The sequence below is a fragment of the Chelonia mydas genome, chromosome 2 (genome assembly GCF_015237465.2).
Source record: "Chelonia mydas isolate rCheMyd1 chromosome 2, rCheMyd1.pri.v2, whole genome shotgun sequence".
Classification (NCBI taxonomy): domain Eukaryota; kingdom Metazoa; phylum Chordata; order Testudines; family Cheloniidae; genus Chelonia; species Chelonia mydas.
In genome coordinates, this window is record NC_057850.1 from 173,480,891 (window position 1) to 173,610,320 (window position 129,430).

General features: G+C 43.0%; 1 protein-coding gene and 1 long non-coding RNA gene across 6 annotated transcripts; one reads left to right on the plus strand and one right to left on the minus strand.

Annotated features, from left to right (window-relative positions):
* Window positions 1-733: 733 nt before the first annotated feature.
* LOC122464650 lies at window positions 734-5,590 on the plus strand. The gene is made up of 3 exons (XR_006288868.1): window positions 734-1,113; window positions 1,681-3,440; window positions 5,464-5,590. It is a non-coding gene; the product is annotated as an uncharacterized LOC122464650 (long non-coding RNA).
* Window positions 5,051-45,205, minus strand: GPR141 (G protein-coupled receptor 141). 5 transcript variants are annotated; one of them, XM_037890046.2, is made up of 3 exons: window positions 45,005-45,204; window positions 17,094-17,220; window positions 5,051-7,001 (listed from the first exon to the last, which is right to left on the minus strand). In XM_037890046.2, exon 3 carries the CDS (start codon window positions 6,973-6,975, stop codon window positions 6,043-6,045), a length of 933 nt encoding a protein of 310 aa, XP_037745974.1. In that variant the 5' UTR covers window positions 6,976-7,001; window positions 17,094-17,220; window positions 45,005-45,204; the 3' UTR covers window positions 5,051-6,042. The 5 variants fall into 5 exon arrangements, with proteins under 5 accessions (XP_037745974.1, XP_037745973.1, XP_037745972.1 ...); XM_037890045.2 differs by having other exon boundaries at window positions 17,094-17,260; XM_037890044.2 differs by having other exon boundaries at window positions 17,094-17,311.
* Between the last annotated feature and the right edge of the window lie 84,225 nt (window positions 45,206-129,430).

Here is a 129,430-nt window from a genome sequence, read left to right on the forward strand (position 1 = left end):
AGGACTAGCTGCAATGGCTGCTGCTCACACTGTCTCCAAGGTAACGTCCAAGAGCCACCTGATTAGCAGCTGGTATGGCTGGCTCTGGGGCGGTCCCCAGGATTGCTGCTCTGGCACTTCCCGGGGCCGCCCCCAGGACCGCTGTTCGGGCAGTCCGCGGGACCAGCCGCACCGGCCACTGCTTGGGCGGTCCCTGGAGCCTGCTTCCCAGGGTTGCTTCAGCAGTGGCCGCTGCGGCTGGCCGTGGGGTGCCCGAGCAGCTGATCCTGGGGCCAGCTGCTCAGGCAGCCCTGAAATCAGCCGCACCAGCTGCTGCAGAAGTCATGGAAAGTCACGGAAAGTCATGGAATCTGTGACTTCCTCGACCTCAGTGAAAGAATCGCAGCCTTAACTATGATGTATGGTTCTTGTCTTTCTGTGTTTCTGTAAACCACTTAGCCCACCGTCAGACACTGTAATGAGGTGACTATGTTTAAAAATAGCAACTTCTTTCTCAATAGTGTATTTAGACACTTCACTGTGGACTTAAGTTTAAGAATTGGATTTTTAGTCCTGCTATCCCTGCAGAGTCAACACACCTAAGAGTGACAGAACTGAATTCTGTTCTTCTTTTTGCATCAGATGCCGTATTGCTTGTAAAATTCCAAAGCTAGTTGAAGACACTCATGTTACATAGGTGACTGGGGACATAATCTGAAGACAGTGTTGTGTGGATGTAATTGTTGAAGGCATAACTTAATTTAGCCCTGCAGGACCATTATTACCAGTGTGACGGGGTGGACCGGCCCCGCACGGGGACTGAGAGGGTTAACCCTTCCCTCCTAGCAGACGAAGCCATGCCCCTGAGGCTCTGCTGGGCATGCTCTGCCTGGAAGTCAGGTATAAAAGCCTGCAGAGCTGTTCAGTCAGGGCTGGCAGCTGAGGAGGAAGGATGCTCAGCAGAGGCTCCAGCCCAGGAGCCGTTACAGCCCTTACCGGGGAGAGCTGAAGAGCCAGGAACCTGGACCAGAGGCCCACAGCTATCGGAACCCCAGGAAGCATCTGGTGCTGAGAGCCTTGGAGACCCTGATGCCACAGGGACTATGGCGACTGGTAGGAAGAGACCCAGGGAAGGTAAGGAAGGGAGTGGTACCTCCCACCACTATGAGGTCAGCGTGTTTCGGTCGGATTCCCCGCTGACCCAGTAGTGGATCTCTCCGCCCCTGACAGGGCCCTGGATCAGAGCCCGGTGAAGGCGGGTGGGCCTGGGCTCCCCTACTGGGGGTCACTACCCCTCCCCTTTTTTTCATGAGATGACATAATTCTCTGACCCCTTGCTTGCCTCAGAGGATTTAGAGAGACTCTGGCCATTGGGGCATACTGCTCTAGGAGCATACTATATGGACTCCGGCTGCTGGGCCGCGCTCTCCCAGTAGGGGGAAAGAGTTTAGGGGGACTCTGACCATTGAGACACACCGCACGGACTACGGGAGGGGTAGTAGGACAGATGTAGGTGCAGAAGGGCGGGGTTACCCCTCCCCCCGCAGATAAAAGGGGTGGATGAAGTACAAAACCCGCCACAACAAGTAATAAAGTAATCTGCTTTGCAGTACAACTCCCATCTTGGGGGCAATATGGCCCTGCTTCTGGTTGTTAGACTAATATTTAATATTTCTCCAAATTCTTCCACCTCTTGTTTAGAAATGGACACCAGAAGTCCCAAGGGGTCTCCTGAGGATGTAATGCTTCAATGTACAGAGTTTGTTGCTCCATGACTAAAGGAGAATTTCTCATCACTTGTTGCTGGAATGGCTTTTTGTATGGTCCATAATTTTTTCTTAGTTTTCCCTCCTTTCCCCTTGATGTTCGATCTTTTATCTTCTTCACTTTATTGGAACCACTTAAAATCTTTGGAGAAACATAGGATCAATTTCAGTAGTGGTTTACACCATTGTAAGGTCTCTGGTGGTACAACTTCTTCCCAGGGGGAGTGAGTTATGGCAATGCAAAGTGGCTATAGTCCATTTTCAGATGGTTGTATGTTTATGGGAGTGGGGGGAGAGGGGTTCACTGTGACCCACCAAAGTGGGTGATGCTGTCTGAAAATTAATATGCTTTGGACTGTGGGAGATTCTCTGCCTCTGTGAGGAAGGATCTGCCTACAGTTTTCCAGTGGAACTGAAAATCTCCTTCCTTCCAGCAGAACATTTGTGGGGGGAAAAAAGCAATGGTAACAGTGCCAGCCCTCCACTGATATAAATCTCTCCTACGATGGCTAGGTCTTTACTTCATTGCATCTAGCTTGGTGCTTATATATATAGTTACTTGCAAATATAGTATCTGGAACATTTAGTTACGCAAGTATTAATTGACAAAATTCCCTGTTCTTGACATACTTTGAAATCTGCTACACAAACTTGTGGTGCTTGCTACTTTTGTCAGGTCAGGGGTTTTCCAGGAATAGCAAAAATACCCTTTGACATTAAAAGAAATGAAACTTATTGGTCCTGATAAAGATTTTTGTTTGAGTTGCACTTAATCACTAACTGCATTGGTTTCACATACTTCTTTGCTCCTACATATCTTTATAAGTGGTGGTTATGGTGATGCATTTTGCATACAGTGTATTTCCATTCACCTCCCTGTTGCCACTTTTATCAACACACCCATCATGTATTTAAATGTGACCGCTGCTATCCTGATTAGATTTGGAATGTGGTGATTACACATTTCACATTTTCTCACACATTTACTTTTTCACTCACAAAGATGTGTATTTCACAGCTTGGTTTTGCTTGCGATCTCTCTCACAGAGTTCACTTCCGAATTTCACCTCTCAGATTTTTCATTTGCTGTTATAATTGCTGCTGCCTCACATATATCAATTCCATAGAATTAAAATTTTGCTCATGTAACTTTCTAGCCTCATCGTGTGTAATTCTCCCTCCCCACCACTGCTATTATGTTACAAACAGTGACCTCCCAGAAAGCACATACAAATCTTCAGCCATTCAGATGGCTTAACTGACTGAACATTAGTGCCCTTCCCCAAAAGAGGTGTCGTGTTGGGGAGCGTAATGTTTAGCAATCCTGTGACAGCAGTGAACAGGCTGAGAATTCCACTCTCAGGTAGCAATGTACCATCATTTTTCCTTACCTCTTTTTGTGACTGTGTGAGTTTCCACATCACTTATTGTTCAGTCAAATTAAAATGCATGACGTGGTGTAATATCCGGTCAGCCACCCTGAAGAGAACTATTGCTGGATGTCAGAATGGTGCTACAGCATTTATGCAATTTTTATTTAGTAAAAGATTGCATATTGTGAACATACATCGTGGAATTATACAGACTATTACAAACATTTGGGTTACATTAATTAATCCCACTCTATTGAAATGTATGAGTTGGAGTAAAAAATCAGATATACAAAAGCAAATTATTTCTTGTTCGGATCTCCTGGTTATTTCAGGATAATATGAACAATATCATTATATATTATACTTTAGAATATAATTATTATGATGGCAGCTCTGGTCGTGACTTTAGCTGAGGTTGTGTTCCAATTTCCATTTAAAGCAGGAATACCTCCCCTCTGCTAAATAATTAAAATATTGTTGTTTTTCACTAAATTAGGGTCAATTGTTCTCCATAGACTAAATTTTCATAATTATCTTCTTGATTAATTACTTAGGTTTTTTATACATAAACTCTTTAAAAACACACCTATTTTGAAATTTGGGCTTGGCTGCCAGGCCAAATGATCTAAAAAAATACAAAACATACTTTCAAATTTGGCCTGGTAACAAGGCTTGCTTACAACACAGGTACATTTCTTCTAACAAGTCAGAATTCCTTTTCAAGTTATTTCCAATAATTGTCATAACTGTTTTTTATTTTGTGATACTGAATGCCAACAAATAACATACCCTGGAAAGGGAGAGATTTTGACTCAACTGCACCCCTTTGGGTGAAACTAAGGAACTGCAACAGAAGGAGAGAAACCAGTAACTACACTGTGTATGATGTGGGTGTATTCTTAGAAGAATTACTTAAACTACATATGATTTTTCACAGTGTATGAACAGTATATTTACTTCGTGTCAACATTTTATTTAATGTGTTTACTGTATGTAACTCTATCTGTTCTGAGAATAAAATTTTACAAAATTTTAATATAAAGCAATTTTTATTTAATTTGTGTATTTGTAGGAAAGACTTGAATGAAAATATGTGCTTGTGAGCCAAACCAACAAATTTATTATTGTTATTATAAAACATTTATATAGTGTTGTAAAGGTATAAGTTGCTCTATAGACCCTATACAAAGTATATTCTGCACACCAAAGATGACATAGGAAAAAAATACAAACACAAATTTATTTTCACCTTCTCTCCCTGGTGTTATGGCCTTTGTTGACAGTTCCAAACTCTTGTTGTTGCACATGAGAATTACTCAGTTTCTCTCAGTCCAGGATACTACTGAGCAATAAGGAGGGAGTTCTAAGCATGAGGGAAGAAGGCTCAGAGAGGCGAATGGTAGACATCAACACAAGGGATATTAAGGAGAGCAGCAGTACACTTTGTGTATAGCAATAGACAGTGAAGCAAAAGGAAATGAAAGGTGAGATATATGAAAGGGTGAGGTTATGCAGTCTTGAGGTGAAAATGTGGGCAGAGCCGTGAAAAAGAATTAATCAGATAATTTATCCAGCTAATACTACCAATTTGCCAAATGATTCACTTATTATTCAGCTGACTCTATATGGAAAGTTTGAACTTGATGCAGAAGGCAAAAAGAAATGGAAATAGGAATTAACCATCCACTGTTCTGAGCTACAGATATCAATGATATGTGTTATATATTGGGACATGCACAAGATAGTAGATCTGTGTAGGCTTAAGTATCTTCCACAAAGTGATTTTTTTATGTGCCTGATAGTGGGTAATTCTAGGTTTTAAAAAATCCCCACTGCTCACCATGCATCTATAACTGTGAAATATAACTGGCTGCTCAATCACACCACATATGCTAATCTCATCCCATCCCAGCCAGAGTTTCTATCTTTTTCACTTGCCCAGATCACAAAATTCTGTTGGACTAATTTTATCCCAGGAACATTCTGAGAGGCCAGACTATGGCCTTCAAAACTGGGCAAAAGTATCATAGAAAAGGACATTATTGTTACCTTGGAGACTAAAATAAATGACCTGGAGAAACAACACAACTGCTGTCTGAATAATATTCTAAGATAAATTATCTGTAGCGTTAACTAAATGAGCTCTTGAAAAAATTGGACAAGTCTGTGAAGAAAGAGAAAAAACACTGGCTTTTGATTTGAACTGCCAATGCTGAATATAGTGCCCAGTGGTATGTAATTATTTATGGAGACATTTTTACAGCACAGGAAAGAGATAAATCAGACCTTTCCCTCCCACAATAAAGCTATTTTCAAAAGAGTGAGTTCAGGGGAAAAAATTTAAGAAATACATTTACTGCTTGCTTTTTAGGAGTTGTCAGTTGAGCATTGAACTAGAAAGCCACATTGCAGCGTAGGCCCAAAATTCCTCAATGAAGACCTGCAGAACCACCACATTCTATCACAGATTGTTGTTAATAAATAACATATAAACAGTATACATAACATATACAGATCTAGGAACTTCAAAAATCTATATATTTTATTATATAAGCCACTATTCACTGACTTTGTGTTTTATTTTTTTCTCTCCACATTCCTTACAAATCATCTTGGGCTATTGCTTCTTTTCCCTCTGGGGCATGGGATTGGAACCTTTGTCTCCCTTGTGACACAGCACAGTTTCCACTAGTCTGCTAGGTTGGCCCTGTGAACACTGGTAAGTATTTCACCCACTCAAAGAATCTATGTTATTTTGCTGGTACTGTGTTTAAGGCATATAAAATAAATAGATACACATAATTTATAATGCTTTTTGACTTGTCTCCATAAATTATTATTTTAAAAAAATACAGACAAAGCCATATGTTTTCCTCCCACCTAAACACTTTAGTGTGGAAGATGGTCTCTAAAAATGAACAAACCTAACAGCATGCAAGTTTGTCTCGAAGCATAATAATCTTTTGCTTAAAGAAACGGCTTCCGCTTATAACAAATGACAGCAAATCAAGAGTGCTGATGGCAGTTATACTCAGACAGATATCATTGTAAATTGCTAGTTGTTTTTCTTTCATGTGCTGTATGTAATAGAGCCTAAAGAGGTGATATGGAAGGAAACAAATGATTATCACAGATATGAACATCAGGCTTTTAATCTGGGCCCACAATTCTTGATGTGACCAGACAGAACCTGGAAGCTTTTTCACCACCTTTAGAATGATGAAGACTTGCAAGCCCAAGAGGACGCATGTGATGGCAGCTACGGTGGCAATTATGACATAGTTCAGTGCTTTCACACTCTCCATCTTGAGTTCTTGTTGGAACGTAAAACATGTGTTATTTCCATAATCCCCAGACATCCCATACCGAGCACTGAACAAGGGCAGCACAATCACAAGGGCCACTATCCACACTGTAGCACTAGCAGCCACAGCGTGCAGCTTCCTGTAGAACTCCACCTTGTCCTTCCATTGAAAGAAAATGAGCCACCGGATAACGAGCGTGATTATGTAGAATAGAAGAGTGAGGTACATGTGGATGTGCATCATAGCACTCACTGCTTTACAAAAGGCCAGCCCAAAAATCCACTTCTGACTGATATAATAATAAAGCCGAAACGGCACAGTCAGGAGAACCAGGCAGTGCAACACCACGAGGTTGACGATCACCGCCGTGGTCACTGACAGAGTGTTCATTTTAACCAGCAAAAATGACATTGCGATGGCTCCAATTGTACCTCCAATAAATGCCACTGTATATATAGTAATCAATATGTAACGTGCAATGTCAGAATGAATGGTACCGGCCTGAGGTGTACCCACAGATGCATTCAGCAAGGTTGTAGTCTCTCCAGGCATGGTCCTGTAAATTTCTCTTTTGGACTCTATAAAAGAAGACATTAATGTCATTAAAGATTAAAGTGAGATTTAAAACTGAGAGCTACCATCTGAAAAGCAAACTGAGTCTTCAGCCCAGTTCTGGCTCCAGGGAGCATATATATATATATATATATATATATATATAATCCTAGAAATGCTTGGATTACTTCATTTCTGATATCAGTTACTGTAAATGATTTTCCCCACTACTGAAATGTCCTCTGTTAGGAAAGGCAGTTCAGAGTTCCTACTAGTTAGGAAAGAATGGCTGCAAAAGTTGAATTTAAAGATGGAAAAAACCCAAGCAGATACATAGGCTAGAGGGAGAAGCTGATTAAGTTATGAAAATGTTACCAGCCATGTACTTAAAAACAGTTATTAATAAATATTTCAAAACAAAGGTAGGCAAAAAAGATCTGCTGCCTGGCCAAATTGAGTATGATCCTTATGGGGAATGACTGCCGAGGAAGGAGTACTGCAGAAAGAGATCGGGGGGGAGGGGGTCATAGTGGACCACAAGCTAAATATGAGTCAACAGTGTCACACTGTTGCAAAAAGAGTGAGCATCATTCTGGGACGTATTAGCAGAAGTGTTGTAAGCAAGACACGAAAAGTAATTCTTCCACTCTACTGCATGCTGATTAGGCCTCAACTGGAGTACTGTCTCCAGTTCTGGGTGCCACATTTCAGGAAAGATGTGGACAAATTGGAGAAAGTCCAAAGAAGAGCAATAAAAATTATTAAAGGTCTAGAAAACATGAGCTGTGAGGGAAAATTGAAAAAACTGGGTTTGTTTAGTCTGGAAAAGAGAAGACTGAGAGGGGACATGATAACAGTTTTCAAGTATATAAAAGGTGGTTATAAGGAGGAGGGAGAAAAATTGTTCTTCTTAACCTCTGAGGATAGGACAAGAAGCAATGGGCTTAAATTGCAGCAAGGGAGGTTTAAATTGGACATTCAGAAAAACTTCCTGTCAGGGTGGTTAAGCACTGGAATAAATTGCCTAGGGAGGTTGTGGAATCTCCATCATCGGAGATTTTTAAGAGCAGGTTAGACAAACATCTGTCAGGGATGGTCTAGATAATACTTAGTCCTGCCATGAGTGCAGGGGACTGGACTAGATGACCTCTCGAGGTCCCTTCCAGTCCTATGATTCTATGATTTTTATCAGTCCTTTGTGTTAACAGCTCAGATCTTTATTATAGAGGATCTACTTGGTGATCAAAAAGAAGACACAAGTCATTAGAATCCTGCTATTTATTCATTAGAGTTAAGGATTTTTAATTTATTTATGATATAAATATTCTATTTAAGAACCAGATTCTACAGTTAATCACATGCTGCTCCATCGAAGTCACAAATATTAAATGTGACTGAGAGCAGAGTTTTGCTCAGGGATCTGTACATAATGAATTATATAAAATGTGTGTTATAGATATTAAATATTTAATATAAATAATATTTCTTCCCAGGTGCTAAAAGAGAGGGTAAGTATCATTCTGATGCTCTAAAAGGCTCACATTTACCACATATATGTTATGTTGTATTTTCACATAGGGCCAAATTCAGAAGTATTTATGTGCCCTTGAAAGGACCAAAAGCAAAGTGAAAATTGTAGTTCTGCTGTGTAGATGGGGACATCTTTGCAGTCCTGGAGGACTATTAAGACATGCAGCAGAAGAGAGAGCCATGGCAGGTCTCTACAGCTCACTGGAAAGACGAGATCTTGACATGTTGGAAGGTGATGTGGGATGGGCAGGCCACAGGACCGCATGACCACATACCGTTGGAGCAAGCAGGTAGATTGGATCCAGTGTTCCTTCATATACCCGACAGTAGCTGGATATGGTATGTGTGCCCTGAATTGTGTGTCGGTCCGGGTTCACCCCTGCCAGCTTCCTCCTGCGTCCTTGTGGGCGAAGCACTTTTATTTGAATTTGACTCATGGATCTTACAATGTAAAACCTGACCTGGTTTTCTTTTAACACCAAAGCAGTGTTAGCTTTGCAATATGATAAGTAGTTCCTCTATCTATTGTATCACTGATCTTTTAGGTGATTTCCATTTTAAACAATACACATTTTGACAGTCAAAAGACTATTTAACAATTTCCTCATTTGTGGAAAAGAGGAAATGCCTTTGATATTTCTAACAGCAGGTTTCAGTTGCAATGGGACATTAACAATGTGATATTTCTCAGTGACTTCATTTTTTGATAAAGATTTTAGCTATTAACATGTTTTTAGCATGCCTATCATTGTAGTATCTGAGCTCTCTTTATAGGCTGGCCACTATTTGAAAAGTCAACACTTACTTTAACTGTTACCTCAACATATCCAAAACACCAATTATTTCACTATATCTAGTATCAGCAATAACCAGGGGACCTTAGATATTGTAGAGGAATTACTGGTAAATATTAACTCCCTAATGGTTGACTCTGTATTTTAGAGGTTAAAATTATATTTGTAGCTCAAAATGAAGTTCTCTCATTATTTTTCCAGTAAATTATGAGCAAGTAAAATGTGTTGCAAAAGAGATTTTTTTCTGTAAGGAACTACAATATACAGCATATTTCGACTATGGTACTGGAAAGGAAAGAGTACAAGTTCCTTCCTATTCTAACTGTTGCCTCTTCTATAACATTGCATTTTAGCTTTAAAATGTTCATACCAGAAGGGATTAGCAATAGCTGTTTGTATGTCAATTTTTTAAGTTGTCAAACTGTAATTAGAAAATATGTCACTATAATGTTGCATTATCAGACAGTCTCAAATTAGAATGTGTATTTACAGTTTTAAAGTACTACTATACTAAAGGCAACTGCTGCAAATCTGGATTGCTATGACAGACATATGATTATCTGCATCATTAACAGTAGTTCTGTGGTTGGAGTTGGATGACCCCTGGTGGTTGCTTCTCAAGTTCAAACAATGAAACCTTTTCAGAATTCACATAGAAGAAACCAAGTAGAAACACCACATTTTGAATTTTTCACACACCTCTGCTATTGAGACGGTGAAAAACTTACCTATGTCCCTCAGTGCATGCCAATGCATTGTAATGCAAGTTCCTACAGCATTATGGAGAATCTACACACCATCCTTGCAATAATTCTGCAGGAAGGCTCATCTTCATTGTGTGTACAAAGCATTCACTAACAGTGATGTTAAAGCACAGAAAATCAGCTTATCTGGCCACCACTGTTACAGCCATCCAGTTGAAACCTATTTATCTTGAGAATACATAACGTAGCACAACACAGCATAATATGCTTCACAGAGAAAATTGCTACCTTCTCATAAGATGCAGTTTCCTACTGTGCAGACACCTGAACAGCCAGAAAACATTGACCAGAATGGCAAGTGCCAGGTCTTACAGACATAACTTTTAGCAGGAGACACATGGAATGAGAACATGAAGTCTTACGTATTGAAAGGTAAATGCTTTATTACTTAGACCATGATCTTGGAACCTGCGTGCAGCCCAAGAAATAGACTCTATATGAGGGTCAAAGGGCAGACAAATAACTGCTACAGGCTGAGAATCACAGAGGAAACCACTCTGTGGCCACTAGTGCTGCCTCAGGGTTGCATTAGCTTCTGAGAGAGATGACTCCCATGTAGTTTCCCCACTCAGATTATGTAGTTGCAGATCTGCTGGCTCAGTCCCACCTCCAAAAGACTCCTCCACACTATGGATTCGCTGCAGGATTGTGTTTTGTTGCTGCACAGGGTTCCCTCATTCTGGCCTTCACCTCTGTGTTGCAGAATTACATTAGCTTGCTACGCCCATGAAGATGGAGGGGGATTGGACTGACTCTGTAATATATATGTTCAGGGCTCTTCAGGGAGGGGCTTGTGTTTCCTTCCTTTCCTGATTCCCTCCCAGCCAGGCTACATCATGGTCAGTGGTATTATGTGAGATCAGAAGCAAATCTCAAATCCTTCTCTACACTAAATGTCTTGTCATTTGGCTAAACTTTTGGGAGACAGGGGTTTTGAAGAACAGTAGCACAAGGGCACACAACCACCTCATTTGGATCATATAGAAGCCAAAGAAGCATCTACTGATGTTGGGGACCTTCAGGAAATCGTCAAAACAGCAGTAATTTGTTTCAGCAGAGGAGGTAGCAGATTGTGCAGGGCAGGAGTCCAGAAACTAGAGTCTTTCATAATAGTGATTGACAAAAAGATTTTTATGATAAATTTGAGTATTGATGTTCCATAAATTCATAGATTACATTATTAATTATTATGTATTATGAATATGGCACAGGCCATAGGACTTCCCTGAAGTCATTCCTGTTTGAACTACAACATATGTTTTAGAAAAACATCCAATCTTGATTTAGAATTTCCAATGACGGAGAATCCAATACAGTAACTCCTCGCTTAAAGTCGTCCTGGTTAATGTTGTTTCATTGTTACATTGCTGATCAATTAGAGAACATGCTCGTTTAAAGTTGCACAATGCTCCCTTATAACATCGTTTGGCAGCCGCCTGCTCTGTCCACTGCTTGCAGGAAGAGCAGTCCGGTGGAGCCAGCTGGTCGGGGCTTGGAACCAGGGTGGACCGGCAGCCCACCATCAGCTCCCCGTTCCCCTAAGTTCCCTGTGCGGGAGCCGCCCAGCAGGCTATCAATTGCCCGGCAGTTCAGCTGTCCCTCTCCCCACTGCCGTGTGCTGCTCCTGCCCTCTGCCTTGGAGCTGCTCCTGGGAGCCTCCTGCTTACTGTGCGGGGGGAGGGGAGGGCTAATGTCAGGGTGTCCCCCTGCTCCTGCACCCCGCTTACCCCTTCTCCTTAGAGCAGGGTGGGGACATGACAGGGCTCAGGACAGAGGGAGCTTCCTGGCAGCAGCTTCTGTCTCAACTTGCTGATCTACTTAAAAAGGCAGTGTACTTAGAGTAGGGTCCGCATACTTAAAGGGGCAATGAGCATCTCTCTCTCACACACACACACGGTGTATGTCTCTGTCTCTGTCTGCCATGCTGTCTCCCCTCCCTCCATGCTGCCTTGTAGAGTGTGAGGCTACATTAACAACAATGGGTTAACCTTTGATGGCTCAGCTGATAGCTAGTTCATCATTTAGCAGTAAGTCATTCCCTGGGAAATATCCCACTCTCTGATTCCACCACCTCAACCAAACTTCACAATCATCATTGCTGTGTACAGCATTAAATTGTTTCTTTAAAATTTATACTCTGTGTGTGTGTATATATATATATATTTTTTCAACAGACAAAAGACTATAATATATATATATATGGTGAAAAAAAATTCCCTGGAACCTAACCCCTCCTATTTACATTAATTCTTATGGGAAAATTGGATTCATTTAACATCGTTTTGCTTAAAGTCGCATTTTTCAGGAACATAACTACAACGTTAAGTGAGGAGTTACTGTACAACCCTTGGTAAACGGTTCCAATGGTTAATTATCCTCACTGTTAAAAAATTAGCACCTTATTTCGAGTCTGAGTTTGTCTAACTTCAATTTCCAGCCACAGGATCTTATTATACCTTTGTCTACTAGACTGAAGAGCCCATTATTATCAAATTTCTGTTCCTCATGTAGGTACTTATAGACTGCGATCAAGTTGCCCCTTAACCTTCTCCCTGTTAGACTCAAGGAGCTCAATCTATTTAGCATATCACTATACAGCATGTTTTCCAACTCTTTAATCATTCTCGTGGCTCTCTGAACGTTCTCCAATTTATCAACATCCTTCCTGAAATATGACCACCAGAACTGGACATAATATTTTAGAACCGGTTGCACCAGCGCCAAATACAGAAGCAATATAACTAGGGCTGTCGATTAAATGCAGTTAACTCACACGATTAACTAAAAAAAAAAATCATGATTAATCACAGTTTTAATTGCACAATTAAACAATAGGATATCAATTGAAATTTATTAAATATTTTGGATGTTTTTCTACATTTTCAAATATATTGATTTCAATTACAACAAAGTGCACAGTGTTCACTTTATATTATTATTCTTATTACAAATATTTGCACTGTAAAAATGATAAAAGAAACAGTATTTTTCAATTCATTTCATACAAGTACTCTAGTGCAATCTCTTTATCGTGAAATTGCAATTTACAAATGTAGATTTTTTTTATTACATAACTGCACTCAAAAACAAAACAGTGTAAAACTTTAGAGCCTACAAGGCCACTCAGTCCTACTTCTTGTTCAGGCAATTGCTCACATTGTTTACATTTACAGGAGATAATGCTGCCCACTTCTTGTGAACAATGTCACCTGAAAGTGAGAACAGGCGTTCACATGGCACTGTTCTAGCCGGCATTGAAAGGTATTTACATGCCAGATATGGTAAACATTCGTATGCCCTTTCATGCTTCAGCCACCATTCCAGAGGACATGCTTCCATGCTGATGACGCTCATTTAAAAAGAAATGCATTAATTAAATTTGAGATTGAACTCCCTGTAGGAGAATTGTATGTCTCCTGCTCTGTGTTTTACCAGCATTCTGCAATATATTTCATGTTATAGCAGTCTCGGATGATGACCTAGCACATGTTGTTGGATTTAAGAACACTTTCACTGCAAATCTGACAAAACGCAAAGAAGGTACCAATGTGAGATTTCTAAATATAGTGTGACAGGGTCAGGCCAGATGGCTACAGGAGAGTGATAGAAGGCAGATATATTAGCCCCAGGTTAAGTAAGTCCCTTTTCCCTGGGTAAGGTAACAGGGAAGGTTCCAGAACAATCAGGAACTTTCTGGAAACAATGAAGGCAGATGGGCTGATTAGAACACCTGCAGCCAATCAAGAAGCTGCCAGAATCAATTAAGACAGGCAGGTTAATCAGGGCACCTGGGTTTGAAAAAGAGCTCACTTCAGTTTGTGGTGTGTGTGCGAGGAGCTGGGAGCAAAAGGCACAAAACCTGAGAGTGAAAAGGCATACAACTGGAAGACTGAGAAGTACAAGCATTATTAGTCATCAGGAGGAAGGTTTTGTGGTGAGAGTAAAGAAGGTGTTGGGAGGAGACCATGGGGAAGCAGCCCAGGGAGTTGTAGCTGTCACGCAGCTGTTACAGGAGCCACTGTAGACAGCTGCAATCCACAGGGCCCTGGGCTGGAACCCAGAGTAGAGGGTGGGCCCAGGTTCCCCCTATCCCTCCTTCCCCCCCCAACTCCCTACTTGATACCAGGGGAGTTGACCTGGACTGTGGATTCATGAAAATGGCCAAACTGAGGGCTGCCGTGAAACTCCGAGGCGAGCAAATCCACCAATAAGTGCAACACCCACCAAGGTAGAAGGGGAACTTTGTCACAATAGCTACAGCACTTGACCCAAAGTTTAAAAATCTGAAGTGCCTTCCAAAATCTGAGAGGGATGAGGTGTGGAACATGCTTTCAGAAGTCTTAAAAAAGCAACACTCTGATGCGGAAACTACAGAACCCGAACCCCAAAAAAGAAAATGAACCTTATGCTGGAACATCTGACTCAGATGATGAAAATGAACATGCATCAGTCCACTCTGCTTTAGATAGTTATGGAGCAGAACCTGTCATCAGCATGGAAGCATGTCCTCTGGAATGGTGTTTGAAGCCTGAAGGGGCATATGAATCTTTAGTGCATCTGGCATGTAAATATCTTGCAACGCCAGCTACAACAGTGCCATTAGAACATCTGCTCTCACTTTCAGGTGACATTGTAAAAAAGAAGTGGGCAGCATTATCTCCTGCAAATGTAAACTTGTTTGTCTGAGCGACTGGCTGAACAAGAAGTAGGACTGAGAGGACTTGTAGGCTCTAAAGTTTTACATTGTTTTATTTTTGAATGCAAGTTTTTTCGTACATAATTCTACATTTGTAAGTTCAACTTTTGTGATAAAGAGATTGCACTACAGTATTTGTATTAGGTGAACTGAAAAATACTATTTCTTTTGTACAGAGCACTGTACATTTTGTATTCTGTGTTATAATTGAAATCAGCATATTTGACAATGTAGAAAATATCCCAAATATTTAAATAAATGGTATTGTATTATTGTTTAACAGCTTGAATAATCGCGATTAATTTTTTTAATTGCTTGACAGCCCTAAATATAACTTCCCTATTCCAACTTGCTATTCCTTTGTTTATACATCCAAGGAGCACATTAACCCTTTTGGTCATATGACTGCAATGGGAGTTTATGTTCAGCTATTATTTACCATGACGCCTAAGTCCGTTTCAGAGTCACTGCTTCCCAGGATAGAGTCCCCCATCCCATATGTATTTTTTGGATTCTTTTTCGCTAGATGTATGACTTTATATCTTACCATACACATAGTAATACACACATTGTGTGCTTGTGCCCAGATCCAGAACACTCTGTATCAGTGACTAGTCCTTTTCCATATCTTTGTGCCATCTGTAAACTTTATTATTAATAATTTTATATGTTCTCCCAGCTCATTGATAAAAATATTAAATAGCTTAGGACCAAGAACGAATCCCAGTGGGACCCCCCTAGAAACACATGATGATTAATGATGATTCCCCGTGTACAATTACATTTTGAGATGTATCAGCCAGTTTTTAATCCATATAATATATGCCATGCTGATTATGTATTGTTCTAGTTTCTTAATAAAAATGTCATGTGGTACCAAGCCAAGTGTCTTACAGAAGTCTAAATTTATTACATCAATACTATTACCTTTATCAAGCAAATTTGTAATCTCATTTTTAAAAAATCAAGTTTGACAAAATCTCTAAAACGTATTATAATCTGTGCTGACGAATGAATTAAGCGGTCTCTCTCTTTCTCTCTCTCTCTCGCAAGTGTCTTTGCAAAATTTACCCTGTGATAAAGATCTGTATCAGGACTGTCAGAATTGCCCTCCATAATCATGTAGATTTTCATGTAATCCAAAGTTTGGACTCTGTGGAAGAGGCATTTATATTCTTTGTACAGCTGACTGGGACCTGTTTTCCCCTCTCAAAATTTCAATGAGAACGAAAATTTTCCTTTTGTGTTGAAGTTTTTAGTGGAAATTGTTTTGGTTTTCATAACAGCTGAAAACCCTAAACAAAAATTTTACAAATTATCGACAACCAAAAACCAAAAATTTTGATTTTTTTTTACAAAAACCTGGAAAATTTTAAAAATAAATTTTTTCACAAACATTTTCATTTAGTCAAAAAGCTATTTTATGTTTAAAAAGTATGACAGTTTTTGACTCACTCTAATTATTTTTGACTAATTCTAATTGAGTATGCTTATAAAATTTGCAGATGACACCACGCTGGGAGTGGTTGCAAAAACATGGGAGACAGGATTAGAATTCAAAATGACCTTGACAAATTGGAGAATTGGTCTGAAATTAACAAAATGAAATTAAATAAAGACAAGTGCAAAGTACTTCACCTAGGGAGGAAAAATTAAGTGCACAACTCTTAAATGGGGAAATAACTGGCTAGGTGATGGTACTGCTGAAAAGGATCCGAAGGTTATAGCAGATCACATATTGAATACAAGTCAACAGTGTGATGCAGGGGTGAGAAAGACTAATATCATTCTGGAGTGTACTAACAGCAGTGTCATATGTAAGACACAGGAGGTAATTGTCCTGCTCTACTTAAGACTGGTGAGGCCTCAGCTAGAGGACTGTGTCTAATTCTGGGCACCACACATTAAGACAGTTGTGGAAAAGAGGAGGGAAGAACCTACAAAAATGATAAAAAATTTAGAAAACCTGACTGCTGAGGAAAGGTAAAAATAACCTTGAGAAAAGAAGACTGAGGGGGACCTGATAACAGTCTTCAACCATGTTAAGGGCTGTTATAAAGAGGATGGTGATCAATGGTCCTCCATGTCAACTGAACATAGGACAAGAAGTAATGGGCTTAACCTACAGCAAGGGAGGTTTAGTTTAGATATTAGGAAATCTAGCCCTGTTTCTATGATTCTTCATGGTGTAGATTCATGATTGACAGTGACTGCAATATCCACACTCCAACAAACAAACAGACCCCTATGAAACTTGTAAAATAAATTTCTGCTTAGAGAAAACTGAAGTAATTAAATATATCAGATAGGAGAGTACACACTTACTGTACATACCTATGATTTTTCCAAACAATTTTTAGAGATCTCTGTCACTTTTTCTGTAGTTCATTTATTGGATGTGAGCCGGTGGTCCCTCTGTGTGTGCCGCCATCTAACTGAAACTTTGCAGTAGAAATCCAGTCTATCGAAGTAGATGTAGACAAAGGACATATAACTTGTCACTGGAATGATGGAAAACAAAGGAGACTTCCAAAAATGCTGTATTCTTAGTTCTGGTTTTTTGAAAATAAATAAATAAAAATGGGGGGGGGTTACACAATAGAACTTTCCTTACAATCTTCTTTACCCTCCTAGCTGCCATGGGCATGTCATCTGACTTACCAGATGCAGCATCAGAGAAAAAAGAGAGAACAAACCCAAAATTTATGCACAAAAGAGGGAGGAGGAAGGGGAGGAAAAGTGACCTCCGTATACCGGAAACCCAAAAGAGTATGTGTTAGGAAAATAATACCACAAAAAAGCAATGAAGAAATGTTTCTTCCCATACCAGAACAGCATAAATAAGTAACAGTTATGAAAAATGGCTGTACAGAAAAGCTCTTAGATTTATTTAAAATAAGAAAGAAAAAGCCAGTTGGGTGCATTTTTTTAGTTACAAACTTTGCTTTCAAACCAGTTACAAATTGAATCACAGAACAGATTCTGCTTTTCCAGACACATACACCTTGTTCCTAATCAGGGTTTGTCCTCCCCACTTTGAAGCTCATTAATTTGTATCTTCATTTTGTGCAATCTAAAATAATAAAGATCCAGATTCTCAAAGGTATTTAAGTGCTTAGCTCTCATTGAAATCAATGAAAGTTAAGTACCTGAATACCTTTGAGGATCTGAGCCTAAATAAATGGTTGTCAATTAAAAAAAAATGTCATTATCTTACTTTCTCCTTTGGACCCTGTCGAAAGCAGTGACCCTGATCCTCAGCTGCATTAGGGCAGCTTTGTGCCTAAAGCTTTTTTACATAGTCCCTGGGTTTCCCTTGCATAAGGGGATGCTGACGTGGTTTAGAGCCTCAGTAACAGCTTTTATATCTTTTCTGCCTCCCTGGAGTCAGTTCAGAGGATATGGGCAGGGGAAAGGACACTGGCATGCCCTGATACCTTAGTAATCTCTACCCCAATGACCCTTTGGCAGTACTGGATTTACCACGGCACGACTGGCGCCAGGCCCACGGTCCAAAGGGGCCCCAGCCTGGCCTGCTCTTCTCCATCCCCTGCTCTCTCCTGCGGGGGCAGAAGCTTGGTGCTCCCAGCTCCTGGGGCTCCTGCTGCAGCAGGGCAGGCTCCACCGGCAGCCAAGTTCTTCTCACGCCTCTTCCCCCAGTGTGCCACGTTCCCACCCCTCCCTCTCCCTGCCGGCAAATAGCTGTTTGCCAGCGCAAGGGAGGGGGAGGAGTGGAGCCGCAGTGTGCTTGCCACTCATGGGAGGAGGCGGAAATGAGCCAGGGGCGGGGCCTTGGGGAATGGGGTGGAATCGGGGCATGCCCCCTCCAGCCCTCTGCCGTGAGCGGCTCAGGGCAGGAGGCTGGGAGCACCCCCACGACCCCAGCCCACAACCCCAGCCCACACCCCCACAACGCCAGCCCTTACTCCTGCACCCGCCACACATACCCAGCCCTCCCATGAACCCAGCCCTGACTCCTGCATCCCCCACACATACCCAGTCCCCCCACACCCGATGCCCTTACTCCTGCACCCCCCACATCTCCACCCCCACCACCAAACGGGAGCTCCTGCACCCCCCCCCACAATTCCCACCTGCACCTCTCGCACCAAATGGGAGCTGCCCCAGGTAAGCACTCCACACCCCAACCTCCTGCCCCAACCCTGAGCCCCCTCCCTCACCCTAACTCCTGGCCAGACCCTGCACCCCAACCTGCTCCTGCACCCTAACTCCCTCCCAGACCCTGCACCCCCAGCCCTGTGCTCAGTGCACTCCCACCCTCAGCTCAGTGCAGAGAGAGATGAAGAGAATGGGCTAAAACCAGGGAGAAGGTAGGTACCTGCTCTATGTGGGCAGGGGCGGGGGGGATCCTGTTTACCCCCTCCCCAGCCCTGCTGCGCTTGCAGTTTACCCCCAGCCCCTCCCTTGCTCCAGGGACCAACCCTAGCTCCTGCCCCACTGTGCTTTTGCCCCAGGCCCCTGCCTTGCTCCAGTCAACAGGGACTAATCCTCCCCCCATTCCCTACTGTGTTTATCTTGCCCCTGGCACCTGCCTCGCTCCAGCTGGGGACCAATCCTTCGCCCCCTCTGTCACGGAATCCCTGGGCGATGCTCTGGAACTGCTCCCTATGAAGCCAATCAGGACTCTGGGGAAGTCTCCTTTCTGTGAGCAGCCTGTCTTCAGGACACAAAGCTCACACAGCTTCCACCTTCCTGGGTTTGACCTCGGAGCATTCAGCATCCTCTGCCCCTCCGTGCGCTTCCCACAGCGAGTCCGCTCAGGCGGGGCTCCTGGGGAAGCCAGAGGGTCTTGCACCCCAACTTCGCAGTCAGACGTGACTCTCAGCCAGCCAGTAAAACAGAGGTTTATTAGACGACAGGAACATGGTCTAAAACAGAGCTTGCAGGTGCAGAGAACGGGACCCCTCAGCTGGGTCCATTTTGGGGGGCAGTGAGCCAGACAACCACGTCTGCACTTCACTCCATATCCCAGCCAGCCCCAAACTGAACCTCCCTCCAGCCCGTCCTCCTCTGGGCTTTGTCCCTTTCCCGGGCCAGGAGATCACCTGATTCCTTTGTTCTCCAACCCTTTAGCTCTCACCTTGCAGGGAGAAGGGCCAGGCCATCAGTTGCCAGGAAACAGGGTGTCGGCCATTCTCTGTGTCCAGACCCCTGCACACACCTGCCCTCTAGGGCTCTGCAACGATCATACACCCTTATCCCACCCCCTACATACTTAAGAACTGCCTAGGGGAAACTGAGACACCCCCACACTATTCAGAGGAAACATGAAGAACAGTCCCGCTTCGTCACATCCCCCCATACCCTGCTGTCAGGGTGGATAAAAATCAATGATTTTTTTTAAAAAATAAAAAAATCGGATTTTTTAAATTTAAATTGGATTTGTGAGGGGAAAAACCTATCTAAAGATAGTTTTAATTAAGATACATTATATCTTATCATGGAATAGGGATTATAAATTCTAATTCTATAGTATGAGACAATATATTGATGTAATGTTTAAGAAAAGTGTTGTAAATGAGTTCTAATAGTTCATGGATTAGAGACCCAATTTTATGGGGTTCCACGGGCTTCTGTATAGATTATTTAGGTTAATCTTTCTATCTACCCAATGGGACTCAGTGCTCAGTCTAGAAGACACCATCAGAGATGCTTAATTTTGCAGTTCTCAGACTGTGGGTTTGTGTCTCTAGCGGTAACATGCTTGTTAACAGCAAAGATGTTTTTAAATAAATAAATAAATAATATATAGAGGTGAGAAATAACTGACCTCAACTCTATTGTCCCTCTGCAAATTTGTGTTCACAGAGTCAATCCTTTACCTCTCTCTAAAAGTGAAAAGTTTCAAAAAGTTCAATGAATAGAAGATTGTTGGGGGCAGATCTGGACAAGGAGAAGAAGTCTGGAGATAAATGTGAGAAGCGAGGGACATGTGCTTTTTTGTTAAAATATTATGTTTGATGTTGAAGAAAAAAATCCAGAATACTTAACGTTGTTGTTTTAGTTAAATAAAACAATTTAAATGTCTGTCTGGTGATGCTCTCCTAATACAGCATGGCAAGAAAATCCTTCAAATATTAAAGATTAACCTGTTCAATTGGAGATAGTTCACCTCCCAATGACTTCATAAATATCTGCTTCAATTATCTTTGGTAAATGAAATAACCAAACAATCATTAATTTTCTGATATAGCTGTAAAACTCATCTGAAAAGTTTTCAAAATAAACCACTGTTTAAAAAAGTATAGTGTGTACCTTCTAAAAATGAAACCTACATCTATCTCTGAGTTTTGAAGAATATGTATTAAGGTTATAACAACCAACAAGAACTCACTTTTATGTAGAAAACCATGATTAAATCGAGTCTTCCTGACTTGTGATTTAACTCATGATTTAAATCAAATCCACCCTGCCCACTGTGCTCTTGCCCCTGGCCCTTTCATTCCCCAGGGGGGCCCACAAATATGTTTGGTGCCGGGCCCACAAAAAGTTAATCCGGCCCTGCCCTTTGGTGTAACGGCATTCAGCACAATTTAGAGTAAACCACAAGTTCCTTTAAATTATGCTAGAAAACTGAAGGAGAAATCAAACGAGGCTTGAAAACAGCAAGAAAAAATTGCAAGAAGAACCATAATAAAATCTTATAATAAGATTCTTTGTCACTCAATCTCAGTCTAGAAATTTTAGAGATGCTTCCCCTTCCCCCATTCATCAGTCAGACTTCTGAAGCTTGACCTATTAGTCTTCACTCCCAGGGAGCCTCTAAGCTAACTACAGTACTAACCCCTTCTGTCCATTCCTCAGATGACCCTTGGATTTCATTTCCACTCTAAGCAAAGGATCCAACCTTACTACCCAACTGGCTTTTCTTTTTCCTCTGGAAAACTTTTAAAATCGGCATGCTATGGGTTTACGTAGCAACTGGTAGTCAGTCAGCATAATGTTTTCCGTCATATGCCCTTTGTATGCCACAATGTACTCTCAGATTTAAAATCTGAACAATGCTCTTTTTCCTTCTGTGGCTCCCAAGACACCTGGTCTTTTATCCTGTGATCTTTATGTCCCAGAATCCTTTGTGATCCATATCCCAGAATCCTTTGTGTTCTATATCTCAGAATCCTTTGTGCTGTTTCAGGGGAAAAAACGCTGTACAAAATAATGTTTTGCTTTAAAGCCATTATGCACATTATGCCAAAAGGACATATTTACTCTGAAGTCAACAGGGTTTCTCATGTGAATGAGGTCTACCCATGTGAGTAGCGGTTTGCATGTTGGAGCCCTCAATCCATATAATTTTGATTTAGTTACAATCATCAAAAATATAAAAGTATCATTTATACATTGTTACAGAAAATTCCGTAAATTATACATTCCCCAATGCTGAAGCGATTGAGGGGTGTGTGTGTGTGTGAAATAGAGCAGTGAGAGAAGCCAGCAAACCACGATTAAGGCTGTGATTCTGTCACAGAAGTTGTGGATGTCACAGATTCCATGACTTTCCGCGACCTCCGTGACTTTCGCAGCTCCAATGGCCAGTGCGTCTGATCCCTAGGGCCAGCTTCTCAGGCACCCTGCAGCCAGCCGCACCAAGCGCTGCTGGAGTGGCCCCGGGGCCAGCCGCACCGGCCGCTGCTTAGGTAGTCCCAGGGTGACTGGCTCCAGGGAGCACCTGAGCAGTGGTCCCAGGGGCTGGCCCGGGGCCAGCCACTTGGTCGCTGCTTGGGCAGCTGGCCCAGGGGAAACACCCAAGCAGCAGTCCCAGAGCAGCTGGCCCCGTGATAGCGGTCCCAGGGGCAGCCCTGAGGAGTGCCGAGCAGCCGTCCCAGGGGCTGCCTTGGGGCCAGCTGCCTGAGAACCTGAGCAGCAGTCCCGGGGCAGCCTCAGGGAGCACTTGAGCAGCGGTCCCCGGTGCCTCGGAGCAGGGATGGCTGGGGGCAGTCAGCCCCTGTGGCCAGTGCAGGGGCTAGCTGTTGGCCCTCTGGCCCTCACTGCCTGGTGTCCTAGCAGCAGTGCCAGCGGCCCCAGGTGCTGCTAAGTTTTAGTCAGGGGTATTTATATAGTAAAATTCATGGACAGGTCACGGGCCGTGAATTTTTGTTTATTGCCTGTGACTCGTCCATGACTTTTACTAAAAATACCTGTGACAAAATCTTAGCCTTAACCATGCTTCACTGGCTGGGGAAGCTACAGTGAGAAGTGAGAATCTCAACCAGCAATCCACGAATATGTGGCTGGTTGAGGCTGCTTGGACAGTAGTGGACCTTGGAGCTACAGTCCTCTTAGCTTCTTAATTAGCAGCTCCCCACTCTTCATCCTCCTCCAGACAAAGGACTTTGCTGGGGTTAGAGAGAGGAGATGAGCAGTACAGATCAGAGCTCTAAGATCTACTGCTACCCAAACAGTTATAGTTGGTGCCCTCTCGATGGATCACGGGCTGACACTCTGAAGAGCTACACCTGGCTTTCCAAACTGAGACTGCCTGAGAGATTATTTCTTGGGATCTGGGAGGACATTTGTAGGAAGGGCTTTGAGAAGGCTTTGATGAGCTCCATCTTTTGTGCTGCCTCGCTGCATTGACCCTCATTTATCCCCCACACATCCTTCTCCTCTACCTGCACATCCATCTTTATTAAAGCCATCCCTCCAATTTCTCTTGCGTTGGGTTTCTCACTCCCACATGTATGTCCCGTGTATGTAGCTTCTCCACCCCCTCTGCCTCTCTGGTAACGATGAAGGTTTTTTTCAAACAGAGGCCACCTCAGGGATGAAGCTCTCAGTTCTGCTCTGTGGGAGTTGACACTCTTCCCTTCTTCCTGTTCTGTCTCTGCTGCTTGATCAGTTGAAAAAAGTGAAAGTAGCTCACACTACAACACAAAGACCTGTAACATGACCTCACTGTGATTAGCCCATGTTGTGTGCTGTTATATGTGCAGTGACTCAGGCCTGGTCTATGCTAAAAAGTTTTACCAGTAAAACTTGCCTTATTTCTGCACATCCTTGTGTGAGTCCATACTCAGTTTTGAGTCCTGTCAGTAAAACCGTGACTTTCTGTCAGTTAAGTTAAACCACCTCCTGAATGATTTAATCCCTCTAGCAGCACCATTCCACAGGTACAGGACCTGTGTATCACCTGTACCAGTAAAACTGTGCACCAGCAACAGTTCCCCAATGCCCCATGACAGGGACTGCTCTGGTCACAATGTTGAACTCTGCTGCATAGAGGTCACATTGACCGTAAACCTACCCCCCACCTCCTTTAAAATGCCCAGGATGTTCTGGACATGCCTCTCGTCCTGCTACACCCCCTTTGTGAGGACACAGGATATGGCATCCTATAAAGCTGCAGGGAAGCCTTGTGCTGCTGCCTAGTCCTGGCTTTCCTTGGCTTGGTGAGAAGGAGCAGCCCAGCGTGGAATTCCACAGAAATAAAAACATTTTTGCAGATGTTTCAAAGGAGCTGCCGAAGCTGGGGTGCAACAGGAACAAGCAGCAATGTCAGGCCACGGGGAAGGAACTACAACAATACTATCAAAAAGCAAGGGAGGCCAACAGAAAAGCAAGGCATCCTCCCCTGCCCCATGCCACTATTACGTGGAGCATAGTAAATGTCTCATATCCAGTGTGTGTACAGAAATATGAGGTTTTGCAATAGAGCCTGGGCTATGTCAGTGTGTTATGTGCACCCTCTCGCTGGAGGGTGGAGGTTCAGAGCCTGTCAGTGACAATAGAAAGTGTAATAATGCATGTGTGTTAAGAGGTGTGGCTCAGCTTTGGATTTCCTTACTTATATGGGTTTGTTATGAGTGGGTTTTGCCTGTAAGGAGCCTTTTGCAGGTTTCTAATGCAGTTGTTGTTTGTTAGAATATAGAATACTGGATCTGAAAGCAAGCGTGCAAAGCTTTCACCATTTAGATACCATCTTACATTATTACATCCGTTGTTTCACAGTAAGTTAGCACACAGGATGCAATGTAGTTCTGTGGTATTACACAATGAGACACTAAACAGCGGCATTAAAGGTTTTTTGGATTACATAGTCCTAGTAATTTCGGTAATGGGTAATGACTATAGAGATGTTCAGGTATCAGATAATGGTAATAAAAAAAATCCCTAGCTCTTTTTCAGCAGTAGATCTCAATGCACTTTACATAGGAGGTTAGTATCATTATCTCCATTTTAGAGATGGAGAAACTGAGGCACAGGGATGAGAAGTGATTTGCCCGAGGTCACCCAGCAGGCCAATCGTAGAGATGCAAATAGAACCCAAGTCTCTTCAGTCCCAGTTGAGTGCTCTATGCGGCTAGGCCACTCTGCCTTGTCTTCTGCATTGGGTGGTTCTAGAATGTTTGTGTATCCAGGGATCAGAGTACGGATGGGGGAAATAGTCATGGTATTCTCAAGATCAGCACATAAACCCACATAGCTGACTGTTTTTTATGAAAATTATGCAACAACGTTGACATTTTCAATTGTTTTCATTAGCCTTCAGGGTTAATGTGCCACTATGCTTAATGGGAGCAGTCCATACCTTTGAATATCTACAGACTCAGATAATGCTATATCCACAAGGTTATGGGGAGTAAACTTTGTTTTAAGCGAGTGCATAAATTCTAAAGAAATTGGTGAGGGCATAGGAGAAATAGTTTAATTTTGGTTGTTGAAGGTTGCAGTTGATGGCCTGTGATATACAGGAGGATAGACTAGATGAGCTACTGGTCACTTATCTCTAGGATTCTGTGAGAACAGAGATGCAGAGCCACACTCAGGCCAGCCCTTAACAAGCCTATATAATATTGCTTTGGTTGGTATTAGAGCTGGTGGAAATTTTCTCTGATTTTCAATAGAAAATGCAAATTCTGCACAATCAAAATTTTCCATGGGAATGTTGCAATTTTGCTAAAAAAAATTGATTTTCCATGTACGAAAATAAAAACAAAATGTTTGCTGTTGGACTCAAGCAATGTGAATTAAAACATTTTGGTTTGTTGAACTGAAACGAAACATTTTGTTTCAAACCAGTTAGACACTGAACAGCATCTGGCTAAAGTGCCTCATGGGAACTGGTTGCATCATGCCCCCATCATTCCTTATGGGCTGCACTCCCTGGATGGATTACATTACCGTGTCTCAAAATTTCTACACTGAAATTCTTCAGAAATTTCCGTTCTGCTAAAAATTTTGATATTTAATTTTTCATTCGGATTTTGGATTAAAACATATGTTGATACCATGGAATTTGGTACAGAAAATCTGATTTTTACAAGCCCTAACTGGTGTCTAGTTTCAAGCCCTCGATAGGTACGGAAGATTTGGGTACACCTCACTGAAATTCAGTCATGCTCACTCAACTAATGGCCAAGATTTTGCTACAGTATATATCTATTTTTTTCTTTGGACATTAAAAAAACCCCAAAGTGTTGCATACCACCTTGCAGAGAATAGTTTATTGGAGGGAAAGTTTACATTTCCATCAGCAACATACGGAGCAGCAAACAGAATGTGATTATTTTAGCAAAGCTTTACTACACAACTCCAGCTGTGTTATAATGCAGGTGTTAGAAAGTTACATTATTTTAAACTTGTGACTAACAGGGAAGTGCCTTAATAAAATGCCAAATAAAACAAATGCAAATAGGTAGTAGGTTACAGAATCACTATTTCTGTTCTTTGGGCATTTGGGTCAGATACTCAGTTGGTATAAATCAGTATTACTTCATTGACTCCAATAGACTACACTAATTTACACCAGTTGAGGATCTGACCCAGATTACTAAATCTTCATGGCCTGACTTCTCTGTTGCAGTAAGGCCCCTTTCCACTGTTTGAATGGTGTAAAATGAGAAGCAGGCCCTTTATGTTCAAGCATAATACATGCTGTATTGTTAGTGATTACTTCTGTTGGGGACACTGGGGCATGGCCACTGGGTAACTCGAGGGGATGGAAGACACGAGTGTCGATGAAGCCCCCCTCACACTAGGCCCAAGTGTCCTTGGCCCCCCCTCCCGCCTGGAGGCACTCGCAGCAGCTCTGCATACTAGGCCCAAGTGTCCTTGGCCCCCCCGGCCTGGAGGCACTCACAGCAGTTATGCTGAGAATCTGCAACAATATGCTGCAGAGTCAGACTGCCTGAAACTAAGCAAGGCCAAACAGGGCAGATATGGAAGAACAATGCTGAATAAAGCAGCTTTATGTATGGTTTAAGAAATGATACAGAGAACAAGGGCACTAGCTGGGAACTGGATTGGCTGGCTATATGGATACTTAGGGCAGCTTGCTATTGGATAAGTATGCTGGGAAAAAGGATGTATAAAAGCCTGTGTAACTTCCTGCTCTGTGTGCAGGATCTGAGATTTTATTCTCCCTGTACCTTTTTGCAGCTGCAAATAAACTTTTCTGCTTCTCCACCCCGTTGTGATTATTGGGTGTAGCACACCGGGTAGTGAACCAGCTCCAGCTGTTGTTTAGCCTCTCGGCACTGGGTGCCGGCAACAGCTTTTGGCGTCGCTGGGTGGGCTGACGAGGCTGCAACTGAGCCTTGCCCGGACCCCTCCTGGAGGTCGAGGATTGCGGCGAGAACCGACGCCCAGTGTGCACCGGTGAGTTCACCGGGGCCTCGGAGGAGACGCGATTTGATCGACCCAGGAGGGCACAACGGTGCAACGCACCCATATAGTGGAGAAGCAGTTGTGGTGGACGACGGTGAAGAACCGGTCCCTTGGACATAGGGGAGGAGCAGTTGTGGACGACGATGAAGAACCGGTCCCTTGGATAAGGTAGGAACCTTTTGAAATCCGGATTGTATGCTCTGTTGGAACCTGGGGACGCCCAGAGTTACCCTGTAGGTATGGGACAGGGACAGAGCTCGGGGGTTAGGGCACGGTGTACGCCCCTAGAATGCATTCTAGCAAACTGGAAGGTATTTGGTGCGGATTTGATGACTAAGAGCCAATTAAAACGATTCTGTACAGTTGACTGGCCTCAATATCAACTAGAGGACCAGGAGTGGTGGCCACCAGGAGGGTCAATTAATTACAACACGATCCTTCAGTTACTCCTGTTCTGTCAGAGAACAAGGAAATGGAATGAACATATGTATGCGCATTTGTTTCTGACTTTATGTACTCGACCAGATATTTTACAGCACTGTAATCTGACTCCGACTGGTTCGGTAGTAGCTAATGTTAGTCCCCAGACCCCCACCCCCACTGTAATGGCAGAGCCGGTGTCCCCTTCGGCCCCCACACCCCCACCTTATAAGGGTAAGATGCCTCAGGTTACAGAGATTGCCCCCTCGGTGGGACTCTATCCTTTGCTTACCGAGACTGTTGTGGCTTGCCCAGGGGCAGAGGGACGTCAGGCTACCGCTATGCAAGTTTACACCCATGTGCCATTCAATCCCATAGACTTAGCAGCTTTTAAAACACAGGCTGGGGAATTCTCAATGAACCCAAGCAGGTTTATATCAGTCTTTGAGGGGTGCCTCAGTAGTCACAAGCTGGATTGAGACGACTGTAATATCGTCCTAATAACTCTGTTGTCTGAGGTAAAGGAATCAGGTTACAGCTAAGGCAAGGGGAGCGTCAGCGTTCAAGCAAAAAAAAAAAAAAGGAAAGGAAGCTATCTGTCAAGTTCCTACCCCAAGCAATCGTAAGCAGCTCAGGGCATTTCTGGGTATGGCAGGCTTTTGCAGGATATGGATCCCAGAGTTTGGACTGTGGGCTAAACCCCTGTACGACTGTGTAAAAGGAGCAGATCATGACCCGAAACTTCTATTGGACCCCAGAGGCTGACAGGGCATTTAAAATCCTGAAAAGAAAATTGATGGAAGCCCAGGCACTGGGCCTGCCGGATCTTTCTAAGCCGTTGTATGTACATGAACGAAGGGGGGTGGCCCTAGGAGTGCTCACACAACTGTTAGGAGCATGGAGACGTCCCATGGCTTATTTTTCTAAGCAACTGGATCAGGTTGCAAAGGGTTGGCCGGCATGTTTACGGGCGGTCGCAGCTACTGCCCTAGTGCTTGAGGAAGCCGAGAAGCTAACATTGGGAGGGGTTATGCAAATCTATACTCCCCATATGGTCCGAGCCTTATTGGATGCAAAGGGAGGGCTTTGGCTCACCCAGGCTCGGATCGCTCGGTACCAGGCTAAGCTGTTAGAGAACTCTGAAGTCACCTTACAGCCTTGCTGCTCCCTTAACCCAGCCACCCTCTTGCCAGAAACAGAGGAACAAAAACATGACTGTTTAGAGATCACAGATGCCCAGTACTCCAGCCGTCCGGATTTAAAGGATGTACCCCTCCCAAATGCAGATTATGAGTGGTACACTGATGGTAGCAGTACTGTAATAGATGGGCAAAGGAGGGCGGGTTATGCTGTTGTGACCCTCCATGACACTGTGGAAGCTGAAGGTTTGCCTGCTGGGACCTCTGCCCAGCTTGCCGTACTAATAGCCCTGACCCGTGCACTTGAACTGTCAAAAGGAAAGCGGGTCAACATTTTTACTGATTCAAAGTATGCTTTTGGTGTGCTACATGCTCATGCTGGCCTATGGAAGCAAAGGGGAATGCTGACAGCCCAAGGCTCCCCAGTCAAGTACGGGCCCCAAATCATCCGGCTCCTAGAAGCCGTACAACTTCCCTCGGAAGTGGCGGTGGTACACTGTAAAGCCCATCAAAGGGAGGATCAAGATGTGGCCAGAGGTAACGCCCGGGCAGATAGAGAGGCTAAGCATGCTGCCACCCTGCCATCCCCTAAGACTGAGAACGCCCATATGCATGCCCTTATCCCATCAGTAGGGGAGCTTCCAACCCCTCAGTACTCTGGGGAGGAGAGACAGCTAACTGACAAACTCGGTCTCTGGGAAAAGGAGGGATGGCTCCATTCCCCAGAAGGGAAGGTCCTCTTACCAAAGGGCCTGATCCGGCCAGTGCTGCAGAAACCACATCAAACCACTTATGCTGGCAGGGAAGCACTTATCCAGCTAATGGGAAAATACTTTATCACTTCCGGACTCCGACCCCTGGCTGCCAAGGTACAAGCGGACTGCTTAGTCTGCCAAAAGAATAACCCCCGACCGGGACATCCTGTGCCACCAGCTGCCCTAGAACCCACTCCGGGCCCCAGACAAGTGTGGCAAATAGACTTTACTGAGTTTCCCTGGACCCAAGGGTTCAAATATCTCCTTGTCATAGTGGATCGGTTCAGCGGATGGCCAGAAGCCTTCCCATGCCGTAATTGCACTGCCAGAACAGTGGCCCTCAAGTTTGTTAAGGAGATCATTCCTCGCTTTGGACTCCCCCTGTGGATGGAATCTGACAACGGGACACATTTCACATCAAAAATCATTCAAAGAATCTCACATGCCTTACAGATCCCCTGGAAACTCCATACGCCCTGGAGACCGCAAGCCAGTGGTGTAGTGGAGCGTACCAATCAGACCCTTAAACAGCATCTCTCAAAAGTGTGCCAAGAAGCCTCACTGCGATGGCCTGATGCTTTGCCCCTCGTCCTACTCCGTATCCGCGTTCTCCCTAAGGGTAGATTAGGGCTTAGTCCCTTTGAAATTATGTTTGGAAGGGCATGGCCTATGAATGGTACCCCGGTTCTGTCAGGGGAATGGGAGTTGGGTAATGTTTTTTTGTCACAGTATATGTGTTCCCTGTCTGCTGTTCTTTTGTCTCTTCACAGGTATACCAAGGATTCCCAGCCTCTCCCCTTGGACTCTCCCGTCCACTCCTTACAGCCCAGTGACTCCGTGCTTGTTCGTACCTGGAAAGACGAGCCTTTCCAGGAAAAGTGGAAAGGATCCTATACCGTCCTGCTGATCTCCCATACAACGGCAAAGATCGAGGGACACAAGAACTGGCTCCATCACTCTTGTCTGAAGGCAGTACCCGCCCCCTCGTCAGCAGAACAGTGTACCGTCCAACCTGCTGACTCCTCATCTAGTGACGATCTCGGGCTAAAGCTACTGTTTAAAAGACACAAATAGCGGGCACCTTAACACCAAAATGGGCGCACCCAGGTACTGGAGACCCTGGGTTAAAAAGACTCTGGTGATAATTAATTGGGTAACATTGTTATTCTCTGTATTAGTATTTCCAAACCTTGCATATCGGGAGCATAACTCCTTTGTTTCGCTTGTGCACCATGCTGCTATTTTAACAAACCAGACTGATTGCTGGGTATGTGCTCCAACTCCACTGTCCCCCAAAACGGGAATGCCTTGACATGCTGCCCTTGACCCTAGCAGAATTAGCCGCCACCAAAGAGCAGGAAAGAACGGACTCGCCGTTCTGGAATAAGACCTCTTTACAGCAAGCCACCTATCAGGACCAGGAATATTCAGTTGCAATACTCACTGAGGGAATGTTATGTTTTACCCGAAACCAATCTGATCACTATGGGCGTCCTGTGGGAAAAAGCTCCTGTGTTATTACACAGTGGGCTGATGGGTATTGGATAAAGACCGAAAGGGGAGGCCAACAGTGTGGGTGTAATGGTGCCTCCCCTTTTAGGGAAACTCTTACAAATACTCTTACCACAAAAGAGGGGTTTGGAAATATAACTTGCCGTCCAGTTAATATCTCCAATTTAGCAAGCCAATGGTGGGTTTGTAGTAGTCCCTATGGCGAGTGTAATTTGAACGGCACAATTAGAAACGCCCCCACTTGTACCCAATCAGGAGGATGGGATGCCCCCTTAGGGGCATATGAACTGTTTGGAAAAGCAGCCAAAGCAGCCTTAAATATCCCAGGAATCCCTTAAGAAACAGTCCTTACTGGGCCCTACAGGGTCACTATTTTGTATGTGTATGCCGAAAGGCTTACAAGGTGCTGCCAGCCAACTGGACAGGTAGCTGTTATATAGCTCGTGGAGTTCCTCATCTTTCCATAACTGCCACACTGCCCAAAGGAAAGATTAGAAATGCCCGAGACACTTCTGTTGAGTCACGAGAAAAGACTCTGCGGCGACTGACTACAGCATTGGAGGGCAATATGAAGAATTCCCTCACAACCGAGAAGCTTGTAGGGTGCTCTGTACTAGGAATAGCGCCACTGTTTACCGGGCCAGCCATGGCATGCATAGGCCACTATACTGTAAGGCTGCAAATGGTACTTGAGAAAGTTGTCTTAGAGTTAGAGGACTCGGTTAGTGATTTAGGATCAGCAGTAAAAACATTAAATAAAGAGGTACAGCAGCTCAGGACGTTTTCCCTCCAAAACAGGCTGGCTTTGGACTATCTCTTGGCATCCCAAGGAGGGGTTTGTGCCCTCGTCGGGCCCCGATGTTGTGTATATGTAAATGATAGCAGTTATGAAATCTATGAAAAGGTGGTACAGGCTGAGGCCCATGCCCGAGCCGGAGCACAGGTTGCCTATACTGCCCCAGAGAATGATTGGTTGCAAACCTTGTTTTCAGGCTGGGGTTTGTAGTTTTGGCTTGGTGGTTTATTTAGCCTGCTATTGAAACGTCTCTTTCCTGTATTGCTTGTATTACTGGTATTATGCTGTGCAGTATCATGTGTTAGGGCCCTTTTGCAAAAGTTAATAAGTCATTCTCTTCAGGGCTATCACAAAGTGCTTAGGCAAAGTCCTATTGTAAAGAAATAAGTAGCCCAAGTGAGAAAACTCAGAGCCAAGGATGTTGAGTGTTCTCAAAGGAGGGAGTTGTTGGGGACACTGGGGCATGGCCACTGGGTAACTCGAGGGGATGGAAGACCACGAGTGTCGATGAAGCCCCCTCGCACTAGGCCCAAGTGTCCTTGGCCCCCCCTCCTGCTTGGAGGCACTCGCAGCAGCTCTGCGTACTAGGCCCAAGTGTCCTTGGCCGCCCCCGCCTGGAGGCACTCGCAGCAGTTATGCTGAGAATCTGCAACAATATGCTGCAGAGTCAGACTGCCTGAAACTAAGCAAGGCCAAACAGGGCAGATATGGAAGAACAATGCTGAATAAAGCAGCTTTATGTATGGTTTAAGAAATGATACAGAGAACAAGGGCACTAGCTGGGAACTGGATTGGCTGGCTATATGGATACTTAGGGCAGCTTGCTATTGGATAAGTTTGCTGGGAAAAAGGATGTATAAAAGCCTGTGTAACTTCCTGCTCTGTGTGCAGGATTTGAGATTTTATTCTCCCTGTACCTTTTTGCAGCTGCAAATAAACTTTTCTGCTTCTCCACCCCGTTGTGATTATTGGGTGTAGCACACCGGGTAGCAAACCAGCTCCAGCTGTTGTTTAGCCTCTCGGCGCTGGGTGCCGGCAACACTTCTAATTAGGGCTGTCAATTAATCGCAACTAACTCACGTGATTAACTCATAAAAATTAATCGCGATTCATCACCGTTTTAATTGCATGTTCATTGTTTCTGTTAAACAATAGAATACCAATTGAAACTTTTGGATGTTTTTCTATATTTTCAAGTATATCGATTTCAATTACAACACAGAATACAAAATGCACAGTGCTCACTGTTAGGATATAGATATTCAGGTCTGTCTGTAAAGGCCTACACTCTAAGAATTTAGGTGTATTCTTATCACTTGGCTAGTTAGAGGTATAAAAGAAAGAATAAAAATCACTGTCTTCCGGTGTAAGGTCCTTCTCTTACTGTGACAGTCTGAGGCCCTGTTCTTAGGCTAAGGCCTTTGGCTAAACAGCAGAGGCAGCCATAAGCTGGGAAGCGACCGGTCTCATCCTCACATTCCAAACTAGTCACACTGAAATAAGGTGCTATTGGGCTGTTAGGAATATAATCCTGTCCTGATAGTGCCTATCGCCTCCAGAGAAAAGGAAATGCCTAGAGGATGTAAAAGGAAACTTAGTTTGATAGCATCCTGTCTGGCAAGAACTAACTTATCAATAGCTGGGATGTGAAATCCTCATTTCTGTGTTTGTTCTATCACTGTAGTCCCCATTTCCCCATTGTTTGTCTGTATAATCTCTGTCTGGTTCTGTGATTGTTTCTGTCTGCTGTATAATTAATTTTGCTGGGTGTAAACTAATTAAGGTGGTGGGATATAATTGGTTAAATAATCATGTTACAATATGTTAGGATAGGTTAGTTAAATTTCAGGAAAATGATTGGTTAAGGTATAGCAAAGCAGAACTCAAGTTTTACTATATAGTCTGCAGTCAATCAGGAAGTGGGAGTGTGTGTGGGGGGAACGGGAACAGGGAATGGGGGTGGGGAAAATTGGAATCATGTTTAGCTAAAGGGGGAAATGGGAACAGGGAATGGGGGTGGGGAAATTGGAATCGTGTTTAGCTAAAGGGGGAAATGGGAACAGGGACACAGGTAAGCCTCTGGGGTGTCAGAGCTGGGAAGGGGGACACTAAGGAAGGAAACTGGAATCATACTTGCTGGAAGTTCACCCCAGTAAACATCGAATTGTTTGCACCTTTGGATTTTGGGTATTGTTGCTCTCTGTTCATGCGAGAAGGACCAGGGAAGTAAGTGGGTGAAGGAATAAGCCCCCTAACACTCACTTTATATTATTTTTTATTACAAATATTTGCACTGTAAAAATGATAAACGAAAGAAATTGTATTTTTCAATTTACCTCATACAAATACTGTAGTGCAATCTCTATCATGAAAGTGCAAGTTACCTATGTACATTTTTTTGTTATATAACTGCACTCAAAAACAAAACGATGTAAAACTTTAGACCCTACAAGTCCACTCAGTCCTATTTCTTGTTCAGCCAATTGCTCAAACAAGTTTGTTGACATAATGTTGTCCGCTTCTTATTTACATTGCCACCTGAAAGTGAGAACAGGCATCGGCATGGCACTTTTGTAGCTGGCACTGAAAGGGATTTATGTGCCAGATATGCTAAACATTTGTATGCCCCTTCACGCTTCAGCCACCATTCCAGAGAACATGCTTCTATGCTGATGGCACCCATTAAAAAAATAATAAATTAATTATATTTGTGACTGAACTCCCTGGGGGAGAATTATATGTCTCCTGCTCTGTTTTACCCGCATTCTGCCATATATTTCATGTTATAGCAGTCTCAGCTGATGACTCAGACATGTTAATCATTTTAAGAACACTTTCTCTGTAGATTTGACAAAACACAAATGTGAGATTTTTAAAGATAGATACAGTGTTTGACCCAGGGTTTAAGAATCTGAAGTGTGTTCCAAAATCGAAGAGGGATGAGGTGTGGAACATGCTTTCAGAAGTCTTAAAAGAGCAACACTCCGATGCAGAACTACAGAATCCAAACCACCTAGGGTCCCCCCCATCAGATTCCCCCACTTCAGCCCCACGACCCCTTTTGCTCCTTTCTGCTCCCCCCTCCTCACTGTGGCCCCAAGACAGGAGAATCTCTGTCCCCGTGCCATGGCACCCAGGGGAGTGAGAGCTCCAACGGCCGCAGCAGGGGTCCGGGTGCTGGAGCTTCCCCCACCACCCTCGTGCTTTTGGGAGAGACCAGGGTCAGGGCACTGGGGCATCTCCTGCCCTGTGTGCCCAGCGCTTCTGCCAGAGAGTGGGGTCGGGCGCGGGGGCTTCCCCCACTGCCTGCGGCTTCTTCCAGGGACAGGTAGGGGGTGCTGAGGCTACCCCTGCCTAGGAGCTTGTGATGGGGAAGGGGTCGGGGGCCGCTGGAGGGGGCTTCCTCCGTCCTGCGGCTTCTGCCAGGGTCAGGGTCAGAGGGTGCCAGGGAAGGGTTCCCCCACCCTGCCCGCCCTGTGCTGCTGCTGCAGAGTGGAGTCGGGATGCGGGGGCTTCCCGCAACCCACCCCACCCAGCAGCCAGGGCTCCAGCTGTGGATTTTTTCCAGAACCCCCCAGTTGGCTGGAGCCCAGGGTACAGGCCCTGTCGGCCCAGTGGCTAATCCATTTCAGACTGGCCTCTCATTTCATGTTAGACACGGGGCTTGTCTACACAGTGAATTACTGCACGACCATCCGCAGTGATACAGTGCTTTTATGGCACTTTCATTGTGTGTTGTAGCACCCAGGTTTACTGCAGTGTAATTCGCCATGTAGACAAACCCACAATAATAACCCATGATCATGATTCTGCTCTCCTCTACCATGGCTTTACACCAGCATACATCTTATCATAGCAAGTGTTCAAATTCTGGCTGATATCACATATGAACTAAATTTGGTGGTCTCGTGCTAGTTCCCTTTTCCTACTTCACAAAACCACGAGACAATTCATCATGATTGGCTGTCTCTGTTCAGGAGGCCCACGACAGAAATGCCTAGGGTCTTGCAGATCAAGAGTGAGGAGAATAGGCAGGATTATTTGGAGAAAGTTTATATGGTAGCCAGCAGCAATATGTCTGGGCCAAACCAGTGTTGGTAATGCCTCACTTACACAAGCACGAAAGTCACTCACAATTTTTTGTTAAAGAATGAAGTACCAAAAACACCCACATAAAGTTTCATGGTAGCTGTTCCCTATACCAGAACTTTCATAAGGGCAATACTGTAGATGGTTACCCACTAAAACACATCACAATCCATTGTGCTTCTCCTTTCCAATGAACAATGAAATTTTTTAAATTCACAAATCTATAAAAATAACAGCTCTGACTCTAACAACCACCCTAACGTTTCCTGTCTCTATTGACATTCTCAACTGACATTCTGCTTTGCCCTCAGTCACTTATTACTGAGAGCATTTGAAGCATCCAGAACAATTTACACAAAATGCCAACTCAAACACCAATCTAGACGCTGATATTTTCAGAAAGGCTGTTATTTATTTTTAATAACGGCACACTTCCAGCAATATATCACCTGCTTAATTTTATCTCTTCCTGCAGGTTTTTGCTGGTTCACATCTGTCACATACCACTAGATTTTCAATAGACGTGCTTTTCATCAAAAATCCAGTACAACCATTCACTTGTTATCAGAACTTGTTCACAGCAGCATGATAAAAATCCTTGAGGGAAGAGTGATTGACAGGGAAAGACACTTGCTCCCATCTTAAAGGTGAGATTAGATTGCAGAGAATAGACTCACTTCTATCTTACAAGCCATTTCAAGAAAATAAAGCACTTGTGTTTTCAGAAAGATGGTATCCACCCTAACATTTGTTTCAAATACATGTGGGTTCATCATTACCTGCATGCCACAGCAGGTATCATATTTTGAAGAAGTTTCTTTCAAAAGAAGAAAAAGTTCTGTCAAAATAGCAGGTCTCACACTATTGTCTATCAAAACTGTTATTGAAACCACTGCTCTCATGCTCTTATTCCCACATTTTTTTTCCTTTGCTGTCTGTTTAGAGAGGTGAATACAATGGCTATAAGATGGGCAGCAAATTTTAATTTTAGTAGTAAACATCTCTTTCATGCTGCAAAAACATAATATATATGAAGCATAATATAATAAAGTCTGCTGTATCAATCCCCCTGATCTATCTCCATTACACTCAAGTATCAGTATTAAAAATACCATGGGAATAGCCTTGTAGAAATACCATTGGTAAACAGAATAGATACGGAAGATTCTTTCCTACTTCAACATTAATAAATATTAAATACACTATTATATCACTACAGTAGGGAAAGCATTTGGGATAAACAGGGGCATGGATGAAAGGTTTCCTCCTTGTACCTCTTTCAGGGGAGTTACAGCACAGGAATAGCTCTGTGTTGTATTTTAAAAGTACAGTGGTGTGCAGTAGCCTTTCCTAATTAGAGAAGCTAAAGAATGCATAATTAAACAAGGCACTGTAAGTATCTGACTGCTCCATTACAGACAAATTGTTTGGCCTGACACGGTGTGTGTTGCAGGAAAATGATAAACTCTGAGATTTCTATTCCAGGCTAATGGTAAGTATCTGTGTGTGCATGTTACATTAAGCGCCTTAATGTGAGCATTTGCAAAACTGTGAAACTAATTGCTTTAACAATAATCTCATTACCAGCCTTTCTTAGAAATCCGTGTGCATTTTTGCGGCAGCAGGAACATTTTAGGAATCGAAGCCTGGATTCTTGTCCTTCCTTTTTTTTCAGCCTTCACCCTGGGGAGCTTACAAGTGGACCAGTCCAGGAGGGTGTTAATTCCCCAGCCTCCTCATGCTGAAGCCGGATTGGCAGCATACTGTGTCTGATATGAGAAGCACTACATTTAAGACCTTAGTAGCAGGCACTACAATCATGAAACCCGGCCTAGGGGGTTGCTAAATGAGAGCCTCACCCTCTGCACCACTGTGCTACCTCAGTTCTGGGTACTGCAGCTAACATCCCACCACCGGAGACTACCGCTGCAACTCAGCAGGGTCAGGTGACCAGCAGCAGACTGCTGATTTGATATCATCGGGCATAAAGCTTTATGTTCCTGTCTGAGCACCTAGTTGCTAAGGGTTGTTGCTTATAGGTGACAGCTAGGGAGGGCATGTGGGCTCAAGTACACCTCCAGATATCTGCTTGGCCTGCTGGGAGAGGGAGAGGGACTCTGTCCTTCGCCTGCTGCGCCTGCCCGCCAGCATGCTTGGCCCCTGTCCCTGGCAGGGAGTGGAGGGGGTGGGACCAGCCCCGTCTCATGCCAGCCGCTCCAGGTCGCTGCTCCGTGCAGTGCTGCAGCTGCCTGCGAGAACCTGGCTGGGAAGGAGGCGGCAGCCCGCCCCCTCCACTCAGGCCTGGCTGCCAGGGACAGAGGCCTAGCGAGCCAGAGCTCCCTCTCACCCCCAGGACGTTTCCGGCTTGCTTGGCCCCTGTCCCTGGCAGCCAGCCTGGGCGGAGAGCAGAAAGGGTGGGCCACTGCTGCCACCCTGGCTGGGCTCTCTCTCAAGAAGCTGCTGCGCTGCACAGAGACAGTGACCCAGAGCAGCCACCTTCAGCCGAGGTGAGATGTGTCTCACTCCCACTCCCCTCCTGGGCCCGGCTGCCAGGGATAGGGACCGAATATGCCAGTGGAGTGGCACAGCGGGAGAAGGACAAAGCAGGGCCGGTGCAACCACTAGGCCAACTAGGCGGGTGCCTAGGGCACCAAAATTTGGGGGCACCATAAATCGGTGCCCTGCCCAGGGGGCTGGTCCCGGCCTCCCTGCCCCTGTCCGGGGTGCCAAGTGGCCCCTGCTGCATTGGGGCTTCCCAGGCGGCCAGCCCCGCTGCCTGGCTCAGCAAAAAAAAGCTGGCTTCCAAAGGCACCAAAAAACCGAAGCCTCGTGCTTGCCCGGGGGCAAGCCCCAGCCATAAAAAAGCCGGCGCGGTGCAGAGGGGCAGCAGCCCTGCAAAGGTGGCGGTGCTGCTAGCAAAAAACAGGCGCGCCCCCCGCCCCTCCTGCCTGGGATGTGGCCCGGCGCGCCCACCCCCCGCCCCCAGGGGCTCCTGCAGCAAATGCATCGTGGGCCCTGGCCCCTGTGCGCCCCCCGGCTCTTCCCTCGCCTCACTCGGGCTCTGCGGCTCCTGGGCGTGTAAGCCGCCACCGCTGCCCCTTCCGAAGCAGGCTCGGGGCCTCGCGCCGTGGCTGGGAAATGCTCGGTCTCTAAGGGCAGCCCGCTTCCGCCACACCTAGCTGCTCGCCATGGGCAAAAACCAAAAGCTAATGCTGGCGGTAAAAGCAAAAAACGTCGGCACGGTGCAAAAGCTGCTGCAGCGGCCCAAGCCAGGCAAAGCCAGTAAGTAAACTCGGGGTGAGGGGCCACCGGGGTTGGGTGGGGTGGAAAGGGCTCGCAGGGGGGCTGTGCACCCTCCAGGAAAACTCAGGGGGCGGGAAGGGGGAAACCTGGTCTGGAAAGCAGCCCTGGGCATGGCTGACCCCTGGAGTTTATAAAGGCTCGTTAAAATTTGCCCCACAATAAAACAGTGTGCGGGGGGCGCAAGGTAAAAGTTTAGTCTAGGTCGTAAAATATCCTTGCACCGGCCCTGGGACAGAGCCCCTCCCCTGCAGGTAACTCTGGTGGGATTGGGAGAGCGTGGCAGCCCCAGGCTGGGCACAGGGTGGGGGCTCGCTAGGGAAGGCACTGGGAGCAGGTTCCTTGGTCTCTGCTCAGCTGGAGGTAGGGGCATTGCCTGCACCTCCCCTTCTGAGGTGTCTGTGAGCTCTGAGGAGACACTAATGCTGTGAGTCTCCCCAAGCTGGGACTAGCCCCAGCCCAGCCCAGAAGCACATGCTCCCTGGTCCTGTGGCCCCAGCCCCTGAGGGAGCCGGCGAGATTAGCTCAAACCCAGATTTTTTTTCTTAATTTGATTCGGTGCGGCGCGGGGGAGAGATTTCATTGTCTATATTAAACTCAGGGGGCGGGAAGAGGGAAACCTGGTCTGGGAAGCAGCTCTGGGAAGGGCTGACCCCTGGAGTCTATAAAGGCTCATTAAAATTTTCCCACAATAAAACAATGTGCGGGGGGCGCAAGGTAAAAGTTTCGTCTAGGGCGTAAAATATCGTTGCACCGGCCCTGCCTACATCGTTCCTTATCCAGCACTTAACATGATGGGAAATCATTTCCATCTTGAATTCATGTTTGAACTGTGGGAGCTCTACTGGGTGTTAAACAACTTGATGAAATCATGTTATTTGCATCCGATGACAGTGTCAACTGTTACACCCTTTCAGGAACTTTCACATTATTTTGTAGGTAAGATTGCTCTGATTCAGACTTAGCTGTCTGCATCTGTCGTTGCAAAGTTGTGTCTGAGGCAGGGCCGGCTCCAGGCACCAGCATTCCAAGCAGGTGCTTGGGGCGGCACTGTGAAAGGGGCGGCAGTCCGTGTGCCATCAGGGCGGTGTCTCGTCTTTCCGTGGCAGCGGCAATTCGGCGGCAGCTTCTTTCCTCAGGCTGCCGCGGTGGCAATTCAGCGGCAACTTTACTCTGCAGGCTGCCACGGCGGCAATTCGGCAGCAGCTTCTGTCTGCCTGGGGCAGTAAAAATGGTAGAGCCGGCCCTGGTCTGAGGCTAAGGGTGGAGCACTGGAACATCTTCTCTGCTTCATCTTCAGCTAGTAGCACTGACAGAAAGAGATGTTCATGCTGCCGCATGAGTTAAATCCCTGCTGTTCATGGCAGTTGATAGCTAGCAGAGAGAATACAATACTTCCCTACAGAAGGGCATAATGCCAGCTTTTCTTAAAGAAGTGATTTTTCAGATCCATGCTCAAGAAACCATCTCTTGACAATGTCAATCTCTTCATTCCCTCCCAATTAATTCCCTGTCTCAGATATTCCTTCTGAAGAATGACGATTGCAATACTGACACCCCTCGTACAGCCCCAAAATAGTCTTAGCTGCTGAGCTAAAATCCAACAATGGATTGATTTTTTTTTTGTTTGTTTTCCCCAAGGAAGACTTGTTTCCAGCAAGATCCTCATTCTTAATTAATATTTTCTTGTATTTTATATGACCTTATTGATGGCAAATGAAAGAACAAGAAGTTTCCCAGACTGAGTAACCGATGTCACTTTAGAATTCCAAGTATTTCATCTGTTTATATTTTTCTTTCTGACAAGAGGCACTTTTATGAGAGTCTCTGACAATTTATTTTAAAATATAGTAATTCAGTTGTGACCCTAAGAATGCCTCAATGCCAGCTGGCAAAAGGCCTGTTCAGTAACAGCAACTTCTACCAGACCTGACAAATTCACTACACGTAACACATTGCTGTGATAGTATTTATGTATAAAGAATTTCATGTGAGATCTTAAATGAAAGCCAGGATTATGATGGTCATTTACACTGTTATGAAATGTATGTACTGATTATATTTTAAAAGTTATGTCTATATGCTGAAAATATGTCCTTATAGTTTGTATCAAGGTATTATTCCCCAGCAGAGGTGAAAATCTGGTTTTGACAGACAAAGGATTGTATATTCATACATCTGCCTAGGTTCATATGTAGATTAAATATTTTAAGCCAGACACAACTGGAGCTACATTTTCATTTCAAGTCAACATGTGGATATGAAGACATCTTGGAAGAGCACACCAGGAAGGGAAACACAGGACGTCATGCTGTCACTGGGGTCAAAGCAATGAGTTTGGGGAAATATAAAGAGGAACAAAAGTCCATTTTGATATCCATTTACTGAGGAAACACCCTTGAAGGGCATAGGGTATTCACGAAAACTTGGATCCTGGTCTGACTGGAAACCAGCAGCTCTGGCAAAGACTGAATCCTTGGGAGAAAATCTGCTTTATTAAATAGGAAAGGTAGCCATTAATAAGTGTGGACCTAGGATTGTGGTTTAGGTTTTGTTTTCTGTGTAACCATTCTGTTTCCAATATGTTTACTCAATACTTATCTGAATCTTTGAATCTCTGTTCTTTGTTAATAAACTTATCCTTGTTTTTATTATAAATGCATCTCAGTGCTATGGTATTGAGCCAAGTATGAATCCTCAGTTGAACCAAATAAGCTGATGTGTATACTGTTCCCTTTGGGGACAGTGAACCTGGTTATTTCTGTGTGTCCAGTGACGGGGGCTGGACCCTGCAAGGAACACTGCCAGAGGGACTTTGGGATGGGGTATACCTTGTGCTCCCTTCCAGGCAAAGGAAGGGCTGGCAGAGTTCTGCGGAGAATGCTTGAGCCGCAGTGAGGCTGATTGTCGTAGGATGCTGCCTCACAGCAACCACAAGAAAGTCCCCTTCATGCTGGTAGGCGGGGGGTAACAAGGTGACTCACAGTACTAGGTACTCCAAGAAAGCATCACGTCAGTACAGCAAAATAAACAGCCCCCCTGCAGCACATGATCATACTAAATAACCGTGCAGCAAGACAAAGCAAAATAAACAGCCACTTCCCTACATGTTCCCACTTCCCTACACGTTAATCGTGAACAACATGTGCATCTTCAGCAGCCCTCTTAAAAAGATGTGCCTTGGAGCATGCCCCGAACATCAGCAGATCCGGGCTATTTTGGACCAAGGGGCAGCTGTATATTTCAAAGGAAAGGAGCCCTCATTGAGAATATCCTCTTTGTTCCCTGGCTTTTCATGAGGGCGCTCTGGCTCAAGTGCCTCTGCAGATCTTAATTGTGGCAAAATATCCCAGGGAAAGAGACAGTCTCTCAGGTGGAAAGGTGTTGAGCCATTTGGGGCTTTAAATGTCAGAACCAACACCTTTAAACTATCCACAAACTACTGGCAGCCAGTACAGAACTTTGAGCACTGCTTAAATATGCTTGTGGCAAGAATCGTCTCTTAGCAAGGAGACTGACATATTCTTCACTAGCTTTAAGGGGTAGTCCTAAATACAAAAGTCTAGTTTCGAGGTGACAAAGGCCTGAATTATACTGGTGAGGTTCACAACAGAAAGAAAGCTACAACCTTCTACCTTGAAATGAAATGAAAACAAGCCAGCTTGGCTCCTGTTGAAAGACAATCATACAATAATATTTGAGAATCTAGCTAGACTCCTTAGTTGCAGAAACATAAGTAATTATCAGCAAAGACATGACTACAGTCAGTGGCGGGGGAATAGTGGGGGCAATATAGGCAGTTTGCCCTGGGCCCCCTGTTTGAGAGTTCCCCTAAACTAAGTGACAGTATGATGTGGCATATGGGGTGGCAGTGGCACTCAGGTTTTGGGTAGTTGGATATTTGCTCTTCATCCATCGTTAGGATGAGACCAGTCACCAGCTCCACTCATAATGTTAATGTTTCTGTTTTGCATTCTCTTTCCAGAAATGTGTATTAAATGCTAGAAAGGATTTCTCAGGTGTAGATGTGATGCTCCCCAGGGGTACCTAGGGTTGTGAGTCATCTCACCACTATCTGCCCTTAGCATGAAGGAGTATTATCTGTGCTTGCTGTGGGTCAGCTCCCTGAAACCAACAGTGTCTGGCAATACAAGCACTGTCTCCCAGGCCTCTGCAGGCCTCACACATTCTATGTAGGTAGCGAGAGGCACACATCAACCCCTGAATACTCTGAGCCTTCCGTGCAAATCCAGCCCCCTATCTACTGAACACTCCCAGAATTACCAGGTCTGCTATTCCCAAGGGAACAGCACGCACCAGACTGCAAGATTCAATTTAGGACTAGCACTTTGCTTAACTCTACAGCACTCAGATATATTTATGGGGAAAACAAGAACATATTTATGATCAGAGATTCAAGGAACCGTGAGAAAGAATATTGGAAACAAATGGCTACATGTAAAACAAAATAATAACACACATTCTAGAGACTAAACTAATGTTAACCTCATGTCTAAAGAAGTTTTCTGTCACCTAAAGTTCTCTTCAGCATTTTCAGCCAAGACAGAATGAGACCCCCACCTTCATGAATGCAAAAGCCCTTGTTTTCTTCCTTGGCGAAGGGCGCCTGGGTGTCTTCCTTGCCTTCTAGAAATAACCCCAAAGCGCCCATTGTCTTTACTCATAAACAGGATAACCCCCCATGGCTTGCTTTTTCCTGTGTGTTCTTTTCATGTTGCTTTCACATCTCTTCATTAACATTTGACTTCATATGTAAATAAACATCCATTGTGTTAGCTTACAATGCTTAATTTACATCCTGACAGAGAGAAAAACATTTTTTGTCTAAGAGAAAACCTGTTTTTTACCTTTGCTGGTGACTAATACCTTGATACAGACTCTAAGGACATGTTTTCCATACATATACATAGCTCCTTACATAGTGTCTGTACATACATTTCACAATGGTATGGATGACTAGTGTGACACCAGCTTTTAATTTAAGACCTTGCATGATATTCTTTGGTGAACCGGAATGTATACATCAGAATCAGGATATTCCTGTAACCACCTTGCCAATTGGCATTAAGAGGTTTTGGTGGTCACAGCACAGGTGCTGGAACCAGGGGTGCTGGGAGTGCAGCAGCAGCCTGTGGCGTGAAGCAGTTTCCATCATATACAGAGTTTACAGTTTAGTTCAATGGCTCTGAGCACCCCCACCATACACATTGTTCCAGCACCCTTTGGGTCACAGTAGACGCTATGATACAAGCAGGTCAGCATTCCTGTACATGCATCCCTGACCACTAAGTAAACATTTTTAACATTATTGTACTTATCTTACATAAACTTCACAGAGCACAATATTCACCTCAGTTACTGCAGCCTAAGTAAAAATGTGACTTTTTCTAAGCTTTATCCTAAAGATTTTCCTGATAGCTTTTTTTTTTTTAAGTTTTATCTCCTGGCAGGATCTAGTAAATTCAGTTCAAAGCTGAAGCGTTCTCTTTTGAGTCTAAGAGGTCAGCTCAGTTGCTCTGTGTTCTTGTTCCTGAGAACGAGATCCTAACTTCAGTATCACTGTTAAATACAATTAAAAGTGCTTACCTCACATTCATTATGAAGAAGAATGCAGATATTTATCAGGATAATCACAGAGTTTATTGGGAATTCAGCACTGTACAAACAGCTACTACTGAAGAACTGAGACCAAATGTTTATGGTTCCTGAAACGTCACGAACAACCACTAAACCACAAACGGATGTCTGACAAACTCACTCTGTGCCTGATCCAGTGACCTGATGTAAAATTTCTAAGTGTCTTATTATATTTTAACATACATTAAATATTTCCAATTATTATAAAAGACAACTGTTTGAAAACAGTTGCACCTGCATAAAAAGGAATTCAAAGTAATAGAAAGGGGAAAAAATTGTGTGTGAAAGTATGCATGTGAGAGAGTGAACAAGTTCTGATCTGTAGCTTGGGGTGCAAGCCAGCATTCAAAATTTGATTCAGTGCTTGAGTGAGATCTGAGCTTAGTGTATCGCTTGTGGCTGTTCTTCATTCTGTGGTCCTGGTTAAACAGCTCATCAGGACTCCTGTTGGTCTTTGGTTTTTGTCAGAGTCAATATGCGTAAAGTGGTGTAAAGTTGAATTTGCTTTTTTTTATCATCTGTGTCTGATTTGAATGGGACTGCTGCCATAAGTAAATTAAGGGGGATTTGAAGTCAGTGGAATTTAAATTCTGTGTTATTACTCATATGAGTATGGTAAAGAGAATTTGGGGATTTGGCTCATTCTGTTGCTTCAGGCTCGTACAAATAAAACTTATCAAAGGAATCCTTTTGTAAAATATTTTCAGTTGCCACACATAGTCTCATATACATAAGATTATATAGAAAGAAAACATTTTTGTAATTAGGATTAGAGTCCACACATCCCAGAGGTTGTGCGGTTACCAATAAGCATGGTGTATACAAGTCACTCGGGGATCTAACTGACCTGTGCAAGGTCTTTTGCAAAACTTAAACCCTGCAGTGCCTCTTCTCTGGTGAGTGCCTCTCTCTCTTTGAGTCCTCATATGTGCCTCCCTCTCTTCTACTGGAGAATCCACCAGAACCCTGAGTGCCAGTATATAAATGTAGCTAGGCCTTGTATGTTTAGATATAGTTAATAAACACAGTTATTTGGAACCCATCTATGTCCATGCAGTTTCCTCTTATTCTTATTGTTGTATAGAGACGCAACAGAATGCCTTCAAATCCCTGTGTATTGCAGAGTGCTAAAGGAGCCCCTGTCACGATGGGGACTTCTGGGGGTGAGCTAGAGAGTTGTTATAATTCCTTCTCCAAGAACTCTCCAATATTTGTATAAAATGTGCTTTTTCTGTGAATCCTCCTGCCAGTAAACCCATTTGCTAGAATAGCCACAGGAAGTGCCCACAGGAAGGGCATGAACACAGTCAAGTTTGTCCAGTTCTTATGGTGAGCACATGTTAGTCTAACAGCCTTTTTGTATAGTTTAGGGTTAGCTATTGTAATCTGGCAAGAAATATAGAAATATTACTCCACTTCCTCTGCTTGTTTAAAGTATGTTGCTGCACTGCACATGGTAACATTTGGAATATATAATTTTACATTATGGCTATCATTATTTCACTTATGTTAACTGCCCCATAGGTCAGTTCAGCAGATGCAACCATGTGATTATTCTTAAATATTTTAACTCTTCGGACTATATTATCCATATTATATTCTTTAGTATAGTGTTTAATTTAATATACAGACAGACATGTTCTTATTACAGCTCATTATCCAGTTACTAAACAGAGCAAAAGGGCAACACTTGAATTATCCCTGTTTCTATGGTATCTTATGGCAGTTTATTTTATAATATTAGACCAGGTTGAAGAAGTTGAATCCTTCACATTTTCTTTAACCAGTTTACAAGGAAGAGAGAGAAGGAGTAGCATTAAGAGTGAATGCCATAGAATGGTTTCAGATGACTTGTTCTGTTCCCTACTATACCAGAAAAGACTGTATCACTATGGGACGATCACTTTGCTTTTCCCTTATTTTACACATATGTAAAATAGGTAAAATACCTATCTGTTGTAAAGTACTTTTAGAGCTGCAGATAAGTGCTATCTATACCCAAAAGTAGTAAGTAATATGAATAATAAAAGGTGATGATATTTTCAAAGGCATATGCAAAACAAGAATATTCATTTTCCACAAAATTATGAGGATATATATTTTTTAAAACTAGAGAAACCAGAAAGGTCACTTAATTCTTTGTTCTAGTCCAGTGTAAAGATCTTACAAGATAAAGAGCAATAATGACAAAAAATATGAATGCTCCTATGATGACTAGACAGTTGTTTTTTTTTTTAATTTAATAAGAAAATTATTCCTCCAATTACTGGTAGGTTTTGGTTCTGAAACCTTTTCTATAAAATTGTAATCATCCTGGATTTAAAACTTACAATCACTTTAATCCTCAAATGGCACAATCATACTTTCCAAACGATAACAATAATACTTTATTATTTTGCTTACATCCCCTGATATCCATCTGAGGAGCTAAAGTTCTTTGAAAGCACAGATGAATTCCTCTTAATAACTCTGTGATGTACTATTATCCCCATTTTACAGATAAGGAAACTCAGACACAGTGCATTTAGAGGATTTGTTCAGCGTTACATAGCAAATGTGGAAAAAAAGCCAGGATTAGAACTCTGGTCGCCTGATTCCCATTCTTGTGCCATAACCAGTCACAATATTAAACTTCTCATCTGAACTTGTGAAAGCTAATGACCTCACTAAATATTTACTTAAAGTTGAAAATACATAAACTGTCTCTGAATGTATATTGAGTATTAAACACTTTGGCTGCTTGGAGAAGTAAAGGAAGGAGAGCTGAGAGAGAGGAGCCTTGGAATCAGACTTCTCTGACTTGGAACTGTTTGCAATATTCTTGACTGTGATGTCAGGAATGTTCTACATTACTTTTATGGCAAATTCTGAATGTTTGCTCTCACTAGAAGCAGAAGTATCTGCACACTGGTTAAAAGATCACATGTTCTAATAGATTGCAACCTGTGTATCATCAGTTAAAGTTAAGAGCCACAAAACTATTTAAAGAGCACAGCCCCAACCACAACATTTGTATCAAAAGCTATCTTTAAAACAGAATTGTTTACCAGTATACCCTTCAGCTATCTTGTTCTTGTTCTGTATTTCCTGTCCTGTCTGTGTGAAACTACAGGAGAGCAGGACAATGAAGATGAACTGATAAGTGTGTGTGCAAAAGTTTTAGTTTCCTCATTTTTTTTTAAAAAGAAAAGTTTTTTTCTACTGTAAGCAGGGTCTGAATGAGCTCTCCCCTGACATCTAGGAATGCATGGAGGGGAAAAGACTACTGAAGCAGATTATGTTTGCTTAGATATGTCTACTTTGCCTGAGTGATCAGCATGATGGAGCTGCTTTGCCAAAATGATCAATGTTGGCTGGTTTGAATTACAAATCACTCCAGTATGTCAATGCAGGGGTAATGAAATGTTGTTATCCTTATTGTATGAGTGAAAGGTGTTAACGCCCCTGTAGTCTGAAGACAAAAAGAGGGTTAGTTGGCAACAACAATCTTTAACCCACTAACCTCCCTTTTTGACCATGGGAGTGTTTACGGGTCGTGCCTGGAATACGTGTCCCTTTAGAATATGTGCTGACTACTTAGGCTGAACTATCTGTTCCACCTTGTAGTTAGCAGTGAAACGCTGAGGACCTGTCCCAGGCCTGAGGAAGAGCTCTGGGTAGCTTGCAAGCTTGTCTCTCTCCCCAACAAAAGTTGGCCCAACAAAAGAGATTATCTCACCCACATTGTTCCTCTTATTTTGTTGTACACAGACTCAGTGCTTGCGAGAGGGGAAGTATTGCTTCTTAGGCCTTGTCTACACTACCAAGTTTTGTCACCAAAAACTGCCTTTTGGCGACAAACCAGCAAGAGCGTACACCCTACAATGGGACTTTTGTCACGAAAAACGCCCAGTTTTGGCGACAAAAAACTTCCACCCCACGAGAGACTTTTGTCTTTTCCCCTCTCTTTATTGTCGACAAAGAGCCAATGTAGACACTGTTGATTGTTTTGTCAACTGAACTGTCTTCCACCAGTATCCCACAATGCCCTGCCCTGATTGCTCTGCTGAGTGTTTTGATCTCTGCTGCCCTGCAGGCATGCGCCCCTCCCCTTTCAAAGCAGGAAGTATCTGTGTGCTGCTCCATTTGGGGAACAAACAAAGAGCAAATCATTGGCATGCTCCTGTTCTGCCCAGCACTAGGAACACAGCAGCTGCTGCACGGGGAGGGGGCCAAACTGCTGCGCTGTTTTGCCATTCCTCAGCACGGAGAGCTCACAGAGCTACTCATAATGCTGCTCTCAGCAGCTGAGGGGACTGTGGGAGAACTCGGAGAGAATCCCAAGATGCACAGCGATCAGCTCTTCCTTCCCACAACACTGCACTGTGGGATACATACCCATGGTGCATTGCTCACCCTGTCGATGATGGTGTCCCCAATGTGGACATGATCTCTCGACAGAGAGAGCAAGTGTGAACAACCCTTGGCGATGTTTGTTTTGTCGACTTTTGGGTGTCGATGTAAGTTTTGTCAACAAAACGTGGTAGTGAGAGACAAGCCCATAGAGGCTCCCAGGGGTGGTGTTTAGTTTTCTCAGATTACTGGTTGGTGGCTCAAGACGATTCTGTTTTCTGTTTTTAAGAGGAACCCCTAAAATAGATATTGAACCTGGCCTTTGTTGCTGCTGACTCTACCTGGCAGAAGGGTTACACGTCTATTGTTTTTTTAAAATTAGAAATAGAATCTGATGCTTTCTTTTTTGACTCCAAAATCCTGGCAACCTTTGGAGGACCAAAAACATACCATCACAGGACACTGAAACATTAGTGGCATCTCTCCCAGACACCAACTGCTTAGAAAGGGATTGTTGTTCCTATACAGTGCACCATCCAGATTTTTACTTGTGGATCTCTCTGTATGGAACACACGCTAGTCTCTTAGGTAAATATGGGTAAGAGAGATTTTTTAACTCGCTCATTTGAGATAAACTCTATCCTATGTTTCTATCCTAAACGCTATCCTGTTTTTCCGGTTTATAAATTTGAGTGTAGCTTTTAACTCACACCTATCATTCCGTAGGTATATTGATTCAGTTGGCAAAGATACTTATTAAAAATAAAATTCAGCCACTTTGACTGAGAACACTTTCTCTCTTGTTCTCATGTGTTTCATCTTGGTGTTTGTTGGTTGCACTGTCCTGTAGGAGCACAGCAGTCTTTGTGGATTGCAGATGAAGATTCAATTGCAGATGTAGCTAGGTCCTGAATTGTTGGTGGCTTTGATGCTCACTACTGACGCCTCGAACCAGCGGTAGGAATCAGTGGAGGAATCTGAGAACTGTGGCATTGTGTTCATAGTAGTCTGTCCTATTGAGGCTACAGGTACCCTCATTCTGCACAAGTAGGAGCTTCTGCATTGCTTTCATCTTTAGTAATAGCTAGTTACAGTAATCCAGTTGAGGAGGTGAATGCATGAATCACTTTGGGTAGATCATCCAAGAAAAAAAAAGAGTGAAGTTTCCTATCTACCTGACAGCAGAAGGTGGCTTTTTTGCCATCCATACTACTTGATAACCTGTGCTTAGTGCTAAGTTGAACAGAACCTAGAGGTTTCTCAACCCTTTGTTAAAATGGGGCAGAGTTCTTCAATGGAAAGGGAGGTTGGTGTCTTGCTAGTTTTTCAAAGCAGCCCTTCCAACCAGCATCACTTTGGTCTTGCATGGGTTGAGTTTGAGCCAGCTGGTTTTCCTCTAGGTGCTGCTCTCCTGTAGGCATTGTGACATCCTTGTGGTGGCCATGACTGCATCTGTTGAAAATGATACACAAATGAATGTCCTTGGCATGTTGTTGGCAGCGGAGTTCATGGCATCTCCCCACAAACTCGAAATAGTTTGATGTATATTGAAGAGAAAGGAGGAATGTCATAATTCTTCAAGAGATTCCATTATTGGGGGCTCCCTGAGGTGAGCAGAAATTGTCCACTGTCACTGTGTTCTGTTAGAGGAGAAGTTGGAGCCTCTGCAGTACTGTACCATTCCAGGTATGCTGTGCAGGTGCGTCAACAGCACTCTGTGGTCCAACTCCTCAAAGGCAACAGAGATGTTGAGTAGTATAAGCATTAAGATATGGCCTCTGTTGCCATGGGGAGGTCATTTGTTAGTGCTAGTAGGGCTGTGTCTCTGTGCTGTGTCCTGGTCTGAGACATTCAGTAAGTTGGTACATATCCCATGTTGTTAGAGCTTAGTTTTCACTAAAAAACATTTTCCAGTTGTTTTAAAAGAATCATAGAAATGTAGGGCTAGAAGGGAGGTTATCTAGTCCAGCCCCCTGTGCTAAGGCAGCTTTGAGCATGCCTAGACCATCCGTGACAGGTGTTTGTCTAACCTGTTCTTAAAAACCTCCAATGATGGAGATTCCACAACCTCTGTTGGAAGCCTATTTCAGTACTTAACTATCAGTATAGTGAGAAAGTTTTTCCTAATATCTAGCCTAGGTCTCCCTTGCTGCAGATTAAGCCCATGACTTCTTATCCTGCTTTCAGTGGATATGGCAAACAATTGATCACCCTCCTCTTTATATAATAACCTTTTACCTATTTAACCTTTTACCTATTTAAAAACTGTTATCATGTACCGCTTTAGTCTTTTCTCTAGACTAAATATGCCCAGGTCTTTCAGCTTTTCCTCATAGGTCACGTTTTCTAAATGTTATATCATTTTTGTTGTTCTCCTCTGGACTCTCTCCAATTTGTTCACATCTTTCTTAAAGTACGGGGCCTAAAACTGGATATAGGACTCCAGCTGAGGCCCCCTCATTGCTGAGTAGAGCAGAACTACCTCCTGTGTCTTACATATGACACTCCCATTGCTACATCAGAATGACATTTGCCTTTTCCCTAGCAGTATCACACTGTTGACTCATATTCAGTTTGTGATCTGCTATAACCCCCAGATCCCTTTCTCCAATACTGCTGGCTAGAGAATTATTCCCCACTGTGTATTTGTGTGGTTTCTAAAAAGAAAAGGAGTACTTGTGGCACCTTAGAGACTAACCAATTTATTTGAGGATAAGCTCACAAAATTGGTTAGTCTCTAAGGTGCCACAAGTACTCCTTTTCTTTTTGCGAATACAGACGAACACGGCTGCTACTCTGAAACCTGTGTGATTTCTGTGATTTTTCCTTCTGAAGGCCAATACTTGCAGTTGTCTTTATTGAATTTCACTGTATTGATTTCAGACTACTCCAGGAATTCTGCTAGGAATGGCAGATGAGAGACAGGGTGATAATTTAGAGAATGTTATGCATCAAATGTTTACACATCAAACCAGATAATTGGGGGCAAGTGGTGGTGTTGTTTTTTGAAAAGGCTGCAGGTTTACTTTTCTGAGGACGTTGTTGATAATTTCCATTAGCAGACGACACAGTTGCTCTTTGCTAGCCTACACCAGCCAGAAGGAACACTGAATTTTCTACTGCATCCATCCGAGGAAATGAGCTGTAGCTCACGAAAGCTTGTGCTCAAATACATTTGTTAGTCTCTAAGGTGCCACAAGTACTCCTTTTCTTTTTGCGGATACAGACTAACACAGCTACTACTCTGAAACGTGAAGGAACAAATGTTTCTCAAGTCTCCACTGTGCATGAGTGTGCTAAACGCCACTGCAGTGGTGGAGCAGAGAGCAGTTAAAGGCACCCAGTCTGGTTCTGAGTATTCTGCCTCACTGAGTTTCTCGTGCAGCTATTTGATCTTTTCTGCAGAATATAATGAGAGTTCCTCGCAGCAGATGATGCTTGGGTCTGATGTTTGAATAATGCAGCTAGTTGACTTTGTGGTGTGGTTTTGTAGCCGCACTGGCGGTGTCCTACAAGAAATCTTCATGCTGGAGGCTAGATTTGAGCAGATGTTGTACCACCTACATTCTGTTTTCTGCCTGAGTGGTTCTTCTGACGTTGTTCACTGGTGAACCATGCTGATATTGTTGGTCAGTGTGGGAAGGTGGGGCAGCTTAGAGTCAACTGTGAGCATCAGAGGATTAGACTGTTTTAGTAACTCTTCAGCTCTAACTTTGGGTGGCTTACTTTTGTAAGGTAAGCTGGAAACATAACTGATTCAAGTTTGCTTGATTCAAGTTTTCCACAGTTGAACCAACTTTGTTGGTTCGTTCCCCTGTAAGTTGCTCGGCAGTTAGCAGAAGTTGACTTCTCCCTCAGCACCTGTTAGCCCTAAGCAAACAGTCAATATCCTCAGGTGTTAGGGCTCAGATGAAAAGATTTATCCAAGGCTGACATAAAAATATCCTTATTCAGACTGCTCAGATTCAGGCAAGTGCTTGTCATGGTTGCTGAGTTTAGCTTAAAACAAGGAATAATAAATTAATTCAAATAATGAGCGGGACAACAGAATAGAACTTTTTAAATAAACAATATCTACTAAAAACAAGATCCAGGCATTGGCTAGCTGTATGAGCAAGTAACAGAAATAGAAAACTTAAGTAATGTTATAGTCTGGTAAACTATAAACCAGTCTGATAAACAATCAAACTGCAAGTTCAAAATCTCCTCCAAATTAATGAAAGGCACAGAGCAGTGCTGAAATCGGTGAGCTGCTTCTCATAAGCAGCACAAACTCTTTTGGTAACCTGAAGAGATCATACATTTTAGCTATTCTAATGCTATGTTCACATGACAGGTGTACCATATAACACTCAAACACTACTCCATACATTGTTTAGATGACCCACCCAGGCCATGGAGTATATCAACTCCACCAGCTCTACCAGCAGGTTGAGGGCAATGTGAGAAGGAATAACTGTTCTATTCCCCATGTTTATTTCCCCCCCTCTACTGTTCCCCACAAGTTCTTGTCAACTGCTGGAAATGGCCCACCTTGATTATCACTACAAAAGGTTTTTTTTCTCTTCTGCTGGTATTAGCTCACCTTACCCGATCACTCTCATTACAGTGTGTATGGTAACACCCATTGTTTCATCTTCTCTGTGTATATAAAATCTCCCCACTGTATTTTCCACTGCATGCATCCGATGAAGTGAGCTGTAGTTCACGAAAGCTTATGCTCAAATAAATTTGTTAGTCTCTAAGGTGCCACAAGTACTCCTTTTCTTTTCGTTCTATAAGCATACTGCAGGTGTGCAAAAAAAAATGTATGCACTCAGTCAATTTTCTTTCATTGCAAGGAGTCCAATACATTGTGAAGAGCTATAGACTATATCTGATATCCCAAAGAAAGATGGTAGAAAAGGTTTATGTGTGTAGCAAGGAGAGGAAGGGGATAAGCTGAACAAGAATTAGACAAGTTAAGCATAATTTAAAGGCATAGGGTGTATGTCAGTGCAACACTGAGGTAGCAGAGTTAAGCACTCAAAAAATCAGGAAATTGAAAGTTTAGGTTAAATATATAACATTAATTCTGCCTCCTCAAGTTCATTTCAAAGCTGGACACCTGAATGAAGTTCTCTAACTTGCTAAGTAGTAGCTTATATGAGTTTGTCAATTTAAAAAGGAAATTGATATGTACCAGGCTTGTTATCCCAAGGGGAGTCTCTGACACTCTTCAAACGAAATGCACTGCTTCAGATAAAATAAACAAATTTATTCACTATAAAGATAGATTTTAAGTTATGATAAGTCAAAGCATAACAAGTTGGATTTGGTCAAGTGGAATAAAAGCAAAACGCATTCCAAGCTGATCTTAACGCTTTCAATGTCCTTACAAATTTAGACGCGTCTCACCACAGGCTAACTGGTTGCTCTTCAGCCAGGCTCTCCCCTTTAATCAGCGCTTCAGTCACTTGGTGTGGTGTCTGTAGATGTAGGTGGAAGAGAGAGGAAGAGCATGGCAAACGTCTCTCCCTTTTATCATGTTCTTTCTTCCCTCTTGGCTTTCCCCCCCCCCGCCCCAGAGTCAGGTAAGCATTACCTCATCGCAGTCCCAAACTGACCAAAGGAAGCGGGGTGACTCACTCGAGAGTCCAACAGATCCTTTTGTTGCTGCCTAGGCCAGCGTCCTTTGTTCCTGTGAGGCTGGGCTGGGTTTGTCCCATACACTCCCTGATGAGGTGTGAACTGCCTCTCTGCTCTTGGAGAGTTTTTGTCTGGGCTTATTTTAAGTCATGAAGACACATTTTCAGCCTCATAGCTATATACATGAAATTATAACTTATAACATTACTATAACATTACTGTAACAACAATTACTATAACATCACTATAACAATAATGCTCAGTGCATCATGAGCCTTCCGAAGACACCCAACGTGACAAACTTTGCATTGGATACCACACAATCATTTTACAAAGATTAACATGTTGAGAGGTTTATCGCAGGAGTGGGTGGGTGAGATTCTGTGGCTTGCGGTGTGCAGGAGGTCGGACTAGATGATCATAATGGTCCCTTCTGACCTTAGTGTCTATGAATCTATGAATCTAAACATAGGGGTGTTCCCCCAAGGTACAGAGCGTCACACAGGGATGTTGCAGGAAATTGCCACATATGTCACTGTAGCTTCTCCTGCCCCTTTATACTCCAGGCATGGCTCCTGCGTCCAGGAGACTTCTGTGTCTAATATCCCTTTTGTGTGGGATCAGGACTGTCATGGCCTCTCCTCTACCTTTGGAGCTCCATGGAAGTGAGTGCAGAGCCAGAAACATTTAGTCTTGTGTAGATATTATGTTCCCCCTCAGTATCAGTATATATCTCTATATAGAGATATATACTCTTTAAATGGGTCTTCATTTAGATTCTCTAGTGTTTTGGAGTGTCATTAAAGCCTAGATTTTATAAGAACAGATTCTTATTCTTTACATATATAAAAGATGTGCTAATTATTTTAGGCATAAGTTGCCTAGTTCTCTTGTTACTATCAGGTTTTGTCTTCAAGAGGAAACCATGGCACCTTACTCCCAGAGTTACCAGAGTCTGGCAAGGAGCAGAACCCCTAAAAATGTAGAGGAAACGAATCACAAAGGTAGACTACATGATAGTTCAAAAAAGTGTACACTCTTCCATTTAAAATAAACCCGAGGCATATATAAGTGCATTCATGGACCAGTGGAAATAATGTCAGCTCCAGCTGTTCAGTCACAGACTCCAGCAACAACCTGGTTCAGCCAAACCTGCCCCACACCTCAACGTGCAACACCACATCTACCTGCAGTATCTGCATCTCCTCAGAAACTGCCCCTAGACAACTCCACTGCTCTGCACCTCCGTTAGTGTGGCAAAAAAGTCATGATAGAGAGGTTTGCCAAGATAGGCATCTCAGCCACAGCAATAGGTAAGTCTACGCTTCACGACAAAGGCCTTTTTTGTGTTTAACCATTTTACAGTTCCCAAGTCACAGTTCTTTCTCTTAGAATTGGGCTATTAGATCTTTGTGTCTATTTGTTCAACTTGGTAGGGGTGTTTATCTTTGCCAACTAGAGATACACAGTAAAATGGCTGTAATGTAAAATGCCTTCTGCTAAATAGCAAGCCTGATTTTTTTTTAATGCCCCTGGGTAACAGTCTAGGCTGGGAAGTGAGACAACACCCATATGTATGTGCTATGTCCTTCCTATTCCCACCCCTCTCTCTCGCTGGAGGCTTAGACAGGCTGTCTGATAGCAACAGGGTTTGCCGCCACTTCCACTGTTTGCCACCCAGATGTAGTTCTAGTGGTTGGTTCTATTTTGATGCATTATAGACATCTTAAAACTACTTTGGGATAAAAAAAAATGTTCTTCTTTCCCAAGCTACGCATTTTTAACTGTCCCTGCATCAGTAAAAGCTTCTCTGCTTTGTAGAATTTTGGGTTTTGCTAAATGTGTTATTTATCCATTCAGTGTTGGCTTAATTTAGCGAAAGGGATGGTCACGTAACAAGGAGGTAGTACATGGTGAGCCAACACAATTTTGCTCTTTGCTGCACTGGCCTTTGGACTTTTATGGATTTTCCAGGGCTCTAAACTTCATCTGTTAGATAAGCACAAATAATAAAGTCACAATAAAATAAAATAGTAGCATGTATTCGTTATTGGAGCTTGTAATTTCGTAGATTTCTGATTTGCTTTCAAATAAATCCCCAATCCAGGAAAGCATTTAAGCAAAAAATCCCAGACAGGTCAATGTGATTATTCACGTGCTTACATGCTTTGCTGACCTGGGACCTGGAAGTGCAATAGCCCCATCCATCTCATGAAATTAATTTCTTTTGCAAAACTTAGATGCTTTGCCAACAAAAAAACTGAAATACAGATAAATTCCATTCATCATTGTGACACTCTGTGCCCCAAAGTGACACTCCGCACCTCATATTCACCATAGTGATATGATTATGATGAATCTCGTACAAAATATGTCATGTGAGGTGTCAATGGAAAAGTTATTGTTTGCTGAATATGATTATCCTATTTGTATGCAGGTATCATTTTTGTATCTGGAGTTATGAATACTGACTGTGCATCTGTATTTCAAATGTGTGCTTGCTTCTGGGTAACTCCCACAAGTTAATTTACATCGAGTCTAGCCAGCACATTGTGAAGGGACTATTCAAGGTAATGGCCCATCAGCGATCACAATGGGCCATGGGAAAAGCTTATCCTCATCTGATGGGCTTTTCTGTGGATGCTTCAGTCAGTATATGAGTAATGACTGCTATGACTCATCGAAGCATGCAAGGGCATGTGACTAGATCATGTGATACTGGACTCCATCTTGTGCCTGTACTTTTCCACAAACTGTGCTGGGGACTTTGCTTGGAACAAAGAAGTTCCCTCCACATGGAAGAAGCTATAAAAGGTGGAAGTGACATCACCACTGGGCCTCACTCCCCCTACAACACAACACATGGAAACACCTTAAGAACAAAGACTGAACTGGGGAAGGTGGTCCCAGGCAGGACAGAAGGAATCCTAGCCTGTGTATGGAAGATTAGTGAACTGTGTGTAATATCTAACAGGGTGAGACACTGCTTGACTTAAATCCAAGTTTATAGAATTTAGATGGCATTTTGTTTTGTTTCTTAGGTAATCTACTTTGATCTGCACACTTATCACTTATAATTACTTAAAATCTATCTTTTTGTAGTTAATAAATCTGTTTTATATTTTTTTTACCTAAAACAGTGTGTTTAGCTTGAAGTGCTTAGGGAATCTGCTCAAGAACAAAAACTGGTGCATTGTCCTCTCCACATTGAGGGAGGGGTGGACTGGATAATAAACTTACACTGGTCAGAGTTTTGACCAGGGCAAGACCAATACAGTGCTGGGGTTGTAGGCTGGGGGCTGAAGGCTCTCTATTGTTGAGTGACTGGCAAAGGCATTCGTGTAACTGTAGCTGGTGTGTCCCTGCCTGTGTAAATATTTGTGTGAGTGCCGGACCAGCAGAGGTCTGCAGCTTGTCACAGCATCACAGTGAGTAAGGGAGCCCATGGTGGTCAGATAGAGAGCTCAGCAGTACCCCAGTTCCAGGTTGCACCCCGGGGAAGTCTGTCACAGTCATTCACAATGATAAGCAGAAATAGAATTAAAACTACTGCAGCCATGACTATTGCCTTCAAGCACATCTGTTAGGACTGAAAGATTCAAATGAAATTGAAAATAAAACACAGAGAACCAAACAAAATAAATGAGCTTTACACCTTGCTCTGGAGCCTGGTAGTTCAGCTTCTGGTGACCCACCAGAGGCAAGTTCCTGCACCTGAGGCTTTGTCTACACTATGGACCTTAGAGCGGCACAGCTGTACCACTGCAGCTGCGCCGCTGTAAGGTCTCCCACGTAGCAACTTTATGCCGGTGGGAGAAAGCTGTCCCGCAGGCTAATTAAACCACACTCAATGAGCAGCGGTAGCTATGTTGGCAAGAGAGCGTCTCCCACCGACACAGCGCTGTCCACACTGGTGCTTTTGTTGGTGAAACTTATGTCGGTCATGGGGGTGTTTTTTTCACTCCCCGGACCGACAAAAGTTTTACTGACAAAAGTGCTAGTGTAAACAAAGCCTGAAAGAACCAAGTCTGATCCTCTGCACTTATTTCAACCTTCCTTGTAGAAGGATAATGTGAAAACTGGCCTCTCAGATAGCTGGTTGCCAGACTATTCAAAAGCGTTAAAGATAATCACTCACATCTACAACCAAAAGGAAACAGGAAATCAGTGCAGATATTGTGGGTTCCCAGTTATGCACCCTTCTCAGGCAACTGCTAGCTGCATTCTGCATTATCTTTAGCTTTTGGGATTCTCAAAGGGAGGATGTCTTAAGTAGGCAGGTAATCTAGCCTGGAGACAACAAAGGTTATGAATGAACAATGCAAGAGCCACAGTAGAGAGGGATAGTTGCATCCTCCTTCCTAGCAGGCCCTAGTTAGTGAAGGGTGATACCAGTGAGTCTGTCTGCAGCATTGGATCCAAAAGAACCTCAGATCTCTGTTCCCCTGAGAAGCAGGCTTACACCCTCACTACAGAGGAGCAGCGTCTGGTTATTGCTCTGTCCCCATATATTGATTGTAGAGTGGGCTGCTGACTGCAATGGTGGTGGACCTGTCTGTGATTACTGTTGAGAGCACTGTTTGAGCATCGCCCCAAAAAAGCTAAAGCTTGTCTTCGCTGCTCTTTTCCCACTGAAGTCAGCAGGAAAGTATTGTCTTCAGTGGGAGCAAGGCTGAGCCTTAAAGTAGGAAGATTAAGGCAAAATATGAGCTATCCCCTGCTTACTGATCTTAGTTAAGAAATTATGATCTCATGTCACCTCACAAACAAGGTCAGTGCACCAGGAGCTAAGGAAATGGCATCTGTGGTAGATGTAACCTAACTATAGCCTTGTGTAGAAAGGATCTCATGACTTTTGCTCTTCTGTGTGTGGGGGAGTGCACTGCTGTTGGTAAATTTCTCTTACCACAATGATTCCTCCCTTATTATCTTACTGTTTTCCCTTTTGCTTGGTGCCGGGGTGAGGCTGGAGCACATGTCTCTGAATGATCCTTAGAGGCGTGATGGTGTGGAGGATGCACATATTATTTATTTATTGATATATGACCATAAACAGGAAAGCAGACAAACACATCTGATAGCCTCCCATTTACCAATACATAAGAGACAATTCTGAGAATAACTGTTGTGAAGTCTTTTCCCAACTTCCCATGGTGGGGTACCAAAACTGGTTTGGCTAGGTTCAGGAGACACAAGGGCAGATATAGGAACTTTAAAGAGGTTAAAAAGAGCAACCCTTGAAGAGCAGGGGTGGGAGAGGGAAGCACAGGCTATAGGGGTACAGACTGTCTCTCACAGACCCAGAAGTGGGGTGTCTACATAAGCTGGGCCTACTAAGTTTTGGGTGAGGCACTTATGCATGTCCTTATGCATGTTTATTGTATTAATACCTCTTTGCTCTTGTTATGCTGTGTTCCTTCTGTTGAGATTAAATGATATTTTCTTTGGAAAAAGCTAATTTATGTTGCAGTTCAGACTGGTCACCGCTCCCAAAGGGAAGACTTGCAGCGCAGACCAATCCAGTGGGGGCTACTGAGCAGTCATGGTTGGTACGCAGGGGACTGTAGCCTAGTACCTTGGTCTGAGAGTGGGAAAATAATGAGGTTGCACCCTAGGGGGGGTGAAGGCCACAGGCCTGGAGAGGGAGCACTCAGAGATACATGTAGAGTGGGGCTAGAGATGCAGCTATTTGACAGCTGTTTTTGTCTCAGCGCTATAGAATAACTGCAGACCTCCAGCTACACGCAGAGGGAGGCTAGAGATGCAGCTAGCCTTGTATTTGACAGCTGTTTTTGTCTCAGAGCTACAGAATAACCAGAGACCTCAAGTTACACGCAGTCACAGCCTTATTTCACTTAATACATATGTCAAGCAATAACCACAGACTCTGAGCAGCTTTACAATTCCCTTCTTCATATGATTTTTCCCTCAGCCATTCTTTGTACTCTGAGTATATCATGAGTCCACATGCTTTTAATTTTATAGCCCACTATGGTAAGGTATGGTACAAAAAAGAGCTTAAGGAATGAGTAACATTTTTTAAATCTGATTTTGTAACTTTGAGTGAAAATCACTGTCCATTTCAAATTTGTGTCACAAGCAGTGATCTTAATGTCTTTTTAAAATAGATTTCATTATTAGTAAAGCCTGATAATTAACTGTAAGTTTAATATTAATTCTATGGAGAGAGGAGTGGGTATGTTTTCCCTTTGTTTAGTTGAATTGTGTAACCTAGTGTCAACCAACCACCAGCCCAGCCCAAGATATCCACCCTTTAGGTATAGTTAGCTTGGTCAGGCAGAAGTGGAGTTCAGAAGGTCGATTGGCCACCTTCTGTCACCTTACTCATCCTTTTCATCAGTTCATATCTGACAGTACTTGCAATGAATATTGGAGGTTGAGACCACACATTTTTGTAGCTCATACAGGTTTTAAAAATGCCCCTAGGAAACCACTCCAAGTTCTCCCTGAATACAGATTCTTTTGTCCTGGAAAGCTTGTCCAAGTTCAGAGCAGTAGGGAAGAATCAAGAAAGACCCCAAGAAGTACTAGTGAGGCTCAGTTGAGCAAGGTCCTCTATGAACAGTAGGTGATAACTTAAGTACCACAGCTCCTTCTAGATAGCCATAAACCACTGAAAAGATGGATATTATTGGGTTAAGCAGAGGACTGGGACTCAGGAGTTCTAGGTTCTGTTTCTGGCTCTGTCATGGACTTCCTGTGTGACTGTATCAAGTCACTTAGACCTTTCTGTGCCTTAGTGCCCCATCTGGAAAATGAGGATAATAATACTTCATTAGGGAAGATTAAATCAATTCATTAATGTGTGAGACGCCCTCAGAGATTATGGTACTAAAGGTAAAAATAAATTATTTGTGATAATTTAAAAGAAAACAACAAAAGGACTTTGTGCAAACATGTTACTGTCATTGTCATGACATTTAATGTGCTACATCTTTGCTAGAACTTGATATGTGGAGTGGTTTTCCCAAGGTCAAGAAGGAGCTGCTCCTAGGCACAAAAGAAAGTGCCCATCGTGAGGACTGTCGGGCATGAAGAGCTTTCAAATGGCCATTATATATTTCATCCAAATGTCTCGTTCCAACTCTCTAGGAGACAGCTCATGACCTAGCGTTTAGTTTAGATCAGCAGATTGTGACATGCAAATGTTTTTGTAGGAGCACAATGATTTCAGACCTGATACTAGCCACTGAGAGGCTAAAAACTGAGAAGAAGTACCTCAGTAAAATGGTTACCAAACTTGTTGAAGAGAACCAGAAGCTCTTGGGTGAAAACAGGCATTTCCGAGAAAAGATCACAAGGTAAAAGCAGTGTAGGTAGGTTTTCTCATTGTTATTTCTAATGTAGCTCCCACTTCATGCATTCACCTGTGAGAACTGGCTTGGTTTTAATCTGACGAGTGTAAACACTCTCAAAGATATCATGTATAACAACTTTGTGGGGTGGGGAATGAGTGGTGTTAATGAACTGCACCTAAAAAGTTTAGATGCTTCCCAAACTACTTCAAACTCCTGAGTTGGGAAATAATGCAGCAGTTTCTACCTTGAGATTATTAATACTTCCTGGTTGTGGTTGGGCTAGAAGTAATGTGGGGAAAGGCTAGTCATGTCGTATTATGCTATGCCTAATTCTTGGTCCAAGTCAGAATATAGAAAAGTGCAGAAATGGGCAACTATGAAAAAAAAATTTTTTTCCGAAAGTTAACCACAGTTTCTCAAATTTTCTTTTTGGAGGTTAAGTCCTTATTTCAGTTTTTAATTTATATTAATTTTATTTAACCAGCTTTATAAATGACTTTTGGAAGTGGGGAGAGGAAACTCTAGTGTGAAATATGATCTTACATAGTCAAACATTTTTTTAAATCCTCTTTCTCTTGCCCTAACATTTTTCCTGAAACAAGGACACAATCTCCCAACTGCAGTTGGTCACGTACTCTTAGCTGTGTCATTGTGTCTTGCAGTTTTCAGAGCTCTCCAGTGCCTAGGAAAAGAGTGGTGGGAGAGATTGATGAGGTGAAGTCAACCTTTACCAAGGTCAAGAAGTTGCAAGATTTAGAGCGGCAGAAGGTGGAAGAGGTTGGAGAATGAAGTCTGAATAGAGTTACTATATTGGGCAAGGGAAACACTGATGTGTAGCTACTCCCTCAATGCTGCAGTGAGAAAAGTTAGCATAAGGAAAAGCAAAGTTATGTCCAGAGTCTTCCCACACTTACACTGTTTTAACTCTAGTGTAATTCCACTGACATCAATATCTGTATCTGGTGTCAAGGAAGAGGGGCTGTTTTCCAGTCTCTGCCACTGATTCATTGTGTAACTAGGGAAGAGTAATTTAAATTCTCTTCTTTAAATCCTGGATGCATTGAAGTCAGTGGGAGTTTTCCCCATTAATGGGGACAGAATTTCACTCTCTGATTGTTTGTCCATGGGAAAAAAGGTTTTACTAATATTTACCGACAGTATTTCTGTAGGTGTTGGACAGCTTAATTAAAGAGAATTCCAGTGTAATCTAGAAGAAGTTCTAATCACTATGGCTAATTACACAGAACTAAAATGTAATGAAGAATAAAGAATAATCAGAAAGGAAGTTGCCATGTTGACAATTTGTTGATGCAAAGTTGGAGTGCTCTGATAACAGGAAAAAAATCCCATTTTTTAATATATTTTAATAGCAATTTCTTTTAACTTCACAGCAATTAAACCGAACCAGCAAATTGACCAAAATAATTTTAGCTGTTTTAAGACTTACCTCATAACAACCTGGAAATGCTCAACTTTCCAGTGCTCTAGAATGACAAAACTGATTCCTTCAGTCCTGCTTTCCACCATCAGATTATGTCCTTGCTGAGGAGCATATTTAAATTGGGTGTCCCCACAGAGAAAGGTCTTGAAGGCATTTTCACATTTCCATAGTACATAGATTCAGATCTCCAGGCCTCACGTGGAACCTCTCTTATTTTGAGCCACAGACCTGGAGGCTCAGGAAGTTTCTGCTGGCCAGAATAGGGTTCTTCTTATTTGTTCTTTAAGGTAATATTTGGTTTTAAATTGCAGATTTCTGAATTCCATGAATGTAAGGTTCATAAGCATGGAGGATTTCTAAGTACAGAGAGGATAAATCGCTTAAAGGCAAGTGGGAAAATAATACACGATACATAATATATATTGTTAATGTATCAGTGCAGTACATGGATGGGCCTGAAGCAATATCACTGTGGGATATGATCACATTGCATTTCACCTCCTAAGCCACATTAGGCCTGGTCAGTATTTGCATGCGGACTTCCAGACCAACACCCAGGTACCGTAGAAAGTAGTACTGGATATTCATTGGGTGGCTTCTGAGTCAGTGCTGAATAAGAACCCCAGCATGGTGACGAGGAACACTCTGCTTCTAGCGGTGCACTTTTTTGAGATGAAACATAAACCCAGGCAGGGCCATCCTTAGGACTTATGGGGCCCTATGCAGTATTATTAAACTGGTGCTCCTATGCCCGACCGCAGCCTGGGCTTGCAGCCCAGAGGGGACTAGGGACGAGGCAGCAAAGGATACTGAGCCAGCTGGCCCGGTGGAGAGTCTCAGTTCCCTGCGGAGAGCCCTGTACCCTCTCCCTCACGCAGAATGCGCTGCGCTGACACATTTGGCTCTGTGAATACGGCCCCTGCCCAAGGAGACTGCAGCGTGCATTGGGTGTGCGGGAGCCGACCCACTCTTACCTGATGTCATGGGCAGTGGGTGAAGCTGCCATTTGGGGAGGCTAGCTCCCAAGCCCACCTCTTCTGCCTGTGGCCCCACCCATACTCCACCCTTGCTGTGCCCCAGGCCCTGCCCCCACTCTGCCCAGGTTCCACCCTCTCCACACTGTCTCCCTCCTCTCTTCCCTCCCACTCCCTAATCACCCCCTTCCAGCCAAATCCCTGAACCCAAATGAAGCAAATGACATTTGAAAAAAACCGCTCTTCTGCAATTTCTTTCTAAAGAAAATGGAGCATGTTTTCCACTGCATGCCAGAAGGTGAAGGCTGGACATGCAGAAGGTACCTAATTAAAAGCACTAAATTTTGGAATAAAAAATGTCAGTCACGGGTTTTTTGATATACCCTGAAGTTTGTCAGAGATTTATTTCCAAAAACTTTGTAGTAAGGGCAAGTCAACTGTCATGCTGAATACAACATTAAATATTATGGAATACACGATACAGCTCTTCTCGGTTTTACATTTTCTTAATCAGTATTTCTAAGCTGATTTTATATTTTAAATGTACACTTAAGCCTTCATAAAGTAATCATTCCAGATTACTACATATTTAACTCACTGAAACAAAGACATTATTTTAAATTAATCAGTCACAGAGGTTTAATGTGTTCATAACTTTTAGAAAAAGGGAACACTAGTTTACTTTGTGTGATCTCCATAACAATAGACATGTTTATGAAATTTCACCACCTTTAAAAAATATGTTTCAAAAGATTTTAGGCATAACAAAGGATTTTATATCTTACTAAGGTACTGATTTTGCTAGATGGTTCTCTTAAAACTGGTTCATCAAACAGTCAGAAGAAAAGAAAGGGAAACTTGTTTGTCCAGCTATCTGGCCGGAAAGGGGTGTTGTCCCTTTAAGGGCTCTCTTCAACTGGCAAGGGGCGGGGGTGAAGGGAGAAAGAGATGAACAGAAAGGACAGGAAGACTCTGGAAGCAAGTTTTTTGTGCTGTAGTAATTAAAATTAAAATGTGTATTTTAGATAAGGGTGGTCTTTTGAAGGATTTATTTAAAAAACTGAAGATCCAAGCATTTAAGGCTAAAGAGGAATACTCAGATTGTGCATCTAAAAATCTATGCAAGGATTTTTTAGAGATGTGATTTTATCATCTTCAGTAACACACTAATGAAATATTTTTAAAGCAGATTTTAAACTAAGGTCCTGTGGACTCACGTGTTCTGAATAAATATTACAGTAATGCAAGACTGTTTTTGTCAGTAAATTCAGAAACTGACAGTATATACCTGGGGGTTTGCAAATGCCTTCATTTGTTAATGGCTTCATTACCACTTGAATGACTCTTTAACAGTTTCAGTGTTGTGCTAATAGGTCAGGCAGGCTGGAAGGCTTTTTCACTTTTCAGTTACTAGATCCCCTCTTGAGGAAGACTCACCAGGCTGCAGCAGCTAGCTGTGGGAGCCTGCAGGAAGGGTCAGAAGAGGGATAGGAAGAAGCGGATGGGTGGACACTAAGACCCAGGGGTGCCCCAAATTTTCAGGTGCCCTGCGCAGCCACGTGTGCTGCATATGCCTAAGGACGGCCCCGAACCCAGGGCTCTGGCCACTTTAGGTAAAGTCTTCCATTTAAGTAAGAATAAAGTGTTAGTTTAGCCGCTGTGTCTTGGCAGAATTCCAGATTTGGGTAAATATATGCTGCTTACCTAAATTCTCCCTAGAATTTTGATGGGACAACATGTCCTTCACTTCTTGCCCTAAGTAGTTGTATGGTGTTAAACAGCTGCCAGGTTCCACACCAGATGAGACTGCACTTACTGGTGGGTGAAGCGATTCTTGTATGTGTAGTTTGTAAGTTTCTGGAATCCTTTGGGAAGAAATGAGTTGCTGAAATATGTTGTTAACCATACAGTGGGATGTTTTAATGGTATTATGGCTGAATGTTGTAACATTTGGCTCAGCAAATTAAAACACAAAAAGAGAAAAGAATAACATTACTCAGATCGAAGGTTGCTTTTGGAAATGCATTAAGACATTCTAGAATTGTGTCTTTTTAAACCTTTCTCCAGTTCTGAGAATGATTTGCTGCTTGGGGAGTTGGTCAGAACAATCCTTTAAAACAAAAGTAGAAATAAGAAAATACTCCTAAATCTGGAAAGGTACCAAAAGTGAATCACGCAAGAGAAGGAGAAATCAGACAGTTTATATGAATTAAAAAGAGAAGAACCCCCAATAGGAAGAATAGTCTCATCCACTTTGTGAAGTAGGTTGTATCAACTGATTAGATGTTTAGGCAGCAAAATACTGCAACAAAAAGAGAAGTGTGGTCAGGATTAATGTGCAGGCCCATCTTGTACAGAGAACTCAGTGAAAAAACAAAACAGTTACAGGTGGCATGGAAAGTCCCACTTCATGCACAATATATTAGTAACTATAACATTCTGACTTGCTGCATAGACATTTCCAGGACATGATATTTCCATAATATAAGGACTAGTTAACCTATAAAGAGGCATCAGTGAAGGGTTTTCACTGAGCAAAATCACACATGAAGTTGAAAGGACGCATTTGCTATTGATAAAGCATTACTAATTAATTATTCATCTTTATTTATTTGTATTATGATAGCAGCTAGAAGCTCTAATCGGGATTGGGGCTTGTTGTGGTAGGCACCCTGCACATCTATAATGAAAAGGTGGTTTCTTCCTCAAAGAGCTTACAATCTAAGCATAGAATCAAAGAAATGAAGGGCTGGAAGGGATCTCAAGAGGTCATCTAGGCCAGCCCCATGCACTGAGGCAGAACCAAGTAAAACAAGACCATCCCTGACAGGTGTTTGTCCAACCTGTTCTTAAAAACCTCCAGTGATGGGGATTCCCCAGCCTCCCTGGTAACCTACTTAACTATCCTTAGAGTTAACAACCTTTTCCTAATATCCAGCCTAAATCTCCTTTGCTGCAAACTATGACTTCTTGTGCTACCCTCGGTGGATTTGGAGGACAATTGATCATAGAACAATCTTTTACACATATGAAGACTGTTATTAAGTCGCCCCTCGTCTTCCTTCCTCAAGCGTAAACATACCCAGTTTTTTTAACCTTTGCTAATAGGTCAAGTCTTGTAAACTTTTTATCATTTTTGTATCACTCTTCTGGACTCTCCGCAATTTGTCCACATCTGTGTTAAAGTGTGGTGCACAAAACCGGACACAGTACTCTAGCTGAGGCCTCACCAGTGCTGAGGAGAGCAGGATAATTACCTTTCATGTCTTACGTACAATACTCCCCCCGAATGATATTAACTTTGTTGCAACTGCATCAGCTTGTTGGCTCATATTCAATTTGTGATCCACTATAACCCCAGATCCTTTTCTGCAGTATGACTGCCTAGCCAGGTATTCCCCATTTTGTAGTTATGCATTTGAATTTTCCTTTGTAAGTGTAATATATTGCACAAGTTTTTAAGGAATTTCATCTGTGGCATGTATGTGGCAGGCATGTAGACTTTAGTTGCTGCTACCTGTAAAAGCAAGGAGGAGCCCTGTTTTCTACCCCACTGACTGTCACATATATTTGCTACCTATACTTGTAATGTGAAAGGAGCTATTGTGAACTATAAACATACGGAGCATCTCCCTTCTTCCAGAACAAAAGACTTTGGCAAGCAACTAACATGGAAAGGAATTAATAATTTTTTAAAAAATAATAAAATACAGGATATACTTACAATGAAGAATTACTGTGGAGAGAGTTTTCCTCAGTAGGTGTTTATAGGAACAGATTGAAGATAGGATTGTGTTTTCCCAACTGAGCCATTACGATAAACCAATGATTTCTCTCTGTCCTTGACCCTACTCAACCTCACATGCCCCCCCCCTTTTTTTTTGTTAGATGTATTTGCAGCAGTGCGAGAGGGAGATGGAAGAAAAGAAGGAGGACATTATAAAGGTAACAAGACATGCCTTTACTTATGAAGGAGGAAATTAATTCTTGTGGCAGAAATCTCTGAGTATGATAACTTGCAGTAAGACTCTTAAAAATAGTCTTATATTGTGAGGTTAGTGCTTGTAAAAGTGGCAGCCTCTCTGCTTTAGCGACTGAAGTCCTCTATCCACAGAACACATACAGCAGCAGCACAATAAACTTCCTTGTTGCTCAGCCAATGTACCTTACCCCTGCCCTGGAGGGACCACCTCCAACCAAGCAGTTTTCTCAAAATTACCCACTGTTGCTCTAGCACTGAAAAGCTCCACCAGTGGTAGCCACGGTGGGAGCACTAGCGTGCACCAGCCACCACTTTTAATCACAATGTTATTTACCTCTGCTTAGAGCAGATCTAGACAACCCAGAGATCAAAACACCAGTGGTTATTACTGACCTGACTGCAACTCGCTCCCCCACCAATGCTGCCACTAGAGGAGCTGCGCTGACCGTGCTGCAGTGGTGGGAAATTATAAGGACAAAGCTAGTGTTGACAAGACGTTAGGATGAGAGGGGAGTTCAGTTTCCATGACCCACTGATTCCGTATTCTTTTTTCTGATACTATCAGCAAGGGATCATTAGATTAAGTTGCTGTTATGACGTGTGCTCTTATCCATTTGGAAATGGACTAGGACCACCAGTTTCACGTTGGGAACTGTACAGTGTCAACATATTTTCAGCCAGGCTTCTGCCTGGCCACCCATTTTGCAGTCACACTTTGAACCTGCAAAAACTGAGCTCGCAGTTTTTGCTCTCATATTTCATCGCAGGCACAAATATTAGTACCTCTTACAAAGAATGAGGTCTCCTTGAAAATCTGGGCTTGACTTTCTAGACACAGGATTTGAATGAGTCACATAATGTGAAAATCTCTGTACTCTATAACCCATCGAGTTACCTCATAATTTACTTTGAATAAACGCCATCATAGGTGCTGGAACTAGCTGTGCTGGGGGTGCTGCAGCACCCCCTGGCGTGACGTGGTTTCCATCATATACAGTGTTTACAGTTTGCTTCAAGGTTTCTCGGCACCCCCCACTGTGCAAATTGTTCTAGCACCCCTGACCACGATGTTAAGATGGAGCATTTTGGTCTGATGGAGATTCTCTCTTTGGCTAGTTTGTCGGTTTTAATGTTCGTTTTTGGTAAGGAAGAGTGCTTTTTTATTTATTTATTTATTTATATCAAAACAGTAAAATTATGTACTTGCCAAAGCAAGGTCTCTGTCAAGGTTGTGAATTTGTGCGTCAGGCTGTGGTTTCAATTCTTCACATTAAGAAAGGGCAACACTGATTCTTCTGGTCACCAAGAACCAAGCTCAGAAGTCTGCAGGGTAGTACTGTAGGAAGGATTTAATGCTAACTGGGCCTGGATCCACCTAAAATTTAAGTCAATCTAGCTACTTCTGTCAGGTCTGTGAAAAATTTCACACCCTCTGCAACATAACTAGGTCAGCCTAACCCCCACTGTAGACACAGCTAGGTCAATGGAAGAATTCTTCCACTTACCTAACTACTGCCTCTTAAGGGGGTGGATTTACTACAGTGATAGAAAAGCCCCTTCCAGCACTGTAGTAAATGTCTACCCTGCAGTGCTACAGTGGCATAGTTGCCATGCTACAGCTGAGCCACCAAAATGTGTATAGAGTAGACATACCCTCAGAGTCCCAAATCTACTTGTGTGTTTCAAGAAAGTGAGGAGGAACAAGACTGACTGATTGATGCAATTTCTCCATTGTCTGCCACTGAATGCATGTGTTTGTGAGTGTAGGCCCTAGGAACCAGGACCTTACATTCTATTGTCTGGTCTGCACTGACTAGGATGACTTTGGACAAGGGAGTCCTTGGGGGACTTAGTGACCTTAACCTGTCTCCATTTACCCAGCTGAGAAATGGGTTTAGTAATACTCACAGTGGGAGTGTGAGGATTAATTAATCTTTAAATACTTTGAGATCCTTGAGTGATAGTTATGATTTCAGTGTAAATTGTAATTATTAAAGAACTATAGGTAGAAAACTACTACACTTGAGCTGTGCTAATAGCCATTCCTTTTAAGAAATGTATAATTAAGAATAATAAATGTTTTAAGATCAAAAGAAGCAACTGAGGTTTTTCCTCCAGCAACATGCATTTGTTTTTGTTTATTTTCAGGAAAAGCACCAAATATCTGAAACAAGAGGAACAGTGGCAGAACAGGGCAAAATTATAGAGGTGTAAAATCCTACTATCAGTCAAAATATAAGATCTCCCTCTGTCTGTCTGTCTAGGTAGTTACAAGACCCTTATCCCTATAGCATCTCAGCCCTTCCCAAAATGAGTAACAAGAATGACAAACGATGAAGCAACAGGGTAAAACGTAATGCAAATTTTATTGTAAGGGAATTTGCATCACAATAACCTCTGTAGGGCCCCAAAGGCATACAATAGAGAGCACTTTTATCCATCACCATCACGCAGAAAGCAGTAACTTTACCTTTAAAGTGTGCGGCCCCAGAAATGCATGGTGATGTGGTGAGCACAGGGGATCAAGGATGGGAGTTCCTAGAAGTTTGTTTATCATAGTCTGTTTGAGACATGAATATTTACAAGGATCATATTGTTGTCAGTGTTTTGCTAATGAACGGAGACTTGACTTGTCTTGAGCACTAGACTGGTGAATTTCCAAATGCGAAAAAGGCACAATTGTGTGTGTTTGGTTTCTTTTTAACTCTTAAGGATCTTCAGATACAAATAAACCACCTGCAAGAGGAGCTCAAAAATTCTGAACTAATTGCATTGTAAGTATTGGCAATCCATTATTAAGCAATCAATGTGTAAGTGCCTGGAGGACAATAAGATTATAAGGAATAGCCAACATGGATTTTTCAAGAACAAATTGTGCCAAACCTACCTAATTTCCTCCTTTGACAAGGTTACTAGCCTAGTGGATGGGGGGAAGCAGTAGATGTGATATAGCTGTATTTTAGTAATGCTTTTAACACAGTCACATATGGCAGTCTCATAAGCAAATGAGGGAAATGTGGTCTAGATGAAATTACTATAAGGTGGGTGCACAACTGGTTAAAAGACCATATTCAAAGAGCAGTCATCAACAGTTTGCTGTTAAATTAGGAGAGTGTATCTAGTGGGGTCCTGCAGGGGTTAGTCCTGGGAAGGTACTATTCAATATTTTCATTAATGATTGGGATAATGGAGTGGAGAGTGTGCTTATAAAATTTGAAGATGATACCATACTTAGAGAGGTTGCAAGCACTTTGGAGGACAGGATTAGAATTCAAAACAACCTTGACAAATTGGAGAACTGGTCTGAGTTCAACAAGGTGAAATTCAATAGAGATAAGTGCAAAGTACTTCACTTAGGAAGGGAAAATCAAATGCACAGGTACAAAATGGGGAATAACTGTGGCGGCAGTCATAATGCAGAAAAAGATCTGGGGGTTATAGTGGATCACAAATTGAATATGAGTCAGCAATGGGATGCAGTTGAAAAAAGACTAATATTTTAGGGTGTGTTAACAGGAGTGTTGTATGTAAGACACAGGAGGTAATTGTCCTGCTCTACCCTGCACCGGTGAGGCCTCAGCTGGAGTACTGTGTCCATTTCTGGGCACCACAGTTTAGGAAAGATGTGGAGAAATTTGAGAGAGTCCAGAAGAGAGCAACAATAATGACAAAAGGTTTAGAAAACCTGACCCATGAAGAAAGATTAAAAAAACTGGGCATCTTTAGTCTTGAGAAAGGAAGACTGAGAGGGACCTGATAACAGTCTTCAAGTCACTGAAGAGTTGTTATAAAGAAGACAGTGATCAATTGTTCTTTATGTCCACTGGAGGTGGGACAAAACATAACAGGCTTAACCTGCAGCAAGGAAGATTTAGGTTAGATATTAGGAAAAACTTTCTAACTATAAGGATAGTTAAGCTCTGGAATAGGCTTCCAAAGGAGGTTATGGAATCCTCATTAGTGGAAGTTTTTAAGAGCAGGTTGGACAAATACCTGTCAGGGATGGTCTAGGTTTATTTGGCCTTGCCTCAGCACAGGGGGCTGGACTTGATGCCATCTCAAGGCCCCTTCCAGCCCTACTTTTATATGATTCTATGACTACTTAAAAAAAATAGTATCCAAAATACTTTCAGGTAGTTCTTTCCTGAATTAGCTGCCATTCGTTGTTTTTAATTATTATTATTATGCATTTACATAGCATCGTGCAGGTACCTGGCATTTATAAAGCATAGACAAACTTGATCCCTAACCAAAAAAAGCTTAAACACTAACAGAACAGAAGTTTCGATTTACACTTTCTCAGTATGTGGGTGGTCAGGAAAGATTTGGACTCCAACTGTGGACTGTCTCCTTCTGAGGAGAGAAATCTGTGGGACAGACTCAGGATACAGTTTTCTAGTCTCTTTCATTTACACTGTGCACCTAATTCATATTAGTACTTTGAAGAAGGATGGATAAAAATAGAAAAAGCAGCAGCAAAGCTGTCAGACAGGTAGTGTCACTTTTACAGCACCCATAAAACGGCTGTGTCTCTTTTAGCCACCAGTGTCTCATATAAGCTGCCTCCCAGTTCTCGCGTTCATACTGTAATTTTTCACACACATACACGTTCAAAATCTCCAAGGTCTAAGACACCAAGCAATCATTTCATGGCCATCTTTGGTTCTAAATACACAGTCTTAGCCATGTGATTCTAAGCATTGGACTTATCGCCCCACCCACCCTTTGCTCATCATGCAGCACAAAAATAAGTCCCGTGAGTTCAATAAAACCAGGGCTTGCGTGTTGCCTGTTAGCACTCACTTGCTTCTTTTCTTGCTCAAATACCTTTAAGCACAGAGAAATTTACGCATTTGTGTATGTATCTGCAGTGAACATTAGCCCCTCTTGAAGGGTCCCTTCTCAAGTGTTTTTTCCCCAGTAAAACAGTGTTTTTTCCTGGTTCACTGTTGCTCTGTCATGTTTCAGTGAGTGGAAGTTTAGAGTATGTGCAGCACCATTGGGTAGGCAGCACATGAAAGCCAGCGATTCCCAGCACCAGGGGACAAGGTCACTTGGAGGGATGAAAAGAACACATGGAATGAACTCAGGGATGTCCTTGGGACCTTGTGTACATTAGACAACCAATCAGCAGACAGAAAAGAATGTCCAGAGTTCTACTTGTACAGTGTGGTCTGCTGACATCATTGGTGTTCATGAAGGTGCAGTATATGGGCCTCTCCTTGCTCCACTGCTGCTTTTGGAAGCTGGCTTCAACCTGGGAGCTCCTGTCTGCTCCCCCACAGTCTACGTGGCTGAGGGATGGGCTTGAACTTGGGGCTTGGTGCTCTTTGAGAGGTGGAGTGTCTTGCATAAGGGTTTCCCTACTCATGTCTAGGCCTGTGGGTCAATGGATGATTCTTTCCCCACCCTGCTGCTAAGCCAAATGCTTGTAAATATAAAAACAATATCTTGAGATTCCAGAGGGAGAGAAATTGAGGGGGAGGGGAACAGGAGTGTGCACACATTCATTTAAAAATATGTATTTCTGCCCCAGCCCCACCCACGGCTGCTGTTCCAGTGCCCAGCTGCTGAAACAACCTCCGCCCGCTGCTGTACCGTGCCACTCCAAAACCAGTCAAATTTAAATTCCTGTGCATGCCCCTGGAGGGGAATAAAATAAAATTACATATCCAATATGAAATCCTGTAATAAGGAGGCTCATGACAGACTCAGCCACCCATACCTCCTCTCCGCTTTCTTGTTTTGCCTAAAATGGCACAGATATGTTCAAAAGTGATTGTGTAAAAACACCCCCTTCACAATCTATATATTTGTGCCTGTGCATCATTGGGTCATAGCTTCTTTCTTTACTGAGGCATAGTTTTTGTTCCCATTAGCACTGCTGATCTGAGCTGATGCAGCTGCAGAAGAGTCAGCTGGATTCTCTTTTGGTGTCTTTGTTTTTCACAGCCAGCCAATGGAACAGAAGGAGGTCCACTCGGAATCACCGGTGCATGAGGTGGCCAAAGCAAACTTGGTAAGGCTGGACTATGCTAATGTCCCTCTTGCTGCTCCTGTGCCCTAGCCTGGAGAAAATGCAAAGCAAACTCTTTCATGTGACTCTTTTTTTTAACTCTTGTGACTTATTGCCCCACCCACCCTTTGCTCATCATGCAGCACAAAAATAAGTCCAGTGAGTTCAATAAAACTAGGGCTTGAGTGTTGCCTGTTAGCACTCACTTGCTTATTTTCTTGCTCAAATACCTTTAAGCACAGAGACAAATTTATATGATAATAAATATAATTTGATTTAGATTCATAGATTCATAGATATTTAGGTCAGAAGGGACCATTATGATCATCTAGTCTGACCTCCTGCACAATGCAGGCCACAGAATTTCACCCACCACTCCTACAAAAAAACCTCACACCTATATCTGTGCTATTGAATTGATTTATTTATTATTTTAATCCCCCAGTGTTGGAATTACTGCATTTAAACTTGCCCAATTGCTAATTGCTCTAGGATGGCTGAGATTTATAACTCTGCAGTGTTTAGTTATTTATTTGTTCTCCTTAAAAGGAGAAAACATGATTTCAAAGCAATTTACACCTCCTCTTTCCCTTATTCTGTTTTCTTCCTTTGCAGCTTGAGAAGTTAGTGAATAACTGCCTAAGCAAAAGGCTCTCTTTGCTCAGGTGGGTGAAATGTTTTGATTATATCCAGTTCGGTTTAGCTTTTGTTTGGGAGCCGTGGGGTTGAGGCTATCCTGACTGACACTGAAACCTCTTTGGAGAGCCAATGTGGGATAATACATACAGCCGAGAAAATAAAATTGTATCTAAAATTAGAGCAGTGAGGGGCCGAGATAATAAGGGGTTGGGACTTGGGATGCCTGAGTTCTTGTCCCAGTTCTTCCACTGGGTTTGCTGTGTAACCTTGCAAAAATCACGTAACAGTGCTATGCCTCAGTTTACCCATTGATAAAATGTTTACAGTACATGCTTTCCTTGCCAAGGCTGGGTAGGTTCCTTCAAGATTCTCCTAAGATGCTGCCACTGCCAATGCAGTACTCCCCTTTGCAATCACCCTTGCACAAAGGCGAGCATCCTCTTCTTCCCAGAAAGATGCACTAGTCTCCTGGCTTCCTGTGTCACATTGGACAAGTCACATAATCTCTCTATGCCTCAGTTCCCCATCTGTAAAATGTGTATACCACTTACTTCCTCCCACTTGCGCTGTCTCATATATTTTGATTACAAACTCTTTGCGGACAAGGACTGTCTCTTATGTGTTGGACAACACCCAGCACAGTACAGCCCTGATCTCAGCAAGAGGATCTACTGTAATACAAATAATAATAGGAAGAAAGAATCCTTCATTAGCCAGGTGGGGTGAGAGTGAAGGAAGAGACTAGATAATTTAGTAGACCTTTATTTCTAGGATCCTGTGTTGCTTTACCTGAATGTTTTTTATCCCTCTCTCTCTCTCTCTCACCCACCGCAGGAAACCTCAGGAGCTCGATTTCAAACTTTTACTGTGCTTGATCATCCTCCTAGCATTGTTTATATTTTATACATATTTCTTTCATACTACCTGGATATGCCAGTTACTGCAGTGCACCTGCCGCAGGCACTATGCCAGTTGCCTTCAGCCGCACTGACCCTAGAATATTTGAAAGGGTTGGGACTGGATTACTACACTGCTGTTTTCCTTTGCTTGCTTTTGGAACAGAGCAAAAGAATTAACTTACAAATAATAAACCTTTAATAAACAAAATAAACCTTTTCCCCAACACTATAAACGTGCGTGCGTTAACATGTGGGCTTTCCTGTGAGATCTGCATAAATTCCTCCCACATCCTGTACTTTTTTTTCCAGTCTGTACAAGAGCTTGTGTCCTTGAACTCCTCCAGTTCTTTGCTATGATTATATATGGACCTCAGCTGCAGAAATTAGGTCCATCTCCAAATTCTGAATGCCCAGCAAGCACTAAGGTGTTCATCCCTGCTGGCGTTTGAGTTCAGGTCATTCTCTAAAATGTCCATGAAATTAGGGATCAGTGGGGCAGATCTTTAGCAGATGTACATTTTCATAGCGCCAAATAAATGGACCTGTGACAATTTACACTAGCTGAGAATCTGCTCCAATGAATATATGCTGTCAGATTTCAAATTTGTGGTGCATGTAGCTCTGAGTGCAGGGTAGATGTCACAATCCTATTTCTCTGAGTTCCACTCCATAGGTAGGCACGGTTGCTCCCTGTCCTCAGACCTCGAGTCACTGATTGAGCTGCACCCTTCCTGGTGTTTGGCTTTAGTTACACGTTTTAATACAACAGAAACCTCAGTACAATCTTCCTGTTTGCTGGTGTTTCAAGGGTTTTCCTCCAGGATTTCTTGTGTCCTCATTCCCTGTCCCTTAAGAACCACCCTCACCTCCCATCTATCACATTTGGACTAATGAACAAAACCTGCTTTTCACACAAACATCTCTGTGCTGACCCTTATGTATGGAACAACCTTCCTGACTCTCCATGCATTTTGGTCTCTCCAGAAGCCCCATCTCTACTGTGATCCCAATGGGAAACTTGCTACCTGCCAATGTCATGCCAGAGTAGTACACAGGGTATAATTTACCTTTCCTATTTACATATATTTGTGAATATGACATATTGTTGTGGTTGAGCTTCTCCTTACCTGTTTTCAGATTATTTGGTTGTCTGCCGTTAGATTATGTGACTTCCGAGATAGCTAATCATGCCTATTAGCTGTCTTTGTTTGGAAGGCTAGTAGCACAACTGTGGGTGTCACCAGCAATAAACAGTAATAATCAGGCCTGCCTTAGGGACTCAGCAGGAATCAATCAGCATCCCCCTTTAGAGCTCCTACCCCTGCTAGCCAGATGAGTCAGCCACAGAGTCCCACACCACACTACACGCATACTTAAATGTAAAGTCTCACTTCCCGTCTGCTGGCTCAGAGGAGTAGGAATCGGGGAACTCAAGATGGCTGCTCTTACAGTGTAAGTTTCATGCCTCTGTTTTCTCACTGACTCTCACACTCACACTGTATTGGCTTTTGCTATATCTAATCTGAAGTAAAAGTCATCCAGGTTAAATGTTCATGTTTTGCTCTTTGCCTATGAAAAACATAACAATTAATTAAGGCTTAGGAAGTTGAAAAAGGGGGTGTCCAGCTTCTTTGGCCTCCTAAAATGAGTCTCATTTCCAGTTTATTATGGTATCTCCTCCTCGAACCCCCTTTCTCCTTCTTCACAGATTGGAAATCCTGTGAAACCTGCTCTCTAATGAGTTCTTCATCCCATATAGTTGGCTTGTGCTAGGCCCAAGAGCTATCTTTTTAAGGTACCTGGTGCAAAGAGAATGAGGAGAGAGGGAAAAGGAAGCTGAAATGCTCCAAAACATTAGATTTGGAAGAAAAACACACAAGTTGTTTACGATGGTTAGAAAGGATACTCAAAGCCATTTCTGGAACACTGCAGCCTTTATTCGTGATACTTCTGTGCTTGGGGCAACTACTGTAGTATCTTTTAATAGGAGAACACTAACGTAGTAATTATCGCAGAGCCAAGCAAAGATGAAAATTAAGCACGAGGTAGAAGATAAGTCGTATAGCTTAAGCCATCAGCTTAAAGAATAGGCCACTATACTGAAGAGTTTCCCACCATACATAAAATATAATGAAAATGAATGTGATGTTTAAATGCTCTAACTGTAATTGTTGGTAGGGGATATGGTGATGATGGGTGTAGCTGAAGAGTGTGTTGGTTTTGCATCAAAGATTAAAAGTATGGGAAATCACACAAGAGTGCAGTTCTGCTAAAAACAGAGGTACCGTTTCCCTTCCTGGATGGCCTGTGCTGCTAAAACCATAAGGAGAGCTCCTACCCAGATAGTGTGCTGAGAGTTTCCCTCTTGTTTCACCCTATTTTAACCACTGTGCTAGAGGGAAGTTGTGGGGGTTGCTATGCAGGATACCGGAGGGGGTTGGTGTTGATGCTGAGCAAGAGTTTGCTAGTGCTGCTAGGTGAGAGAGCCTGTTAAACCAACTTACTTGCCCACTTACAACTGGCTTTTGTAAACCAGCTAAGAAGGCAACGTAGTGTTACTTATGTTCTTCCTTTTTCCAAACCTCCTGAATTTTGTTCTTCAGATTAGAGAGTGTCTATGCCTGAGGTGTACACTTTGTTCTGTCTTTTAATGAGACGAGAAGGAATTTTAACACCTCCGTCTCTCCTTCCTTTTCTTCAGTTTCTTCTAGGATATTGTGACACTGGCTTCCTCTGTTAGGCCACCCCGTTGCTCAACACATCCAAACTGGTTGTATCAAGTTCTTTCCCCCCACCCACCAGAATTCAAATGTTCATTAACTATTCTTGTTCTTTAAAAAAAATCAGTTTTGACCCTTTTATAATTAATATTTTTCTGTCTCTTTGTCTCCTTTTGTCTGCAAACTGTTGGAGTGCATTGTCCTGAACCGAGTCCCCCCCCCACCCCACCCCCCGTTTTATTCATTGTCAGTTAGGGGTCAGAACAGGTCACCTGATAGAAAGCACTCTACGGATGGCTCACAATGGACTTGCTGTGGCTACTGCCTAGTTGCCTATCATCTGTCTTGATTTTACTGGATCTGTCATCAGGGTTCAATAGACTAGAACAAAAAGTACTGTTATCTCGTCTATTGTCTCGGCTACACTGAAGTGGGATTTTCAAAAGTGCTTGGCATTCATCTAACTTTACTCCCACTGGTCAATGGGAAGTTTTACTATGAACACTTAAAAATACCACTCTTCATGCTCTCATGTGATTCTTATCTCAAAAAATAGACTGTTCTGGGTGGCTTATGTCTCTAATCTATCTTCTCTTCATGATAATTTTTCTAGTACATATTGTCTAGGGCTCTGTTCTTGGTCCACTTTTTTCCTTCTATCTTCAGCCACTTGATGCTTTTAATTAAAGAAGAAAACAAACAAAAAATTGTGTGCTTGCCCTTTACTGCTTTATGAATTCTTCAGAAGGTATCAAAGGACTTTTAGCAAGCTTTTTAGTTTGTTTTTTTTTACATTAGATATAGCTAGACTACCTAGAAATATTACCTCTACATAAAAGGCAGCACCCCTTATCTTCTTAGTTAGTATTGGGAGAGCTGCAGTTCTTGGTTTCAGCTTGCTGTGATTGAGCTCTGCAGACTGCTAAAGTGCTCCATAGAAGTTAGAACTGGAGCTGCTTCAATAATTTTGACATATTTTGATTGAGGTGAGGAGGGAGACTTTATTTTTGCAAAAAGGTTTGTTAAAATATTTTCCCTTTTTCAACCAGCTTTTGTCAGGGCTAGAATTCATTGCTGATATTTTTAATGTAAAAAAGCTGCAGGAAAAAAAATACTGAACTCAAAGAAGAAAAACATTTATGTCATGAATGAGAAGTAAATAGCTTTACATTTTGATATGCTAATCCAACCAAAGTCAGACATGCCCTTTTTGTGTAAATGCAGTATACTGATCACACCGCATATATGCAATATTAGACATGTATCCAAGGTCATAGCAATTGGTGCAGTTTAAACATATAAATGGAGAACAAACTCTACCTTTCATCCCAAAGGTAATATCTTGAAAAAAGGTCACTGGATATAAGGGTTTTTATCACCAAAGTCCTATCTCATCCTTAGATTATCGTATTGCTAAAGCATCTCTATATTGCCTTGCAGGCACATCCTGCCTGAGCCACTCATTGACATCCCAATCCATGCTTATGACATTACCTCCCCTTCCGTGGTTATGAATGTTAATGTTACAAATGCTGGATTATGCTATCATTGCTAGACTGAAAGTTAAGTTAACCCACCTACATAGCTCAGGGGTGTGAAAAATCCACGCTCCTGAGTGACATAGTTAAACCGATCTAACCCTGGGTATAGTCTCCCTAGCTACCAGCTCTCAAGGACGCTTATGCTATGCTGACGGAAGAACCCCCCCTTGTTGGCATAGGTAGTGTCTACATTGAATCACTACAGGGGTGATGCTGCAGTGCTGCAGGTGTGCCACTGTGACATTTCAAGTGTAGACTAACCCTGAGGCTGGAGGGAGGAAGAAGTTAAATGCTGTGCTGGGGAGTGTTGATGCTGCCAGTAGATGAGTCTTTGATCTATAGGAAATCATAGACTTGGTTGAAACTGGTGAGCATGATGGGTGACAGTCACTTCTCATTCAGGCTAAATGGAAGAAGCACTTGAGGTCGTTTGTGGCATTCCACAGCTGAAATGATAGACGCCACTGCACAAGGCACTGGGCTGCATGGGAAGGCCTTCGCATGTACTAACTCGGGGAGAATAAAAAGGGGTTCCCTAAAACTCACTGAAAATACAGGAGTTACTCCATTAGCTCAAGTGGCAGAGGTGTGTGCAGTGGAGCTAAAGGTTTCAGCTCTGTTGTTGAACCATGTGGGTGTTCATGTGATGCCATTTGATATTATGGCATTTTTGTTTTATCAGTTTGCTTTTTAAAAACGTAAGAAATCACACATGCATGCGCGCGCACAGATGCACACCTTCCCCTCCTCCCAACACACTTAGCTGAAAGAACATTAAGATTGCAAAAGTTAACCCCTCAAAATTTAGGGAATGCCAGGATTAAGGTCACCTACTCAATCTTAATAATGTTCTTTTAACATAGTTGTTTGCGTATGACTATGAACTGCACCATATGAAATTTGCAATACACAATGAGCAGACATTCAGTTGGAACTTGCCTCAGTAAAAACAAAGGGAAGCCTCTGCCATTGGATCACACACCTGGTCACCTGGAGGGGGGCTCAGTCATTTCCATGGCAGGATTTCCCTTCCCTTTCCCCCACTACCAGGGAGGCTGTCTGTGGGTTCAGGGGTCTTTGTGGGGAGAGGGCCAATGAACATTATTTCCCCGATACTGTGAGGAGATCAAGTCTGAATGACAATAATCCCCTCAGCACAATATTTGCAGATATACAGAAGCTGTCTCCTTTTTAATAGTGTTCTCCCTTGATCCAACTGCTTATTTGGGTCCTTGGTGGGTTATTAGTGTTGGGAGGAGAAATTTATAGTACAACTCAAGTCTCTTCACTTCAGACCTGCCTCTTTTACCCTCTTCTCCCTGCACTGCCTTCATCACCCCCCTTCCCTTTTCTTTCCATCTAGCCCAAGGGTGGCCAACCTGTGGCTCCGGAGCCACGTGCGGCTCTTCAGAAGTTAATATGCAGCTCCTTGTATAGGCACCGACTCCGGGGCTGGAGCTACAGGCACCAACTTTCCAATGTGCTGGGGGGTGCTCACTGCTCAACCTCTGGCTCTGCCACAGGCCCTGCCCCCACTCCACCCCTTCCTGCACCCTCCCCTGAGCCTGCTATGCCCTCGCTCCTCCCCCTACCCCTCCGAACCTCCTGCACACAATGAAACAGCTGATCGGGAGGTGCAGGGAGGCAGGGAAAGGCGCTGTTAGGCAGGGCTGCTGGTGGGCAGGAGGCTCTGGGAGTGCAGGGGGGAGGGAGCTGATGGGGGGCTGCTGACGTATTACTGTGGCTCTTTGGCAATGTACATTGGTAAATTCTGGCTCCTTCTCAGGCTTAGGTTGGCCACCCTGGTCTAGCCAATCCCCTTCCTAATTAAACTCCCCTGAAAACAAAAACAAAATCATGCAACTAGCATGATATTTTCTGTCATTCCATTGTTTATTCTGCTTATGTGTTATACTTCTTCCCCCATTTTGTGTCTGTCTTGTCTGTTTAGACTGTAAACTCTTCAGGGCAGGGACCATTTGCTACTAGTCTGTTCAGTGCCACACACAATGGGGCCCCATTCTTGGTCACTACTGTAATAAATTATTATTGGGGGCAGAGTACTGTCTGGAAAGGCAGGCTTGGAAATTGTGAGCAAGGAAACTGCCTCATGTTTGTTCCTACTGTGTTCAGGGAAACACAATTTTGGGTCCATTCTTTGTAAATAAACAGGATTGCACCAAAGAATCTACAGTAGATTAGGATCTGGTGATGCTTGGATTCAGGGTTTTGATTCAGACCCATCTCTAACTGTTAATGGAAGTCCTAAGTATACAGTGAATATTGATTCTTTAACTGACTGTTAAAAGGGGGAGGGTTGGGAGCTGATGTCACAGGGTATGTCTATATTTGGAAAATTCTTACCTATTTTTCAGCACTGGTGCAGTTGCACTTCCAGTGGTGTAAGCTCAAGTGAATGGGCACAGGCATTTTTACCACTATCAAGAATGCACCATTTTTACACTAGCTGTGCTGGTGCACTTGTGGCTGAAACATTGAAATGTCTTAGTACCCCCAGGACCCTAGTGAGCTCAGTTAGCCTAGGGGTGATACACTGTTTCAGATCATTCCAGTTATGGCTAGGCAGAGGTTCTGACAGCCTTCTCTCTGGATATTAATATCGTCTTTTCTGTAAATGCCTGTGTGACTGTCTTTCCTGAATGGATGAACACTGTCCATTTACCAGATTCTACATAACTTCAGTAGCTGTATTGGCCGGCTGAGGTATTCAAATATGGCCAAAGGCAAGACTGAGGTGACAAGCCTGAAAGATGGACAATAAATCTGTTCTTTAACAATTTAAGGGATTAGAGAGGTACATTTATACTACATGTCCAAGCATTTGCAGATAATCCAAATTACCTGAGAGAGATTTGAGACTACAGGAGTTAATACAAGCGATTGGCATTTCAAAGGGCTGAGAAACTAAGTACCAGCACAGACATCTCTCTCCAGTGTTGTTGTTTTTTCTTTTTCCCAGAGATCAGACAGAGCAATAGCTTAATCTCTTTAAGCAAGCTTTGATAATTGTTAAGCAAAAGGCTGGCTCCTGGTTGAGGTCCATAATCTATGTCAAAACACAGCCAATATTGAAACCAGAACCAGGATGCAGAAAATGAAGGCAATGAAGACAACTTGGCCATTTTAATAAAATATATTAGGAAATTTTCCTTGAATGTATTTTATTCTGTCTTTCTTGTGTTAGCATAAGCAGATAAACCCAAACAATTTCACTTTAAATTCTGAATCATACAATCTGGTGCTTTCCCTGTTTGGTACCCTTAAACATGTGGCCACTGAGAGCATACTTCTTTCTATTTTTTTCACCTACCCTCATTACCTAATAATTCCTTCCTCTGAACTGATGTGCATAAACCACTTATCTGCCTACATTCCTAATCTATCTGCATAAATCTGACTATCAGTGGACTGGCAGCTCCACTTTTCATCTTGTCAGAAAAACTCATCATCTTAGTGCATATTCATTCTTCTAAATCATAACATAGAGTGAATTAAATTGGTCCTAAGGATGATCGTTGTGCTAATACACTACTTGCTTCCCCTCATCCTGAACCCCTTCCATGTCAACTCACTCTTAGCTTTCCAGAGATAGAAACTGCTATGATTAGTTACAATAGTATATCTGCATAATGATGATAACCCAGCTCTTATGAATCTCAAAGTGCTTTACAAGGAAGGTCATTATCATTACATCCTTTTTACAGATGGGGAAACTGAGGGACAGGGAGGGAAGTGGCTTGGCCAAGCTCACGCAGCAGGCCAGCAGCATAGTGTACTAGAATATATGACTACAAAATGGTATCATTTGCCTATGTGAATGCTTTTCCAAAACCCTGATTTGGACAATTGTCTTGTTGTCACATGATCCTTCAGTTGGCTAAAGCTCAGTCTAGATAACACCTAGGTGATGCTGAATGACAGAGGGAATCATCTTGAGGAGCTGGAAAATGTCTAAGAGCTCATCAGTTGATGTCTGCCACACTGGTCTTCAGATGTGGTTTCCTACCAGATGTGTCTCTTTGGTCCTCGATCCCAACAGTGACTTGAAATGCCACTTTCCTCCTTTGACTGGCCAAAAGACTGCCCTTTTCCCTCTGAAGAAGACATCGCTTTATCCATTCTGGTATTGCTTCTAGGCTGAACAGTTGTAGCCCACTTTACCTTGGCTATCTGCAAAGGTTGCTGTCATGACCTGCCATTCCTTGGCATGCATTTTATTCAACACTGGTGCCTCTGGGTCACTAGTACAGCCTTTTTACCACTCTAAGCTTCATCTCAGGACACTTGCCTCAGGTGATCCTGGCTGCTTTTCCTAAGTCTGTATCAAGGGGCCTCTTCAAAACTCACTGATTGACTACACCTCTGACTTCTGTGTTTGAAAAACCACTCATATGTTAACCATAACAATAGTTTTCAGTAACCCTTCTACTTCTTACTCAGCTGGGGAAAAGCTAGTCTTATCGGAGCCTCGCAGTGCTTCCCTTGATGGTCAGTCTAGCTCCCTGACCTGCTCTGTCATCCCGCTCCCTGTCTCCAGGAGCCAGCCAGCGATCCTACAAATTCAACCCCCGCAAAGTTACAAACAGGCAGCCTGGGTGCAGTGTCCATCCAGGAGTCCAAGCCTCTGTTCATGCAGCACCCTAAGTTCTTTTTGGTCCTCGCCCCACAACACACCCTATCATTCAACTTCGCTTATCACTTATCCTATAATAATAGGTTTCAGAGTAATAGCCGTGTTAGTCTGTATTCGTAAAAGAAAAGGAGTACTTGTGGCACCTTAGAGACTAACCAGTTTATTTGAGCATGAGCTTTCGTGAGCTACAGCTCACTTCATCGGATGCATAGAGCTCATGCTCAAATAAACTGGTTAGTCTCTAAGGTGCCACAAGTACTCCTATAATAATATTTAATCTCAGTTTCAAGTTAATATTGTCCCTTCTCCACAACTGCAAGAAACATGGAGAAATCAGTTCTCTTCCTCGTGAGTGGGATAGGCTTCTGAGCCTGTTCTAGCTATGCTGTGTAATCCATGTAAAGTTCATTGTACTGGTTATTTTTTACAAAAGTCCTCAGTAGCAGAGGGGCCAGCTGCCTCCTCTCCTCTGACTCATTGCACAGCTTCCACATCTTGGTCAATTTACAAAGGATGAATATAAACAAATAACACGAGTATGTAAGAACAAAATTAGAAAGGCCAAGGCACAAACCAAGATTAAAGTAGCTATAGACATAAAGAGTAATGGTGAGGGAAGTCTGCCCCACACTGGCATGCAAGGGGTTAATAGGGCCCTAGGGAGGCTATGCAGGAAGCAGCCAATAGGCGAGGGGCTGTGAGGAGCAGCCAATCAGGGCCCAGCAGGTCCATATAAAAAGAGCCATGGTACAGAGCAGGGTCAATTACTCCCTGGAGTTCAAGGAGGGAGGACTGGGTGCTTTGCAGATGGATAGAAGTTAGCACCATGGACAGAGGAGTGCTGGGGAGCAAGAGGGAGATCCTGGCTGGCTGCTAGGACTGGCATCTGAGGTAAGGGTGAAGAAGGTGCTGGGGTTTCAGGGAAATGGCCCAGGGAAATGTACTGGGAAGTTGGAGGGGATGCAGCACATGGCTGCCATCTACAGGTGGCCAGCAGGAAACACCAGTGTGGTGAGTGAAGCCCTGTCACAACAACAAGAAAACATTCTACAAATATATTAGAAGCAAGAGGAAGACCAAGGACAGGGTAGGCCTGTTACTTTGGGGGGAGGAAACAATATCAGAAAATGTGGAAATGGCAGAAGTGCTAAATAACTTTTTCCCAGTTTTCACTAAAAAGATTAGGAGTGATTGGACATCTTACATAGTGAATGCCAGTGAAAATGAGGTGGGATCAGAGGCTAAAATAGGGAAAGAACAAGTTAAAAATTACTTAGACAAATCAGATGTCTTCATGTCACCAGGATGTGATGAAATAAATCCTAGAATATTCAAGGAGCTGACTGAGGAGATAGCTGAGCTGGTAGCAATTATCTTTGAAAAGTCATGGAAGACAGGAGAGATTCCAGAGGACCAGAAAAGAGCAAATATAGTGCCTGTATATAAAAAGGGAAATAAGGATAACCCAGGGAATTACAGAGCAGTCAGCTTACTTTCAGTACCCAGAAAGATAATGGAATGAATAACTATTATCTTCTAGGTGTATGCAAATTGATTGCTTAAAGTGATAATTAACAGTCATCATGGATTTGTCAAGAACAAATCATGTCAAACCAACCTAATAGCTTTCTCTGACAGAGTAACAAGACTTGCGCATATGGGGGGTGAGTGGTAGATGTAGTATATCTTGACTTTAGTGAGGCTTTTGATACTGTCTCGCATGGAATTCTCATTAAAAAAACTAGGGAAATACAACCTAGAAGGAGCTACTATAAGGTGGGTGCATAACTGGTTGGAAAACCATTCCCAGAGTAGTTATCAACAGTTCACAATGAAGCTAGAAGGGCATATCAAATGGGGTCCTGCAGGGATCAGTTCCTGGGTCTGGTTCTGATCAATATCTTCATCAATGATCTACATAATGGCGTAGAGAGTACACTTATAAAGTTTTGCAGATGATACCAAGTTGGGAGGGATTGCAAGTCCTTTGGAGGATAGGATTATAACTCAAATTGATCAAGACAAACTGGAGAAATGGCCTGAAGTAAATAGGATGAAATTCAATACAGACAAATGCAAAGTACTCCACTTAGGAAGGAACAATCCGTTGCGCACATACAAAATGGAAAATGTTTGCCTAGGAAGGAGTACTGCAGAAAGATCTGTGGTTTCATAGTGGATCACAAGCTAAATATGAATCAACAGTGTAACACTGTTGCAAAAAAACCAAACATTTGTGGCTGCACTACCAAGAGTGTTGTAAGCAAGACAAGAAATAATTCTTCAGCTCCATGCTGACAAGGCCTCGACTGGAATATTGTGTTCAGTTCTGGGCACTACATTTCAGGAAAGATGTGGACAAACTGGAGAAAATCCAGAGAAGAGCAACAAAAATGATTAAAGGGTTAGAAAACATGACCAAGGGAAGATTGAAAAGATCGGGTTTCTTTCTTCTGGAGAAGAGAAGACTAAGGGGGAATATAACAGATTTCAAGTACATAAAAAGTTGTTACCAGGAGGAGGGAGAAAAATTGTCCTCAACTTCTGAGGACAGGACAAGAAGCAATGGACTTAAATTGCAGCAAGGGAGGTTTAGGTTGGACATTAGGAAAAACTTCCTAACTGTCAGGGTGGTTAAGCACTAGAATAAATTGCCCGGGGAGGTTGTGGAATCTCCATCAATTGGAGACTTTTTCAGAGCAGGTTAGAGAACCACCTTTCAGGTCTGGCCTAAATAATACTTAATCCTGCCGTGAGTGCAGGGTACTGGACTAGATGACCTCTCAAGGTCCCTTCCAGTCCTATGATTCTATGTAAATACACATCCCAAGGGTGAGACTTACTATTAAAAGTGGCTTGCGGCCTAGGAGTAAAGCGCTTGGGTTCAGATCCCATCAGAAGTTTGAATGGATGAGAAACTGTTCTGAAAGATATGCCAGAGTTCAAACAGGAATGAATTCAGGGAAGGCTTTGGCCTATGGTCTGTACAAGATCAGACTAGATGATCAGAATGGTTCCTTTTGGCTTTATTTCAATTACAAGATAGTAATTATCGCGTGGACCAGCTACACACAGGCTGTGGTTAGCTGCACTAGGAACTGGAGGCTTGAGGTCCACAGTACCCTGCCAGTGCAGCACTTGCAGAGAGGGCTGTGTATAGATACAAGGCAGTAGTGCAACCAAAACAGAATGAGGCGGCACTGCACTGTTTAAGTTACACACATGGAATTGCACAGTCCCAGTTGCAACACTTCACGTCTCTAGCTGAGTGTACCCATTAACCTTGTTTGTACATCTGTTTCCTTAAGCATTAACCATCTGTGGCAATAAGGGGTTTGCTTATGTTACACAACATTTATTAATGATTTATTTGTTTTATTAGTAATCTATACTAGAAACTAAAACATTGTTTTTGCTTCAAGGAGCCTGCTATTCTTTCCCTTATAAAGAAATCTGATGTGCAGGGAAGCAGATATAATGTTGCTCTTAACAATAACTGGGACATTCTTGATAAAGGGATGTTTATTCTTACCTGAGTTAGCCAGATGCAGCAACGTTTAATAAAATAATAAACAGACCAACATATGGTAGCATTTTTTAATTTAACCTATTCTTTGGTGTTATAGTACTAAGATAAAGGATTAGAAAATACAACACTCCTGCTTGGGTGAGAGAAATATAGCTCCATATTAGATGCAGTCTTTTCTGGTTTGGGAGGTGACTTTTTAAAATTTATCTGTTAAAACTGACACTCTGAACTCCACCCAGACTTGTGGCTGGTGCAAAAAGTCCTAATGTTACATGCTCTTTTCTCATCTGTGTTCTCCCCTACCACCAGTATAAATACAATAGGTCAGATAAGAAGTGCCCACATGCAGCCTAGGGCTTTTAAAGAATTTCTGTTAAAACACGGCTGCTACTCTGAAAACTGTTTTTCAACTGAAAATTGGATTTTTTTCACAAAGTGTCTGAATTTTTTTAATTGAAGAACAAAATGTTTGAAAACCAAAATATTTCAATTTGGAAATGCTGCCATGGGGCCTCACGAGAGCTGATGTTTGGTTGCCTCATGTCCCCCTTCTCTTCGATGGACCAAGTTCCCTGCCCAGACTATATCTCTGGTTGTGCCATCTTCCTTCTCCAAGAGGAGAGACCATAGTGCATCATGGGAGATGTAGTCCAGCATCTAGAGCTCTGCATATAGAGAATGGGAGTATGAGGCACCTGAACTACAACTCCTATGAGACACCATAGTGGCATTTCCAAGTCAAAATATTTGCTTTTCAAATTGCTGCCTAAAAATCTAAATATTTATTGGAAAATTTTGACAAACTTTTTAAAAATGTCAAAACTTTCAACAGAACCTTCCCCCAACTCCTCCAATTTTTTCAACCAGCCCCATGCTGAGTGCAGTTGAGCTAATGCAGCCCCATGTTGAGTACAGGCCTGTAATCCAATCTTCAGGGGATTATGACTTGGCCTACTCTTAAAAGTTAGGTTTATATAGCTGTCGGTCAGGGGTGTGAAAAATCCACACCCCTGACCAACATAGTTATGTCAACCTAACTCCAAGTGTAGACCCAGCTAAGTTAATGAAAGAATGCTTCTGTCAACATAACTACAGTCACACATGGAGGCATTCTAGACTGATTGAAAAGCCCCTTCCATCAAAATAAGCTGCACCTACAGTACAGGGTTATGCCAGCATAGCTACGACAATGTAGTTAGGCCAGTATACTCTCCATAGTGTAGGTATATGCAAAAGCATGGATGATAGAAAGTCTCCTTCTTCTTGCCAGCTGGAAATGGAAAAATGCCTCTTTGGCTAACATTGCTATGTTAGCCTCCAAGAGCAGTGCAGGTGTAACAAAGGTCCAGTGTTATGCAGCGGGGTTGCAAATGGTAGATGCTCCCTCATTAGTCAGTTTTTGATGATATCACCCTCACCAACTCATTTGTCATAAATGAAGAAATATATATTTTTAAAAATTCACAAATTAGGTCACAGCTTTTTTATGTTGAAAAGCCAATAACAGAACTGCAAGTTGCCATGGATACACTATTGTTGATTTCAGTATTTCTCTTTCTCCTAAGAACAGAGTGCGGTGGCCAACGTGAGGCCAGGACTACATGTTCAACATTGCATTGGGCTTGTAAATATTGAGTACATTGGACCACTTTGACACTGAGTGGTGTCAATGACAAAATTCTCCTTGATTTAAATGGACAGGCTCAGGCCCATTATATTATGTTGCATTATATTTTTACAGCACTGATCAGACAAATTATGGGAATCTCACCAATCTGCCTAAATCACCTTGGGAATAAAATTTTATTTCAGATATAAACAAGACCTTAGAAATCTCTCTCCCTTCCTTTAAACTAACGTGAGATTAGATGTGCCCTGGTATGGTATTAATTTGGACACAACTGCAATTTTTCCATGTCTACAACATGCAAGGTGGTTTAAGAAATCAAAGTGAGCTGAATAATGTGGATTGTTTTTCTGTAGTAGGTTCCCAGTAATTCACCATCAGGGACTGAGTGGAATAAAGCTGACAGCAAGGCATTCAGAGTTTCTTGGGTTGACTATGGCAGCAATTACTGTGGTACAACAGAACTTGGCTGTTCCTCTCCCTGGAGTTATTTGGAAATTAACAGTTAGTATTATGGCCTAAACTTTCAAAACCATGTGGAGAGGGGCATGCAGGGTCACGTGCCCCCTGCCCAAGATTTGCTGCTTGGCTTGTACTGAGCATGCTCATATTTACTGAACATATTCCATCTACTGCTGAAGATGGCTGCCCTCTATCTGTCACCCTCTCCCACCCATTATTGCCAGGCATAAGTCATCTCTGCTTCACTTGCTTGCAGTTCCATCATTCCCCCTCAGAACAGCATGCTAACCTTTTTCACACCCTTGATTGGAGCTAATAGCAAGCTCTGCCCCCATGGTCTGACTTTCAGCATAAACCACCATGAATGAGCATTATATCCTAACCTTCCCCCAACAGGGTCCTGCAAGCTGACATCTGTCAAGCCACAGGCATGGCATGTGCTTTCCTTTACATATAAAAGTTAGTTGCTTGCAGTCTTCTGACCCTGCTCTCTAAGGGCCCAATCCTGCAAAGTACTAAACTTCTGGTTATTGATTTGAAACACCCAGGCCTGGGCCTGCCACATGAAATGTAAATGTGCTTAACATATAGAGAAGTAAGACCTTTGAATTAGCAAGGATCCACTTACATTGTGATACAAAGGAGATTCAAAAGTGGTGTGGCCATGATATGCTAATGCAGAATGCAAACCAGAATCGGCAGCAGAAGTTGTTTCTGCAGAAAGCTTATGGGAAGTGCATTAGACCACTATTTTTATTCTGTTGTGAGCAATTACATTTGCCTTGGAAGGAAGGAGCTCTGTAAATGAACTGACTTTCTGTAGAGTACTTTTACCCTATGGTTAAATCTTAAGCATTTCCTCAGTGATGTGACAAAAGTACTTCTGTTCTTATGCTTTGAAAATCAGCCAGGAACCATTATTATTTAATGCTTATATTGCCGTAGGGTCTTTGCAGGCCATGCCCCATTGTGCTAGGCACTGTATGCACGCACAACTTACATCAATTTTGGTGTGGCCTTGTTTGTATCTAGTTAAAGCAAGTTCTTGTAATACATGGAGTGATATGATCCTTCACCTAGTATCCCTTCTGATAAATTTGCAAACAGCCTGGAAGCAATCTGTGATCACAGCTCACCTAAGAGATTTGTGTGTGTGTAAGATAAGATGGAGGATAAAGAAAAAAGCAGTAATCATAATTTCTTATTTAGCCACACTTTTTTTAAAAAAATGTAGCATCAGTCATTATTATTTGAGTGCTTACAGTTTACTTGGCACTGTTTTTAAAAAAGGATACACAGGAAGATATGGGCCCTGATTCTCTTCTCACAGAGTTTTACAGCTATAACTTCATTGACCGCAGTGGAGTTACTCCTACTTTACATCAGTGTAAAGACAAGAGGAGAGTCAAGCCTACTGTCTGCCCGTCAAGGCTAGAGACAAAATCCAGATACTAACGGCCCTGGCTGATCAGAAGAATCATATAGGAGCCCTGCTAGTTTTTGCACAGACAGACCCAAGCTCCACAGACACTTAAAATGCAGGGGCCAGGTCCTCAGCTTGTGGAAACTGGCATAGCTCTATTGAATTCAAGCTCCATTGGATTCAGTGGAGCTTTGCTGCACCAGCTTTCGTTCCCTCATTGTAGGGACTTGATGTGAGCTCACAATTTATATAGGCTATTGAATATTAGTAAGAAAGGAGGGAAATACATGAAGTGCAGGCAAAATGGTGCCAATGCCTGTCTCAGGTGTTCGTGTCTGGTGCAAGCTGGCATAGGAATCTTGAATAAAGGAATCTCGCATTGCATGAGAATAGCATTGATTCATATATATTAGGGAGGCTACATCATTAAGCAAAGGCAAGATGGATGCTAAGAATGATGGTGGCATAATCCTCTATCAAGGCATTAAGAAGGGAAATCTTCTGTCCTGGGATCCCTTTATGCCTGCTAAGTGAGACCATCAGCACCCCCCCCCATAGGGCATATCCCCAGTGCAAGAAGACCCCCCAAATGAGATCAGAGCATAGGGGCAATCTAAAAAGGGCTGGATTTGTATGGTGGAAGTTGGAGTGGGAGAGGCTGAGAAGGTTCCTGGGTGCCATTGCAGTCAGGATACAAGTGAGGGCAACTATAGGGGTACTGTAGCCTGCATCAGGGGTCAAAGTTGATTCCCAGCAGCTATACTGAATAGAGGAGGCACAAGCTCTCTGTCCCTTTGTCAGCTCTAGCACCAAAGCAGGGATGATTAGAGATTTCTGACTACAAGTGAAATCTCCTCTGTTCTACTTCAGATCATTGATTTTATTTTTCAAAAAAAAATCATAGATTAAAAAAAGAGAGATTACACTTAAAGTGAAAGGGTACCAGGACCTAAGCAGTCAAAATTCAATCAGTTATTTAATAAAAAAATAAAGAGGAAGCACTTCTCTGCCTCTGGGTTCTAGGGCTTTAGGAATGCATGAGGAAGAATTTTTCTACCTCTAAACCCAGAGCTTTTTTCATCATGGTATGAAATCAACAGCATTTAATAGAAAAGGGGGGGGGGGGAAGGGATGACTCCTGCAGCAGAAATTTCAGACACTCAACACACAAAATAGAATGAGGATTTCTAGACTTTAATGAGCTGAAAGCAATTGAAAGTATCATTCTGTGAAATCTTCTGTGTGGCTTACTTGTAATAAGGCTTCATAAACACTAGCTGACAAAGGTGAGAGAGGATTACTCAAATGAATTATCATGAGTTATTTCAGGATAGTTTACAGTCTGACACTCTACATCCTGCTGTCCTGCTTTTCTGTTTTTAGTATAACTAAAGATGGGCCTTGACTGTAAGGTTCACTTCTGATATTTCTGAGTTTGAAGTTCTTCAGGTACAGTTCTTCCAGTAATTGAGATAAGGGCCAGCTGCAGTATTTGGATCTAGGTACAAACTTTTTCAAACTCCAGGTGTGTTCAGCTTTAGGATGTTGGATCAGGCACACATTTTTTTAAATGTGACAAATTGTAAACAGATGTAGTCATAATATAAAAATTGTGAAGAAAAACAGGGAAACTTAGATGATTGCATCTTGATGTTAGGCTGCCTAAGGAAAAAAAATAGTGGGGGGAAAAAAAAACATATGGTGATTGGAGTTACCTTGGAAGAAGTTCCTGGAATAAAGAAACTATTTAGAAAACATGAAATGCTAACAGAGTATAAACTATATATGCTTAGTTATATACTGTAAGTTAATGAGCACGGACCATTGTTAAATATATTGAACTTGTCTAAATTCAGTAAAAATTCTTTTGAAGAAAGCACACTTAACCCATTACCTGCTCTGCCCTACATTTATACATTGCTCCAGAGCCCAGTTTCAACCCCCCAAAATTTGACAACTGTTCATCTCCAGGATCTTGGTTTGAGCCTGTGGCATTTGTAGTTGTGATTCTAATTTCTGTGCAGGGCATTTCTAAACATAAGAAATCAGTCTGCCCACCAGGGGGCAGGGCTATGCGGAGAGTGGAGATAGGAAGTTCATCCTTTCCCAATACAATTTTATGCTTTTTTTCTTTATTTATTGTACATGAGAGAGAGAATCGAAGTCAGTGAAGCTATGACAATTTACACCAGGAGAGGAGCTTGTCCAAAAGCATTTGCTATTCCATTTACTCCATTAAAATGGCATATCTGACTGCTTATTTACAATCAGAAGCTGTTTTTGTATGACACAGGGATTCTAATCCAGTTCCTGGATAACAGGAATTGTACAGGATGCCTGTTTTCCACATGCTTGTATATCTGGTTCTGGAAATATGTTAACCTATGAGTCAGCATATGTAATCTCCCATAATTAATCAGCTGAAAGATTCTGGAATATTTGAAGGGTTTCTATATGTAGCTCAATAAAGATGTAATTAGGTAGGTTAACACAATATAGCTGTGGAACTCCTCCTCTTACATAATTAAATTTTTCAGGGACCTATTATAAAAGTTAGCATTTCCAGTTAGGCTTGCATTCAAAGATTTAAAAGCCATCTCAAATAAACACAAATGCTTTAACCCTGATTTGATTACATGATTTAATTTCACTGAAGCTGTGCTCTTAATAGTGCATGTGTCAAGGCTTGTTCTCTGGTTTGCAGCTATAAAAATAATTCCAAATTCATGGAATTATTGAATTTCCAGTTAAAAAGGGAGAGAACATAAAAGTAGCTCTAAAATTCTAGTTCCCGATCTTTGTCCAGGTGTCACAGCTTGTTAGGTTATTCAGCTGCCCACATAAGCACAGACTTCGTTTCCATAGTATTTTGTCCTTTGTCGAAGGATCATGCAGGGTTTGGAAACCAGCAACGGCAAGCCTTTAGTGAGAATTTGCCAATTAACAACTGATGGAAATTAGAGATCTCCCAAAGCAGGAAGGCAAAGCAGCAATGAAAGATGGTTTCTTTAGTGAATTATTTACTCCTTACAGAATGGCTTACTATTGCCATGAGACTGGATTGTTTCTGGGTGTTATACAGCATGTGTAATGTTTTGTTCTAAAGAATTGCTTGCTTTATTCAACTTCCTGCTCCAAGGCTAGCTCTTCCCCCTCCTGCAGAGAAACCTGTGGGAGGTTGGCAAGAACCCTGAAAACCCCATGTGGCTGATCTGAAGGAGTTTCCTGAAATTGTCCCCTTGGATAAGAGGGAACCCATAGGAGGTAGGGTGGGTTGGGGATATGACCAACCCTATGGTTCCTGGGACTCTGAGATGAAGAACCCCCAGATTCATGGAGGCAACAGGCAGCCTCATGTAGGAGCTGTCTCTTCATGCTGCTGCTTTGGCTTCCTGTCTGATGGCTCCTGTTACAGCAGTTGCCATGGGGCATATCCTCAGCAGGTGTACTTTGTCACAGCTTCATGGAGCTAAGATAGTGTGTGCAGCAACTGAGCATTTGCCCCCATGCTTCCATCAGTTGAGCTATCGATGGCTGAGCAGTAGCAGCTGAGGGAACTCCATAGGTGACAATATTGATTATAGCATTACCGTCTCCCACTGCAGTGTCTACAGGAACAATCCTGGACAATAATGCAGAAAACAGCTGGCCGTTGGCTTCATTCCTGTCCCCACCCCTAAAATCAGCACGACCTGATTCACTTGGAGGGTCTTCTGCTGAGTCCCCAGGAGATGAAGTCAATGGCATAGAGGTGGCACTCCTCCTTCTCTGTCCTCAGGGTTGTTCTACCCAGCTTGAATCTTCTCCATGGCTCTAAACAATAGGGATGACTTGGGCCCCAAAATCTTTTTTTTCAAACCAAACAAGTAGTAGTCAATTTCATTCTATCCCTTGACACCCCTCCCCATATCTGTTTTGATCGCTTCTCAGCTTGGGTCTATTCAAGTTGTTATTCCATTTCCTATACTGTATTTGTAACCAATGTATTCAGAAAAATACAGTGAGACTAATTAGTAAATTACTGGAAAATGTAAAGAGGCTATCCCAATAGATGTGAACTTACTGGAATTTAATCTGCTCACGTTTCTTTGTCCCACAAGATGACTCCACAGGTAAACATAAGAGATTGCCTAAAGAAGGGCTGTAAGATTTGGCCCTTTGATACTAAATGCAAAAAAACCCCTCTTCAAACCTGTGACCTTAAAAACTGACATGCTCATACAAGAAATTCAGCATTATAGTTCCCTCAGCCACAGTACATGTATAGCAAAAGGCATCAAAGTTAGTATCCTGTACAGTGATAGAAAATATTATATATGCCCAGTGGGCTCAGTTATGTTTTTTAAGGAGCTAATATGGTGCTGTTATTGAAGTAGTTGCTATACACATGCAGTCAAAATAAAATTTTAGATTTAAATTACTCCATCACTGCTTGCTTTGGCCTTGTCTACAGTAAGAAAGATCAGGCTTATAATCTCTCTACCAGTGTAGCCTGGTACAACAGCGGAGGCTGTAGAGTGGACAGGACACAGTTATTTTTTACCGCTATGTCATCTAACCATAATAGGTTTTTAGTAGGTTTAGCTGACCTGGAGTTAAAAATGCCTGCACAATAGCATCCACCCTTGGAGCTGCACAAGTGGAAAATTATGAGTCCAAATATTGCCAGGCTAGATATCTACCAAAGCCAATTCCAGACCTGAAGAAGAGCTCCATGTAAGCTCGAAAGCTTCTCTCTCGCCAACAGACATTGGTACAAAAAAAGTTATTATCTAACACACCTTGTGTGTACACCTTTGCCTTAACTCTTGCTGTTCCTCTTTTCAGTTCTCCAATAAAACATTTTCCATACGCTAAACTTCAGAAATAAATTGATGGAATAAGTCATTCACAATATGGCTTAACAAAGTGTTCCCTCTAGAGGTTCCTACTGGAAGAAATGAATAATCCTTATATATCTAATGCTAATGCAGCTATTATGACACCTGGAATGCTGGAACATATATTAGAATCCAATCTACTGATAACCCTCTTCTCCCACTACCCTCCCTCTAACCCTCAGGTATCACTTCAATAGTAAATGGAATTGGGGGAAAATGAATGTGCATACTGATCTACAAAAAATACCTAGGGCTGCCATTTAGGGAGGGCAGTGTGTGTGTGGGGTGACATCTACCCCCCCCCCGAGTTTTGAGTCACATTTGGATGAAGTTTGAAGCAGGAGGGAAGATGCTGCTGCTCCTCCCCCCACTGCCTGGTTCTGCTGCCATCTGTAATTGCAATGGCCGCCCCTCCCCCTGCACTGACATGGAACCGCCACTGGCCAAGCTCCTCCAGATTGGGAGCCTGCCTCCATCTTCTGTGCAGCATCAGGCAAGGGCTGATGTCACAGTATCTCCCTCCCCCCACTCAGGTACTGGGGTGGCAGGACAGGGAGCCAGTCTTTGCTGCTGCCTCTGGCTCAAGAGTGGCTGCTGCTGTACTGAACAAGTGTTCAGGCTCCTGCATGCTCGGCTTAAAGAGACACAGCGCACTGACACCATCTCCCATACTCACTCCTCCAACTCCCTCTTTCATCCACACACTTGTAGTATTCTTGTTACTACTTGGCACTTCCTCTCAAAAGGCACATATATTCTCTGTAATTGTATTCTTTCAAAGTTCATTAAGGATTACTGTGCTGTTCTAGTTTTTTGACTGGTCTGTGCATTTCATAATTTTATTTCACTCTTATGGTTAAATTTAATTCTTTGAGTAGTGAGTTCTAAAATGCATTACCTGGCCTAGCTGGCATAATTATCTTTATTACCATATCGTGCTTTGTCATTATTTAAAGTGGTACAAACAAATAATATCCTGCTACAATGTAAATTTATGCTCCAATAAATTTGTTAGTCTCTAAGGTGCCACAAGTCCTCCTTTTCTTTTTGCAAATACAGACTAACACAGCTGCTACTCTGAAACCTGTCACATAACTTTAGTCACTGTGCAGATAAAGGTCGCTTATTTTCAAATTGTATTTTTAGTTGTATCTGTAAAATAACTTAAAATTTGTATGAAAATAAATGTAGTTCCAAGTCTGATACTAATAGTAATGATGGGGTCAAATGGTGTCACATACATGATTGTGATCGGTAAACATAAACACCAAAATAATTAGAAATTCCTGTTCTTAATAAAAGAGAAACTAACTTAATCACATATGTTAAAATTAAGTACACGTTTTTTTAGTGGAGTGAAACAATTGACTAAAGAAGAGATAATGGTAGTAACACAGGGTGTGCTGTGGTTAGAGAAAGTAAGCAGATTTTTTTTTCTCTCTTCTAAATATAGTGTACAAAGCCCTGGCTCAGATGATTTAGTTGGGGTTGGTCCTGCTTTGAGCAGGGGGTTGGACTAGATGACCGCCTGAGGTCTCTTCCAACTCTAATCTTCTATGATTCTATACAAAATATCAAACTTGTGTTAAGGCTCCAAAACTGATATCTCAAGGTTTGGGATTAGGAATATCTCTCTGTATTATCTCCTGATTGTTCTAAATGTACATATAAACTTAAAATATGGCTTTAATTAGTGTTTGTATATTTTTATTTCTTTATGTAGGAATTAGAAATGAACTGACAGGAGACTGTATCTAAGTTATTTATCTTAAAAAAAAAAAAAACCCTAAAGTTTTCAGGTGCCTAAGTAGCCCCTGGAATCACAATTAAAATTGCCCCCCCTCGCCCACACAAATCTGAAACTGTGCCCCTACACATCATGGGTAATCCTATTTAATTCAGTTCCTCCTGTTATACCCAGTGTAATAACACAGAGATGAGTGACTTACTGCTAAGTGACCAGATCCATACAGTTTCCTTATCAGTGACACAACAGATGTGTTGTGAAATTTAGATGCTGAAATGCAACTAGGAATTTGTGTTGGTAACATTCACGTCTCCAGCTAAAACAAGGGATCCAGTAAATGCAAACCTACTGTCTGTAGCATATAGTCCTTCACCTGATGCTAATAGTAAGAATGGCTGGCATTTGTATATTCCTTTTCATCCATAGAGCTCAAAACCTTTTACAAAAGTTTGTATCATTAACCCCTATTTTATGGGTTGGGGTGAGGGTGGAACTAAAATGCAGACATTTAGACCAAAATTTTGAAAATTAAAGGTTTCCATTGATTTCAGTGGCACCAAGATGTTACCCGAAGTGCCTAAATTAGGCATCTAAAGCATATTTAGGGACCTAAATAAAGGAGGCCTTGTTTGTTGTAAAAAAAACAAAGTTCTAAGCACTGAAACCATTGGGAGCTGCAGGTAATCACCATCTTTGAAAATTAGGCGACTTTTATTTAGGTGCCTAATTTCAGGCAGCTAAAGTTTGAAAACTGTCATGAATGACCTGGCAAAGGTTGTACAGCTGGTGAGTGAGAAACCTGGGACTAGAACTCAGGCGTTCTACCTGCTAGTTTTACGCTCTGTGCACTACACCATGCAGCTTCTCTACTGGGGCAGTGAATTTACCTAGACTTATATTAAAATGTCTCATCTTTATTGGCACAGTGAAAGTATATTATCTTCAAGAAAAAAGCATTGCTAAACCACAGTTAAAGATAGTCTTTACTGAACAGAAACACTCAGCCCTGGTCTACACTGTGGAGGGGGGGGGGGGGGGTGTCGATCTAAGTTAAGCAACTTCTAAGTTGACTGCCACTCCCCTGTCGACTCTGCCTGCGCCTCTTGCTGCAGTGGAGTACAGGAGTTGACAGGACAGCATTCAGGGATCGATTTATCACATCTAGACTAGACACAATAGATCAATTCCCCGCTGGATTGATCACTGCCTGCCAATCCGGCAGGTAGTGTAGACATATCCTTAGTACTATCAAAACCTCCATAAAGGGCTCAGAACTTCCCTTTTCTTAATTAGGTGCTACCCACTCGTTCAAATGTGACTGTCTATGGATGTGTCTATTCTGGAGAATTATTCTGTGAACTGAAGCAGTGGGGCTGAACTAGTTCAACATTGGTTCAGTGTCCACACTAGCCATCCCATTTCAGGTGCAGTTCTCTCCCACATCCATGCACAGTACTCTAGTCAGACATTGCAGGCATACAACCCTCTGGGTACCTGTCCTTGGTACAGTTCCCTGAAGGAGTGGCTGGTGGGAGATTTGGAAAGGGCTTTTGGGAACTCAAAGGAATTGTGGGAGGGAGCATCAAACTCCCAGGGTTGCACAGCAGGGAGTCCAGGTTGAATGCCCAGAGTTCAGTCTTTGCTCAGTGACCTTTTTTCTGGGAGATCCTGAAAAGTAATCACCAAACACTCCATGTGGCTCAGGAGGAACACTGGAAGGTGATCTGGCAGTACATGTGGAGATCCAGAGACCAAGACCAGCAGTTCATGGAACTTGCACTGCAGCTTAGTGAGAGGCCCCATTCAAACCCCACAGCCTATTTGGCTCTGAGCTAGTGGAAGACTAATTTTACAAGTACTGCTGTCATAAACATACTGCTAAGGGTAGCCTAGAATTCCTTCTTACCTGCAAGGGGTTCAGAAGCTCAAATAGCCTGGTTGGTCCTGTTGGTCAGGTGCCAATGGGGAAAGAAGATACTTTCAAATCTTGGGAGGGGGGAAGGTTTTGTTTGTGCTCTGTTTTGTGTGGGGGTTCTCTCTCTTGGGACTGAGAGGGGCAGACAGAAATCCGTCTTCTCCAACCCATCCCAATCCAAGTCTCCAATATTGCAACCAGTATAGGTAAACCAGGCAAGGCAGATTAGTTCATCTTTTGTTTTTCTTGTGAATTTACCCTGTGCTAAGAGGGAGACTTATTCCTGTTTTCTGTAACTTTAAGGTTTTGTCCAGAGGGGAATCCTCTGTTTTGAATCTGAATACCCTGTAAAGTATTTTCCATCCTGATTTTTACAGAGATGATTTTTACCTTTCCTTTTTTAATAAAATCCTTCTTTTAAGAACCTGACTGATTTTTTTCCCATTGTTCCAAGACCCAAGGGTTTGGGTCTTTGATCATTTTGTAACCAATTGGTTAGGATATTATTCTCACGCCTCCTCGGGAAAGGGGGTGTAAAGCCTTGGGGAGATTGCTGGGGGAAGAAGAACTCCAAGTGGTCCTTTTCCCTGGTTCTTTGTTAAATCACTTGGTGGTGGCAGTGTTACTTAAACCCGAGGTACAAGGGAGAATTTGTGCCTGGGGAGTTTTTAACCTAAGCTGGTAGAAATAAATTTAGGGGGTCTTTCATGCAGGTCCCCACATCTGTACCCCAGAGTTGGGAGGGAACCCTGACCCTGCTTTTGGGTCTGGACTCTAACCACAGACTAGTATGACAGGATTGTTCCTGAGACCGAGGACAACAAGCCATAGCTGCAGGATTTCCAAATAAGAAAGGACAACTTTCTCTACATCTATAGGGAGCTGGCTCAACTACAGTAAGTATAAATGTTAATTATTGGGAAAGGGGGGCTAATGAAGTAGTCTGTGCTGCTAATTATATTTTTTAAATGGGTCAAGGGAGTGTCTAGAAAAAAGATCATGCATATGTGATGGCCACCATCTTGGCTGTCACCCTGCAAATGGGACTGGGGACCACCAGAGCTAACATGAGCAGTTGCAGCTTGAGTGAAAGAGCCTGGGAGTGTAACAGGTTTGTCACCTGCTGCAGGTCAGCACAGAGGGGACACATAACACACACTGACCACTGGGTTACACATACACTCACTCCTTTTATGGAAGGAGTATATCAATCAATATAATATAAAAATATGAATGTAGGTGCAGGAAGGTGGCTTTTGGAAGGCTCAAAGCAAGGAGGAGGTACCTGCTTGTACTGTCATCTCATCAGCAATGTGGGTACCATCAAATCTGCCTCTTATATTCTGTGATTTTTTTTGAAAGCCAAGGTGAGACATTTAATAGACTGTGGAATTAGGCCATAGGTATTGTAAATTAACCAACTGCAGACACATGAGCACTGCAACCTGACACTGTTAATACTGCATATGTCAGGTGTTTGAACCTGATCAAACAACTTATGCACTCAGTTTGCTAGTGATGGGAGATGAAGGAGAGGCCTGGAGCAGGCAGATTGGAATGTTTTCATTTGCTGTTATGCTGTTATTACTTAGAATTGTTCTTTCTGCTGCATTTGACCTTATGTAATAGCTAAGCTGCTTTGCATCATTTTGTAATTTTGTTTATTTATGTGACTTTGGGTTAGGAGATTGTTGAATAGCAAAGAAGTCTGATGCTCAGCTTAATATGGTGTCTTTCAAGGTTAATTAAATTCTAGTCAGTCAAATCATAGCAAAGAGATAAATGCTGACAACCAACTTTAACACAGAATATGCAGCTGGCTGCTCAAAGTAACCAACAATAACTACAAAAGAACCATACATGAAACACAACATTTTTTTTCCAAAGGAGCTATGAGCCAAATGTAGAATGGCAGTATTGTGAGTTCTTTTTCCTGGTTATAGGCAAAGATCTGATGCCATGAGACCAAATGGGAGAGAACAGGTGAGAATAGCCTGTCCTGTCTCATGGCACAAGATTGAGGAGCTGCTACATTTTGGTACTTTTGTCATGACATTCTCCATTGTGACTTGTCTATCCTCTTTCCTATGTTTTGGCATTAAAACACTAGGTTGACTTCCTCCTTCTTGATTTGTCAATGCTGGATAGCTACCGGTCAGTGGGAAGTCATTTTGGAGTTGGAAAATTCACAGTGGGAGGAATTGTCAGGCATAACTGCCACTCTTGGCAATGTGCAGGGCATCATGGATGGATTTGCAGCTGTGGGACTCCTGAACTGCAGTGGGGCAATAGATAACATGCATATCCCTATTTTGGCACCAGCCCACCATGGCACAGAGTACATCAACAGAAAAACTACTTTTTCTATGGTTATGCAAGTGTTGGTGGATCACCAGGGATGCTTCACTGACATCAGTGTGGGCTGGCCAGAGAAGGTACATGGTGCTCACAGCTTTAAGAACACAGGACTATTCAGAAAGCTGTAAGCTGGGACATTCTTTCCTGACTGGTGGATTACTAATGGCAATATGGACATGCCAATAGTGATTCTGGGTGACCTGACCTAACCTACCCCTTGTTCCCCTGGCGCATAAAGCCATACACTGACTACCTCCACAGCCCCTACCAGCTCAGCAGGTTGAATGTACTTTTGATAGAATGAAGGGATGCTGGAGTTGTTTACTCACTATATTAGATCTCAGTGAGAAAAATATCCCAATGTTTATAGCTGCCTGTTGTGGCCTACAAAACATCTGTGAGGCAAAGGGGGAAAGTTGCTGCCCAGGGTGGAAGTGGAGCAGCTGTCTGCTGACTTTGAACAGCCAGGCACAAGGACCATTAGAAGAACTCAATGCTGCTGAGGGAGACCTTGAAAAATCACTTAAACGTCAGCCATAGTAATGTGGTGTGGTGGACTGTGCTCTACATGGCTTTGAAATTTTGGGGGTTGTTAAGAATTGGCTAGTGCTTGGTGTACATTTATTAACAGACAGTGTGAGATTCATAAACTTATGAATTATGTGGTGCTTGCTCTACAGATTATTGCAATGTATTTTGCACTGAACCTATGAGTTCTGTGGTCCTGTTCAGTTACAATTAATGTGTGCTTTTGATAGTGCTAGGCATTCCAGTGTATGTTTTATAAAGTAATAAAGATGAAATTGCACTGTTGCTACACAATAAATTTTTCTTTTTTGGAAACAAAGAATAATGTGCAATTGAAAAACAATTCAGTGCAAATACAAATTAACAGAACATTAAAATGTCAATGTTAGCTAACATTTGAGTCCATTTCAGTCAATTTCTGCCAAACGTACACCAGCAGCTGTTTTCACAGGTCAGGGTACGTGAAGCTGTGGTTTTCCTTATTGTCCCTGGCATGGAGTGGGAGGGCTAGGAATGCTGCCTAAAATGCCATGTGAAATGGTGGGGGATGTAGGGAGCTGCTGAAACAGAATTCTCCATGGATTCCAAAGGCTGGGGAGCACATGATTGTTAGTCAACAAGAGCCTTTAGCATTTGTTTGCTGCTGGAGAAGTACCATTATGTCCTAGTATATGTATATATCTTCCCTCCCCCCCTTTTTTCCTGCTGGGACTCCTGGGCCTTTCTGCTATCTGCTCTTTCCTTCTCTGGGCTGTCTGCTATATTAACCCACCGGGCCCTCTATTCGAGGTCAGATGCCACACTGGCTTGCAGGATCTCACTGAGCATATCCCCCTAGTCCACTTCTTTCTCCTCCTCCTCAGTGTCAGGCATTCTGTTGGTGTGGCAGGAAGCACCTTTCAATGCTGCAATGGCAGCAGCTACAGATACAGCTGTTTCGTTGTACTTACAGGCCCAATGGAAAGTGAAAGATAAGTTTCAGAACTCCCCCTCTTATTCCCATAAGTTTTAAATCAGACATGCTTATTGGCACTTCAGCTTTGGCACACCTCTGGGTAGCATAAGTATGGCCTGGCAGAAGGGGGGAATTCTTCAGTTGTGTAAAAATAAAATTTCAGCTCCAATTTCCTTGGCAATGGCAAGTCAACGGCACTGAATATTGGCACTAGCTTCCACAGAGGCATTGGTTTTTAGCAGATATCTCACTCCTGAGGCTCACAAAGGCACAGAGCACAGCTGCTTCTGGCATCCCAAAGCCACCTGGGCTTGTGTGCCACTAGCCTGTGTACTGCAATGGTGCCTGCTAAAGCCATTGGGAAATGATATGGGCAAGTGGTCTACCATGAAGGAAGAAATAAGGCAGCCATCCCCAGAAACCTTTGGGAGAGGATTGCAGAGTTCCTCCATGAAAGTTTCATAGAGGTTGCTCAGGAGGATACAAGGGACATCCGTATGTACACCCCCCGCCCCCCCAACTATCCCTACTGGGGAATGATAGATAAATCTACCCCTGTTGCACACCTACCTCTTCTCAAAGGAGTAAAATAGTGAAATCAGATACCTGTCACCTCCTAACTTGGGGCTGGATTGGGCACCGTCTTCATATTTAACTTTTTAAGGAAGAATGCGTGCACACACTCGTCCATGCTTGGCTGGTGGGGCTGGCTATGCAGCCAAATCTCAGACTCCTGGCTCACAGCATAGCTGGAGCCTTCCCCCCACCCCCACTGTGTTCCTTCTCCTCCCAGTTCACAGCAGGGATCTCTGTCTTGGGATCCACTGAGGTATCCATGGTGATTTGCAGGGTGCTGGTGGGGTCTCCACCAAATATGGCATGCAGCTTGTTGTAAAAGCAGCGGGACTGCAGCTCGGCAGCAGAATGACTGTAGGCCTCCCTGGCCTTGTGGTGTGGCTACGGCAATTCCTTTGTTTTCACGCAGCACTGTCACTGATCCCTGTTGTAAATCATCCCCTGTGCAATCTTTTCAGATGCCCACATTTCTACAGCTGGTCCATATCTATGCTTACAGTCTCTTCTCTCCAGAGGCACAGGAGATCCACTGCTAGGCAAGAGCATGTCTAGAGTATGTAGCCAGCATAGGCAGTTGAGCAGTTGTGTACAACAAGGGAGAGCTGCTAGGGGCACCAAGCTGGGTAATCGGGAAAAGCATTTCAAAAATACAGATGTTTTAAAGGGGATGGATGTCTTTGGAGCAGTGGACTTCACAGTTGTGACCAGAGCAATCACTGTCAGGCGTTGTGGGATAGCCATCAGAGGATTCTTAGGGTTGACATAGGCCATGCAGTGTCTACACTTGCACTGCGTTGACCATAGTACGTCAACCATGGCTCAGCACTGTTGGGGGAGATGGTGTTATTGCATTATTACTTACCTTGGTGGGAGACAAATTGATGCAAGGTGACTTACAGGCCTCACTTATATAGGTCTGTCTCAACTCGGTTGAATCAGTTACTCCCAGTTTACACCAGTGTAAAGCCTGGTCTACACATTTCTTAGCTTGACTTAGCTAAGTCGCTCAGGGGAAACTTCACACACCCCTGAGAGATGTTGTTAAGCCAAGCTAAGCTCCAATGTAGCACAGCTAGGTCAATGGAAGACTTCTTCTGTCAACCTAGCTACTGCCTCTGGAGGCGGTGGATTTACTTAGATTCATATATATATTTAGGTCAGAAGGGACCATTATGATCATCTAGTCTGACCTCCTGCACAATGCAGGCCACAGAATTTCACCCACCACTCCTACAAAAAAAACCTCACACCTGTGCTATTGAAGTCCTCAAATCGTAGTTTAAAGACTTTTCAAGGAGCAGAGAATCGTCCAGCAAGTGACCCGTGCCCCATGCTACAGAGGAAGGTGAAAAACCTCCAGGGCCTCTTCCAATCTGCCCTGGAGGAAAATTCCTTCCCGACCCCAAATATGGGGATCAGCTAAACCCTGAGCATGTGGGCAAGATTCATCAGCCAGATACTACAGAAAATTCTTTCCTGGGTAACTTGGATCTCACCCCATCTAATAGCCCATCACAGGCCATTGGGCCTATTTATGAATATTTAATTACCAAAACCATGTTATCCCATCATACCATCTCCTCCATAAACTTATTGAGTTTAATCTTAAAGCCAGATATGTCTTTTGCCCCCACTGCTTCCCATGGAAGGCTATTCCAAAACTTCACTCCTCTGATGGTTAAAAACCTTCATCTAATTTCTAGTCTAAATTTCCTAGTGGCCAGTTTATATCCATTTGTTCTTGTGTCCACACTGGTACTGAGCTTAAATAATTCCTCTCCCTCTCTGGTATTTATCCCTCTGATATATTTATAGAGCAATCATATCTCCCCTCAACCTTCTTTTAGTTAGGCTAAACAAGCCAAGCTCCTTGAGTCTTCTTTCATAAGACAAGTTTTCCATTCTTTGGATCATCCTAGTAGCCCTTCTCTGTACCTGTTCCAGTTTGAATTCATCCTTCTTAAACATGGGAGACCAGAACTGCACACAGTATTCCAGGTGAGGTCTCACCAGTGCCTTGTATAATGGTACTAAAACCTCCTTATCCCTACTGGAAATACCTCTCCTGATGCATCCTAAGACTGCATTAGCTTTTTTCACAGCCATATCACATTAGCAGCTCATAGTCATCCTATGATCAACCAATACTCCAAGGTCCTTTTCCTCCTCCGTTACTTCTAATTGATGCGTCCCTAGCTTATAACTAAAATTCTTGTTTATTAATCCCTAAATGCTTGACCTTACACTTCTCACTATTAAATTTCATCCTATTATTATTACTCCAGTTTACAAGGTCATCCAGATCCTCCTGTAGGGTATCCCTGTCCTTCTCTAAATTGGCAATACCTCCCAGCTTTGTGTCATCCGCAAACTTTATTAGCACACTCCCACTTTTTGTGCCAAGGTCAGTAATAAAAAGATTAAATAAGATTGGTCCCAAAACCGATCCTTGAGGAACTCCACTGGTAACCTCCCTCCAGCCTGACAGTTCACCTTTCAGTAGGACCCGTTGTAGTCTCCCCTTTAACCAATTCCTTATCCACCTTTCAATTTTCCTATTGATCCCCATCTTATCCAATTTAACTAATAATTCCCCATGTGGCACGGTATCAAATGCCTTACTAAAATCCAGGTAAATTAGATCCACTGCGTTTCCTTTGTCTAAAAAAATCTGTTACTTTCTCAAAGAAGGAGATCAGATTTGTTTGGCACGATCTATCTTTTGTAAAATCATGTTGTATTTTGTCCCATTTACCATTGACTTCAACGTCCTTAACTACCTTCTCCTTCAAAATTTTTTCCAAGACCTTGCATACTACAGATGTCAAACTAACAGGCCTATAATTACCCGGATCACATTTTTTCCCTTTCTTAAAAATAGGAACTATGTTAGCAATTCTCCAATCATACGGTACAACCCCTGAGTTTACAGATTCATTAAAAATTCTTGCTGATGTGCTTGCAATTTCTTGTGCCAATTCCTTTAATATTCTTGGATGAAGATTATCTGGGCCCCCCGATTTAGTCCCATTAAGCTGTTTGAGTTTCGCTTCTACCTCAAATATGGTGATGTCTGCCTCCATATCCTCATTCCCATTTGTCATGCTACCATTATCCCTAAGATCCTCTTTAGTCTTATTAAAGACTGAGGCAAAGTATTTGTTTAGCTATTGGGCCATGCCTAGATTATCCTCCACTCCATCCTCAGTGTTTAGCGGTCCCACTTCTTCCTTCTTTGTTTTCTTCTTATTTATATGACTATAGAACCTTTTACTATTGGTTTTAATTCCCTTTGCAAGGTCTAACTCTACTTGACTTTTAGCCTGTCTCACTTTATCCCTACATGTTCTGACCTCAATAAGGTAGCTTTCCTTGCTGATCCCTCCCTTCTTCCACTCCCTATATGCTTTCTGCATTTTCTTAATCACCTCTCTGAGATGCTTGGTCTACAACTCCTGCCTATGATTTTTTTCCCTTACTTGGGATGCAGGCTTCCGATAGCTTCCGCAGCTTTGATTTAAAATAATCCCAGGCCTCCTCTACCTTTAGATCCATAAATTCTTCAGTCCAGTCCAATCCACTTCCCTAACTAATTTCCTTAATTTTTGAAAGTCAGCCCTTTTGAAATCAAAAACCCTAGCTGCAGATTTATTTTTATTAATCCTTCTGTTCAGTTTGAACTGAATTAGCTCATGATCACTTGAGCCAAGATTATCCCCTACAACCATTTCTTCTATGAGGTCCTCACTACTCACCAAAACCAAATCTAAAATGGCATTCCCTCTAGTCGGTTCAGCAACTACTTGCTGAAGGAATCCATCAGCTATCGCATCTAGGAAAATCTGAGCCCTATTATTATTACTAGCACTCGTCCTCCAGTCTATATCTGGGAAGTTAGTCTCCCATGATCACACAGTTTCCATTAGTATTTACTTTATTAAAAACATTAAAAAGGGCTCTATCAATATCCAAATTAGATCCCGGCAGTCTATAGCACACCCCAAGCACTATCCCAGGGGAGGCTCTAATAGTTTTCTTCCCCAATTTAATTTTTGCCCAGACGGACTCAGTCATATCCATTTCATCGCTTATTTCTTTACATTCTATCTCATCATTGATATACAGTGCTACTCCACCACCTTTACCTTTATTTCAGTCTTTCCTAAACATCACATACCTTTCAATACCTGTAGCCCAGTCATGACTACTATTCCACCATGTTTCTGTTATCCCTATAATATCTGGTTTCACTTCCTGCACCAGTAGCTCTAGTTCCTCCATTTTGTTACCTAGGCTCCTTGCATTAGTGTACAAACATCTTAATTTTTGCTGTTTGGCCTCACTCACATTCTGTACCCTATTAGGCACGGTCATTTTACTACCAGTATAACCTATTAGACTTGTATCTACACTGCCCTTCCTCCTACCCACGGCTGTATCCACTCTTACTTCATTTTCTTTCCTCTCAATCCTAAATTTCTGGCATGGAGATTACCTGGACATCTCCCAACCATCTCCCCCTAATTCCTAGTTTAAAGCTCTCCTAATCAGTTGTGCCAGCCTCCATCCTAGAAGTCTATTTCCTTCCCTACTCAGATGAAGTCCATCCCGAGAGAACTGTCCTCTATCCATGAATGCCTCCCAGTGGCCGTACATCCCAAAGCCCTCCTTATAGCACCACTGCCTAAGCCATCTGATAGTCATAATCTTGTCACACCTTTGTTGCCCTTCTCTAGGAACAGGCAGAATCCCACTAAAGATCACCTGAGCCTCAATTTCCTTAAGCGTTTTCCCCACCCTAGCATAGTCTCCCTTAATACTTTCCAGCGAGAATCTAGCCGTATCATTTGTTCCCACATGAAGGATAATTAGGGGATTCTTTCCCGCTCCCTTTAGAATCCTTTCAACCTCAGGTCTACATCCTGTATCTTAGCACCTGGAAGACAGCACGCCCTCCTATTCTCCAGATCAGCTCTGGTTACAGGCCTATCTATTCTTCTCAGTAAAGAGTCCCCAGTCACATAGACCTGTCTTTTCCTAGTGACGGTGCTATTCTCCAGTCTATCCCCTGTTCCCTCTGGCTGCAAGTTCTTTCCATTCCTATTCTCCCTTGTAATCCTCTTTAACCCATCCTGTATCCTCCTGGGGCTCATATTTGGTGTAATCTCCATTAACTCTTCCCCTTTTCCTATAGGACTAGCCGCTTTTCTCTTCTTCCTTGCCCTTCCACCTTCAGTGACTACCTGCTGAGCCCCTTCTTCATTTTCCAACTCTGCATACCTATTCTTAATCTCTATTTCTCCTTCGCTAGCCCGTCTTTTCCTCTGCCTGGTTCTTTTAGTCACATGCTTCCACTGACCACTTTCCTCACCCAGTCTCCCCTCAGAATTCCCTAGTCCTGCTTCCATCTGCAAGTCTGAGCTTTTCCCTTCAGATACCTCATGTCTTTGCTCCATAATCTACTCAAACCCCTTCCTAAACTCTACCGGTGGTGGAAAAACCTCTTCCATCACTGTAGCAAGTGTCTACACTATGGTGCTATAGCTGTGCTGCTGTAGCATTTATAATGTAGACATACCCTACGTCAGAGAAAATCAGGCCCAAAATAACCTCCAAGAATCAAGGAGCGTTTCAGCCATGCACCGCTATTCATTTTAATTAGTAATACAGCTGACACCCTGAGCACCACTTTGAAAATGTAGAGTCGTCTTATGCTTTCATTGTCAGTGACACCATTTAAGCACAGAGTCTGACATGTATCCAGTCAAGCAAAAATGGGACGGAGCGAAAATGAGAAATTAATGTGTCACTTCTGGCTTTGTTTTCCCTGAGAATCATGTTCAATTTAGGCAATAATGACTTTTTCTAAAAGCCCATTTAACTCCAATTTGGTTCTATATAGCAGAACAGATGGGGAGAAATCCATAAAGATACTTTTCTGCATAAATGATACAGCCAAGTGTAGTTGTAAGCTGACTGATTCCTCCCCCACCCTTCGGGAATTTTATTGTGGCAATTTGAAAATAATAAGATTGACAAGGAAGTTACATCCAAAAATTAACAGTTTTCAGTTCACCACATAGTCATTGCTATGCAATGCAACAAACTGTTTCCCCCCCGCACCTTCTCCATATATATACATACACATACACACCCACAGAGGCATTGTTAATATAGGGTCTACATTGTTCTGTGTTCTGCTTCTGGAGAGTGAACCAATCAGCAGAGAGAGATTATGTGCATTCCCACAGCTGTGTTGGCACCATTGCAGATGCTGGTGCATCAACAAGGAAGTTATGAAAACAAAGGCAAAAAGGGCAGCATTATTCCAGTTTCACTGAGGAAAATGAGGCAACATTTTAAAAGGGGTCAGATAGAATTACCCGCCTTGTGCGCTTTTCAGTGCGAGAAATAGACATCTCCTTAGGGATTTGCTGGAGCAGGAAAATCACACCTTGTTAAGCTAAGAAAAACAGCATGGCTCAAATACTCTGAGATCACCTGCCCTCTCTTTCCATTTGCCAGGCCCCCAGTAGCCTCCAGACAAGGTGGGGGGAGGGGCAGACATTTCCTTTGACAACCAATCAGTGTTGCTTCTTTATCAGTGGTAAGCAGTGCCTTGATATCCAGTCCTTTGTGGGGTAAGAAAAGATCACCAGTGATGCATTAATCACAACTTCATTCATCCAGGTGTAAGGGGACTGTTGTCCCCTTACTAAAACTCCGTGGGGGTGTTTTGATTGGCTAGCTCCCGGTACTAAAAGTAAGGGGAAGGGTCAATGGGAAATCAGGACCCTGAGACTGACAGTCCCCAGGGGCAATGGGGAGAGACCAGTGCTTCAGGTCAGCCTGATTGACAGGGTGGGCAGGCTAATCAGGGAGTCAGGAGGGCAGGGGGATCCTGTCCTCTTTGTGCCTGGAATCGATTGCCTGGGACAGAGTGGGGCTGAGTTAAGGAGAAAGCAGGGGCCCAAGCTGGGCTGGGGAGCAGAGCCGTGCCAGCCAGAGGGGCCAGAAAAGCAGCCCAGGAAGCAAGTCCGTGCTAGGAGCAGAGTCACAGAAGCAGCTTGGAGAGTAGACCCTGTGCTGGGAGCAGAGCTGCAGCAACCAGAGCCAGAGAAGCAGCCCAGGGAGCTGGAGGCAGAGTGGTAGAGCTGGAGCAGTCTGGAGCTGGGTGTGATGAGCAGCTGCGGAGATCGAGGGAGACCCTAGGCAGCGGGCCCAGTGCAGGGAGATGCCCCCAGCCAAGAGGCCTGGCAGGCCAGACTTGGAGAGGGATCGTAACCCCACGGGTGAAAGTAAGGCGGTATGGGCCAGTACAGCGTACAGGTAAAAAGTGGCCGCCGGTACTGGCCGCTACCGCCTTACATTAAAGCGCTGCTGGGTCCCTCGCGGCAGGGCCACTGACAGGGGACCGCAAAAGGGGCAGCAACATTAAAGTTCTGCCACGGCAAAGGACCCTGCTTAAAGTGCTGCCCCTTTTGCCCCCAGCTGCCAATGGGGGAGGGGGCAAAAGGAGCAGCAGCCCTGGGGCTGGCGATTTAAAAGAGCCCCAGGCCCTTGAAATCACTGGTGGAGCCCCGGGCGGTGCAGGCCAGGCAGAGTGGAAGTGTTGGCTGGGATGCTGACCCCCCCCCCTTCCGTGGGGGCTGAAGCTGGCCCCCTTACCGGTAAGTTTTCAATTTTACTTTCACCCCCGGGTAACCCTGACGGGGCGGGGGCGACTCTGGGAAGAAGGATCCTGCCACCTAGACCCTGAGGGCTTGTGGCCACCACCAGAGCGAGTGTCCAATCCGCAGCATCCCTGCAGCACAGCCAGGTCCTGAGAAGAGGCCTGGGACTTGTGAGGAACAGACTGTGAACTGCCCTGACCTTCCAGAGACGCTGGTTGTGATGCCCCTTGTGCCACAGAGCGGGGTGGTGTGTGTTCCTTTAACCTTTCCCATTTTTTCCTTATTTTTATAAATTGTATTTGCTTTGAACTGAATGTGTTGATCAGTGGGTCAGGGAAGCATCCAGTGCAGAGAGAACACCCCGGAGTGGGGACACCCTAGGACCTGACCTAAGTGACCCCCAACAAGGTTGGGGGTTGAGCCCCCCCGGAATCCTGGGCCCAGCCTTGTTGGGGTTACGAGGACTCTGCCACGCAGGAGAGTGGAAGGGGAGCCCTCAAGGTCAGGCAGGCCTTTGGGTAAAGGAAGTGGGAGCGAGGACTCAGATCCTTTCACTAGCCCACTTCACTGGGGCAGTGTATAAACCAGGAAAGTTCCCCACAATAGCGGGACCGTTCCCACCCTCCCCCCCCCCGCCCCCCTTATACAGGTCCCATAGTCCAAAAAGACCCTTTTCTTCAAGATTAGCCTTCTACAGTACTCCCTCCCCTCCTGTGTGCTCCAGAAATTTCTCCACCCGCTTGCCCTCCTGTAATTGTTAGCTCTACAGTTTTAGTTGATTTTTGAGCTTCTTCAAGCCCTAAACCCCTTCTGGGGTCACTCCAAACACTGTTTCTACTCAGGGCAAAATATATTACCTTTCTGCAGATCTTAGGTTGAATTTGGAGCAGCCACACCACATAGGTGAAAGAAATGTGAACATGAGGGCAATTCAGCTTTGTGTTGTCTATGTTCCCATTATCACTTGTAGGATTTAGGGGTCTGAATCTCATTGGAGGGTCTTCTGCCCTTAGGGACAAATATCTGAACCAAAAATGGCTACTTGTCTGGTTTTTTTAATATTATAAAGTGTTTTGGTACAAGAATCATACCTTCCTATGTGTTTGTACCTAGCACCAGTCTTAGTTGCGACCTTTGGGCACTGATGGAATATAAATACTAAGGTCCTGATTCACAAAGAAATTTTAGGTGTGGTGATGCTGAGCATCACCATGCCTAACTTTTAGGTGCCTAGAAAATCACTGGTGTTCACAAAACCTGAGTTTGATGCCTAGACTCCCTATATAATGAGTGGGGAAAAATAAGCACCTCAGAATCAGATTCAAAAAAGCCAGCTTCCTAGGTGGGTAGCCACGTAAGCTAGCCAATGGGAGATACCAAGGCAAGGGATGTGTCCTAGCCACCTATCAGCATGAGAGGGGCAGGATTTAAATCCAGGCTACTGGAAAGCACCTCCCTCTGGTCGGGATTGTCAGCTGCAAACCTTCTCTTGGGGTTAGACACCTATGCCATTTTTGCAAGAAGCCAGGGTGTGCGGGGCAGGGGAGGAGAACCTCCCTCGGAGCCTTTAGCCCCGTGGCTGGAGCACTCACTGGGGACGTGGGAGACCCCTGGTTCAAGTCTTCCCTGATGTGGGGGCTCCCTCATTCTCTCCTGGTGAAGCTGTTCCTCTGTGAATCAATCATGAGAGAAAATGCACCTGAGCATGACTCTATAGCCTAGTGGTTAGAGCACTCACCGGGGCATTGGAAGACCTTGCATCCAGTCCCCCTACCTCAACAACTTTTTAAAAGTATTTATTCACGGTGGAAAGTTTCAACAGGAGAAGCTCAAGGAGCTGCACATGAGAATATCCCAGCAGTTAGAGCACTCACTTGAGAGGCGACAGATCCTTCTTCAAATCACTTCTCCCCCTCAGGTAGAGGGGGGACTTGAACTAGGGGTCTCACCACCTAAGCCACTGGGCTAAAAGTGATGAAGGAGCTACTTTTCCTCCTCTTTGTGCAAGCTCGTATATGGTGGCCCAATTCCTTGCCAACAGGATCAGGTCCCATAGGCGAGTTAGGTGGAGGAACTCCCATCTTCTTCAGTTTGTGCATCATTCTGGGGCTTAGGAGTCTGGATACCTGGCATGGAGCTGCAGTGCACACATTCAGAGGCAGAAACATATGCGCCTAAGGGACTTTTACTGCAAAAACATAGGTGCCAAGTGAGTTTAGGAGCCTACAGAGTGAGGGTTTTGTGAATCCCAGTGAGGCCTAATTCTGGGATTTAGGTGCCTACGGTGGCAATTAGGATACAGGACCTAAGTCCTTTTGTGGATCTAGCCCTAAATGTATAATAATTACTATTTAAAATATTTATTGTTCATTAAAACAGGTATATTCAAAGGGGTCTAGGTCAATGAGGGTTGTGTATCCAATGCCCTTAATCTCCTTTAGACATCCACCCTAAAAGAATATATTCTGTTAGGGGGCGGGCTAGTCCCTTTGGGAGAGGAGAGCCATCTCCTTAGAAGAATGGAAGTCAGAAATACTCAGCTTCTCTCTGAAGTACTCTTGCACTATATGAATTATTCTTGCATTCATTGATAAGCTGTATGCTGGAAGCCATGCTAGGCACTAATTAGGCATAACTACTGATGCCAGTTCAGTTTTCAAAAGCACCTAAGTGAATTAGGAGCCACAAACCCACTGAAAGTCTATTAGCTTGCTGCTCCTTAATTTCAGTGGGTAATGTTTTCAAAAGCTCCTTTGTGACAAAGTGAAAGTCAGTGGGAATTAGGCACTTTTGCAGATTTTGTCCTCGGAAATTGTGGCAGCAAACTAATATACATAAGTGAATTTAACAGCCTTTGCAGCTATTAAACTACAATTAAGTATATTTGCCAGTCAATTAACACATCAGTATATGGGAAAAAAATAAGAAATTGCACTGGACAGATGTCAACAGGTTACAAAAACTAAAAGTGGCAGATATAGAAGCATTACAGGCAATTACTTGTGTTCTCACAGTCACTAAATGGAATTTTTGCAAGCTCACTTGGCAATAGTGGTCTGTGGGCGGGGGCGTTTTGGGGTGGGGGTCCTGGGAGGGGGCGGTCAGGGGACAAGGAGCGGGGGGGTTGGATGGGTGGAGGGTTCTGAGGGGGGCAGTCAGGGGGCGGGAAGTGGGAGGGGATGGATAGGGGGTGGGGGGCACAGCATTCCCTACCCGGCCCTCCAAACAGTTTTGCAACCCCGATGTGGCCCTCGGGCTAAAACGTTTGCCCATCACTGTTCTCATTGATCACTTGCACACGTAAATATCCAGTTTGCACTCTACTGCACGTACAAAGGAAGGGTAAGATTATGCCCTTGTCCTATGCAGCCATGCAGAGAGAGAAGGTGAAATATGGCCTCCTCCCCATCTCCTGTGTGTCTGTGTAGGACCTACCTTGATCCTGAGAGGAAAGAGCAGGGCCTGCAGTGCCATGGCTCCATTCCCTCCCCACACAGCAGCCAGCACTAGAGGTAAGTATACTGCACCCTGAAAAGACATTTCCCATGTGGGGCAACAGAGAAATTGCAACCCTGTGTCATAATTCCTTCCTGAGTTGGCTCCTGCAGTGGAGCATCTGCCCATTGTCCCCATGCTCAGGACTGACGTTATAGGCTCAAAGCATGTCCTAAGAACACAGTTGTGCAACCATCTTTGCATCTTCGTCAGGATTCTGATGCTTAGAAGAATCAGTACCTGAAAGGCTAACTTGCACTCGCTCTCTTGGGGGGGAAAAATAGGCTTGAAAACAGTGAGGAACGTGCAGAGATAAATTTAGCATTATAAATATAACATTTGCAAGATTTTTTTTTTAATTCTTTGAATTATTCAGTGAAAATCAAAGGACATAAAACAAAGTACTGCAAAAGTATCTCTCCTGGGTACTGACCTGGGTGTCGTATGGTTTGCGGTGCCTGATGTATTCCATTTACACACTTTACATTTGTGCGTAACGTACTTTAGTAATCAGAAATAACGATTCCTGGAAGTTTTAAGAAGTTTTAAGAATTTGACTCTTGTTTCATGTAGAACATCTGTATAGGGCTTTTTTTTTTTTTTCAACTTCAAAGCCTCTGTCAAATGTGTTTAATATCGGAATTTGTCTCTGTAGCAGCAGCAACAGCAATGAGAGTCTACAGGAAATAAGCTCAAAGTATAGCATATGTGAACCAGGTCTTGGTTAGATCTGCCTTAAAAGGCACGCTCAAGGCACAGCCAAGAGGACTGTCCATCCACAGGTTAAAGCGTGGTTACCAATTACTGGCTGGAAATAAAGGATCTTATAGATTTTTTTTCTATTCATCCCTCTCACAAGAAGAATATTGAGCATTAAGTTGACTTAAGAGTCTTACATTTCCAGCTATTTTTGTGCATTCTGAAATTGTTTCTATTCTTTATATGCTGTAGTCATTACATTAAAGCCAGCTGTGTCCTGTCACTGACATTTTTGCATTGAAATTTGTTTTAAAAGTAGCACTTGTGGTTTATAGGTGCTTGATTATTCTTCAGTCTAATGATAAAGTGGCATACAACACGCTAGAACATTCTCTTTTTACTTAGCAAATAACGATTGTATTCTACAGTTTCATCCTGATATGCATGTGCTGAGCAGGAGTCAATTGCTTGAAGATGTAGATGGAGTGAACATTGGGGAAAATCGATCATGAGGGGTTTAACACATATGGAAAATTAAAAACAAACCCCATTCCTCTTCTAAATGATAGGGTGGTATTTTGACATGTGTTGTAAACTAAAGCTAATTGAAATTTTTCAAAATAATTTTTTGTCCAAACCATTCCAATGAAATTTTTCATGAGGTTTATTATTGAAGTTTTTTGGTAAACATTGCTAATCATTTCAATAGCATTTTGGATAAAAATCTCAATGAAATAAATTTGTGAACAATTTTGAAAAAACAGTTTTGACCCTCGCAAAAGTGACACAAGGGAAAGTCAAGTTTAAAAAAGAAATCCGCCAGCTGTATTTTAAACTCATACCTGAGTAGAAACACAAACCACTGTGACGCTGTATGGAATATGGGAGACAGTTTATGATATTGTTGAAACCAATATTATAAAAGTGCAATGGATCTTACCAGATATACCATGTAAAGTATCCGTGGAAAAGACTCCATGCATCTAAAGAAGTGGGGTTTTTTTTACCCACGAAAGCTTATGCCCAAATAAATCTGGTAGTCTTTAAGTTGCCACTGGACTCCTTCTTGTTTCAAGCCAGCAAACTCACCAATACTGCTAAGAACCTGATATATGGACTTTGAAGTCTTTTTGTATGTATCTAAGTGCTTTACCATTTAACAGCTCTCTTCTTGTTCTTTCTTTTTTCTTTATAATAAACCTTTAGGACACTAAAGGATTGGCTAGTAGCATGGTATTTTGGGTAAGATCCAAACTCATATTGACCTGGTAATGTGGCCAGAGAACATTTTGTATAGGTGAGCAGAGTCTTAAAATAACTTCTCACTGTACTGGACTGTGTGCTGACTGGGAGCCAGAGAACTTGAATACAAGAAGGGGGCTGTGTGATTTTTTTTTTTTTTTTTTTTTTGGCTTCTTGATAATCAGTGACTGGTTAGAGAGTTTAACTTCAGTGTTACTCACAAGACTGGTGGGTATCTGCTCTTCTTTTTGCAGCCTGCCGTGACCTTGGCATTTCCAGTGAGGGCTGCCCCAGGCAGCCTGGGTCACAGCCTCCTATTTGCAAAAGAAAAAGGGAAATTAGGCTATGACCTCTGTTATAAGGAGACATTGGTTAGAGGGAGGCATAAGGAAGAGTATGAACCTTGGGTTCTTTACCAAACCCTGCCACTAATTCACTCCACAGCTGAAATTCTAGCATCATTAAAGTCAATAGCAAAACTTCCATTGACTTCAGAGGGGTCACACGTTTGTCCTGCAACTTCAGGCAACTCACAACTCTCCATGTCACAGTTTGCTGATCTGTTGAGATGTCCAGAGCTGATCAAATTGTATATACAAATGTTACGATTCATGGGAGTCATATTGTTCATTATCCACAAGTATTCAGATGACCCTAAAGGCCAAGATTTTCAAAGGGGTCTATGATTTTGAAGTGCCTCAACGTTTGGGTGCCTAGCTAGGCAGACCTTTACAAGAACCTGTTTTTCAGAGGGCAGGAGCACAGCACTTGCTGGAATAAGTTTCCCCAGAAGGCATCTCAAGCTGGGTAGCCAAATAGTGAAGGAACCAAAATCACTAGTCAAATATTTGGGGAAATTATCACAAATCTTGGAAGCTTCCTAAACTTTAAAACAAAATGATTTTATCCAAAAGTTGATGCTGGAAGCGCATTATTTGCTATTTGACATTCATAAGTCTCCTCTTTTAAAATGTTACATTCATCTGATCAGGGAACGGAAAGAATACTAGGTGGCTTAGGTAGCCAATCACACAACAGAAACAGTTGTGAGGAACCCACAGTCTGAAAATTATTTGTGTGAACTATATCATGAATACTTACAGATAGCAACACATTTGAAGGAAATTGGGGTCATGAAGAATTTACTAATCAAAGAAGAGGCTGATTTTATAACCAATGTTATTTATACTTATCTGTAGAGCTGGTCAATCTGTATATATAACATTTACCTACTTCACTGTGTACTGGGTACTGTGGGGCCCTGTTAATATTTGTTAGGCACTTGTGTCATGACCCCTTTTGTGTCATGGACCGGGGACCTTATTATGCTAGGTGCTGTCCAAATACAGAACAAAAAGACAGAGTATTCAAGTACTATGAATGGCTCTGTGTGTGCATATTTTAGAATGTAAATATATTTAAAAATAAATATCTATTACACACACACCTGTTGCATATATACATGACAGTATGTATATAAAATATACACACATACAAATATAGTTCTAATGTATAAGACCTCGTTTTCACTTGGGTACTCTTGCAATCCGTTTTTATATTCAGGCATCGACGGCAGAACTAAATCCACAAGGCTAAAAAGTCTTGTTTTCCCACAGTTGTCTCAAGCAGCAAATTGATTTTTAACATGTACAGTGTAAAATTGTTTGGGAGCTGCCATCTCTTCCCCATAAAAACACACAGCTTCTGTACTGCACTTGACAGAACTTACTTAACGTTTGCCTCTGAGCGCCAAGCTTGGGCAGGTTTTCAAGCCCATGGCTCTTTCATTCTCAGCATTCACTTCATTTTTGTGGCTCTCGTCTGGTTCCAAGGACAGTTGATTGAGTGGCTCAACACTCTAGAATAACATCTGGCAGGAACATTTGATTTTTTTTTCAGGGTTATCTTACACAATGCAGTAATCACCTGAAATCACTTACAGAGCAGAAAATGCTTTGAAATTCTATCAGGATTGTGAATGGCAAAGCCAATTCCTTCCTCCACAAATTATCTCATTTTCCAACAACCGTTGCTGCCAAAAACGTCAGCGAATAAACTGGATCAGGCAGCTGGGGGCAGAAAAGGCAGCAACTGATGTCCACCACATTCCTGATTTAAGTGGAAAAACTCTGAGAACTAAAACTGGTTGTAGGGGTAATGGTGCGAAGCTGCAGAAAACAGAAGCGAAGGAAAACAGACTTGGAAGAAGTTATAGATTTAGACATTCTGAATGATTTTAAAACGTGACAGAGTGCAGCTTCTGAAAAGAGCTATAAACAAAAACTAACAACTTACCATGAGTATTCCCTTAACTGGCAAAACAGCCTGAAAATCCAGAGACTTTTTAAAGTGCTTTGAAGTATAAATACAAATATATATATTTGTAACCACATGACATCAGTTCATATGAATTCTAATTAGTTGTTGAAATGGCGGCTATAAAACATTTGTATCTGGTAATGAAATAAAGTTTGCAGACACCAAGTTCACCCCAGCATAAGCGTAATAGTGATATTTATGTGGGTCAGTTTAATTCTATTGTACATCATGCACTTAGCATCCCCTCTTGCCATACATCAACAGGAGAATGCATTGCCTCAGCCAGATTCCCATCAGGATTTGCATCTGTGGGAAAATTTTGCTCAATGGCCTGGCTATGGCGAGGGCCACAGAACCACTTGCAATGGAAGTGTTACCAGCAGCTGGCTGTGGCCGTCATATTGGTTGAATAAATGTCTTGCTTCAGCGCACCTGTAGTGGGGCTGCTTACAGTCTGAGTTTCATGTATAGAACAGACTCACAGCAGTTAGAGAGTGGGGGAGACCTAGTCCATCCTCTATCAGTGCTCCATAAGGTATCATTTCTAGTTCTTTATCCAGTCTAGTTTTGAATGACTTAACTAATGGAGCATCCACCACTTCCCTTGAGATACTATTGCACAATCAAGCCCTTAGGGTTAGGGAACATTTCCTGATATTCAGTGGATCATCTGCACCCACTGCAACAAAAGATCTATTTCTTTTTGCTTTTTACAGGATGTTGCAAAAAATGTATTTTCACTAGAGGAAAAGGAAATGTTTTCACTACAGTAATATATCTAGACTGTAGAGTAATGACAAGGGAAGCTAAAGAATTCATCTTGTGCCTTCTTCTGAAGTATCTGGTAAAAACCACTGTTAGAGGCAGCATACTGGACTACAGATGCACCATTGGTCTGAACCACTTATATCAGTTCCTGTGTTCCCAACAGAAAGAGCACCACTGCTGAGAACTGAGGGAAGTTGAACAATAAGGATAGCCGGCTTAGAGATTTTTGCTGGGTAAATCAGAAGAGTACCTGCTGGAGCAACTCCTAATGAGCTGCTGAGGAAGTTGAAGGGAGCACCAAAAAAATACTTGGTGTTTAGCATAAAAATTCTGATGCGCTTCCACAGTGCCTCCAGGAATGACCCTGTTTGACACCAAGAGCCTGATTCTCCTGTGCTTTTCACCTTGTGGTAGCATTTACACCAGGGTAAACGCTACCAGAGGTATAACATATGTGGAAAATTCTGGTCTGGTAGTGTTTTAAATCCGCTTGGCACTCATTAGGCTCAGTCCTCATCTGAGTCAAGCATACTGAAATGGAAAAGGTACCCCCAGGCTCTATGCCACCTTTCCATTTTCCCAATACAGGACTGGCCAAGGGTAATAACTTAGATTCATATTCATCAGTTCCAAGGCCAGAAGGAACTATTGTGATCATCCACTCTGACTTCCTGTATAACACAGGCCATAGAACGTCCCACAAAATAATTCCTAGATCTTTTAAAAAAACATCCAATCTTAATATAAAAGTTGTCAGTGATGGAGCATCCACCATGACCCTTGATCATAAATTGTTCCAATGGTTAATTATGCTCATGGTTGAAAATGTATGCCTTATTTCCAGTCTGAATTTTTTCCAGCTTCAACTGCCAGATATTGAATCATATTACACCTTTCTCTGCTAGATTGAAGAGCCCATTTTTAAATATTCGTTCCCCATGTAGGTACTTATTGACTGTAATCAAGTCACCCCTTAATCTTCTCTTTGCTAAGCTAAATAGACTGAGCTCTTTGTGTCTGTCACTATAAGACATTTTAAATTACTTAATCATTCTCATGACTCTTCTCTGAACTCTCTCCAATTAATCAACATCCTTTTTGAATTATGGACACCAGAACTGGACACAGTATTTCAGCAGTGATCGCACTAGTGCCAAATACAGAGGTAAAATAACCTCTCTATTCCTACTGAAGATTCCCCTGTTTCTACATCCCACGATTGCATAAGTCCTATTTGGTCACACTGTTGCACTGAGAGCTTGTGTTTAGCTGATTATCCACCATGACCTCCAAATCTTTTTCAGAGTCATGGCTTCCCAGGATAGACCCACATCCTGTAAGTCTGGCTTACATTCTTTGTTCCTAGGTATATACATTTACGTTTAGCCATATTGAAATGCATATTATTTGATTGTTCCCCGTTTCCCATACAGTGCTATCTGGATTGTATCAATGACATGTCCTCTTCATTATTTACCACATACCCCCAATTTTTGTGCCATCTGCAAATTTTATCACTGATTTTTTGTTTTCTTCCAGGTCTTTTGATAAATATGTTAAATATGGTAGGGCCAAGAACCAATCCCTGGGGGACTCCACTTAGAAACACACCTCGTAGATGATGATTTCCTGAGTACAGTTATATTTTGAGACCTATCAGTTAACCATCTTTTAATCCATTTAATGTGTACCATGTTAATTTTATATCTTTCTAGATTAATTAAAGTGCCATGCAGTACCAAGTCAAATCTCTTAGGAAATCTAAGTATATTACATCAACACTATTACCTTTATCAACTAAAATTTGTAATCTCATCAAAAAAAGATAGGTTAGTTTTACAGGTTCTATTTTCCATAAGCCCATGTTGATTTGCATTAATTATATTACCTTCCTTTATTTCTTAATCAAATCCTGTATAAGTAGCTCCAGTATCTTGCCCAGGATTAAGGTCAGATTGACAGGCCTATAATTACCCAAGTCATCCCGTTTACCTTTATAAATATTGGCATTACATTAGCTTTCTTCCACTCTTCTGGAACTGCCCTAGCATTCCAAGTCTTATTGAAAATCAACATTAACGGTCCAAAGCAAGCTTGTGATTCAACTCTTTTAAAACTCTTGTATGCATGTTATCCAGACCTGCTGATTTTAAAATGTCTAACTTTAGTAACTGCTGTTTAACACCCTTCTGACGTACTAGTGGAATGGAAAGAGTGTTATCATATGATATGACTACACATCTGTTTTTTTCCCTAAATAGAAAACACAAATGTGTATTGAATACATCTGCCTTTTCTGCATTATTATTGGTAATTCTACCATTTTCATCTAGTTATGGACCAATACTATCTTTAGGAGCAGGATTGCTCTAAGTTACATCACCATTATCCAGCCTCCTGCCCTGGAGTGACCTATTCACACTCACTTTATCAAGGCTCTGCACCATGCAAGGATTTGCATGCAACAAGGGGAAACCTTGGTTCCCCTTTAAGGCCACTTTCCAGCTGCTTTGTGCTGTAGCAGGCTAGAACACAACCTGCTAGAATGGAGCTAAAGGTGTTAACTATATATATATATAGATATACTAGGAGAAAAGTTTAATTTATGTCACGCTATAAAACACCTTGTTGTAGCCTTGATGCTCTCCCTGTGATTCTCCCATTAAAAATAATCTATTAAAAAGTTTGTGGATCCTCTGTGTCCAAAGCAAGCTCTGAAAAAAATCATTTCAAGCCAGTTTATGGTAATGTCACTGTGTATTGGATTGATCCTTTTGATGAAAAAGATAAGCACATCATAATTAGTGGGTAGCTAGGGATCTGCGATCCTTTGGGATTAGTCAGCTATTAGACTCTGGTCCAGCATGATGGGTAGAAACCTTTTAAATACAGTCAAGCCCTGGAGTAGCAGCTGTTCTCCAAGATTTGAATGCTGCATCATTTCATGTGCAGAATGTCCACTGACACCCGTGAGAGTTTCATGAACAGACCAAGGATACTGATTTTTATTAGGGTCTTGGGATAACATCAAAACCCTACATAAAATTCGGAATCTGTAGAAATAAGGTTCCATTGCAGTTGTGTCCTAGGACCTGTTCCTATGGCCCTTATGTGTGTGAAATCTGTGTGCATTGGAAAGAGCTGCTTTATAATTCACATGGAAAGTCCTTGCCATGTGCCAAGTAGAAATTATTACTCACATTCTTTAAGGGCTGTGCAGGACATCATGCAAACTATATTCATTATTTCTCAGGAAATGTCAGCTTATTAAAGAAAGGAATGCAGCTGGGTTGCAAGAATTAAATCATCTACATTTGTTCCGTTCTGCCTGCCTTTGTTACATGTCAAAATGGAAAAGAGGCACATGATTTGTTGCCCTGTTCAATGTGTGAATAGACAAGCTGGTCAAATGATGACAATCCTCCATTCTTTGTGCGCTTTAAAAGGGCTGAAACATGAATCCAGGACCATTCCCACCTAAATGGGCACATCATGAGGCTCGTTATGCTGTTGCACAAGGCTCATGATCAAAGAAACAGGGCATAATCTGCACTGGATTGAATGGGCATACGCAAGGGCAGACTTGGTTCAGAGCATTTTCATTGTGCTGGGGGCCAGTCCATGGACTCCACACACTTCTGCTCGCCCCAAATGCCATTTCCATCATAGCATGCCTCTCCGCATGGGACTGCAGAACAAGCACAAATGGGCAACCTGTGTACAACTGGGGTGTAGCAAAGGTGTCCATACCTGCTATGAATTAATCTGTGGGGGAATGGGAACAGGCCACATCACCTACTTCCTCCCTCTATAGACAGCTATAGCTAGCCACAGGCTATATATTGGTGTATATATAGGTGACCATTGTAGGGTGACCAGACAGCAAGTATGAAAAATTGGGACAGGGGGTGGGGGGTAATAGGTGCCTATATAACACTAAACCCCAAATATCAGGACTGTCCCTATAAAATTGGGACATCTGGTCACCCAAATACATTGGTACCTTGGTTCTTTAATATGTATTGGAGCTGGAGATTTCTCCCTTCACCCCTAGTGTGCTGCAGCACAGTGTCAAGCAAGCAAAGCTTTTTTATTCAGGATCCACTTGCTGGTTCAGGATTGGGCCCAAAGTGACCGAGGGCTATTTTTAGCACAGTGCATGAAGAACCCAGCCTAGCAACTCCAATCTCCACTGATTTTAACCATCCGTCGTTAGGAAAGCATGCAGGCTATATGTTTCTGGGCTAGACACGCGCACTGCTAGCCTGTCACTCAAATCACACACACAAAGGTCACAGAATCAGTTATAGGAAATGAACCAGAATAAGCAGCCTCTTTATCAGGCATTTATTCCCTAACAGACTCAATCACAGGATGCTTTAGCTTCACTCGCGGAGGGAAGTTGTCTGGAATGAGGGAGTTGGCTGGTTTTGGCTCAGATGATTCCCAAGCTCAGTCTCCTCGTTCACATCTGCTTCCCTTCCCACTAATGGTTGGCACCTTCACCTTCTAGTTGGTCTGAAAGGGCCAGACAGCTGTTCTCTAGCTGCAGTTGCCTGTTCCTACAGTCTGCAGTCTTCTCACCTCTCATTCTTCCCGGCTCTTCCCTCAAGATATTGGGGAAGTGACTGGCTCAGGCAGCTCGCACTTTAACGGGCCAACGAAACGCATGCCCAAGACACAGTGCTTCATGTTGTCCAATGGATCTCAGCTGATTTGCTTAGCCAGAACTGGGCCTTCTTAAGCTATGCTCTGTTTGAGAGGTTGGTAATTGTAATGCTTTCTCTATCTCCCCCTTTTCCCCACTCCCAAAAAAGGCAAGTCCTATTATCCACCTTTTGTCAGCTTATCTAAAGGGTAGAGAGAAAAAGAAGCCAGGATTTTACCTTCTCCCGCATACTGAACCAATGACCCCTTCACAAGGCCTCATGGTTTTATCTAAACAAAACAGTGAGGTCTTTTGGGTTTATGTATCACTGCCCTCCGCTTACCCTTCAGTTCACATGTCTAGAACCTGGCTGGGACTGTCTTACATGTTCCAACGAGTGAGATGGCGTTCTTGACATTTCACATCACAGAGTGGTTTCCTGAGAGTCTTTTCCAGCCTTAGTAACTGACAACCATAATTCTCGGTGTTCTGAGCCACCACCGTGCTTTATTGTATCCCTTCAGCCTGCCAGAGCCTGCAGTGTTATTTACATACTATTTACAATCAGTAGCCAGCGTCTCCCATTTGCTTCTGGGGAAAGGTACAGTATTAGCATCCTGCCTTCCTTTAGGCTCCCCGCTGTCCTTCCTAGCACTTCCTTCCTGTCTACATATTTAGTCCCAGCAGCTGAGGGTTAATTCCATCCAATTAGCCCCTCTGCTGAGTAACTGACACCCTCTGCCAAGTGCCTGTCTTTTGGTCAGGTCCCAATTAATGTGTACTGGTGGGGATGTCAGGGACAGGGTGCTGAGTCAGCACCTCCTGCAGCACATCCCATTATAGGACTGTTGAGTATAAGTGTGCACATGCCCTCGTGGATATGTACCCACACAAGGAGCTTGGAGCAACACTGGCACTTCCCTAGAGGAAGCTCACCTGTTCTCCTGCCCCAAAGAAACATATAGCAGTTGCAGGTCTCTGAAAAGAAGTGGACATTTAGAGAGGGTAACACAATGGATATCATCGGGACCCTCTGCAGGTGTGATCCTCCAACCCTTGCAAGAGGTGGCAAAAATATGTAATAGGTAAACAGAGCCCAGTTCTGATGGTTTTAAGCTATTCATGACATCAGGTTGCATCAAATCACACACTGAATGTTTGTCTCTTACAGCTTTCTGCTTTAGTTTCATAGGCCTTAAAAATAACCACTGTGCCTGATGGTCTGTTGGGTAAGCATCCTTGTGTGCTTTTCTGCTGGAGCCATTCGACAAGAATTGCCATTGCCATCATGCTCAGTACGGTAGTATCATTCATGCCTGTATACATAATTACAGTAACTCTGGGCATTATCTTTCCCCCGATCCACACACACATGGGAGTCTGCTCTGATCTCTTCTCCCGTAAAGGGCTGGCCCAACGTCCGTCGCAGCACCCCACTTTTCTGGGACTCTGCAGAGGGGAACAGTAGTTGAGATCAGTAGTTGGGGACCTTTTCTAACAAGCCCTAGGTTTAACTTCCTGGGAGCGGGTGGCAGGGCGTTCTCAGTAGTACACCCTCAGCTTTGGAATTCACTTCATTTCCCCATTCTTTGACAGAGCCTTCAGGGGATGATGTAAGTTTCTTCTATTTATTCAGATTTTTGCCTTTACTGTGATTGTGGGGAATGTATTCAGATTGATTTCAGGAGAGTCTGTCTATGAGATCTGTATTTTGGTGTTTTTAAGCTGCATATGCATGCCTGAGAGATTGTCTAACACGCACATCTTATAAACCTCAACATTAATGTGAAGCTCAGTCAAGACCTACTATAAATGGAGCATTCCCCAGACTGGGTGATGGCTTAGGAGCCATCACTGACCCCTAGCTGGGCTGCACTAGTTGAAATAGTTGGGTCAAATGGGGGATGCATTGAATCAATGTATCCCCATAGCAGCCTCTGCTGTTGGGTCTCCTGGGGTGCCCCAGCTACAAACTAAACCTTCTCTGGGAGAGAACCAGAGTATAGTGTTACCTTGGTCTGCCCTCCTGAGGCTGGTGTACCTTATACCTCCCAGCAGCAGCAACAGTGAGTCCCAACCTCCACTGACCACCTTCTTTTCCCCTCTGACCATTTGCATTTGGACCAGGTTAAATATTATGCAAGTAAAGAGACAAGGTGGGTGAGGTAACATCTTTTATTAGACCAATTTCTGTTGGTGAGAGCGACAAGCTTTTGAGTTTACACAGAGCTCTTCTTCTGGTAAGTAAACAGTCATGGAACTCGGGGAGCCAAGAAAACTGGCTGGTGCAATACAAGGAGTGGCCAGTAGAGAGCAACAGAATGCTAAATGAGAGAACTGGTTTACAAAGTATCTTTCATTCCACAGGTTTATTCCTTAATAAGCTATTGAATTCAGTGGCAATATTTCTGCACGCAAAATCATACAGTAGAAAACAGACTTGCAAATTGGACTTTTTCAAAAGTTTGGAGCTTAGTTCCTCTCCCGCTCTATTCCAATTTGGCATAAACTGTTTAAACATCATTAACAACAACTTTGTATTTAATAACATTTAAGTCTTAGCCAAAGGTGCCCTAAACCAGTCAAATCACAGTGAGAAAACATAGCACAAATACCTCAGGAGAGTTACTTGGTATGAAAGGGACATCCCTGTTGTGACAGGGTATTTCTGGACTAAGGCCTTGACTCAGGAAAGCATCCCTATTCAGCAAAGCACTTAAGCACTCAGTTGAATAGGTTGGATTAATATCCTTGCTTTCGTCAGTTTGGGCCAGAACCTTATAATTATTTTTAAAGGTGTTTTGATGTGAATATTGATGCTTCTGTTACTGTTTCTAAAGGTGTTTGCTGCTAGGACAGAAGTATGGTCTTCTGGATCAAGCAATGGGAGCCAGGAGACACAGGTTCTAATCTCAGCTCTGCCTTTCATTGCACAACCTTGGGCAAGTCATTTAATTGCACTCTGGCTATGTCTACACTTAAACAACTACAGTGGAACAGCTGCAGGGCTTCAGTGTAGCCCAGGGGCTGGCAACCTGTGGCATGCGTGCCGATTTTTACTGGCACGCTGCTGCTAGCCAGGGTCCCGGCTGCTGCCCCTGCTCAGCCCACTGCCGGCCTGGGTGAACGGAACCCCGGGCCGGCAGCAGGCTGAGCGGGGCCGGCGGCCGGGACCCCGGCTGGCAGGAGCCAGTGGATGGAACCCCAGAATGGCAGTGGGCTGAGCTGCTCAGCCTGCCGCCAATCTGGGGTTCTGTCTGCTGGTGTAGTGTATTAAATTTTTTCCCATAGGAATGTGCTACTTATGGAGCACCAGGACTGGCAGCCGTAAGTAGTACACCATAAGTAGCGCATTCCTACGGGGAGAAATTTAATACACTACAGCA

Bases quoted from the DNA above. Each gene is read 5' to 3' on its own strand.
- GPR141 (XM_037890048.2), bottom strand. From the start codon at position 6,975: ATGCCTGGAGAGACTACAACCTTGCTGAATGCATCTGTGGGTACACCT.